The 144,179-nt window shown below is 38.5% G+C and overlaps 2 protein-coding genes across 5 annotated transcripts in view; both read left to right on the top strand.

Annotated features, from left to right (window-relative positions):
* Nucleotides 1–27,419: 27,419 nt before the first annotated feature.
* Nucleotides 27,420–83,025, top strand: TRIM2 (tripartite motif containing 2). Of its 4 annotated transcripts, none has more exons than XM_044682393.1 (11): nucleotides 27,420–27,592; nucleotides 30,572–30,809; nucleotides 50,012–50,163; nucleotides 52,146–52,269; nucleotides 54,106–54,829; nucleotides 66,374–66,477; nucleotides 66,968–67,135; nucleotides 76,103–76,271; nucleotides 77,525–77,595; nucleotides 80,693–80,833; nucleotides 82,823–83,025. In XM_044682393.1, the coding sequence occupies exons 1-11, from the start codon at nucleotides 27,459–27,461 to the stop codon at nucleotides 82,973–82,975; spliced, it is 2,178 nt and encodes a 725-aa protein (XP_044538328.1). In that variant the 5' UTR covers nucleotides 27,420–27,458; the 3' UTR covers nucleotides 82,976–83,025. The 4 variants fall into 4 exon arrangements, with proteins under 4 accessions (XP_044538328.1, XP_044538327.1, XP_044538326.1 ...); XM_044682392.1 differs by having other exon boundaries at nucleotides 52,146–52,326; XM_044682391.1 differs by having other exon boundaries at nucleotides 52,146–52,326; nucleotides 76,103–76,283.
* A 24,891-nt stretch (nucleotides 83,026–107,916) lies between these two features.
* MND1 (meiotic nuclear divisions 1) overlaps nucleotides 107,917–144,179 on the top strand; it is a 104,025-nt gene continuing 67,762 nt past the window's right edge. Inside the window, exons 1-4 of the mRNA XM_044680834.1 lie at nucleotides 107,917–107,944; nucleotides 114,055–114,120; nucleotides 116,097–116,154; nucleotides 121,410–121,558. Of these exons, the coding sequence (XP_044536769.1) occupies nucleotides 107,942–107,944; nucleotides 114,055–114,120; nucleotides 116,097–116,154; nucleotides 121,410–121,558 (276 nt within the window). The 5' untranslated portion in view covers nucleotides 107,917–107,941. The remainder of the gene's footprint in view (nucleotides 107,945–114,054; nucleotides 114,121–116,096; nucleotides 116,155–121,409; nucleotides 121,559–144,179) is intronic.

The raw sequence follows: 144,179 nt of genomic DNA, 5'->3' as shown, positions 1-144,179 counted from the left end.
TGTTCTCTCTAGGATAAAATCCAAACCTCCCAGTAAAGCATGTAAAGTTCAATACAAATATGATTCTGTCTGAGTTTTCTGGACATCTTTCCTTATATTCCTTTTCATACAATCTGTGATACAATCAGACTTACTTGCTATTCTCTGAGCTCAACATTCTAGCTCCTGATTCAAGTCTTTGCATAGGTTGCCCCTCCATGCTCTCTCCATCTTTACCTCTTAGTATCTTCACCTTCCTTCCTTAGCTTAGCTAAGGTGCCACCTCCTACAGGGAGTTGCCATCCTGATCCCTTAGTACTTCTACAGCATTTGGCCCAGTAGTAATGTAAGCTCTTTGGAAAACAAACTATGTCTCATTTTTGTTTTTGTATCCTCCACATCTATCACAGATCCTTATTAAATGTTTGTTGACCATATTAGAGGGGAAGGCCTGAATTAGCAGAATCCAAATGATAAAATACTTAAAAAGAAATATACTTTTATTGCTCTCGGGTACTGTCAGTAATTCTAACTGCTAGCCAAGCGTAAATCCTGCTAGGCCTGCTTTAATGAGTAGATTAGGTCATTTGAGATTACAGTCTTGTAAACAACATGTTAAAGAGCTTAAATTTATTGCGTTAAGTAGGTTAAACATACCTCTTATCGCCTTGTTTGCATGTTATTTTACTTAGAAATTTTTTCTGCAAAGACGTTGCACAAGTAAATTTTGCAAATTCAATGGAATTCAAACTAATTAAATTTGACTTTATAGTATACCCAAATTCCTTATGTGAGTTAATAGATCCCACCTCCACAGCTCTCCCAGCCCTAATATTCAGTGGCCATTTTTCATAGACTTTCTTGGTCAGTGAGACTGTGCCCTCTACAGTAGGGCTGCCCACATAGTTCTAAGAAGTGCCCCAAGCAGATTTATTATATGGGATCCCCTAAAAGAACAAATCTCTTCCCCCTTCTTTGAAGAAGATCTACTCATTTTGCATAAATAAAGGATGAGGCCACCTCTCCTTATCTCCATTCTTTGGTTGGGTCTTATTTAATCTGTGGAAGTAGTTTATCACTTATTGAAAAGAATAAGCCTGAGAAGTACGGGAAAGAATGTTTGCAGAGACCAAGAGGCTATCTAAGGGATGTAGTTGCAGTCTCCCCAGAAACATATTCCATGTGCTACCAGCATCACCTTAGGGGAAAGAAAATATATTTTTAAATCTTTTCCTTCCATCTTAGAATCAATACTACACATTAATTTTAAGGCAGATGAGCAGTAAGGGCTAGGCAATGAAGGTTAAGGGACTTGCCCAGGGTCACACAGCTAGGACTCATCTGAGGCTAAATTTGAACCATCCCATTCCAGACCTGGCTCTCTAGCCTCTGAGCCACCTACCTGCCTCTTAAAAGACTATGTTTTAAAGCAATGACAACAAACTATTTTTCAATTAATAAGCTACCTGGCCATGTTTAAGTTGGGACTCTATGTCTTTGTGGCAGGAGTGGAGGTGGGGAAAGTGTTACAGCTTTGGAAATGAGATTGGCTCTGTCATTTTTTAAATGTTTTTGTTGTTTTTTTTTGGTGTGAGGAACTTGCACTGGGGTAATTTCCTCTCTCAAAATAAGGCAGTAATTGTGCTGCAACTTGTAGACTTAGAAAGTTACTGGAAAGAAGCCCTGAGAGGTTAGGTGACTTGCCCAGGGTCACATAGCTCATCTGCAGCAGATACCAGACCTAACTCCAAGTCTTCATGTCTCATAGTCTACGGCTCTATCCACTATACTACACAGCTTCTCTTATAATCTATTTTAGAAATTCATCCTAGTGTTCTATTAAAGTCTCATGAAGGATAACTACAAAAAGAGGGACAGACAGTTTAACCAGTTAATCTCATACAACTGGGGGGGGGGGGCTTTTAAGTGATCAGGTCTTTCTTAGTTTACTCTATTTTTAAAAAAAACAACTTGCCACTAGTATATTGAAAGAATTCATCCTCATTCTTATTTACTTTCTCCAATTATGACATCTTTTAGAGGCAGGTAGGCAGCACAGTGGATAGAGTGCTGGCCTGGATTCGGGAGTATTCATCTTCCTGAGTTCAAATCTGGCCTCAAATGCTTACTGTGTGTGACCCCGGGCAAGGCATTTATTCTTATTTGCCTCAGTTTCCTTATCTGTCAAATAAACTAGAAAAGGAGATGGCAAACTACTCCATGATCTTTGCCAGGAAAACACCAAGTGGGGACACAAAGGGGGGGTCAAAAGATAGAAAAACGACTGGGTGACAGCAGTGAAGGGCATTCCCCTCCCCCCCAATTCTGTGTGACTTGTAACGATTCAGATTCTTTTCGTCTGGGTTTTCCTCTGGGAAAGATTCTTATTGCCCAGGTCATTCTGGGATAGGCTGCCTCTTAAGGGCGTAAAGTTGGACTCTGTTCTCTGCTTAATCTTGAATTATCTCTTCATTCCAATCCCAGGGGTCTGCCTTTGCTGAGGATCCCCTCCTGCAGGAGGCAGTAGTTTTTCTCTGCCCTTTGCCATATAGGTGGCCAGGTTCTCAACGTTTTAGTCCTGAAGAATCCTCTGTTGCTCATTTCCTGTTTCTCTATTATCTCGAGAACTCCAGCTGTCTGCCTCTGGTGTTTGCTTATTTATAACTGAACTCTAAGTCATGACTGTACTTTTTAAGTACAGTAGGTCAGCTATGGCATGAAAGCTATTCTTGGCTCCCCAACATACTCTTCTGTTTTGATTTGGTATGACCTTTCCAATGAATTGAGTATCTATTAAACTCCTATTATAGTCATGGTAAAAAAAAAAAGTGGTGATTAGAAATTTGGCCTCAGTGATATGGGTTCAAGTCTTGTCTCTGCAGTCCTCTTCAAACACATACCAGGTGCTACCAGGACCACCTTAGGATACAGAGGCCATTTTTTAAAACCCTCATCTTCCATTCTGCAGAAGAATGGCAAGGGCTAGGCAGTAGGGTTAAGGGACTCGCCTGGGGTCCCATAGGTAGGAAGTGTCTGGTTTTGTGACCCTGGGAGGGGCAGGGAAGGAGAAGGACAGGATATCTGAGTTAGGCCATAAATGAAGGAAGGATAAGTCATCAGCAGGTGAAGTTAGAAGGAATGTTGAGAGAACCAAAGCCTCAAAATGGAAAAAGGAAATATCAGGAACTTACCATGTGCCAAGATGCTAAGTAGTTTACAAACATTTTCTCATTTGAACCTCACAACAACTTTGGGAGATAATGGCCATTATTATCCTCTTTTTATAATTGAGGAAACTGAAGCAGATAGAAGTTAAGGGCTTTTTTAACCCTTTCCTTATATCTTAGTATCAATTCTAAGACAGAAGAGTGGCAAGGACTGCATAACTGGGATTAAGTGACTTGCCCAGGGTAACCCAGATAGTACATGTCTGTGGCTGGATTTGAACTGAGATCTTCCTGATTCTGTGCCCAGTGTTCTGCCCACTGTGTCACCTAGCTGGGAGACAGATGGGTTAGAATAAGGAAGAGAGTGTAATGGTATTGCTGAGTCAAAGGTATGCAGAGTTGTTTAGCACTTTTGGGGAATAGTTCCAGATTGTTCTCCAGAATGGCAACCCAATTGTTTTATAGATGAAGACATCAAGGCCTACAGAAGTGAAGTGACTTGTTACACAGAGGGTGCAGGGCAGAGCCTGCTAGAATTTGAAGCTGACTCCAAATCCTGGGTTTATCACACTATACTGTGCTGCCTCCCAAAGCAAGTTAGCTCTGGCAGCTTGGGAGGAGAGTTGGAGGTAGGCCAGAGTGTGGACTGCCCCTCATTGCCATCCTGCTGAGTTTCCTAAGAGTTATCAAAATGCACCATTCATTCTTTGGTTTTGTTAAATGATGGAGTTTGGATCAGTTTCTGGAAGTGAGAGTAGAGACGAGCTTGGCAAAGACAGCGGTTTTTTATTTATTTCCAGAGCCCCCATGAAGTAGTTTGCTAGGGAGGACAAGTTCCATGGTCTGTCAGCTTGTACTTCTTAGAATCCTAGAATGCCAGAACTGGGAAGAACCTGGAAAGAGATCATATATTCTAGCTCAGCTCATTTTACAGCTGGAGAAATGAGGAGGTGAATTCCTAAGTCTCAGGGCCTGTTTGATAGATTTCTGGGCAAAGTCCTTTATCCAATTCCCATTCCCTCCCCTACTTCCTTTCCAGTAGCCTGAAGGGAAATCTATTCATTTTTTTGCCCTCATTAGGCGTTTAAAGAAAAAGAAGAGGAGTACATGGAAAACTAAGATGTTTCCTAGGAACCTACTAGAAAAGTCAGCCTTTTACACTGCATTTCTCATGGAGTGTAATACAATCTCATGGAGTATACAATAATTGCCATAGACAACACTGAAACCAGCTGATTACTTTTCCTTGTCTCAATAAGCAGGATTTATTGTAGTTATCAGCATGTGAACATGTATGACTATATTATTGGAGTGGTTGTTCTTGAAACGATTGCACAGCACTACTAATAAGAAGGAAAGAGCTAATAATTGTTATTGTTAAGTCATCCGGTCCTGTCCTGCTCTTCGTGATCCTGTGGACCCCATGGTCTAGTCCAGTGATGGGCAAACTTTTTAAAGAGGGGCCAAAGGAAAGGAAATGCTCATCTGTCATTCTGTTTCTAAGGCAACTCTTTTGAAGTTTCATTGTATTGTATCCTACTCATTGTATTCGTCCGATTGGGAATAATGTCCCACTGCCAGAGAGAACATTTCAGGCATCTGGCCTGCAGGAGGTAGTTTGCCCATCACTGGTCTATGGCATTATTTTGGCAAAGATACTGGAGCAGTTTGTCATCTCCTTCTAACAATTTGAATTGCTCAAAAATGGAATGAATTACAGGGAGAAAATAGGAGGGAAAGAGTGGGAGCATCTCTTTCTAATGAGTGAGAAAAGGCAAATGTAAGAAGTGGTGGGATCCAATCCCCCCCCAATAAGTGTCTCTTAATTATTACTTATACAGTACCTTGAAGTTGGCAAGTTAATTTGAGCATATCTCATTGGAGACTCATCATAACTATCTCTATTTTGCATATGAAAAAGCTGAGGCTTGAAGGAGCTGAAGTGACTTTCCCAGAGACATGCAGTTAGTATCTGAGGAAGGATTCAAACTCAGGTATTCCTGACTCCCAAGGCTAGTTCTCTAATTGCCTTGCCATCTAGCTGCTGTAGTTACACTGGCACAATAGAATGCCCAGAGGATGGGCCCACACATCTAGCTTACATGCCAGGAAAAGGAACAGGACACCATCTTATCTTTTGTGCCAGCCCTTTTGAGTTTTGCATTGTAAAGTAAGGGCTTATGCCTACTGTTACACTCTCCAAAGCTATCTCTGCTCCCAAACCAAGATGGTGCCCAGTCTACCAGCTTCCTCCTGTGTTTTCCTCCTTTCTTCCCCAGTCTCTTACCCACAATTTCTTCAGGGGCACACTAGTTTCCTACCATGATTTAGTGATAATTCTTTATTCCCAAGACAAGGTAATTCATTATTTTAAATGCTATTCACTGAAAAAGGATGGGGGGAAGGAAGTACCCATAAGTCTGGGTCATTTTCAAGACAAAATCATATAATATAGTTTTTGGTTATTTTTTGTGGGGTGGGGGGAGGTTAACCCTTACTTAATACCTTAGTATCAGTTCTAAGAAAGAAGAGTGGCAAGGACTACGCAATTGGGATTGTGACTTGTCCAGGGTCACACAGTTAGGAAGTATCTGAGGCCAGATTTGAACCCAGGTACTCCCAACTCCAGGCCTGGAGCTCTAGCCACTGTGCTACCTAGCTGACCCTAAATAACCATAATTTCAAGGAACCAAAGAAGCTGTCTAGTCTAATCCATCCACAAACAAGAATTCCCTTTACTGCGTACCATGCGTACCTTCCACTGAAGGAAATCTACTGTCTCCTAAGAGTGCTCATTCCTTTTGGAGAGCTCCAATTATTAAGAAGTTTTTCCTTATGTTAAGTCTACATCTACGTCTGGACAACTTTTACCTATGGCTTCTACTTCTTCTTGGAGTGGGAGTCAAGCAAAAGAAGTTGAATCCCCTCAAATCCTTGACGAGAATTACTACTTCCTTCCTAAGTCTTCTCCTTTCCAGATTAAACATGCGTGTGGTAAGCGAATGAAGCTCTTCACCGTCCTGTTCACTTTCCCATGGACACTCCCCAGCTTGTCAGTGTCCTTCCTAAAACACAACACCCAGAACCGAGCTAAACTGCTCAATATGGCGGTCCGACCAGACCAGACTATCACCAGACTAAATCTCTCCCTCGTCAGGGATTCTGTGCCTTTCTTAATGCAGCCCAAGGCTTAGCCTCCTTGAGAAGGCTTTGAGGCAGCAACATTAGATTTGGAAACATGAGAGTTGTTCATTCCCACATCTCTTACTAACTACGTGACCAGAGGAAGTCATTTCTTTTCTGGATCTTAGTTTCTTCCTCTGTAAAATGGACATAATGGTACTTTCAGCACCTATTTCACAGGGTTGTGGTGAGACCCAGACAAGATTAAACAGTGTCCCAGAAGACTTAGTGCTATTCCTTGTTTAGGAAATGTTTTATAACTTTAAAATGCTATATTAAGGTCAATTACCATTATTTTTACTGTTGTTTTTTTTTTTTAAGCTCTAATCTTCCATCTTAGAATCAATATTGTTTATTGGTTCCAAGGCAGAAGAGTGGTAAGGGCTAGGCAATGGCGGGTAAGTGACTTGCCCAGGGTCACACAGCTAGGAAGTGTCTGAGGTCACATTTGAACCCAGGATCTTCCATCTCAAGGTCTGGCTCTCAATCCACTGAGCCACCCAGCTACCCCCCATTTTTACTGACTGTTGAAGAGTGTTTTGTAACTCTTCCCTTGGAAAAGAAAAAGTGGGTATAAAATGCCTCTTCCTTCATGTAAAGAGTAATAAGTAAAAGCATGTAGCCGATAATAGAATGTTGGTGCTGGAAGAAACTTCTGAGCTCAGCTGGTCCTCTTTTGGAGAATGATCACAAGCAACAAAAAACCATTTCCCCCACCCCACATGTACCAAAGTTACAGTGAAGCATGAAGACTTTTGAGGCTCCTTAACAAAATAAAAGGCTGGCTAGGAAATAACCAATAAACAGTAAGCGGATAAGGCGGCCAAGACAGGGGTCAAACTGTATCATTAAGATGGCTTGGGCATTCGTGTGGTTTTTATTTTTAATTCTTTCTTAATCCTGCTACTGTTGTTTTACTTGTAAAGTAGATCTTCATGGGAAGGTCTACGTGTGGATGTACATGTAGAGAATGATCACATAAATTCCCAGGAGTAGGGGCACTTGCTGCCTCACATCCCATTCCCATCATGCTCCTCCTGGCTCCGCTTCTGACTTTCTGGACTTTGCCACTGCCTCAGCTGCCTCTCACCCTGGGACCTCCTCTTCTCCAAGGATCTCTCTTCCTCTGCAGCCTCATCCTCTTGCAACAGCCTTCCATTCCAGTTCTCTGCTCTCATCTGCGAGTTCTTCCTGAAAGCCTCCATCTTCCCTTTCTGATTCCGATTCTGACTTTCCATGGACTACAACACTACACACAATAGGGCCTCATTTGAGGTGACCAATTTGTTCCAAGACCTTTTGTGCAAGTTGAAAATCATACATAACAAACCCCATTATTTAAGAAGTATTTCTTAGATAAACATACAGAGACACTTTTTTTTTTAAACTCTTACTTTCCATCTTAGCATCAATACTATGTTTTGGTTCCAAGGCAGAAGAGCAATAAGGGCTAGGTGTTGGGGGTTAAGTGACTCCCCCAGGGTCACACAGCTAGGAAGTGTCTGAGGGCAGATTTGAACCTAGGACTTCCCATCTCTAGTCCTAGCTCTATCCACTGAGCCACCTAACTGCCCCCTTCATTTTTTAAAAAATACATTTCTCTAGTTCCTTACTTCTATGTTCAAACTCAGAAATAGCTGGGAAAGTTTAGTGGAAAGCCTTTTAAGGGATAGTTTCCAGGCATTGTGTGGTAATCTGTGCCAGCTGGTTTCTTATATAAATGGCAAAGGCACTAAGGGAAGATGGTGGGCAGGAAGAACAGGGACCGTGGTGGTGGAGGAGAAAATGGGATTTTTACATAACAGAAACAGCAGTCTCCTCTTTGTCCTCCCCAGGACCGGCTCCAGGAGTGGCTGGAGAGGCAGAGGGGTGTCTGGGAATTTTAAAGACCTATTGTTTGCTGCCCAGTCCGCTCCTTCCTTTCCTGAGTCAGAGGGGGATTATCCTGTGTGGGCACCACAGATCTGATGCGGTCCCTGAAGGGGAATCGGGGCTCCCCCATCACCCTCATTCTTCTCTCCCTCCTCCGGTTTAAAGCATTGGTCACAGACTAAGCCTATTTTCCCATCAGACAGGAGAGCCCACAGAGAAGGAAGAGAGAGCCTTAGTTCGCCCTGAACTGGGTAGTGGTGGCCCATTCTAGCCCAGGCGGACTCAAGTGAGCATTCACTGGGCAGATTCCTCCAGTGTGCCGGGGAGCTCATCTCCCTCCGGAGGCGAGGCCTGTCACCATGGTAACTGCTAACTCTGCTGGGAAAGAGCCACCACAATGGTCTCCATAAAGATCTGGCCGTGACCCTGGGCGGGGATGAAGGAAGGGAAGAGAAGAAGGAATTCTCCAGGACCAGCCGGGGGCTTCCAGAGAATCATTTCAAAAACCGGAACGACAATGACTCCCTTCAGCTCCAAAACGTGCAAACTACCAGAGAGAAAGGCCACTTCGGTTGATTTTGCTCCCATTGTACTCCAGACCGGCCTTTTTCCCAGCTGCCTATTCACATTCTCCCCATTCTTCAAGGCCAAGCTGGTCACCTAGTCCCTGTGCCGCTCTGATTTCCTCATCCTCCATGGATTTCTGTCTCTACCACTTAAAGTACATTTGCCCTCCCTGTCCTTCCTCCTCCCTCAGTCCATCCTCTCTCAGCATCTGTCTGTCTTCCTTTCATCCTCTGTCTCTGTCTCTCTCTTTCACACACAAACTACATCTAACATTTTCTATTCGTATTATTTGTGATTGTTTCATAAAATCATGGATTTAGAGCTGGGAGGAAGGCTAAAAGTTCTTTTAGGCCAACCTCTTTATAGATAAAGAAGCCCAAAACTGAACCCCAAATTCATTCTGAGGCCCCAAGAGGGGAAACAGTTTGGCTCAAGTTAACACAAGTGGTGAGCATCAGCCAGGGAGTCAAAGTATTATTTAAACCATTTTTGATTTGTCAGATATAACCTACCTCCTGCCTTAGAGGGTTCCACAAAAAAAAAAAAAATATGATAGATTGGGGGCAGTTGGGTAGCTCAGTGGATTGAAAGCCAAACCTAGAGATGGGAGGTCTGAGGTTCAAATATGATCTCAGATACTTCCTAGTTGTGTGACCCTGGGCAAGTCACTTGACCCCCATTGTCTATCCTTACCACTCTTCTGACTTAGAATCAGCATGTAGTATTGATTTTAAGGTGTAAGGTAAAGGTTTAAAAAAAAAACAAAAACATCTAGATTAGGGAAGTGGATATTATCAGAGGTAGTTACACCCTTCCTCAGAATGGTTTAAATGGGAAATTAGCCCAAGGATATCATAGAAAAGTCCCCCAATCTTATAGTTGTGTCTGATTATTACATATTGATTATAGAATAAACAATTTAGACTGAAATAGATGTTATAGGTGTTCTGGTGTAACCCCTTCTTTTTCATAGATGGAACAATGTGCCCAAGGCCACCTTGGTAGCAAATTGGACTTACAACCTGCAGGTAAAAGCAATATTTAAGCCTAGATCCTCTGACTCCAAATTGAGACCTAAATAATGGTGGGAAATGGTATTTGTTTATAGGTTTTTTAAAAAATCCTTACTTTCCATCTTAGAATCAACATTGTGTATTGGTTCCAAGGTGGAAGAGCAGTAAGGGGCAAAGGGGGTTAAGTGACTTGCCCAGGGTCACACAGCTAGGAAGTGTCTGAGGCCAGATTTGAAACTCAGACCTCCCATCTCTAGGCCTGGCTCTCAATCCACTGAGATACCCAGCTGCCCCCCATTTGTTTATAGATTGATTATACCCCTTCTTTGCAAAAGAGAGAGCCTAGACCAATAGTAGTTCCATGGCCACATTCACTGAATAATTCTTGCTTTTTAATTGTTTTTTTTTTTTTTTTAATAACACACTTTAGTAAGTAGAAGGGAAATCACGTAGAATTGAGATGGCACGGAGTTTAATGAAACAAATGGCTCTTTGCCCAAAATCTGCTTCCTTTTTCCCTCACTCCTCCAGCTCAGGGCTGCCAGGACTTCACATCTGTCTAGTGCAGATCCGGGATATCTGTTGTAGTCAAGACCAGCCACCGAAGGAAACAATTTCCCACAGGCCACAGAGCCCGAAATCCGTGCTTCCCAGGCCTGGAGTCATTTCTACTACACTGATTAATTAAATCAGTGCACAGTTGAGCAGAGCAGGCCTTTAACATTTCCTGGAGATTAATTCTCAGTACTATAGATATGGCCAAGCAACCCGGTTCTGAGGAAAACACAATGCATGGTAATGGCCTGTGCAGAGGAGAGAACAGACCTTGGGCATCCCGTTATGCTCTAGACAGGTCAGACTATTAAGTAGCAGGTATAGTAAACTGAATTATTGAGGCTCAGAGCTATGGATCATCTTTCCACAAGCCCAGAGGTTCTGTTTGGTCTTGAGAATGGCCTGGAACTTAGGAGGAAAGTCCTCACCAGAGTTGCTGCTAATAGGAGATGCTTGTGGGGCTACACCATACTGTTACCCAATATATGTTTATTATATTATATTAAAAAGTATATATACACACGTATATATGCTTTTTAAATCCCTACCTTCCCTCTGTATTGGTTCTAAGGCAAAGGAATTGTAAGGGCTAGGCAATGGGGTTTAAGTGACTTGTCCAAGGTCACACAGCTAGGAAATGTCTGAGGCCAAATTCGAACCCAGGATCTCCTGTCTCTAGTCCTGGCTCTCAATCCACTGAGCCACCTAGTAGCCTCTTGTTTTTTGTTTTTTTTGTGGTGGGACAGATGGGTGGAACAGTGGATAGAGTTGGGGAGACCTGAGTTCAGATGTAACCTCAGATACTTACTAGCTGTGTGACCCTGGGCACGTTACTTAACCCTATATACTTCAGTTTCTTCAACTGTAAAAATGAGCTAGAGAAGGAAATAGCAAACTGTTTTGCCAAGAAAACTACAAAAGGGGTCATGAAGAGTCAGACACAACTAAAAATGATTGAACAAAAAACATTTATTGTGGTATTTTTAGATTCCTTAGGCAGGGACAAGTTGGCTCTATCCTTTAATTTTTCTTATATTTCTATTTAAGCCATGATTCTCCTTGTCCTCTTTTTTCTTCTTCTTGCTCACCCTTCCACTCCATTAGCTGATCCTTCTTTCTTTATTTTGTTAGTCTAAAAATTGCTTCAGCTGAATGGATGAAAACACAATGCAGGATTTGTGGAGAGGCCAAGAAGTGGTCCATAGAGAGTGAACTTCCCTGACAGCCTTCTTCTAAGAAGGCTGCCCTGGCCTGGGGTCAAAACATGAAACCAGAATGTTTGGGACAGTTAGCAGGCTACCTCTCTGCTTGTGTGATGACATTCACTTTGGCAAAGACAGTCTCAAATCATAAAATTACAACAGAGTGGTCTGGGCTAAGGCCATTTTTTTCTCATTTCAGATTGATATTTAGCCAGCTTAAAAAAAGAGGCTCTCATTTTCTTTCTCTCTCTCTCTCTCTCTCTCTCTCTCTCTCTCTCTCTCTCTCTCTCTCTCTCTCTCTCTCTCTCTCCATCTCTGTGTNTTTTCTTCTTCTTGCTCACCCTTCCACTCCATTAGCTGATCCTTCTTTCTTTATTTTGTTAGTCTAAAAATTGCTTCAGCTGAATGGATGAAAACACAATGCAGGATTTGTGGAGAGGCCAAGAAGTGGTCCATAGAGAGTGAACTTCCCTGACAGCCTTCTTCTAAGAAGGCTGCCCTGGCCTGGGGTCAAAACATGAAACCAGAATGTTTGGGACAGTTAGCAGGCTACCTCTCTGCTTGTGTGATGACATTCACTTTGGCAAAGACAGTCTCAAATCATAAAATTACAACAGAGTGGTCTGGGCTAAGGCCATTTTTTTCTCATTTCAGATTGATATTTAGCCAGCTTAAAAAAAGAGGCTCTCATTTTCTTTCTCTCTCTCTCTCTCTCTCTCTCTCTCTCTCTCTCTCTCTCTCTCTCTCTCTCTCCATCTCTGTGTCTCTCCATCTCTGTATCTCTGTCTCTGCCTCTTTTCCCTCTCCTCCCATCCCCAGTCTCTCTCTGTCTCTGTTTCACTCACTGTCTAACACAGCATATTGACTCAGGGAAAAGGAAAAGTATCTGTCTATATGTAAAGGTATAGTACTTATATGTAGTATACATTAAAAAATAATTCTACAGTGAATTGTTCAAATTTCAAATATTCAAATAACATTACTTCTTAATAAAAGTTAACAATTTTCACATTTTAATTCATCAAGAATCCAAGCAGAGGCTGGATGACCATTTGGCAGGTTATTTCTATTAAGGATTCCTGCTTAAGTTTAGGTTGGTCAAGATGACTGTTGAGAAGCCTTCCAATTCTCCAATTCTGTGATTCCATAATCATGTGTGTGTTCTTCCCACATGCAGATTGTAGCTCTACCTCTACCTTAGTAGGTGGGTTTCTAGAGCTGTGGAGGTCCAAAACATTCAGTAACCAGAAATAAACCTCTGCAGACTTAACTTGGCAGCCCCTGGGGCATTTACCTCCAAAGCCTGGGGTAGCCATGACATAGGATACTTCTAGCTTTATCACCATGCCTGGGCAAGTTGCTTCATCCATCTAAAAGATGGTTTCCTCACTTATAAAACAGGTATAATAATAGAAGCTAATCACTCACGGTTATTGTGGGGCTCAAGTATGATGATATATTTGTAAAGCATTTGTAAACCTTAATGTATTGTATAAATGGAGATTTTGAACCTTGTACTTCTTCCCCCATAAGTCCCTTAGTTTTCCCAAAATTCCCTTTAAGCTCTCCTGCGCCTCCACATTTGCGTGGTCACATTATTGTTTTATATTTGGCTGTAATGCCTCCCTCTTTCTCTTTTGTTCCTGGGAGCGAGCTGATTAGTAACCTTTTAATTAGGTCTCTGTTAGTTTATTATTAATAAAGTATTCATAAATAAAATATTTAACATTTTGCATTTTAATTTTAATCTCCACAGTATTATAGAAATATGAGCTATTATTCTAATAAATGGCCTTCTGGATCCCAGGGTCATTTCCTAGCCATGATGAGGCAATGAAGGAGGATTTGGGGGAAGACAATTTTCAATGCTAAACACAAAAAAATTGTGACACACAATGAGCAATTTCATATGGGAAAAAAAGTTCTGAGCACCATACAAGTTTACTCGATTTGTGACACAGTCCTTATTATATGTATCATATAGTATATATATTCTAATCCATGCCTCATCCAACTATGCTACTCAGTCACACATTGAGTAAAGTTGTATCATGCTCAGAATTGCTTTTCCTTCATGAAATTGGAAAAGTAGCATAGTTGGGTGAGGCGAGGTTTATGATACCGAACCAGGTGCTTTCTTACTCTGTCAACTGCATTCCTGTTACCTGTTTCCTAATTTTGTAATGATTCTTTACCACCTTCTCACCCAGATCATTAGATGATATTGTAGCTGGAGTTCCTAGAGAAAAGAAAAACCAATCATTGCTTGTATTAAGTACAGCATAGCTATTTCTAACCTTTGGGATAAGGAATGAGACACAGGGCTTGGAATCAAGAAGACAAGAATTCAAATTCTGTCCTGGATACTTATTGCTAAAAAAACTCATTTATCAGCTCTGTGCCTTGGTTTATTATTCATCTGTCAAATGAGAGGGGGTTTGTCTCTAAAGTCCCTTCCAGCTCTAAAACTTGGGTCCCTAATACTTTCTGGCTAGACTATTTTCAATCTATGCTTTAGAGCAGTGATTCCCAAAGTGGGCACTACCACCTCCTGGTGGGTGCTGCGGTGATCCAGGAAGGTGGTGATGGCCACACTTTTTTTGTATTACATTCTATTCTGAGTTCAATAAATAGTTTCATAATTTCCAGGGGCACTAAGTAATATTTTTTTCTGGAAAGGGGGGGGACGGTAGGCCAAAAAAGTTTGGGAACCACTGCTTTAGAGTTTCTTCTATCTATTCCATATGTGTCTAGCTACATGTTAGCTCCCTCTTGTGAATGTAAGTTCCTTGAGGGCAGATATGGTTTTGCTTTTTCTTTTAATCCCTAAATTTAGTACAGTGCCTTGTACATAGTAAGTGCTTAATAAATGATCATTAATTCTTGAGAGGTAGTGTTGTTACCTTAATGACTATGTGCTTATCAGGCACTACCTTTATTTGAGAGAGAGAATTTAGAATCCCCTTCCTTCATAGAATCCCCTTCCTTCATTATATTAGAAGATCATAGGTTTTAAGTTAGAAAGGGCTTTTGAGATATCTAGTCCAATCTTTTCTTTTTTTTTTTAACCCTTGTACTTCGGTGTATTGTCTCATAGGTGGAAGATTGGTAAGGGTGGGCAATGGGGGTCAAGTGACTTGCCCAGGGTCACACAGCTGGGAAGTGGCTGAGGCCGGGTTTGAACCTAGGACCTCCTGTCTCTAGGCCTGACTCTCATTCCACTGAGCTACCCAGCTGCCCCCACAAAGTTGGATTTTTAAGTCAGAAAACCTGGGTTCTAATTCTGGTTCTATGTGACCCTGGGGAAATTCCTAAACCTCTCTAGGTCTGTCTCTTCTCTTATAAAATGAAAGGCCGGGAGTAGAATATTTACAGGGTTTTGCTCTGATCTCTGATTCTGTGATAACAATAGCTAGCATTTTTTTATAGAGCTTTAAGATCTATAAAGGCTTTACATATGTTAACTCATTTAGTCTTCACAAAAATAACCCAATAAGGTAGGTACTATTATTAGTTCCACTTTATCCATGAAGAAACTGAGGCACAGAACTTTTAAGCGATTTACCCAGCATCCCACTGACTGGGAGTATCTATGGTTGGATTTCAACTTAGGTCTTCCTGATGCCAAGACCTCTACTATTGTGGTAGCTATCATGAAGTGAATGATTGAGTGTGGGGTGGTGAAAGATAAGGAGAGATAGAGAGGAGGTGGGGAGACCAAGACTCAGCAACTGATAGGAGAGTGACAGCTTAAAGTCAGGGTCTTGGAAAGAATCAGAAAGAAGTGGACAAGGGCCTGCAAATATAGAAAATGGCAGGAGATAAGTGGAAAAGGGAAGAGGCATTGGCTATCAGTATCCTCAGGAGATGGAATATCCTTAGTATCCTAGGTAAGAGAAGCTGCTCTGCTGGCATTTATAAGTTGGGAGCTGCCTCTAAACTTGCACTATAGATTATCATAACTCTATCAAAAATAATTTCATAGTGAATGGGAAATAGTATGATCTTGTCACATACACATGCACATACCCTCAAAAACTATCAGTGGCTCCCTGTTGCCTCTGGAATAATTCTGGCTTTGGAGATCTCTGCAACCTGACTCCAACCTACCTTTGTAATCTTATCTTAGTGAATTTAGTTTTATGCAGCCAGCCAGATAGTTCCTAGATCTCACTCTATTCTCCCCCTCGGCTTTTGGGCATATCATCCTCCAGTCTCTGAAAGTACTCCCTTCTCCCACCTTTGGCCCTACCTACTGATAGACATATTCTTCTTTCAAGGCTCCACTCAAGTGCCACCTTCTCCAAGAAGCCTTCCAGGTAAAAGTAATCTCACTCTTTGAACTCCTTCCAGCCACTGTTATTATTCTGCATGTCATACTTCTACTAGATTGTATTGGGGGGGCTCCCCTTTTTTTGTAACCCTAGCATCTAGCACAGTGCCTTGCCCATAGTAAATACTAATGTCTGTGAGTTATATTAATTATTTTTAGGGGAGTGCAAAATCAACGTGGTTTTGCTGTTAGTCAATCATTTTCAAGATATTGGATAGGTAGCACTTATGTTATTAGATTTAATGGTCTGTTTGGTAAATCAGGAAATACAATATTGAAACTGTATCTCTTGTTTCTCACTGTGTAACTCCATATTGTTAATGGAGAAAACAAGGCAGAGTCCTCTCTCCTAGGTCTTTTCTGATTATGAATCATTGGATAGTGAAGATCACCAAAAGGATGGTATTAGCATCATTAATACTTCATTTGGAGAGTCTGTGTTATGTGACTACCTTAGGTAATAATAAATAAATAATATTTTGAAGACCTTGTGACATGGTGAGTTAGAGAGCTGGCCTCAGTCAGGTAGGCCTACCTGGGCTCATGTCTTAGCTCCTTTTTTTTTTAAAAAAGACCCTTACTGTCTGTGAAAATAACTCTAAGACAGAAGGAAAAGGGCTAGGCAAATGGAATAAGTGACTTGCCTAGGCTCACACAGCTAACAAGTGTCTGAAGCAACATTTGAACCCAAGTCCTTGTGATCTGGGACTCTTTCCACTGAGCCACCTAGCTGTTCCTAAGTCTCATCCCTTTTTTTTTTTTTTTAATTAATTTGGGGGCAGCTGGGTAGCTCAGTGGAGTGAGAGTCAGGCCTAGAGATGGGAGGTCCTAGGTTCAAAGCCGGCCTCAGACACTTTCCAGCTGTGTGACCCTGGGCAAGTCACTTGACCCCCATTGCCCACCCTTACCACTCTTCTACTTATGAGCCAATACACAGAAGTTAAGGGTTTAAAAATTAAAAAATTATTTCTTTATAATTAATTAATTAATTTAGAGTATTTTCCCATGGTTACATGATTCATGTTCTCCCCTCCCCACCCCTCCCGTAGCCAACATTCATAAGTCTCATCCCTTGACTGTATGTAACCCTGAGAAAGTCACTTCACATCTCATGCCCCAAGCTCCTCTCCAAGATTGGAGGCCAAAGAACAGTAGCCTCAAACCTTCTATTTGGTAACTAGAAGCTTTTTCACCAGGAAACGTCTCATACCAAACAATCCTAAGTCTTGCCTCATCCTCCACTTCCCAAAGCTGACCTTTATATTAGGCTTTAAGATTTGAAAAGCATTCTCCATACATTATCCCATTTGTCCCTCAGAGTAACCCTGTGAGGTAAGAACTATTATTATCCCTATTTTATAGGTGCAGAAACTGAGGCATAGGTAACAAAGGAAATATCTGGGGTAGAATTTGAGCCCAGACCTTCCTCCTCCAGTTTCCGAGTCGTGGGTCGTATAAGCTAAGCCTCACTGTCTCTCCGCCCAGAAAACAAGGTTTAGGATCTGTTTGTTTCCGTCAGATTTTATCAGAAGTTTCAGTAACCTCCTTTTCCCAACTAACCTGTGGCAGCGTGCGCGCGCGCGTGCCTAGGCTTTTACACATGCGCCCTGGGTTCTTTTATATGAAAATTCCAAATTTAAATCCCAAAGCCAGCTTTGAGGACTTCCGCTCCCACCTAGAATCTGGCGGCTTGCATCTTTTTCTCTTTCCCCTACCCAGATCGGTGAAATCCTCCACCCTACGGAGGAGTTGCTGGGGCAGGGTTCTTCGCAGCGTTGCCCTGGAAGAGGGAGGTGTACGCTAGTCGCGGGCTCCCGTTAATCCTGTACTGTACTAACAGGCCGGTGACCAAATTCTGGGGCCCCATCCTCCCGTTCCCCCCACCCCCACCGCCACCCGCCGCAAAGCATTGAAACAGCTGATTGCTGACTCAGAAGGGGTGGAGGAGGAGGAGGAGGAGGAGGAGGGAGAGAGGGAGGGAGGGAAAAAACCCCCCAGCGAATCTCATTGCAGCTCTCTGCTGCATCCCTATCCCACAATGCCTTGCCCTCTTTGCTGCAGTCTTTTCAATACAAGCTGAGTGAGAAAAAGATGTACTCAATAAAGATTGATTGGTCTGAATCCTGAAGGGGGTCTCCCACTTGTTAATGCCCCAGAAAAAAAAAATTCATGACGACTTCTCTGGGGCTCCTCTTGTTTCCTCCATTTTTCTTTTCATCTGTCTTCTTCATGGATTGGAGCATCACTCCACGTAGAGTCCAAGCTAGGCTCTGTCGCTAAGCATGGCTGGGCTGCTGCATGGTAGGGCACCTTAATCAGTGCTTTCAAACTTGAGACATTAGCAGGAATATGCTTTGTTCCTTTGGATTACTGCGGAGCTAACTGCAGCCACAGCCCCTGGGAGGACTTAATACTTTACTTCGTTGATTATTCTATTTCTCTACAGAGATGGGTAGGTCTTAAATATTCAGCTTTGCTCAATATTATGCCAGGTGGATATCTGATCTCTCCTATTCTGTTCTGGCTGTTTCCCCCCCTTCTCTCTCATGGTGATGCTGCATGCTCAGTAACTATAGGAAATAGAGAGAGACTTACTCTATGCTTAAACAAAGGCACCAGATTAACAAGAGTGGGGAGAAAAGTCGTGCAAGATTGTGCTTATCAAGCCTCTAATGTGAGTTCCTAGATTTTTATTATTGTTATTTTTTATTATGTGGTGTGTGTTTTATCTTAGTTTGTTTTGAGCTGCTGGGAGGGATCCTTTCGATTATTTTTCTGTTTGGGGCCATAAAGAAAGGGATGAAACCTTTCATCTTCTGGATTTCAACCTAGATTTCCTAAGGTGAAAGGAAACATTTAAAGTAACCCATCCCCCACTCCACCTCCTTTCTTAGAGAACCCCTGGTCTCAGTTCTACTGCTCTCGGTTACCATTAGAAACCCATTCATTCATAATGCATAACTCGAACCCCCTTGGATCCTAAATGTCATTGATAAGTAGCAAAAGAAAATGCTGCAGATGATTTGGGGGTTTGGGTTTTCTTTTTCTTAATGATTCTCCCAGCCATGAAGTAGTGCCTCACATCTGGGTGGAGTTCTGTAGCAGCATTGCATAGGGAAAGAGTGTCTGGGCTGGGCATTGCATCCTGAAACATCAGGCTTAATTCCTTACACTAATGGAGTTCTAGAGTTTTTATTCTTTCTGTGTGCATTTTATTATTAGTTTGGGAGAGAGGCAAAGACAACTGGTGTAATTGTTCTTTAAATAAGGCAATACATGTGTTCTAGACCTAAAAGATACTGGAAGGATTCTCATCTCAAAGAAAAAAGAAAGGAAAAGGGAAAAAAAAACCTATTTTGGTGCCCAGGTTTTTAGTGACAGGTGTAGGCTCAAGTCAGGATATTTTTAAAATTCTTCTTTACCCATTGGTTTCATTGCATAGATCAGGTTTCTGCCATTTTGCTGCTTCATGAATAAATTGTAGCCCCCTTTTAATACTAAAATGAATAAGTGCATTCCTGTGAGACCAAATTATTTTTTTAATTTTTTTTCAAGAGATAAAAGGCTTTTTGTGACTCTGCCCAAGTAGATTTAAGAGTTCACCAAATCTGAACCTCTTTTTTCCCCATGACATTCATTAATTTTAGGACAGATTCTTTGAGAGTTCTCTTCCTAACCAACTGTGATGTTAAATAATGCATGCCCCTCCCTAGCACACAATGAGAAGTTTGTGTGTGTGGTATGGGAGAGCAGCTTTCTTTCCCAATGAAATGAAAGACCAAAGGCTTCTGTCCAATTTTCTTCCAGAAAGATAACAAGTGACCATTTAGTTTAGAGATTTAAAACGCAGTATAAACCATACTAAAGTCTTTCCTCATTCACTCAAGTTTTTCCTTTGAAAAAAATATTATAAAAAAATGGGTTTTCAGTCAGTGCTTGAGTTTTCACAGATCTGTATATTTTCATGAAGTCTGTGCCTTTCAAATATTAAGAGCAAAATCTATACACCTGTTTCCAGTTAAAGCTATAGTCCTATAGTAAAAATTTGGTACAGTGGCACAAACCTGTTGGATTTTTGTTATCCAACAGAAAAAAAAGAAAAATGTTTAGTTTTGAGAAAAGAAAATATCTTTCACTTGTATTCCTTTAATTTTCCCCCAGTACCAACATCTGTCACTTAAAGCTACCATATTTAACCATAAACATATCATCATTTTGATCTGTATCTTTAAATTTTTTTGAAGAAAAATACTTTTACTTAAAATGATTAACTTCAAGAACACTTTTCTTTTAAAAAATAAGGGCAGATTGTTAGTTGTTTGGTTTTTTTTAATATTTGTGGAAAATTGCAAGCAAATAACCTTTAATTGCTTTAGGTTTTAAGCTCTGATGTTGAACTCTGTACTCTGATGTAAGTGGCTCTGCACTCACAACAGTTTCAATCTGCCCTAGGAAAAAAAGATGTCTGCCATTTGATTAGATTTGCCTCAGAATTTGGATTTTTCCCTAGAATTTGGATTTTTGCGTTAGACCAGAAATTGAGTAGTAGCTGGGTATAGGTTACTAATTAGAATGGTATATTGTCATTGAAGAAACTCCATGGCTTCTTTTTTATAGTCAGAAAAAAACCCAACATTTTTCTCCTTATTTTAATATTTTCCATTCTGTTCTCCCTACCTTTTCCCTCTACTTTTTTTCCTATTAAATGCATTTCTTGTTCCTCAAAAACTTACGATTTTGATAGCAAAAGCCTAACTTATTTCAAAGATTTCAAACAGTTAAAATAAAATACTTTCTCCATGGTATAGATACCATTGAGGCTCTGTGCCTTGTGCAATTCCAAATCAAGAATGGTAATCCCCTTTTGCTGCAGACAATAAAGGTCTAGTGCTTAGCAGTCTGGTTTGCTGTGATCCTTTCTGCCTTTTGAAGCCCCATCATGCTCCATTTCTCTGGGTCCTTCCCCGGCACCTTAGGATAGCAAGAGGAGAAGTGGCAATGTGATTGATAAGGGGGCAGAAGACCCCACTTGTATTTATTGCCCTAGCACTACCAGGCTACATTTAAACCAGGCTGCCTGCTTGCTCAAAGGGTGTCCATCATAAAGACCCAGAATTCAGAGGGGGAAAAGAAGCTGAAGGGTAATACAATAATTCACTTCAGAAATCTGCAGGGTTATTGTGATACTGAGCAGATGTTTCCCAACTCTACAAAGGTCAGAATTAGAAGAAATAGATATATTTAGCTAATAGAAAAAGCGTGAGTTTGAGCTAAGAGAGAATTTCCTCTTATGAGTAGTAAAGCTATTAAGGATGTTCTGAGTTCTCTGTCTCTGAAAACAGGTCTTCCCAGTTTACAAAGTGATTTCCTGGTAGTACTGGGCACATAGTAGGTGCTTAATAAATATTGATTGATTACAACACACCAGTAAGAAGGGATATAATGAAATTGTTATCTCCTCCCTTTTCTATTTTACTTGAGGAAACAAAGCCTCAGACACTAAAGTGACTTTCCCAGAGTCACACAGCTTCCCCGTGGCAGAACGAGGTAGATCCCTTTCATAGTATAACGGTTACTCCTTTTTCCACTATACTTCCTCTCCAATGGAGATTTTTAAATGGCATGTGTGTATTCTTTCCTATAGGAGGGGATCGGATTGGACAACCTACTGACCTATTTTTCCAGCTGGAGTAGTCTATGATTTCCTATATTTTTTTCTACAGGCTCTGAATAGTATAGAGACAAATGTAACTTCTAACCTAATAATGTACAGAATAGCTCATCAGAAATCATTTTAATTTGACTGGGCTTAGTATAAATAGGCCACTTTATTTTTCTTTTCTCTTTGTTTTGCCCTTTCCTACTTTTATCCCTCATTCATAATGGAAATTAACTGCCTGTGACAATACATATCCATACATCTTCTCTTTAATGAATAACTTCTTGTATTGCAATCATGCTTGTTTAATCCTATGCCATTATTAATTAGCTGAATCCTTCCCCTATACCCATAGAATTCCAGAATTCTTGATTCAGCATGTTCTCTGCTATTGTCACTAACCCAGTAATAAAATATCATATATTGTTACCTTAGAGAAACAAAACTTAAACAGCAGCAGAAAGGGAAAAAGTAGCAATCTAGAAGTACTAAAAATATGAAATTAAAAAACCAAATCTAATAGCATAGGGCTGCTGTGTAATCCACAGTTTGCTGTCTCTGACCCATCAGCCATATAAAATATGTGGATTTCTCAAAGGAATTCAAACCCTAGAAAATATGTACTAAAGAGTTTGTTCTCATTTCTCCTCCATTCCTACCAGGATCTTCTTCATTGCTGCTCCTTACTCACTCCCACAGAATTATGGGTTATATGTGGAGACAACTGGGAGGGCAAAGGGTCAGCAAGAATGCCAGAGATATTATGTGATTAAGAAAAATGCTTTGGAAGGATTTGTGTTTTTCCTAAGGTTATGTTTAATAAATAAGTTCTCCGTGAGGAATTCTGATTAACAAGAGAAAAGAGCTGCTGCCTTTTAAATTTAACACCTTTTCCCATTTAATAGTCTCTGGTATTTTTCCTTAAAATATAATAAACCTTACCCCCTGTTTGGGAGGATATGTTTAAATATATTTATTAGCATCAGTGTGCAACATCAAGCTAAAGTTGAACATTATTTGGTTTTAAGCTTCATTATCTTTTTTATGCCGCCCGCCAGTGCCTAGTTTAGTACTTGTACAGTTGATATGAGTGTATTGAATAGTTGATGGAAATGAATGAATGAACAATGTTACATAGAGAATCAGGTTAACGTTTGATGTCAAAGAAAAAAAACAAATTATAGAATTTGATACAGTACAATACTGTACAATACCAATTGTAGCAAAGACCTCTCTTTTTCCCTCCCACCATGGTAGGTTTCTTCCCCCAATTTAACACTAGAGTACATTAAGCAACTCCCTTTATGTGTATAGCAATCCTGCTACACTATAATAATGCTACAATTTGTTTTGCATTGATAATGAACATTAATCTCTCTTCCACATGGGGTATATTATATTAACCTCCCTTGATCAGCATATTAGACATTAGTCTAGTATCAGCCTGATGTTAAATATTTACCAAAATATTTCTTTTTCTTTTGAGGGAGAGTGGAGGGCTGTTTCTTGATCCTTCTCTTCTCCAGTACTCGATTTCCTCTCCTGTTGACCTTATGGTGGTCCTACCAGTGACAAATTTCCTATGAGAATTGTAGGAAGATTGGGCTGTGTGTAACAAAGACAAAGCTTGTCACACCCATGGTTTTAACTTGCCTTCTCCAACAATTGCAGTTTTGCTCCTTCTGCATCTCTAGCAGAGCAACAATACAACCATTCAGTTTTATTTTCCCAATGCTCTTATTTTTGCCTACAACCTAAAATGAAAGTGTCTCTGAGATTTCAGAATCCTAGAGAGTGAAGAGACCAGCCTAGTGTCCTGTAGCTAATGCCCATTTTAAAAATTCATTGAATCCTGAAAATAGCAGTAGCATCCAACCCTTGACTCATTGAATGTTCGGGCGGGCAGGAAGCTTAAATATCATCTCATCTGACCTCTCTCATGTTACATGTGAGGACACTGGGACCCAGAGAGGTGAATTGATTTGCTCCAAGTCACACAGCTAGTTTCTGGCAGAGCTAGGGCTGAAATCCAGGTCATTTTACTCCCAGTGAAGTGTATCTCCACTAAGACCATTTTGTATGGAGAATGCCACACATTCTTTGGGTTAATTTAATGCCAAGTGACATTTTTAGTTTGAAAAGAAGGGGTCTCTTGTACCCAGTGCTTCTTACCATATTCTACTGTATACTTCTTTGTTGGAGATTAGGATCATTGGAAAATTAGTTGAGAACAGGAAAGGTGCCACATGACTAGAGAGAAGCAAATGATCCAATTTTCAGAAAAAGGAAGGAGGTAAATTCTGCAAATTATGGGTCACTGAACTTGACTTCAATTCCCAGCAGAATTCTAGGAAATGTTAAAAAAAAAGTCATATGTATATGAAATATTGAAAAGTAAAATAAACAGGGAAGTAACCAGGAAAACAATATAAACAGTTATAACAATGAAAAGGGCAGTAAGGGAGTCAGAGACACAGAAACAGAGAGAGAGATAAGAGACAAAGGAGAGATGAGAGAATGAACACATTGTGAAATTGTGATGACTAGGTTTAGAGGCAAGAAAAAAGATGAGTAATATGCCTCCCTCCTTCTGTTGAACAGTTGGGGAGAGGTCTATAGTTGTGGAAAGTTGCATATGCTGTCAGACTTGGATGATGGGTTGGATGGTTTTACTGAACTTAGGAAAACTTTGTTACAAAGGAAAGTTTACTAACTCAGAGGAAGTATATATGGAAATTAATAATATAGAAAAAAAACAAAAGAACAATAAAACAATTTTTAAGAAATGGTTTATAAACTTTTGAAAAGGAAGTGATGATCAATCACTAATACATTTATTTAAACAAGTCATAGAACCTTAGAATTATGGAACTAGATGAAAACTTGGAGATCAAGTCTAATCCAGTCTTTTTATAAATGAAGAAACTGCAGTCCAGATTGCTTAAGTTACTTTTCCATGGACACACAGTTAATTGGTTGCCAAACCAGGACCTGATCCAGGTTTTCAGACTCCAAATCCCATTATTTTTCTTACGTGACAGTGGATGTCAAACTATTTGTTCCTAGGTGACAGGAGAATGTCAAGGACATAGTGCCCTTGGATTTCACTAGGGTATTTGACATTCACAATATCATTTTGGGTAAGATATAGAGATGGATTTTGATGATAGCACAATTCAGTGGTTTTGAAATGAATCAAAGGATTGTACAAATCTAATGAATAGTGATGAATGGAGTGACTGTTCACCTGGAAATAGGTCTTCAATAGAGGGCTACATCTCTTTTGTACTCTTGTATTAGTGATGACTTGAGAAAAGGTATAGATTTAATACTTCTCACATTCACGACTGACGTGAGTTGGAAAGGTACACTAAAGGACAGAAACCAGATTCCTGCCCTCCCCCAAAATCTTAATAAGCAAAAACTCTGAATCAAGTTTAATAAGATGAAATGTATTAGGGCTAAATGCAAAGTGCTATACTTGTTAAAAAGCTAGTTCCAAATTGGGAAAATATGGCTAGATAAAAAATAGTTTATGTTAATTTTAGTGAGTCACACAATCAATATGAGGCATGACAGACCCCCGGAAAAATTATTGTAATCTCATGCTATATAATTGGAAGTGCTGTGTCCAGAACTTTTCCTTGAGCAAATCACATCTGGAGTATTACATTCTGTTCTTAGCATCACATTTTATGAAGGACATTGCCGAGTTTGAGCTCACAGAGAAAAGGATGTAGATATTGTAGATAAGATAGAGATATATGCACATTAAATTACCACACCTTTTGATGGGTTGGATCAGATCTAAAGAATGATGATTCAATGAATAGATGTAAATTTAAAAAGGAAATCTGTAATAAAGCTTCCTTTCTATCATTGTGCCTTGGTCAGACTTCGTCTCTGGTCTGGTATTCAGTTCAAGATGCCATATTTTAGGAGAACATTGAAAACGAACAAGGCATAAAGGAGAATAACGAAGAGAGTGAGAAAACTTGAAGCCATAATAGTGAAAAAATTTGAGGATTTAAGGTAGTAGGTGTAGAACTAAGAAAGAATACAATTTCCTTGGATATAATCATTTCTATAGTCCACACCTTTTCCTGGAGAAGCAACACTAACCACTCTACTTCCTTTGTTTTGGGGTGAATTCATAGGATCAAAGGATTTTAGGTTTAGAGCTGGAAAGAGACCTCAGAGGCCATTTAGTCTGCTTCCCTCATTTTCCAGATGAGAAAAATGAGGCCAAGGAGGTTGAGTGAATTCCCTAAAGTCATACCAATAGTAATTATCAGAAGGGGGTTTTAAACCCAAGTCTTCTAATTCCAGTGAGTGTTTTTCATTTGAAATAAATCAACAGTATTTCCTGGTCCAGATTCTACTTTTCTCATTATTTGCATCTCTAGCACTTAGCATAATGTCTAGCATATAGTAGGTGCTTAATAGATATTTATTGATTATCACTGCAAGCTCTCAGCTTCCTCCTTCCTCTTCACTTTAGGGGTCAAGATTACCTAAATCATTGTGCTTAGAAAACTGATAAGATTTCTGGAGCAATGGAATGGCCCTCTACATCCTCCTGTTACCCACTTCTCCCCCCCACCCCAACATAGAGTGTAATGGACAATGCAACCTCATGTTCACTGTAGGACCTTCATTCCCTTCATTCCCTTAGCTTGAGACTTTGATCCCTTAAGATGCAAATTACCCTAGAAGAATTAACACTGCAAGTTATTATCTGTCATTTAAAGGCTATTTTAAATGAATTTCAGATCTTTTCTTGAGACCTGACTTGAGAAAGAGGAAGTTTGGAATTAGCAACTAACAGAAAGGAGGAAGAAGAGGAAGGTCCCTTCTAAGTCAAAATCCCATTATTAATTTGAATTACTGCAGAGGGTAAACATGCATTCTGAGGAGACCCATGAAATAGTTATTTGTAATTATTTCAGATTGTAATTCTTTCAAAGATGATCTATGGCCAACATTTTCCCATTCAATTCCACAAACATTTTCTAAGCTAAGCATGAGAGAATGGAAGGTAGGGAAATATAATGTCTTTAAGTACTTCAGAGAGCTTCCCCAAATCAAATTATTTTGAAAACAAATAAAATAATCAGCAAGAGAAGGTACTCTCTGTGCCCTGTAGCAATAGGCCTCCTGTTTTATGAGCTTTGGATTATAATTTAGCAATTTGGATATCTCACCAGTCTCCTTAATAAGATTCTGCAGATATTAGTAGCATTATGTCCATGATGACTCATCACCCGGAGCTTGGCCTCCAAGTGATAAATTTTCTTGACAGCCAGGTGATACAGTGAACAGAATGCTAGTCCAGAAGTCAGGAAGGCTGGAGTTCAAATCCAGCCTCAGATACTTACTAGTTGTGTGACCATGACATTATCTCTAATTCAGTTTTTCCATCTGTAAAATGGGGGTAATAATAGTACCTACCTCCTAGATTGAGATAATCAAATGAAAGAGTATTTGTAAAGCACTTAGCATGGTGCCTGGTATATAGTAGGCACTTAATGAATGTTTGTTTCCATCCTTTCTCTTGGAAGAGAGGTAGATGGCACAGTAGAAAAGTACCAGATTTGAAGTCAAAGGGTATGGATTCAAATTCTTGTGACCTTGTACAAGTTTCCTCTCTGGGCTTCAGTTACTGATCTGCAAAATGATAAGACTGGACTTGAAGACCTTTACCTTTCCAAATCTAGAACTATGATTCCAGGAGCCATCTTGATCTATTAGGATCAATATTGATGAAATCTCTGAAGTACTAACATGTCTCAAACAAGCATGCTAGTGATGACTACGATACTTCCAAGTCACTTAAAAATACTTTTCTTTGTCTCTTTTGATTTTTGTCTGTGCTAGCAGCATCGTGCAGGGTAAAAGGAATCAGGACCCATATGCCAATGGTCTAGGATGGCCAGTGAAGGCTCTAACATCCCCAGTCCTGTGGTGCGGCAGATTGACAAGCAGTTTCTGATTTGCAGCATATGCCTGGAACGTTACAAGAACCCCAAGGTACTTCCCTGTCTACACACTTTCTGTGAGAGGTAAGCAAACATTCTGGATATATGGCAATGAGGGCAGGACACAGAATCTCCTTCCTCAACCTCCAGCAGCCAGGAGCTTTCCCAGAATTCTACAGTTACCCCATTAGACAATGAGGCTTTTGTTCTCTAGTTAAGACATCTAGTCCCATAATCATAAGTTGCCAATTATTTGCTTTATTCAAATAATTGCAATTAAGGAACACCAACCAAACATCCACCAATTTATTTTGACAAGGGGGCGAGGCACTCATCACGCCACCTTTTACATTTTTTCTTTCTCTTTTCTCTTTGTTCTCTTTGAAAATGCTTTTGCTAACCACATTTGCCATGTGGGGACTTCTTAGTGAGGATCGATTCAAAACCTGCTACTTCCTCTCACAGACTAGATCAGAGGAAAACATCTGTGTATTTGTAAAAGGCTCAAGGTCAAAAGGGCAGGCCTGAATCCTTACAAATACTTCAGAAGATAATTTTCAGTCTTCAGCCTTTATATACACCGAGATTTTGTTTTCATGTGGCATACATGAACAACAAAGTCTGTTTGTGAATTTTCTAAATATGCAGTTTAACATGGAAGCCAGTTTTATGATCCCTCTGTAGACTGCTTCAAGACACCCATAGCTTTTTCTGTGCCACCCCCTCCCCTTTTTTGAAGCTAGCCTGTCTTGCATGGAGAGGTCCCAATCCAAATGGAAAGATTCCCTAAAATTAGGTTGTCTATTCTGAAGATCAAGAAGAAAATCAATCAATATCTCTTGCTCTCGCTCTCTTTTTCTCTCTTTCTCTTCCCCCCCTTCTCCACCTCTCTCCCTCCTCCCTTCTCTCCCTTCCTCTTTCCGTCTCTCTTTTTGCTGTATTATTAATCCAGCATAAAAATATTCTATTGGGGAACATTTCCAACTATCAAACAAGCTTCCTTTTTTTTATCACAGCAGTTAGGCATTCTTTAGTATGGTAGGATTTTTTCCCCCTCTTACAACATTTATTTAACTATAATAAAACTGCATTTTTTATGGTAATTGGATATACATAATTTGAAAAAGTTTTCCTTTCCACTATAGAGAGAGAAAAATAGGTTTTAGTAAATTAAGGTCTGTCAAAGTTATCCATTCCATCAAAAGATTTTGCTTATGTTGGCCTTTGCCGGAGTGTAATGTCCTGATAATTGGTTTATTTTGGAAGGCTTCAAGTGCCAAGGAATGGACAGGGAATTTTTTATTATTGTTATTCTGGTCTGTAGTGTTGCCACACTGTGCTGTGCAACACCACTTTTTCCAGTCTTTTGTAACAAAGTTAGTTTAAGAGAATAATAACTCTAAAGCTAGAAGTGGCCTCAGGGACCCATCTAATCCAACCCCACTTTCCCATCTTAGTTTACAGCTGTGGAAAGTGACTTGCCCAAGGTCACAAAACGAATAGGAATCTATGTGGCAATTAGAAGTCAGGTTTTCTGCTTTCAAAATTGGGGTTCTCAGGAGAACATTATACACAGTAACTGAAGAAGCATTGTGGGACGATCAAATGTGATTGGCTTTGCTACTAAAAGCAGTGCAATGATCCAGGACATTCCCAAGGGACTTATGGGAAAGAACACTATCCACATCTAGAGGAAGAACTATGGGAGTAGAAACACAGAAGAAAAACATATGATTGATACTTTTTTTTATGGGTATAGGATTTGGGGTTTGGGTTTTAAAGTTTTGGGTTTCTGTTATAAAAATGAATAATATGGAAATGGGCTTTGAGGGATAATATAGGTATAACCCAGTGGAATTGCTTGTCAGCTCCAGGAGTGTGGAGGGAGACAATAAGAAAATCATGTAACCATGGAAAACAATTTAAAAAGAAAAGAAAATAGAAAATTTTTTTAAAGTTGGGGTTCTCTCCATTGTACTTCACTATCACTGGGAAGGAGGGAGACCACATTTGAGCACAGGTTTCCTGGGGAGTCCTGAGCCATTCTAAACAATGCAAACCTAGTTAGATAACAGCAGCAAATCCCACAACTAGCTTTCCATGTGTACTTTGTAAAAGGACTTTCTCAGACCTGGGCACTGTGCTAAGTGCTTTTTCTAAATATTCTCTCATTTATCCTCACAACAACCCTGTAAGGTAGGCAAGTGATAAAATAACTGCTTCTTGTAAAGCAAGAAAAGAATTCTCATTAGTGCCATAATTAGCAACCCCTCCCTCACAAATACAAATGAGGTGTATATCTATGTGTGCATATCATTTGACCTTCACAACAAATATATTTCAAGAGGGAGAGAAGACATATATCTATATCTATATCTATATCTATATCTATATCTATATCTATATCTATATCTATATCTATATATGTGACTTTGCAAACATTCAAGGGCTTTGTTACTTTGGTGGTATCTGGCAGGGCAATAGAGAAAGCACTGGACCTGCAATCAGGAAGACTCAAGTTCAGATTCAGTTTAAGACATCTCCCAGCTATGCCACTGTGAGCAAGTCACTTAACCTCTGATTGGCTCCGTTTCCTCATCTATAAAATGGGATGATAATAGCACTTTTGAAGATCAAATGAAATAATATTTATAAAAGCAATTAGCATAGTGCCTGGCATATGGGAAGTATTAGAGAAATGCTTATTCTCTTCTTCCCTCCCCTTTCTTATTATTAGTAGAGCAAGGTTAATTATTAAAAGTATCTATGAATTAGAGATGGGAGGTCCTGAGTTCAAATGTGGCCTCAGGCACTCCCTAACTGTGTGACCCTGGGCAAATCACTTGACCCCATACTGTTCTTCTGCCTTGGAATCCAAACTTAGTATTGATTCTAAAATAGAAAGTAAGAATTTTAAAAATAAATATAATAAAAATATAAATACAAATAAATATTATAAAGTATTTGAATACCTATATAACCATAATGTCTATATAACCATAGTTCACTTGGGTTCATATAGTCATACTGGTTTTTCCTTGTCATTATTTTTTCCTCTATTAGGTGTTTGCAGAACTACATCCCAGCACACAGTTTAACACTGTCTTGCCCTGTGTGCCGCCAGACTTCCATTTTGCCAGAGAAAGGGGTTTCAGCACTCCAGAACAACTTCTTCATCACAAACCTGATGGATGTGCTGCAGCGAACACCAGGCAGCAATACTGAGGAGTCTTCCATCCTGGAGACAGTCACAGCTGTGGCTGCAGGAAAACCTCTTTCTTGCCCAAATCACGATGGAAATGTAAGTGAGATGGGGATCAAGGAAGTACGCCCTTTTGATTAGGGTAGGAAATGATATGATTTACTTATATATAAAGTGACTCACAGCCAATTCAACAAACATATTAGTTCATTTTATTTTTATTTTTATTTTATTTTTTATAAATTGAACTTATATGTCTTTTAAAAAAATTTTTCCCCATTTTCCCATAATTCATTTTCTTTCCCTCCCCTCTTCCTTTCTCCCTCCTGGATCCAATAAGCACTTCCACTGGGTTATACAAATTCAACAAATATATATTAAGCCCTTACTGTATACGAGTTTTTTCTGTTGTTGATTAAGACCTACAATCTCTTCATTTGGGGCTGAGATGGGAGAGGAAGGAAGAAGTGGAACACTTTCCATCTGATCCAGATCAGTACTTCTGGAACCCAGAACATTGCCTAGAGCATTGACTTACCCAGAATGGCCAATATGTGTCAGAGACAGGGCTTGAACTTACACCTTCTTGACTTTAAGCCAGTTCTCTCTACACTATACTGTGCTGCTTCTCAAGGCACTCTCATATACTAACATAATACTTATTATTGTTAGGAATATTTATGTAATACTTTAAGGTTTGCTTTCCATATATTATCTCAATTATCTATTTTTTCCTTTGTTTTGTTTTTTGAAGGAAATTGTTTATCAACCTGGCTTGTGAGTTTAGGGTAGGGAACACATTTGCCATCTCTTGAAAATTGTTTCCAAGTGTCCTTTAGAAAGCATTTAAAATAGTAAAATAAACAGAAATCCACTTAGCAAAAATTCAGTTAACCCCCTGGTGAAAAGAAAATAAGCTGCATATATTTTGGTGTATATATAAATGTGTTGTGGAGAAAGACTATAAACAACTGTTATTAAATGTCTGTTATGAATGTTACTGTCCTTGGTGCTAAGGATACTGAGGAAAAGATGACTGTCAATGCTCTCATGGAATTTTTAATCCATTTGGAAGAATATGAAACATATACAAATAGCATTATACAAATAAAGTGTGATGGGAACAAAGAAGAAATCCAAAGTGTTAGAGAAATATTTAGGTAAGGAGAGCTCACTTTCAGCTGGAAGGAGCAGAGAAGGCTTTGTGGAGCCAATGGCATCTGCTCTTCTTGAAAGAAAATCAAGATTCTGACAGAGATGAGAAGTTCAGTTGAGGGATGAGGGGAAGGCTATATAAATGTACTGGGATGGGAGATGGTTTGTTGATTTTCAGATTCAGCTCAGATGCCAGACTGAATAGGTGCTAAAATCCACAAACCAGAAAGAACAATTAGCACATTGGTATTCTGCATTTGTGTGGTAAAGAATAATCATGTGCAAGCTTAAGCGACCATATGTCTGATTACAAATGTCATTATTGGAAAACGTCCAGGCTTTTGTTAAGAAATTCAAGATTGAAATTCAAACACATTTTCTCTCACTAATTGGCATAGATGACTATAAGTAAGCTAAGGAGATCATAATACAAAGAATGGTACTTCACAATTTATATTTGTGTTTAATAAATTTAGATATATGTATGTCATCTGTGGTATCTCCTTCCTCTCTTCTGTCCTCTTGATATTCAAAACTTTAGAGTAATAGATAATAGTTTCAAAAATCAAGACCTAGAAAGCATCCCAAGTACCATCTAATCTCACCCTTTCACTTGACAATGAGGAAACTGAAACCTAGAGTGGTTAAATGACTTGTCCAAGGTCATATAGGGAGTAATTAGAGGTGGAATCTGAACCCTGGACCTCTGACTCTAGATCTCTTTCTAATACCTCATAGGATCTTTTTTTGTTTTTTTGGCACTTGGCTTATGTTCCTCTCATGTTTCACATTCTTTTTCATTAATTCTTGAGAACATATACTTTGGCTCCTTCACCATCTTACAAGTTTTTTAAGCTCCCTTTTTTCCTTTTAAATATTTTATTGATGTTCTTTTCTTTTTAAACCCTTACCTTCCATCTTAGAATCAACACTAGGTATTGGTTCTAAGATAGAAAAGTGGTAGGGGCTAGGCAATGGGAGTCCAGAGTCACACAACTAGGAAATGTCTGAGGCCAGATTTAGACTCAGACTGACTTCAGGTCTGGCATTCTATCCATTGTGCCACCTAGCCACCTCTATATGATCATGGTTAATAAGTAAATTGTTTTTCTGGTTTTACTTACTTAATTCTTCATTGGTTCATATGTATCTTTCAAGTTTCTCTGAATTCTTCAGATTCTTCACTTTCTACATTACATTCCACTCATCTGTCTAAATGAATTCAGCCATTCCCTAATCAAAGGGAATGCAATTTACTGCCAGTTCTTTCCTACTATGAGAGGACTGCTATAAGTATTTTTATATGCATAGGACCTTTCTATCTTTATTTGACCTCCTTGGGGTTTTTACAAGTGGTATTACTGGATTAAAAGGTTTATACAATTTAGTAATTTTCTTAATATAATATAATTGCTTTCCAGAGTGGTTGGCTCGATTTGTAGTTTTACCAAGTATGTTAAGTCTTCCCTTGGCCCTTTCAACATATATGATTTTTAAAAATTCATCTCCACCATATTCATAAGTATGAGTGGAAACCTTAGAGGTGTCTTAATTTACATTTTCTTAGTATTTGTAAGTTGGAGGACTCTTTCATATGATTCTTAAGAGCTTACCTTTCTTCTTTTGAATACTGTTTATATTCTTTGACCATTTATTGGTTAAAGAATGGCTCATGTTCTTATATGTTTATAACAATTCCCTATGTATCTTATATATGAAACTTTTCTCAAAGATATTTGCTGAGAAAATTGTTCCTAATCAATAGCTCCTCTTCTAATTTTAACTGCTCTAGTTTTGTCCATACAAAAGCTTTTAAATTTTATCTAATCAAAATTGTCTCGTCTTTCCTTTATGGTTATTCTTTTCTTAGTCATGTGATGAAGGTACTTCTTTCCATTTTCCTCTAAATTTTTTTTGCTTTAACTTTTTTTTTTTTTTAGGTTGTGGATTCATTTGGCATTTAATGTGGCATATGATACATGAAGTTGGTCTAAAATTAATTTCTACCAAACTGGTTTCTAATATTCCCAACAATTATTGTTGAATAGTGAGTTATTACTTTGGTAATTAGTTTCTTTGTGTCTCCCATAGACTAGATTACTCTGTTTGATTGCTACTGAATCCTGCTTATCATATCTTTTCTATTTATCCACTTTTCTATTTTTAGCCATTATCAAATAGTTTTAAAGATGTCTACAACATACTATATTTTGAGATTTGATGTGTTAGCCCCCATTAGTCATATTTTTTAAAATTTTCCCCTTGAGATTCTTGACCCTTTTTGTTCACCCAAATGAATTTTGTTGTTTTTAGTTCTGCAAAATAGTATCTTGATAGTTTAATGGCCTAGCATTCAATCTGTAAATTAATTTAGAGAGCATTGCCATTTTTTTATACTGGCATCACTTAATCAATATACCCAAACAACTGGAATGTAGTAGAGCCTTGATAACATCAATGGTCTCTCAACCAAAGCAGGTCAACATCTCTTCTGCCACTGACAATTATAGGGAAATGCCTAGATCCATTATGGTGAACCTATGGCATACATGCCAAAGATGGCACACAGAGACCTCTCTGTGGCATATACACTGTCGCTCACCAGAGTTAGTTACTAGAAAGGCAGAGGGACTCTGGTAGAGCTGCTCCCTTCCTCCTTTCCACCGAACCTCCCTGCCCCTCTGCCCAGTAACCCAATGAAAGTATTTATTTGCTCCCTTTCTCCGTCCCATGTCTGGAGTAAGGGGGGGGGCACTCAGTCTCTGAGGGAGGCAGGGCATGGCATCCAGTCTGGGAGGGCAAAGCAGGGTACACAGTGTCTAAAAGGTTCTAAAAGGTTTGCCATTACTGGCCTAGAGCAATAAGGGATTAAGCAATTTACCAGATTAACAAATCTAATAGGTGTCTAAGAGGCAGGACTTAAACTCAAGTCTTATTGGTTCTTTATCCACTGTGTCATATTGCCTCTGAACAATGAAAAAGTCTCTAATTATTTAAGCTCTTTATTTCTTTAAAAATGTTTTGCATTTTATCTTTATGTCCTAAATGTGTCTTCAAAGATTGGCACACATTATTCACCCTGTTTATTTTTAATTAATTTTACAATTATCTTGAAAGGAAATTATTTTTCTGTTTCATACTGCTAGGTTTTGTTATAAGGAAAGCTTGATGATTTGTGTAGGTTTATTTTATGCCCTGCTACTTTTCTGAAGTTATTAACTGTTTCAATTAGTTTTTATAATTAATTGCAATTATAATCTCAGTAAATCCACATATCTGCCCAGAATGAGGATTTTGCCTCTTCTTCTCCAGTCCTTATTCCCACAATTTTATACTTTATCTCTATAGGCAACATTTTCAGAACCATGTAACATAATAGTAACAATAGACATCATTGTTACATCCCTAATCTTTTTTTAAAGCATCTATTGTTTCTTCATTATAAATAGTGAACCAACACAATAATAATTTGTTGAAATCATCTGAATTGAGTTGTAGATCGCATACCTTTCAAGGAATAGTTCCATTTTGTCATGTCTTTTAAATGGGAAAATATGAAACTTTTTCAAAGGACAAGAAAATTTGGACCAGTGATATATAGATCACCAGGATATTAGGACATGTCTGTTCAGCTTCAAAAGGATAAGTGCTGTAAGGGTGGTTGTTTCTTCTGTTGATACATATTATAACTCTTCCATGCTTTTGAAAACCTTTTTTAATAATCCTCCTCTCCCCTTCCACCCCACCTAAAATTTATTACCTTGTGGTAAATTCTTTGTTGACAAGCCTTTCAGCATTTAACTAGTGCATTACTTCCCATAATCAAAGCCTTTCTAGGTTGTGTCTGCTAGGTGGCACAATGGATTGGATAGAGTGCTGGACTTAGAGCCAGGAATATTTGAGTTCAAATTCTGCCTCAGATATCTACCACCTGTGTGATCCTAGGTGAATCATGTAAGCTCTCCCAACTTCAATTTCCTCACCTCTTAAGGTAATTGTGAAAATCAAATGAGATAACATGCTCGTGGTGATGCTGCTGCTGCTAGAACTTCCACGTTCAAGAACCCAAGAACCCAGGGTCAACTCCACATTAAGATTGGGGGGGGGAGAGGGGGGAAAGCTGGGTGGCTCAGTAGATTGAGAGCCAGACCTAGACACGGGAGGTCATAGGTTCAAATATGGCCTCAGACACTTCCTAGCTGTGTGACCCTAGGCAAGTCACTTAACCTCCATTGCCCACCCTTACCACTCTTCTGCCTTAGAGCTAATACACAGTATTGACTCCAAGACAGAAGGTTTAAAAAAAAAAAAGATTAAGGGAGGGGGCAGCTAAGGAGCTCAGTGGATTGAGAGCCAGGCCTAGACATGGGAGGTCCTAGGTTCAAATGTGGCCTCAGACACTTCTTAGCTGTGTGGCCCTGGGCAAGTCATTTAACCTCCATTGCCTAGCCTTTATTGTTCTGTCTTGGAACCAATACAAAGTATCGATTCTAAGGTAGAAGGTAAGGTTTTTTAAAAAAGATTAAGACAAGTATTTATTTGGAGATATTATTATTTATTTATTAAGTTATTAAGTGCCTATTGTGTATCAGGTGTTATGCTAAGAACTTTAGAACTATTCTCATTTGATTCTCAAGCTGTTCTGGAAGTAGGTGCTGATATTACCACAATTTTACTTTGAGAAAACTTGAATAGACAAGAGGTGCCGTAGTAGTAGGTAATAGTAGTAGTAGTGGTCAGGATCTGAGGCTGGATTTGAACTTGGATCTTCCTGATTCTAGGCACAGTTTTGTATCCATTGTGCCACCTAGTGACCATGATGAAGCATTACAAAAGGACTTTAATTGATTTAAAGGACTTCAGTAATGACTTTTGTAGCCCATTCAGAGTCTCCAAAGACTTTGGGTTCACATAGTCTGGAATCAATACTGGGATCTGACCCAAAAAGATCATGGCCTTCTTTTTCCCCTATTCCAAAACCTTTCTGAATCATCATAGACTACCATTGAGTCAGATTTAAAGCTAGAAGAAACCAGGTTGCCATAGTCAACCTCATTTTATAGATAGATAAATCGATCCCAAAAAGTTTAGGTGTTTTATCCCAGGTCATATAAAGAAGAGAAGCAGGACTGGGTTTCAAAATCAGTTCAGCATTCTTTCTACTCCACTATATTTCCTTTTTCATCTTCATCTTTCCTCCCCTTTCCCAAGTCACACAACTGTACTATGTTGAATTGCTGAGCAGCATAATAGATTATTGCCTCAGTTTCCTCAAGTGTAAAATGAGAGGATTATGACTTTGTGGTCTCCAAGGCTCCTAAATCTGTGATCCTGTGGAAATCCTGTGAATGATGGAAGTATGTGTCAATAGAAGATCCTAAAACCAGGCTGAGAAAAGTCAAGCTATAAGCTTGATGATGCAGATTTGGTCATTTTACTCCAGTTTTAGTCAGTATAGACCTGGATGAGAATGGATTCTAGCTGTCTGTACTCTCTTCTCTTCCCACTTTTAAGAATGGAAATGAAAGTAGTGCCTGCCTCTTAGAGTTATGAGGAAAAGACTTCATAAGCCTGAAAGGATTAGATTAATAATATACACAGCTCTTAGCCCGTGCAGTGCTGCCAATTTCAAAGACGTTGTTTTGATTCTAGTTGAGAATACATAGAAGCCAGCAGCAATATGTGTCTGTTTTATGTAAAAGAAATCTTAAAATGCATCCAATGTCAAGAAAGTGACTTCGGCAGAAGGAGTGATTGGCGATAACATACTCCCAGGAATGTAGAGAAGGTGACAAACATTCACAGACTGTGGGATGTTGGAATTAAAAGAAAACACCAGGAAGTACACAGAATCTAGAAAGACTATAGAAGGTTAAATTGAATCCAGGCAGCAAGCCAAAGGATGGAAAATCTATGGCCTACGCCCACAAATCCTGTTCATCTCATTTAGCAAAAGAAACGTTGCATATTCCTGAGCCAACATCTTAGATTAATTAGAAATTCTTGCTTTTTTTAAAACACGCACACATCCTTTTCTATATACTTCAAAGGTTTCTAACTAATTTTCTCCTTTTTCTCTCTTGGTATCTGATAATTTAGATTGATTCATAAGTATTTATTAATAAATTCCTATATTAGTTGCTAGCTCTAAAGCTGGCAGGAGCCCTATAGGCTATCTAGGTCAACTACTCTCTTTTTTACACATGGGAAAACTGAGGCCTTCCTGGGCTTTTTATGTGACTTGCCCAGTCATAGAGGTTGTATCAGAAGCAGAAACTGAACCCACATCTTCAAACTCCAGAGGCACCATGCCAGGCACTATGCTAGAGACTGGGCATGCAAAAACAAAAATTAAAATTTTTGTAGCTTCTGTTCTACTGGAGGGATTGATGTAAACAGATAAGTAAGCACAGCATATGTACCAAGTAAAGACAAAATAATCAGAGGAGGAAAGGGTGATGCTGATCCTTGGATGAAGCCTGGGATTCTAAGAAGTGAAGAGAGCATTCCAAACATGGAGGGAGGAGATGAAAGGTTATGTATGAGGTAGGGGAAAATAGACTGGTGTGCCTGGAAAGTAGAATGTGGGAGGGGGTTAATCTGAAATAAATCCGGAAAGATAGATTGGAATTAGACTGGGAAAGGATTTAAAGGCCAAAGTGAGGAGATTTAATTTTATCCTCCAATTCAAAAATCATGTAAGTACTTCTACGTGAGCATTTGTGTACTTATATAAGCTCTGAATTTTTATAGGTATACATGTAAACATATTATATACATATACACATGTGTGTCTATAATAGGATGGACCTTATAGCTCATTGAGTCCATTCCCTTCATTTTACAAATGAGGGACCTATGGCCCAGAGAGAGGAAATGCTCCAGGTCATGCTGTAGTAACCTGCAGATCTAGGGTTCAAACCCCAATCCCCGATTCCAAGTCCAGTGCTCTTTGCAAAAAGTCTCTCTACTTTTTCAGGCTTTCTTGCCCCATTCCAACCTAACTCACAGACTCACAAGCAAGATAGAATCAAATCTTCTGCCATCCTCTCTTCCACTAAGGATTTCTGGGCACAGAGAGAAAGCATGTCATCCATTCTGGCCCATATTTCACTCCCAATAAGAGGAACATATGGAAATAGGTATTGAGTGATAATACATGTATAACCCAATGGGATTACTTATAAATTCTGGGATGGGGGAATGGAAGAGGAGAGGAAGGTATGTAACCACGGAAAAATACTTAAAAAAAATACAATTAAAAAATAAGAGGAATAGTTGTCTTATAGTACTTCAGACATTTTACCTCCTTTACTGCCTGTGGCCTTGTTTTGTAGGTGCTACAGGTGTCCCCCTTTTACAGATGATTCAAGGGGACCTAAGAAACATAAAGTCTCCTGGCCACGGTCACACACCTGAGCCCACATTCCCTGTCTTCTGATCCACCGGCATCCTGGCCTTTAGGCTTATGATTGAATCCTCAAAATTGGAAGCATAGGTAAAATAAAGGTCAGGGAAGAGTCTGTGCTTCCTAGAGAGCTAGAGCTCACTTTTCTCCTGGGAGTTTGCTAGAATCCTTTTTCATGTAGCCTTGATAATCCCAGTCCCAGAAGTCCAGGCCACAGCCCTCCTGTAATTCTGTTGTTAATCATTATTCCATGCCTGCATGTGACTGAGCAGTTAATATGAAGCAAACACATACAAATGAAAAGGGCAGATGATAAAAACAAATGAATGAATCTGCTTCATAACTGGCCCAGGTCTTATAAGAAATTAAGACCGTTTGCTCTGGAAAAGTAATAGCTGTTGTTGAAAAGTAGAAAAAATATTCTAGTACTTAGCTTGTTCTTCACCATCTGGTGGGATATCCATTCCTTGGCTCTATCAATAGAGGATTGGACTTAGAGATATTATTATTAGTTTATTAGCAAGCTAATAATAATAAGCTTATTATTATTTATTAGCTTATTAGCTGTGAGACCCTAAACCAGTGGTTCCCAAACTTTTTTGGCCTACCGCCCCTTTCCAGAAAAAATATTACTTAGTGCCCTGGAAATTATGAAACTATTTATTGAACTCAGAATATAATGTAATACAAAAAAAAAGTGTGGCCATCACCGCCTCCCTGGATCGCTGCAGCACCCACCCGGGAGCGGTAACGCCCACTTTGGGAATCACTGCCCTAAACAATCACTTACAATCTCTGAGCCTCAGTTTCCTCATTTATAAAATGCATATAATAATATAATATAAATATAATACCTTGTAGAGTCTTTGGGAGGTTCAAATGAGGTTATGTATGTAGAATACTGTGATAAGCATATGCATGTAAAACAATGTATGCAAACCACAAAGTGCTGTAAATGTATGAAATACATATGAAATTTCAAATATTAAATTATATTCCTAAGGAGTTTTAAAGTTGGCAAAGTGCTTTCCTCACAATTAAACCTTTGAGGTAGGCATAGCAAGAACTATGCTACCCATATTGCAGCTGAAGAAACTGAGGATTGGAGAGACAAGTGATTTGCATATATGGTCCCATAAGATCTCCTGACTCTGAGGCCAGTGACTTTTCCCTTATTCCACAATGTCTATTTGAGTGGAAAAGGCTAGTGGAATTCAGTGAGAACAAACATTTCTATAGGCTAAAATTTTAAATTATTGCAACAATGTGGGAATGGCTAAGATTGACAGCCTTCATTTACTTCCCTGGTTCTTTATAAGGAAGAGAGTGCAGAATGGGAGGGAAAGAGTCAAAGAGAATTGAAAAGACGTCTTTTGCTATCTCCTGGAGCCCTAGTAAGCCAAGAGAAGGAGAGAAAGGAGAAAAAGGAGAGAGGGATCCCAGAAATGAAGGGTCCCCAGAGTTTCCCTCAAGCTGTGAATCCCTTGCTTGCCATTTTATGAAGAGTGTAAGAGGTTTCAACTTCAGATGAGTTAAGATGAGCATTTATTTGATTATTTACCAAAGTATGCCAGAAAGCATATGCCATAATTATTTGCCATCCAAGCTACCTCGGTCTGAATAGTTCAGACCTCCTGGAGGTACAGGAGATCTTTCCCAGAAGAAGAATAAACTCCATCCTCAGTTAAGCTGCATAAGTCTTTTTTGAGTGTCAGGGTTCTTTACATTCTAAAATTTTATTTGCCATCAAGAGCCTTTGAAAAATGAGTCGCATATGATTTGAGTTCTCCTGTTGTTTCCTTGAGGAGGGCAGTGGGGGCCTCTGTGGCTTCTAGGCAGCTGGCTCTTGTATGTACCCACATGAAAATAGATCTGCCCTGCTGCATCCCAGATGAATCGATCACCACAGCTAATTGCCAGGGTAAATCACTTAACACAATGCACGAGTCTGAAGGTTAATAAAACAGGGCCATTCACAATCCAGCAGGAAACTGCTGTCATGATACAGATTAGGACATGGGGACCAGAGCTTGCCATCCCTTTGAAGTACTCTGATGCTATCTAGCTTCTAATTAAACTATCTTGGTACACAGCCTGAATAAAAAGTAGAAAATGAGAATCTTATCCTTGCAGAGACACATAGCCCCAAAGGGTTCTCTGCCCACAGGGCAGCCATGTTCCCTCCTAGTTAGCCCGGTGCCTCACAAAAGCCGACTAAGGGACACAGATGAACTTTTATACGCATCTAAGCTTCTTTGAGTCTCTAACCAACAGAAAAAGTAAATTACTTGTTTGAGTCTCTGCACAACAAAGAAAGGAAGTCTTGTAATCCAATCCAATCCAATAAACATTTATTAAATTGCCGTATGTGTGTGCAAGGACTACAAAACCAAAAAAAAAAAATGGATAACTTTCATTCAGAATGACTCATTACTAAACTCTGGAACTAATTTTAGAGGTCTGGTTTAGTAGATTTTGTGGAAAGAGACTGAATTTAGAGTATTTGGAAGACCTGGATTTGAATTCCCTAACCTAGGAGAACTGCCTCGGTCTATGTCCCTACTTTTATAAATGCAATGATATTTTTGTCCAAATAAATTCTAAGAGGCTAAGAAAAGAAGTAGGTGCTAAAATTATGCTCAAGATTTGAATATAAGTAGGGCTACTTTTCTACCTAGAATAATTCAGTTCAACAAGCATGTATTTTTTCTGGGACTGATCTATGTACTCTTTCAAGTGATATTTCATTTTCTATGCTCAGAAGTTCTGGGCAGTTCTTGTGGCTAAGTGATTTAGTGGATAGAACACTGAGCCTAGAGTCAGGAAGATCAGAGTTCAAATCCTTCCTCAGAAACTATGTGACAAGCAAGTCACTTGAACTCTATTTGCCTGTTTCCTTATCTGTAAGATCAGGAAGATATTAGCAACTATTTCCCAGGATTGTTGTGAGGATCAGCTAAGATAATATTTATAAAGGTGCCTGGCACAAAGAAAGCACTATGTTAAATCTTAGCTTTTATTATTATCATAATTTTATGGTGCTGAGATTTTTTTTTGTCTTACCATGTTCTGAGAGATCTATGATCTTTAGGTTGTCTCTCCGTATACTGTCTTTGAGATCTGCCTGTTTGGCTTGTGCAGTGAGGATAGTTACATTTAATAGTATTGCTTATTGTTTCTTCTAAGTTGTCCTTCACTCCTGTGTATTTGCATTCCCAGTCTCTTGTTCTCTCTTTTGCTTCTTGGGTGAGATTTGCCATTGCAGGTTTCAGTTTTTCTATTCTGTCCATTATTTTTGCTGTACAAGCTGTAAATTCTGTTTTCATAATTCTCATTTCTCTTTTGAATCACTTAGAAACATGTCATGGTTCCATGTTGTCCTCACATTCCATAGGGTCTTTTGTGTCTTTAAGTGCTAGCTCATTTTCCTTTGTTTCACATTGTTTATTCATAGCTGCCTTGACTAATTTACAAGATCCAAAGGCCACATATTTCCTTGTGCGATTAATGTTTTCCCTATCAGTTTATCTGCTTATGTTCAAAATCTTTGAGTTTTCTTCTTCCTGAAATCTTTTTCTGGATCTCTCCCCTCTGATGATGGTGGTTTCCTTGGAAGCTGGATCTCAAAGCATATCGGCCTGCTCTCCCTCTGAGCAATTTATGGTTCTCCAGCCTGAGTTTCTGGTCCAAATGACTTTTGGATGGATAGAATTGGACCCAACTGGATACTGAGCTCTTTTCCTCTGGCTTAGTATAGTCCTGGTGTCCTATCCCACTCTGATTGTTTCTCAATTCTATGTCCTGGCACTGACAGTTGAGAGACCTGCCCCCTGGTGTTAAAGGGCTAATTTCCACTGGTTATCGGATCTTTGCAGCATTGATACTATAGGGTTGGCTGTGCCAACTGTTATGGCAGAGCAGACTCTCACAATCTGGAGCCAGGGTCTTCACAGGCACTGGAAAGAGGGAGGGAAGATGGGTGTAGGGTTGTGTTTTGCTGTAAGCCCATGTGTCCAGTTCTTGAACCTGCTATTGCAGCCTCAGTGCTGGTAGCATGAGAAGAAATGGAAGAAGTGAGTGAGCTTAAGGTCAATAAGCATCAGTTTCAAATTAACCTTCTTCTGGATTTTAGACAGCTAAAGTTGCTTTATCTTTGGCATATAACTTCTTTTTGGGAGAGGTTGTGTAGATCGAGAAAATGTCTAGTTCTCCTTCTTGTTGCTCATGTCATCCAAAAGTCTTCCCAATAAATACTTAATAAGGGGGGCAGCTAGGTGGCTTAGTGGATTGAGAGCCGGGTCTAGAGACTGGATTCAAATCTGGCCTCGGACACTTCCTAGCTGGGTGACCTTTGGCAAGTCACTTAACCCCTGTTGTCTAGTTCTGTAATAGCAAACCTGTGGCATGTGTGCCAAAGAAGGCACCCAAAGCCCTCTCTGTGGGCATGAGCCCCATTTCCTGCCAGAGTTCATTACTAGAAGGGCAGAGGGACTTGGGCAGAGCTACTCCCTTCCCCCTCTCCACTACACCTGCCCCTCTGCCCCAGCAGCCCAATGGGAGCGCTTCCTCCCTCCCCTGTCGGGATTAAGGCAGGCTGCAGGGTGCTCATGGCACTTGGTCTGGGGACAGGGCATGGCACACAGTCTGGGAAGGGGCACAGCACCTGAGCTCTAAAAAGTTCACCATCATTATCTAGCCAATATCTATGCTATTATCTAGCCATTATCATGCTTCTGCCTCAGAATCATTACACAGTACTGATTCTAAGATGGAAGGTAAGGTATTTTTTTTTAATATTTAATAAAGATATTCAAAGCAGTGGGCTAGGCACTAGATTTAAAAAATGGGGGGGGGGAATCCTTGTTCTCTAAGTCTTTGAATTCTCCTAAGGTTAGCAATGAGATGCAACATATACATTAATAAGGAAACACAAAATACATATAAAAATAATGCAAAGTAATTTCAAGAGCTAGAGAACACTACTATAGGGACATCTGAAAAGGGGACATAGAAGAGGTCAGAACTGAGCTTGGCTTTGAAGGGAGCTTAGAATTCTGTGGGATAAGAGTGAGGAGAGAGAACAAACACCAGGCATAGAATGTCATGTACAAGGACCACCTAGCTGCCTAATTTGGTTGGACCATAGGATCTTCAAAGGGAAATCCTATGCAGTAAGCCTAGAAAGGTCTACCGGAGCCGGATTATAAAAGGCTTTAAAGTTCAAACAGAAGAGTGTATGTTTTAACCTCAAGGCAAGGGAGACCCACTGATGATGTCTGAAAGAGGTTGACATGGCCAGACTTGGAATTCAAAAACATCAATTTGGCAGCTATGAGGAAGATTGGTTAGAGAGAGAAGAAATTGAGAACTTGGTTTTTGATCTCAAGACCCTGTTTAGATCATTGGCTTCTATTTTATCCCACCTCCCCAGGTCTAGATTATTTTCAATGGATTCTTTCTTTATACCATAGGAGGCCATGCTGCCTCTAGGTCTGTCGGTCTCATAGCCTTGTTTTTTGTTTTGTTTTTGTTTTTTTAAACCCTCACCTTCCATCTTGGAGTCAATACAGTATTGGCTCCAAGTTAGAAGAGTGGTAAGGGTAGGCAATGGGGGTCAAGTGACTTGCCCAGGGTCACACGGCTGGGAACTGTCTGAGGACGGATTTGAACCTAGAACCTCCCATCTCTAGGCCTGGCTCTCAATCCACTGAGCTGCCCAGCTGCCTCCCATAGCCTTGTTAATCAGATTGCTCTTAGCAGTCATAACTCAAAAAGCAAAGAAAGAATCATCACAATGCTAGCTAGCTTTTATATAGCACTTTAGAATTCAGAGAAGTACTAGAAGAGGCTACTTCTAAAATAGGGCATGTGAGATTGTGGCCACATCCCTCACCCCACTCCCAAATGCCCCATTGAGTCTGGGCAGTAGTCCCAGGACACAGGTGGACAAGTTTATGCCTCTCCCCCTACCAGGGCAGGTGCAGTGAAGATGAGATAAAAGAAATTCCTTCCCTTTCTCTGCACCCCTCCTCACACCCACCGGCTATGATGGGCAGGAATCCTATTAGCTCTGTGGGAGACAGGGCAGCAGAGCAGCAGCTTGCCATCACTGGTACGCATGACCCGAGCCCTGTCAGGGGAGAGCTCTTTAATTCTCTGTGACTTTGACCTTCATCTGCAAACTGGGGCCCCTCATGGTAGTGATAGCACAGGATTATTGTGAGCCAGAACAATTGTGAATGAAGGCATTTTACAATTGCTGGGTATGAGCAAACTGGAAATAATGCATTCATCTTTTGGAGGCAAACCAGCACTGGCAGGCTCTTAGGCACTACATCCACTAGGGACACATTCCCAAAAGTCCCCCACGCAGAGACAAGAGGGGAAATTGTCTGTGAGAGGGAGAACCCTCCTTTTTTTCAATATTGTTTTTACATTTTTTCTTGGAAAATGTGGGTTATAAATTTTTAAGGATAACTAAAATGCTTATGACTTTTTAAAAATTTTGAAATACTAAGTGATTTTTACATAAAACTTTCTGTAGTTCCAGATCATCATAATTTAATATATACAGAGGACTGGAACATGACTTAATACAAATGCAAAAGCAAATTTTCTTTTGGCCTCTAACAAGCGCCAGAAATATTTTTCAAAATTTTATTTGATTTCTACACAGTCTTTTTTAACCTTAAGCTTCATCTCCATTGAACTCTCCCCTGTAAATAAGAGAAACAGCTGAGTAAAACCAACTGACACAATGACTACATCTGACAATGCATGCCACGTTCTCCATCCATTGTTATCCCCCTATACTACTAGAGGAGAGAGCTGTAATCTCTTACTACTTTCTTGAGATGACCAAGATTGGCTATCAACATCAACAATAATTATTCTGGGGTTTTTTGCTCTTTTTGTTTTTTATTTTTGTTTTTTTATTGCTCTTTTTGTGTACATTATTATAATTATTTTCTATATTATCTTTCTGCCTATGCTTTTTTTTGCTTTTTTATTGCTCTTTTTGTGTACATTATTATAATCAGTGTCTATGTTATCTTTCTGCCTATGCTTACTTAACTCTATCCGTTCATATAAATTTCCCATTATTTCTCATAATTCTTCATAGCGATCATTTCCTGTGGCACAATAATATTGCCTTATATTCTTCTACCAAAATTTGTTCAGCATTCCTTAGTTAACGGGAGCCCCCTTTTGGGATTTTTTTGCTTCCATATAAAGAAGCATTGCCAATTAAACAAGAGAAGGAGAAAGGGCTGAGCACTCTTTTTGCTTGAAACCTCTCTTGTTGAATTTTGGCGTAGAGTTGGTGGTGTCCCAGTAGTATAACATCAATTTACTTGAACAGAAATATAAAGGATGATAGTGTGCTCAATTTGACTGAATTACAAAAGAAACAGCACACTTAGGGCCAGCTTTTGGAAAGACGTTTTCCGATGTTGCAGAATGCAGAAAGCATCTTTGATGTTTGGATCAGGAATAAAGCCTGGGACTCTGCCAAGCCTATTCATCCTGCATCTTATTGCCAAGGCCTTTGCATGAGACATCCTCTGGTTCCTCTTGTTTCTAGCCTGCTTTGAATTCCTCCATTTTCCACAACAAAAGGAAGAAATTGTTCTTGGGTTTGGAATGAAGCCAAATTAATGTATCCTGGGAAGGCCTAAATTGCTTTCTGACCTGCAGACCATATTTGTAACCTGGAGTTCTTAAAATAGCCATAAAGAAGGTGGGGTAATTAGAGTTTGGATGTGGGGCACCAAAGATAGCCAGTGTCCAGAGGGAATGTCTCCTTCCTGAAGTGGCATTGCCAGCCCCAAGTTCTATATTATTACCACCCCCACCACTTAACTAAGCTCCAAACTGATACCCATTGTTGGTCTGACCCTTTCCTGGGCCCTCCTTCACTTCCCCCTCTTCTCCCACTTCCTCCCAAGAGACTGGGGTATTGGAAAGTCCTAGACCTTGCCAAGAAGGATCAAGGGGTTTTAAAGGGTACACGCAAGGAAGACTGCTTTGATAACATACCAAACTGAGTACAGTATATACTTTTTTTTTAAGCTATACATAACGATTCTTCTTTTTCGATTCTTTTTTGGTATATGGAAAATTCATGTTTGTGTTAGATTAAGAACAATAAAAAATAATCATAAATAGATCTTTCTGGTTCATTTCCTCCCCTTTCAGATTCCCAAACTCTTGGAATCTTCTCTAATTAGCTTACATCTCATATTCAATGACTCATCTGTTGGGAAAACAAAGGCCAACAGTTGGAATTGAAATGTAAAACATTTATTTGGGATAGAAATGAATAGCAAAACAATAGAAAGTAATCATAGCTTGTGCCCTATGATGACAGTCTCTTATTCTTTCTCTCCAGAATAATTTGGGGTTCATTTCTGTCAAAGATTTCCAGCTCCTATAAGGGAAAACCAGGTGATGTCTTATAGCCAGTGATTGTCTCAAAGGAGGCAATGGGGGCAAAATGTAAAGATTTCAGTGCAGAAAGCCTTGGGGTCCCTGCTCAAAAACTGCTACTACTAGAATATGAAGCTTTTCTGAATCCAGAACCTACATGTTCTGCTCCAATCAAGAATTCTCAACCACTCTCTCACTGCTTTTCTTTTTTTAAATTATATTTTATTTTGAATATTTTCCCATGGTTACATGTTCTTTCCCTCTCCCCAAGCCCCCCTACCCCCCCTTAGCTGATGTACAATTCCACTGGGTTTTACATGTATCATTGATTAAGACCTAATTCCATATTATTAATAGTTGGACTAGAGTTATCGTTTAGTGTCTTCATCCCCAATAACATCCCCATCAGCCCATGTCTCACTGCTTTTCTTAAGCCTCCATTTTGTCTTTTTCATACTCATTGATGTCTTACTTCTTCCAACACTTCCCCTCACTCATCTACTCTCATCACTGTATGCTGGAGTAGATCAGCTCTTTGACAAAGTAGGATTCTGCTTTCATTCAATCAGCAATAATTCCTTGGGACCTAGGGCCTCCTGGGAAATATAATGTCCTCCTATAAGCTTTAGGGGGATGAGACAGGTGCTTTCAACAAGAAAGGAATGCCTTTTGCAAGAGCCCAGGAAAAAGTACCAATACATCTTTGCTTGTCTGCAAAGCTTTTTTTCCAAATCTGCCAGGGCTCTCTTACTGTGAACAATATTTTCATTAGGAAGTTTATTCAAATGAATCTCTTTAATGGAATGAGAAGGAAAAGGAGTTCTGCTGCCCAGGATCTGCCCCCAATTTGTCTGTCAAGAAATAAAATGTATGCTATCCACTGTCTGCATAACAAAAAGATATTCAAACCCCAGTCTGTGGTCCATTTTAAGCAGCATAAAGCACAATATTCTACAACCTCCAAAAGAGGATTGTAATGGAAATTTTACCTCACTATGATGCCGAGAGACAGTTCATTGACTAGTGGTAATCTTATCTCGTTCTGCTTGCCCCCAGAAGAAGCAGTTATTGCCTGTTACAGGCTCACATTTAGGAAATACTATATAAAAACATGGAGAGGCAGCATGTCACAATGCTTGGAAGGCTAGAAGTAAATATTTCTCTGACTTGGAGTCTGTTGTAGACTTGAAATGGATGAAGGTGGCCTTCTCAGTATGTAGACTTCTAATTAAATAATGCCCTAATTAGGAAAAATTATAATTAAATAAAAATTCTTCTCTTCCTTTCCCTACTTCTCAGTGGTCTAACTAACTACTTTCTGAGAGGAAACTCTTTTTCTTTGTTAATTTTTAAAAATTAATTTAAAATTTGTTTTTATTTACATATTTGAGTAAAATCTTTAGAAAGAACCCAGACCTCCTGGAAGATGGATTTTGAAGGGTAATCAGACTTCGAGTAGGAACCCTTTAACCTAATTAAAGTTCTATCTAAATCTCCAACCTTGGCAAGATTGAACAGTTTAGGAAAATGATTCTCCAGGAAGTTCTGGACCTTTTAATTACCTCTCCCTGTGTTTGCTGTATCAGTGTAGTTTACTTAACTTTCATCCAGGATTGCTGTGAGCATCAAATGAGATAATAATTGTAAAGTGCTTAGCACCATATCTCTCACATAGGAAGCACCATATAATATGTTATCATGCCTCCCAGGGGCCATTGCAAAGATTAAAGAAGATAATGTACAGAAAGCACTTTGAAACCCCAAAGCACTTTACAGATGTCAATAAAGTATGCAGAACCACAGGAACAATTTGCACTGAGCCCATAATTATGTAAAGGTAAGCAACACTGAAAGACCAAGGAACCCTAATCCAAGCAGCTACTAAATAATCATATATATAGCACTTGATATATAAAAGGCCTAAAATATAGATTAACAAATAATAAAGCAACACCCTCAAATAGTGTAACAACAGTAACTAACCTTTATTTTTAAAGTTTTACAGCTTATTATATATTATCTCATTTGGGCCTCACAATGATCCTTTGAGGTTATAATTGCTATTATTATCCCCATTTTACAGATGAGGCAGATAGAAGATTAGTGAATTGTCCAAGATCGCTTACCTAGTAAATGGCTGAGATGGGGTTTGAACTCAAGGCTTACCGACTCCCAAATCCAGCTCTCTATGCCATTTATTGTGAATTATTGTTGTTGTTTTCAGGAAAATATATGTCACTCTAGTGAGGAGAGGGTAATACTGTATCCTTCCTCATGTCCAACTTGGAAGTGTTCTTGTGCCTCTTAGGTGATGGAATTTTACTGCCAGTCTTGTGAGACTGCCATGTGTCGTGAATGCACTGAAGGGGAACATGCTGAACACCCCACAGTCCCCCTCAAGGATGTGGTCGAACAACATAAAGCTTCTCTCCAAGTCCAGCTTGATGCTGTCAACAAAAGGTAAGCAGCCACGTCTCACTTTTCCTCTCTGATTCGCTGCCACGAGGATGATGTTTCACCTCATCATCCATCTTAGCAGGACTTTCATCCAAAGTAGGTTAGTGGGGTCATGTTACCCCTCGAGGAACTGGTATTACAACATCCATTTCACTCCTGCTCACAGGAACAACCGTGGATCATGGTTTTGTAACTACTGGCTGGTTTGAGGCAGGTCCTCTGTGTTGAGCTCAAACCTGGTTGGGTAATGAGCAGGAGTGTTAGCAATTTATTCAGTATGTTTCAAGATAGAAACTATTCAATCAAGGGAACCAAAGGATTCACATCAGGGTTCAGCCTCATTTAAGCTATGACTTGACACCCACCATTGACCACTGCTGCCTTTTTGGAGTTCTGATTCATCAAAGTGAAATGAACTAAGGCTGTGTTCTGCTTTTCCCATGTTTATTTCCTTATGGTGGGGTCACTAAGCCATTCTTTGCCTTAGTTTCCTTATCTGTAAGATGAGTATCATACTACCCCTAGCACCTACCTCACAGGTAAAGCTGACAGGAAATTATACACATAAAAGCATTTTTTAAACTTCAAAGCTCTATATAGTAACAATAATGGAGTAAGAAGAACCAAAGAACCAATCTGTATGATGCCTGCAATACCGTAAAGGCAAACAACATTGAAGACAGCAGGACTCTCATTTTGGGGAGGAGGGGGGAATCAAAGTAAGAAAGAAGGAAGGAAGGAGGGAAGGAAGGAAGGGAAGGGATGGGAAGTGGAGAGGGAGAGAGACACAGAGAGAACTCTTAATAAATAGGTATGTTTAAGCAAAAAGCAAGTTTGCCTATTGGCCAGTTCCAAAAATATACGTGTAATTCTGCATCTTGATTCCATCGCCATTCTTTTGTTCTTCAATATGAGACCTCTGGAATTGTAGTTGGTCAGTGCATTGATCAATGTTCTTAAGTCTTTCAAAGGCATTTGTTTTTAAAGTGTTGCTTTTGTATGAATTGCTCTCTGTATGCAGAAAGGTTTTTTTTTTGAGCTCAGAACTAATGTAGAATGAGTTTCATCATTAATTGTTCCCAATACCAAAAAAAATCAAAGATCCGGAAACCTCTCCCCACTGCCCAAAAATTACAACTCACATTGCTAGATACACTTTACAAAGCTCTTTATGTACAGTCATGGTTAAAGACATAGAAGTGATTTTTTTTGTTATGTATCATGTTTAGAGAACTAGCTATGTTACAGTTTAGTGCTGTTAATCAATAAACATGCATTAAGTGCCAGTAAATGTGCCAGGTACTAGAGATACAAGAATGGACAAAAGAAAGCTACCACCCTCAAAAAGCTCACAACATAAGTTGCTTTTTGGCACCTTAATTTCTCATGACTTTTTTTTCTTTTAAATCAATTTTTTGTTTTCTCAATTACACACAGAAAAAATATTTTCCCCCTCCCTCCCATCATTCTTCCTTCCTCCCAAAGTCAGGTAATATGATATAGGTTGTACACATATTATCATATAATATTTATTTACCTGTTTGTCATGTGTTGCTTACACAAAAGAAAAATTCATCGAAGGAAAGGGAGGAATGGCATGTTTCTGTCTGCATTTGGACTCTGTTTGCTCCATGTATAGCAGTGGATAGGATAGCCTTTCTGTGAATTCGGTGGAGCTGTCCTGGATCTTTGCCTTAAAACTTTTTTTTATAATTCTTACCTTCCAACTTAGAGTCAATACTTAGTATTGGTTCCAAGGCAGGACAACAGTAAAGGCTAGGCAACTGGGGTTAAGTGACTTGCCCAGGATCACACAAGTAGGAAGTGTCTGAGGTCATATTTGAACCCAGGATCTCCCATTTGACTCCAGGTGTGGCTCTCAATCCACTGAGTCACCTTGCTGCCCCCTTGCCTTAAAACTTTAAAGTTTTAAAGGCAACAATTTTGAGTTCCAAAATGTAATCTTTCATGATTTTCTTCCCCAGGCTCCCAGAGATCGACTCTGCACTTCATTTCATATCGGAAATCATCCATCAGTTAACCAACCAAAAGGCTAGCATTGTAGATGACATTCATTCCACCTTTGATGAGCTCCAGAAGACTTTAAATGTGCGCAAGAGTGTGCTGCTGATGGAGCTGGAGGTGAATTATGGCCTTAAACACAAAGTAAGTGATTAGGTCTTTGATTTTTTTTTTAATGAGGTTTTTTTCCTTGTTTTTCAAGTAAATGCATGTGATCTCTGAGTGAGGAGTTTACTTTCTTGGGATCCAGAAGTACAGAGTGATCCCCTCATGGGTACTGAAGGGCCTGCTATACTTTGTATATACATAATAAACTCCCCAGATGAGCACTCGGATGTTTTCCCCCTTTTAGCACTTGTAGATACCTGGGACCTTAAGCACCAACTTATAAGAAATGGTCCTGCTCCATTCTCCCCACCCAACACACACACAATCACAACCCAAATAAATGTACACAAATACACACATGTACATGCCACCAATAAAATAAAAAGAAAAATTGGTTGCTCAGTAATTAGATTACACTTTAATCTAAATTGACCTCTTTTTTGGCTACCACTTGTTAAATTATTTTTATTAGCATTTATTTATTTTTTCCCTCCCACTATCCCCTCACAATGGAACAATTTTGAGAAATAATAACACCCTCACAATAAATATATCTAGTCCCTCCAAACAAATTTCCACAGGTACCATGTTTAAATTTACGCATCTCATTCTGGGTTTTAAGTCCATCACCTCTCTGGCAGGAGTTGAATGCTGATAAGCCTTCTTTGGACCTCTGGAATCCTGGTAGATCATTCCATTCCTCAGAGTTCTAAAACTTGACTGCCCCATCTGAAGTGTTTGCTCACTAATGCCTACATCATTCCCTACAAATACGCTTCAGTCTGAACATTGATAAGCCATCTCCATGTGTTCTAGTTTGTCTACAAACAAAAACAGAAATAAAAAGTAGGTGGCCTTTCTGGCCCACAAAGGCTTCTTCATTGGTGTAGTTTTGGGTTGTTTTGATCACTGCAGTAGTGAGAAGAAAGGTCTGGAATAATGAGTATTTCAGATGTTAAGAGGATCCATCTGCTTGCCAAGCTCTTTGTTCTGAGCTAACCACCTGCTCACGTCAAAACCCCGTGTACTTTGGAACAGGCGAAGGGCAGGGAAATGGGAGGAGGAGAAGCATGTGTGCCTTCAAGGATTCAGGAGCATTTAGCATTTTAGAAGACTTCACATTGACCGGTCAATCACAGAACAAGCATCTTCTAAGTATTGATTGTGTGTACAGAACTGTCTGCTAAGAGCTGATTGGACAAACAAAGACAAAAACTCCCAGATCCTGTTCTCAAGGGGCTCTCCCTCAAAAAGGAGAGATGGCATGGAAAGAATTATGTACATCCAATACAGAGATAGTGTGAATGGAAGGTAATTTAGGGAGAAATGAGTGGTGGAAGTGTAAAGAGGTTGGAGTGTTTCTTTCTTTTCAAATTCTGTCCTCTACTACTTTTAAGTTTGTCCATGTGATGTTGGGCAAGTCACGTATCCTCCATGGGTCTCTGTTTCCTCATGTGGAAGATAAAGGATTTGTACTAAAATGTGGCTCAAGGGGTCAAGGTTCCTTCCAGCTCTCCATTGATGAACCTATCATTCTATGAAGAGTTTCCCATTTAAAATGGAATTTGCCATCAACAGGTTTGTCTATACAATGAAACATTGTAAGAGCCCTTCAACGAACAGGTTTTGTAGCCTTATCTTTGTCTGCCCAAGGCAGGACCACAAAGCAAGCCCTTCTCTTCCTGCCCTCCTGCTTCTCTTTAGCCCTTCTTGGGCTGAACTCATTTGACTTGTCTGATGAGGAAATGTGTTTCCTTCCTAGTTGTAAGGCCAAACTTATCCTGTCACTAATCAGGCATCTTGCTTTGCTCGCAGGTCCTTCAGACCCAATTGGACACTCTGTTGGAGGGACAGGAGAATATCAAAAGCTGCAGCAATTTTACTGCTCAGGCCCTCAACCATGGCACCGAAACAGAAGTCTTGCTAGTTAAGAAACAGATGAGTGAGAAGCTCAATGAACTCGCCGATCAAGACTTTCCCCTGCAGCCCCGGGAAAATGATCAGCTGGATTTCATTGTAGAGACTGAAGGACTTAAGAAATCTATTCACAACCTGGGGACTATTTTAACCACCAATGCTGTGGCCTCTGAAACAGTTGCTACGGGCGAAGGGCTGAGGCAGACTGTGATTGGACAGCCTATGTCAGTTACTATAACAACCAAGGACAAAGATGGGGAGCTGTGTAAATCTGGGAACGCCTATATCACTGCTGAACTGAGTACTCCTGATGGGAGTGTGGCAGATGGAGAAATACTTGACAATAAAAATGGTACTTATGAATTCTTGTATACTGTACAGAAGGAAGGAGATTTTACCCTCTCCCTGCGACTTTATGACCAGCATATTCGAGGCAGCCCATTTAAACTTAAAGTCATCCGTTCAGCAGATGTGTCTCCCACCACTGAAGGTGTCAAGAGGCGCGTAAAATCTCCGGGAAGTGGTCACGTAAAGCAAAAGGCTGTGAAAAGACCCGCAAGCATGTATAGCACTGGAAAAAGAAAAGAGAATCCAATTGAAGATGACTTGATCTTTCGAGTAGGTAAGGAAAACATGAAAGCTGACTGAAACAGGCATTGGGGAAAATTCATTTCTGCCTCCTGATGGCTTGAAAAGTTTTATTAAATGCAAAATTTGTTAAGAGTTAAATTTCCTGCTTGAAAAATGTTAGAAGATGCAAGATTGTCCAGCTACGTGAAATTTTGATGTCTCCTCCAGATTAGTGTGGAGGTCACATTTCCTAGGTAGACTGTAGGCTTCTTGAAGACAAGGAATGTGACATTTTTCATTTATATACTTGGCTTCTAAAAATTAGCATCAATATGACCCTGGACAAAGCACTTTGTTGAGTTGAACTGAATATGTGAAATTCAAAGCTGGTTAGAATTAGTTTAGTTTAGTTTTGTTTTTTTAAACCCTTACCTTCCAAATTAGAATCAATACTACATGTTGCTTCCAAGGCAGAAGAATGATAAGGTCTGTGCAATGAGGGTTAAGTGACTTGCCCAGGGACATACAGCTAGAAAGTGTTTAAGACCAAATTGGAACCTAGGACCTTCCATCTCTAGATCTGGCTCTCAGTCCACTGAGTCACCGAGCTGCCCCCTAGAATTAGCTTTTAATTTTGCTGTGAACTTTGCTGAAGTGAACCTTGAATGCAGCCTGTGGCTACAGAGGAATAGAATTAGTGGGGATAATTGAATGGCAGATTGTCCCAGAGTTTTGAGTTTCAGCTTCATTACCTGACCCATCTTTTGTGAGAACTCTCCTATAACTAAGTTGACTGGTTTGAGTTTCATGCCCATTCACACTCTGCAGTTAAAGGGTGAAAAAGAAAGAGACAGAAAATAAGCTAAGGATGAGGATGATCAGTTCTCAAATAATTAAGAATCTAGTGGACAGCTATATCTATCACTGGCAACTAGAAAAGACATTTTCTTATTCAAGCGCTATAGTGTAGTTGAAAGAGAGATGGATTTGGAGTCAGAAGACCTGGGTTTGAATTCTGGCTCTGTAACTTAATAACTTGTGTGAATGAGTGAACGGATGAGAATGAATAAAATTGGCATTTTTATCACTTGCCAATCACCGTGCTTGAAATATAAATGCAGGATGGGCCCTGCCTTCAAAGAATCTAGATGCTAACAGTGGAAGGCAGCATATCCAGAGGAGAAGTATCCAGAAAGAATATTTTTGTCTGGGAAATCATAGGATGATGAGTAGAGTCATAGGAGAGTTCATTGACATGCCTTTTATGGTTGCAAATATTTAATTACATTCCAGAGCAGAAGGTGGAAATGGGGGGGGGGCAGGAGGCAGAAGGAGGAGCAGGGAAAGAAGAAGAGAAGGGCAGCTAACCATCATCATCATCATTCTGGGACGAATAGGCTATATGCTTACTCTGAAATTCCCAGTGATCCAGAGAACTTGGCTTCTAAAAATTAACACCACTATGACCCTGGACAAGTCACTTAGCCACCCTGAGTTTCTCCAGCTTCTTCCTTGGTAAAAAGAGGGGGTTGAACTAAAACCCCATGATTCCATCTGCTTATCTCATTGTTAGTTGACTCTTGTGTCTTCGGGGTTAAAGCTGTATCTTGCTGAAGGCTGTGATGACACCAATTGATTGATCCCTTCAGTAATGGAGGTGATGTAACAAATCCTTTGGCAGACCAGCTGTTGGGGCTGGAGTAGTTAATTGGCACTTGGGTGCACAGGTGGCAGAGATGTGCAATCAATCAATCAATCAACAAGCATTTATCAAGCAGACAGTGAAGGATTTCTTTTTTAACTCTTACCTGCATTATGAGTTATAGACTTCATCTAGACTTCATCTTTTCCTCCTTGCTGTTGAGTGCTACTAACTGCCATTCAGGGACCAGGAGACTATTTCTGACCAGAATTTGCTGGGCTTGAGGAATGGTAGTTGTGTATTAGCTACCCACATATGCTCAGGGCTGTGGCAGGCTGTCTAGAATGGTAACTCAAACCTCTCTTTACATTGGTTACAAAGAAAAGGAAGCCTTTTGTCAGGATTCAGAACTCAGTTGTTCCCAGTAAGAAAAAAAAAGAGAGAGAGATAACAGATTTCATTGACCATTAATCACCTCTGCCTTAGAATTTCTAATTGGTTACCACATTAGGCTCAAGAATATGTTAAAAATTAGTACATAGTAATATGCAAAACAAAGATTTGTACAAGAACACAACATAGCTATAGTGAGTGCCACATAGTAGGTGCTTAAGAAATTCTTCTTGAGGGTGCAGCTAGGTGGCTCTGTGGATTGAGAGCCAGGCCTAGAGGCAGGAGGTCCTACGTTTAAATCTGGCCTAAGAGACTTTGTGTGAGCCTAGGCAAGTCTTCTGCCTTAGAACCAACACAGTACTGATTCTAAGACAGTAGATAAGAGTTAAAAAAAAAAGAGAGAGAGAAGAAAAGAGAAGAAAAGGAATTACTTAAATTCTAGTTCAGTAAAAAGAACTGTGGATTTCACAAAAGACCAAAGTTCAAACCCCAAGTCTAACATTTATTGTGTGACTTTGGGCAAATTACTTAATTACCCTGATCCTCAGTTTCTCCTTCTAAGAATAGTTATACTTCTCCTTTCATCTCTATCACACTATTCTTAGGCACAAATGAAATGATTGTAGAAAGCCCAGCAGATGAGAAAGAATTGTATAAATAAACAGCAGGATCATTTATTGTTATTCTCTTCAGCATGAATAGGCCATGCTTTCACCAAAGCTCTCCTTGACATCAATGGGAGGGCTTGGTTGGGTTGGTTTTTTCCAGGACAGAACTTGGCTACAAAATTTTGGAAGCTTAGAATTTGATTCTTGCCTGAAATGTCTTTTGACTGCTTTTGTTTTCTAAAGAAGAGATACTTAATACTCTCTCCTTCTCCTTCCCAACTCTGAAAACCTAATTATGTTGCCTTAATGAATGAATGATGATTGGGATCTAACAGCATCTCTGAAAACTGCCTTGAAATGGAAATGTCTTAGCTAAGTAACCTGAGCATCTGGGCAAGATAATAGGGCCTTGAAATGTCAGGAATTCTTTGGTGTTCCAGTTTGCTGACTAGACACCATAAACTAGTTCTGTCAGCTCCTCAAGAAAGTCCCAGAACAAAGAGAAGAAACCAGAAGCTGTGGGAAGTTGTGAAAGTGCAGTCAGATGCAATTTAAATATGTAATTAATATGCTGCTTCCCTGGGATACACAAAAAGGGTTTTGAATGGAAGTCTCCCTAGTAACAGGCATTTGTACTCCTGTTTGCCTTTCAGTCTTAAATAGGGTTTGTAGAATCATTCCGGTTATTTAGATTAGATTCAAATGCCTAGAAAGGAGAAATTATTTCATCAGACCACAAGACATGATATATCAGTAACTAAAGAGGACTATATGTGGTCCACAAATGCCATCCCTTGGTCCCTCCTTTCCCCCTTAGAGATAGGGCATGAGGGTAGACACAATGATTGGAAAATAATAGGTACTTAATAAATGCTTTTAAAAAATTCACTTGGTGATAAGATAAAGGCTGAAAGTATTCATCAGATAAATGAAAGTTGAGGCAATGATCTAAATAAAAGGGGATAAAGGGGCAAACCAAAAGAGTAATTATCCCAGATGAAGCTAGGTAGCTCAGTGATTTAAGAGCCAGGCATAGAGACAGGAGCTCCTGGATTCAAAATTGACCTCAGACACTTCCTAGTTGTGTGACCTTGGGCCAGTCACTTAACCCCACTGCCTTACAATACACAATATGGACTCTGAAATGAAAAATAAGCTAAAGAAAAAGTTATTATCCCATTTCTAGAAACCAGATGTTTTAAAGAACCTTCAGGTCAATCCATTCTTCAGTGATATGTAGAGCCCTTCAGAATATTCCATGGAAAGGGATGGAATAAGAAGCATTTATTAAGCATTTACTATGTGTCTGTGCAAAGTGTGAGGATACAAAGAGAAAATGAGATAGTCCTTGCTTTCCAAGAACTCATATACTGATTAAAGAGATTTTTCATTCATAAGAATATAACCCTGGGATCTCAAGACTTGTTGTTGACATGAGACTCTTCTCTGTGGTGGAGAGAATGATTACTCTTCACTCTGTGCCATCCAAGAAGGGAGATCAAAACCCAGATTTGAGCCCCAGGTTGCATTCAGTTCATGGTACATGCAAAAAATAGGCAGTACTTTGGTGGGTCAGGGCAGATGTCAAGATCCAAAGGACATCTAAGTTCTTGTCCTGGTTCTGCCATTTGCTAAACTGTAAAACCTTGAGCAAGTTATTATCATTCAGCCTCAGTTTCCTTGTCTGTATAATGAGGAATTGCCATAGGACCTATATCACAAGACCATTTGGAGTATTCAATGAGATAACATACATTCACATGTTTTATAAGTGATAAATCCTTTTAGAAACATAGGATATTGCTTTTGTTATTTAGCATTTTCCAAATTTAAGTTTGTAAGTTATTTGAAGTCTGAATTTTTGCCTTATTTTTGGCAATGGAATATAGTTATTTCAGTTCTATCTTTGAGTGAGTTTGGCCAACCAGATTGGTCATGACATACACTATAGATTCAGAGATTGCTAGAGGTGGAAGGCAACTTTGAGGCCATCTAGTTCAACCTTAGTATTTTAAAAATGAGATCTAAAGAGATGAAGTGATTTATTTAAGATCACATAGTTAATTAATAGTAGAACAGAGATCTGTCTTTAGCTGATGAGTACATTAGGTCCACTCACAAGTTCCTTTTTGCTTGGTAGTCATATAATATAACATTATAAGCTCTCCCTCATTTTTATCTCTCCCCAGTCCAATCTGTCCTCTATTCAGTTGCCAATAAGATTTTCCTGCCTATGTTATCTCTGACTCCCTCTTCCAATAAATTCCATTGTCTCCCTGTCTCTTGGCTCTTTGTCTTGCCACTGGATTTCAATGACTGGAAGAGAAAGGGCTGCTGACAATTTTGTACAGCTCTACTTCATTTAAATCCTGTTCATACACCAGTCAAGACCATGCTGCATGCAACTGGTCCTCTTTGAAAATGGAGGACAACCTCTAGAATCAAAAATTAAGTCCTCTGTCATTTAAAACTCTCTGCAATCTAGTCCCTTCCTCCTTTTCCAGGTCATCATTCAATTTACTCCCCCTCCATGACCTCAAGGATTCATTTCCCTAGCCTTTTTCCTTTTGCTTGTGCCCAAAGCTCCATATCCTTTCCCTGGCTGTCCCCTTTGCCTAGAATATTTGTCCTCTTCATCTCAACATCTTAGTTTCCTTGGTTTCCTTCAAGATTGTTCAAATCCCAGTTTCTACAAGAAGCCCTTCCAGGTCTTCTGGCTGCTTGTGCCTCCCCCTCTGAGTCTACTCTCTATATGTCTTGTATATGACTAACTATTTTCTTGTTTGCCTCCTCATGAGACTTTAAGTCCTCAAAGACAGATACTATTTTTGGCTTTCTTTGTATCCTCATGCTTAGCACACTGTCCGACATAGAGTAAGCAACTAATAAATTCTTAACAAAGATAAAACAATTGAGGAAGAAGAGTTTTATAATTTTAAGGGGACTAGTACCATACTCCTTTCAAAATCAGCTTGAAAAGCATTTAGCCTTTATCACATCAATACGGGATTTTTAATCCAATCTTCCAGAAGTAAAATCTAAAAGGTTACCTGGGTAAAGACTATGGAAATTATATGTTACATTAACAAGCTTCAGGAAAGAACAAAGATAACTTTCAGTGGATATTTAGGATTTTTAAAAAAAGGATTTGTCTCAGCTTCAAGAAAATGAAGAGTTACTTAATTTCAAAAAAATCAGAAATGCAGATATTCTCATCTCATGAAAGTTCATTTTACTTTATTTTATCTCTGGGCTGAAATAAATACAGTAACTTCCCTTTATGTAGTACTCTGCAGTTGATGTACATCTTATTTAATCCTTACAACAACTCCATAAAGTGTGGATAAGGCATTATTATCTCCATTTTGCAAATGAGGAATAGAGGAATGGGAGCTTGAAGTTAAGCTATCTAAGGCCATGTAGCCAGTCCAGTACTTGAACCCAGCCCTTAATATTTATACAGCAGAAGTCATCTAGCTCAGACTTCTAATTTTACAGGAGAAAAAAACAGAGGTTCAGAGGGGTTAAACTCAAAGTTGCACAGGTAGTAAATGGTAATAATATAGTTATTGTAATGGTTTTGGCATGCTCTGCATGGAAAGGCTTAAATCCTGGCAACTTGTACTGGTGTTCCAGAGATTTGCTTAGACTAGACAGATAAGATCTAGAATCTGGAAAACCTTCATTTTCCAACTACAAGGGAGACTATTGTCTCTATTTTGGGATAGAATAGGAGGGCTGTGTCTTTGTGCTCAGTCCTCCTCTCTTCTACCTTCAGGTATTTCTACCTCCAGGATATTAGCCTGGAATTTTATCTATGTACTACAGAGCAGATATATGCAGTGCTCTTTTAGGAATTCGAGAATCTATTCATTTTTCAAAGCCAATAGTGTGATTTCACCATACATTCATGTGTAATTGAAAACACTAGTACGTGATAGGTATTCCTTGATAAAGAGTCTCCATTATGAAATTGAAATATACTTTTTAGAATTAGAACAGTGGTTCCCAAACTTTTTTGGCCTACCGCCCCCTTTCCAGAAAAAAATATTACTTAGTGCCCCTGGAAGTTAATTTTTTTTTAAATTTTAATAGCAATTAATAGGAAAGATAAATGCACCTGTAGCCATCACCGCCCCTCTGGATCGCTGCAGCACCACCAGGGGGGGGTGGCGCCCACTTTGGGAATCACTGAATTAGAATATACCAATGTCAACATTACCTATTCAGAAACTGGAACATAAATCTAAAAACAAAAAGGAGGAGAATCTCAAAAATTAATAAAGGTGGTTGTTGATTTGTTGATCCAGGACTCAAATAATGACATTCCTTCTATCAGTTCTTCCTCATTTATAGGGAAAATATTAGGTAACATAAAAAAGGGAATACCAGGTAAATATGGTGATGTGACATTGTCTATACTCTGACTTCTGGCAAAAAAAATTTTTTTCCCCTCCAAAATCAGACATAACCTCACTGGTATCTCAAAAAACAGTGCCATTCCCCCCCCCCTCCCCCCTTCATTCTGGGGAGGATTGTAAGCAATGGATGAGTAGGATCCTTTGTCCAATTCAAGTGGTCTCCATAGACTGAAAATGTTTGAAAAATGTAAATTTGGTACCTCTCCATTTTTTCTTCGTCCCCATCTTGTTTTGTCTGACTCTTGGTTACTTCTTAACTTTTTGAGTTTTCTTAGGGTCCCCCCTTCCATATCTAGGTTTATGATCTGGTGATTATTTACTTTACCCAACTATCATGCTTTTAGAAGTTTCTTTAGAATGCTTTTGTCAGGGTAAAGTTTGATTCTCAAAAGTACTGGATATGCCTCTGCAGTCTTTAAAAAAATAAATTCAAGAAGCATTTATTAAGCTATATACTAAGTACTAGAGATAAAAAGTCAACATGAAATTAGTCCCTTACCTCAAGGGACATACATTCTACTTTTGGTGTTTGGGAAGGGACAAGAGGATACCACATTCATACAGGTAAGTTAATACAAATGGAGGAGAACACTGATATCTGGTATAGACAGGAAAGGCATTCTCTTTTTGTTGTTGTTCAGTCATTTTCAGTTGTGTCTGACTCTTTGACCCAATTTCGGTTTTTTTTAGCAAAGATACCAGCACAGTTTCCTTCTCAAACTCATTTTACAGATGAGAAAATGGAGGCAAACAGGGTTAGGTGACTTGCCCAGGGTCACAAAACTGTCTGATGCCAAATTTGATCTCACCAAGATGAGTCTTCCTGAGTCAAGCCCAGTGCTCTATCTAATGCACTAACTTCCCCACATTTTCTCTTATAGTTCTATTAATTTTGCCATGCCTACTAGTCAAAAGATGATAGTCAGTGGCTTTGAGAGATGAAGCTAAAGCCAGTTGGACAAGACCAATTAAGTACCCTGTGCCCCAAGGGCTGGCATGCCTTTGGTCCTTGTGCCCATGATGTCACACTAGCTGACTTCCATTGAACAGTGTTGCTACCATTCCTCCCACTCTGATGCCGCACACCCAAACAGTAGCTGCCCTGTGTAATGGTCAACAAAATAACAGGACCCTATTTCTCAGAAATTGATAGCCTGTGCCTACTATCACATACACAAGGTTTAGCATGCCCTCACCTAGCCCCTACACATGAAAAGACCAGGACTTGGCCATATCACTTTTGAAAGCTTTTCAGTACCCAGTGGTTAGCACATAAATAAGTGCTTAATAAATTGCCTGATGATTAGTTGATTGGCTGATTGATAGACTTAGAAGTAGAATAGACTTAGGGCACTGGACTTGGAGTTGGAAAGACCATGCTTCAAATCCAGCTTCAGTTACTTAATCAGATGGGTGAACCTAGGCAGGTAACACTTCCTCTCTCTGCCTTTGTATTCTCATTTGTAAAATAAGAGTTTTGATGGCCTCCAAAGTCCCTTCAAGCTCTAACTCTATGATCCTTTGAACTTTCTCATTTTAAAGATGAAGAAGGGAAGGAAAGGCCTGAGAGGTAACTTGGCTCAGGTTATTTGGGTAGTAATTGGCAGAAAAACATTGGCCAGAATTACATTGAGTTCAGGTCCTCTGGCTTCAAATCCAGTACTTTTTTTCTATTATATAACACTGCTTTTGAGGAAAATTTATACAAGAATGACTATATATGAGATGTGGCTACCTATTACAGGAATCCCATAAAAGTTTCTTCTGTCTGGACTACTTCTTTTGAAACAAAAGATGTTTATTTTTTCCATTGCCTAGAATATATATTTTCATGAATTTAGACCATAGTCCTTTTCCCTTAAGGGCAACAGTCTTTGATTAACAAGGTCAGCCTAGGAAATAGCATTAGATTGTTTTGTTCCCCTGTATTATGAATGACCTGGCTCTCAGCTCTCCCATCCTATCTGTAGGCTTAGCCCCATTCTCACCTTGGGCCAATCTGGCCCCTAATATAAAGGAAATCAGAAGTATGTGGATTCAAAACTCAGTTAACTCACTTGTCTTACTTTTGATTCCTGACTTTTGAATTCATTTCTACTAACACAGTTGTCCTTTTTGCAGATATTCTAAGTTTTTGTTTCACAGATCCTTTGGGCCTATGAACCAATAAGTTTCTTGTGAAGCCTATGGATGCTGCAAAATAATGATTGTCATCTTCATTTATAATTGAAGAAAACCAAAGTCTTCCTGATTTTTAGCCTGACTCACTGACCACTACACCATGCTGATGGCAGAGTAAATAGAGCTCTGGACCTGGAGCCAAGAAGACCAGAGTTCACATGTGGCTTCAGACACTTACTAACTCTGTGACCCTGGGCAAGTCACTTAATTTTGTTTGCCTCAGTTTCCTCATCTGTAAAATGAGCTGGGGAAGAAAATGGCAAATCACTCCAGTATCTTTGCCAAGAAAATCCCAAATAGTCACAAAGAATCAGACAGGACTGAAATGACTAAGCAACAACAACAATAACATTATGTTGCCTCTTGGTTCAATTGAAATGAGCCCTAAATATCTCTGAAACAAAACAAACATCCACTACCCTTTAAGGTTCTTTGACATTTTCTTGTCCTCACCTCATTCTCTTTCCTGATATTCTGTGAGGAGGTTGAATCAACTCCCTTATGTTTTGCTTATTAACCTGGAATGTTCACAGACAGGATAGCTTTTATTTATGTAGGAAGAAAATGCATTACTTGGGACATTACTATGTTAGTCCTTTAGAAATAATGTTCATAAATAGATCCCGTTCAAACAAAAACCAATGGGGCTTTCATCTCTTACTTTCTGTGGCCTTGCATTTTGATAAATGGTGTTCGAATTAGATGTCCTGTTTTTTCTTATAATGCTGCTGATAATCATTGAGTATCTCATTGCTGCCCAGCTTCTGTCTCTGCTAAATGGGAGAAATACTTGCCACTTATCTACCACTAGGAGGTCAGTGAGAATCAAGGAATTGGCATTGGCTGATTGCTTTGTGCTTCTCAGATGGGAAATGGAATTGTTTTTTTCTTATAAAATAGCCCTTGTTCTTACACCACACTGACAAATGCACAAAAGGAAACCATTGCCAGTTCAGTATGTTGTAAAGTGAAAGCTTCACAGCAGAGAAAATGTAACTCCCAAAAGGGAAGAAAGGAGAGGAAGTGTCCTCTTCCTGTATTCAGACAGAACCAACATTTGTGGATGTCAGTAGGATTTTCTTACAATCATCCAGAATGCCCTTTTCCCTGTAGAGATGACCCGCTGTAGTGGATAGAGAGCTGAATATATAGTCAAGAAAACCTTGATTCCAATCTACTCTGACATTTATCAGCTATGTGATACTGAGTAAGGGATTTAAGCCCTTTATACTTCAAGCAGTTCTCTAGGACTTATATACTAAGCCACAGATGAATTACAGTCTGCATGGGTGGAGGGAGCTCTCACACCAAGGGTGATCTTCTGCATATTCATGAGCACACATATATACAACATATACATGTCAAAATGTTTATGATTGGGTTTTATTTGCTAAATTATTTATGGAACTAATCCTGTTGAAAACATGGTAATATAAGTATGTAAGTCCTAGCAATATTGACAGATGTAAAGAAACAAGAATTTATGAAGTGCCTTTTACAATTATTGTCTCATTTGACCCATACAACAAACCCTGAGAGGTAAGTTCTATTATTATCCCATTTGGTAACTGAGAAAACTGGGGCAGACAGGAGTTGAGTGATCAGCTGGGGCTCACACAACTAAGTGTCCAAGGTCAGATTTGAACCCATGACTTTCTAACCCTAGATCAAGCATTCTATCCACTGAGCCACCTAGCTGCCTCCAAAGCACTCAGATTTGCCCAAAAGAGTCACAAGGCTAGTAAGGATCCAAGGCCAGCTTTGAACTCAGATCTTCCTGCCTTCATAACCAGTATTTAATGACCTGTCCTACCTAGATTCATCTGCCTAAAAAAATGAAGGAATAACAGGAAACTGCTAAAAGCAGAAGAAGGTAAAGGGAAGACCACTAAGGCAGGAAAGCTAATTAGGGATCAAATTCCCAGGATCAGGATGGAAAAGTATCCCAGTAGTAGAACCTAGAGTAGTATAAGCTACTTACTAAGACCTGGGTTCAAATTCCACTGCTTAAGGCTGCTTAAGGCCCCTGTGACCATGACCAAGTTGTTAAATGTCGATGGGCCACGTGCTCCTCATTTGTAGAACAAGGAGCTAGATGACTTTTGAGGTTCCTTCGAATTTTAGATCAAGAATCCCAATGCAAGTTTAAGGCTAAATGACCTATACTATAGAAAAAAATATATTGTTTTGTTCCATTTCATTCTTGATTATCAAAGGCTGGTGAGAAGTAAAAATCATGATGAAGGAAGTAAACAGAGGTCACCTATGGGAAACATGATCATTCTTCCTGTTAGAACTGAGAGACTTAATGATCTAATTCTTTATATCTACTGTTCTGTGATTATTTTCAGGCACCAAAGGAAGAAATAAGGGAGAATTTACAAATCTACAAGGGGTAGCCGCATCTACAGCAGGAAAGATATTAATTGCAGACAGCAACAACCAATGTGTGCAGGTATGATCTAAAAATAATAATGATAGCTAGTATTCATGTAGTCTTTTTAAGATTTGCAAAGCACCTCATAACCAACATGAGAGGCAAGTGCTATTATTATCTCCATTTTATAAAATAAGTGGCTTGCCCAAGGTCACACATTGAATAAGCATCTGAGGCCAGATTTGAAGTCAAGACTTCCTGATTCCAAATCTAATGCTCTATCCACTGAGCAGCTTCATAATAGAAAATGAACTTAAAAATTGAAACTATTGTTTTCAGAGAATGGATATGATTCCAGAGTTTATTACTTAAGAATCTCAAACACTTTGGCAAACAGTCTGCGTATGGGAAAGAAACTAGCTTAGATGATTCGTTTGCAGGATATTTCTCAAGAGCTAAAAGCATGTTCCTATTCAGTGGAACTGAATATATGAATTGTAGCAGATGTTATTTGTGTCACCCTCTAGTCATTCTTAAGATACTTCTTTCTCTGCTTTTGGTTAAACAGATATTTTCCAATGACGGCCAGTTCAAAAGTCGTTTTGGTATCCGGGGACGGTCTCCAGGCCAGCTGCAGCGGCCAACAGGAGTTGCTGTTCATCCCTGTGGGGATATAATCATTGCAGATTATGATAATAAATGGGTCAGCATTTTCTCTTGTGATGGGAAGTTTAAGGTAAGTTTAATAATATGTGCTTTATATGTACCTTCAACAGAAGGTAAAAGGATAAAGGAAAGGGAATATGTTCTCCTTTTTTAAAAAAAATCAAGAATAGAATCATTGTTTCAGGCACAATCCACCCTCACACTCTGAGAGCTGATTTTAAAAGACAGAGAGCAATGATATAATATTGTAATAAGGCCAATGAAGAAACACAAATTGAATAGGAATGGCTAGGTTTTAAAAGGTAAATGATCTAGTTGTTTCAAAGTAGTGGAAAGGACACTGAGCTGGAGAGTCAGAAAACTTGGGTTCAAATAAGTCTTTTCTGTTTCTTAGGAACCTGGCAGATTGGAGTAGAAAATGTCTTTCTCCTCAGCATATGCTTTATATATACTGGTTGTTGTTGCTGTTGTTCATAAGATGCTTGCTCAGTTTCTAGAACCATAAATTTACTCCAAGAAACTGGATAATATAGCATTGCACAAAATGGGTTGAGGAACACTTTCCTCAACTAATTACAAGGAAATTATTGTCATCAGTTTCCAAATCAAGTGGCAGTATAGTATGTGTGTTGGGAGTGTGTGGTGATCTCTATCTACTTAGTCCATGGCTTCAGAGATAGGCAAGAAAGATCAGAGCAACAGGATTCTTAGAGGCGATTATTTGCTCTTCATAGAAATTCAATAAAGAGCATTAAGTTTGGGGAAAAAAAAAAAAAGAAAAGTTTCCATTGTTTTTCCAGAAAAGGAAATACGAAAACTGACAATTATTTCTAGTTTACTTGTTAACTTCTCAAACCTCAGACTTACAGTCTAGACTAGAGCAATCTTGTGAAAATGTGGATTAAAAATAAAGATAGTGGGTCTCAAAGCCACCATACTTTGCTTATTTCTTTCATTGCCTTCCAATTTTTTGTTCCTGTAGAAACTTGGACAGTTGTGTCAGCTATTAGTACCTTTTCCTTTCCTTCTATATCCCTCTTCTTTTCTTTTCTTTCCCCCTTTTTTAATTTAGAATATTTTTCCTTGGTTACGTGATTCATGATTCCCCCACCCCCGCTCTTCCTCCCCACTCCTGAAGCTGACAAGCAGTTCCACTGTTTCCTCTTCTTTTCACTTATGCCTTCTTATTCAGTTTAGAATGCCCTGTGATCAAATTGTTCAGTTTAATACAGAAATAATTTTTTTTAATCTGATGTCTTATAAGTGCTAGATGGAGAGTTGCAGAACCTAGATTCAAATCCCAGCTCTTCTGATTACTACCCTTGTGACTTTGTGTAAATCCTTTCAACTCCCTAGGTCTCAGTTTCCTCATCTGTAAAATGAGGCAAGGGTCGACTAAATAGCCTCCAAGGTCATATGCTTTATTTTCATTCCTTCCTTCCATGATGTAGAAATGTCTCATTTCCTTACTTTCCCACTTGGTACTTGACTGATTTATTTTGCTATTTATTTACTCAATAACTAATAAGGCATCAAAATTCTATACTGATGAAGAGGTATCAGAAGATATCCCAACCCACAGGGTCTACAGGTCCACATTGTACATATTTATTTTAGCCCTTTTTCCATGTATTGATTAGTTATACTGATTTTTTCCCCTCTCTTATTCATTTTCCATTTTTTGTCTTTAAAATGTTATTTGTTATATGAGATGGCTCTCTAGAAGGGAAAACTGGAGGAATATCAGGGGAAATTGTGATCATATAAGAAAATCAATTAAAAACTAATTTTCAAAAATTATGCTGAAAGACTTAATTTGCTAAGGAAGAAGAGTTTTGTATCTAGAACTTCCTGAGTTAAAGCCTTTTCATCCAAATGCCCAATGTTCTCGATAAAGTGGCAGGAGGAAGCAGGGGGATGAAGCACACATTAAATAAAATGATCATTTATTTAATAGTAGTGTACAACAACAAAAAATGCACAAAAGGACACTTTCACCCCCTAGGGGATGAAGGCTGCTGTACAGCACAATTTCTACAATACCTTTTTTTCTTTTTTTTCTTCTCCCCAACAAGACCTTTTGATGAAAACTATAGATTGTAAATCCAAGATCTAAAAGGAACAAGGAAAAAGTCACTCCTTCCCTTGGGAGTAACTACCTTTCTGCCCACTCCCTTGACTCTCCTCCTCTGGAAAAAAGAAGGAAAGGGAAGAAATCTTAGTCCTGGCTCAGCTGGTCACATCCCCTGTGCTGCTGCTGCTCATTCATTCATTCATTCATTCCTTAGAGTAGAGATTCTTAATTTAGGGTCTGTGAACTTGGTTTATAAGAGTTTTCATAACTACTTCAACATAGTGGATTTCTTTTGTAATCCTGAGTATTTTATTTTAAGCATTTAAAAGCATTATTCAGAAAAGTCCACAGTCTTTACCTAACAGCCAAAAAATAACATGATAACACAGAAAAAGGTTAATAACCTGAGACCTAAAAGTCAGGAATCCTGTATAAGTGTAATCTCTCTTTCCTGGGACACTATAAAATTGAATACACACTTCCCTTTTTTTACACTCAAACCCCCAAGTTGATAGATTACTGGCAAAAATCCTTGAGCTTCAAAAATCTATCTCCTCCAGTATACTTCCCGATTGTCTCTCTCTATTGAACTTGGAAGATGTAGTAGTTAATAACTTTTGTCATAATTACTGGCACCTTAAAAATATTTTAAATAACTGTGATCAACCTACACCCAAAAAAGGCATCAAGCTCATAAATAGAATAATCATTTATTAAACATTTACTGTGTGCCAGTTCTTTACAAATATTATTTCATATAATTTTTACAATAATACTAGGAAATTGGTGTTATTATTACCCCCCCTTTTACTGTTGATGAAACTGAGGCAGACAGTGTCAGTGACTTACCCGGGGTGACACAATTAGCTAAATATCTGAGACTGGATTTGAACTCGGGTCTTGCTGACCCCAGAACAAGGAATAAAAGAACACTGGTTCCAGGTTCAGAAATCCTTCACAAAACATTTGCCCTATTTGCTAGGCATGATTTGATCACACATATGTGTGTCCTCAAAACCATGCTGACCACTTGTCATTTCTTGCCTCTCCTTCCCTGACTTGTGTCCTACCTGACCTGCTCTGGATCACACACTTCTAGCAGCTGCCCTGCCCCATAAGCCTTAGCATGAAAAGGGGCTAGTTTGTCAGTCAAAGCCAACTCTTCTCCTCATCCCTTTGTCCCAGAACCATGCTACAATCCCATCAACCCAGACTAGGAAGGGAATTCTGGGGAGATTCCAGCCTGACTAGCAGGCCTTCAACTCCAGCATCCTGATCTCTTTGGAAACACTATGTAAAGAAAAATAAAAAAGATTTTCTTTGGGGGGTTTTGGTTATGTTTAGAACTCAGATAACAAGAGAAGAGGAGGACCTCTGGCTATTGGGGCTCAGTTGGTATAATGTTAGCAAATGACAGAGAAAACTTACTGTGGTCCAGGGTCACATAGCCAGGAAGTGTCTGAGGCCAGATTTGAACCCAGGTCCTCTGGACTCCAGGCCTGACTCTCTATCTACTGAACCACCCAGCTGCCCTGCTACATTTATTTTTAAATGAGCTATAAATTAAAATTTTAAACTGTAAAATATCTTTATTAAGGGAATGTGACCAAATCCAAAAGGCAAAATTTTCTCAAAGTCAAGGATTCTTAACATAACTTTAAAATAAATTTCTTTTTGGATAACTGTATTTCAGTATAATTGATTTCCTTTGTAATCTTAATTTTATTTTAAGAACTTTATTCTGGGAAGGGATCTCTAGACTTTACTAGGCTGCTCAGAGGATCCACGACACAAAGAAGGTTAAGAACTCTCCTCTAAGTAGTGTCCTGAAATAACTACTTTAAATGTATTTGCTTTAGCTAGGTGTGATCTAAGAACCCACAATATCTACAGTCTTCTGGATATAATCTAAAGACTCAAGATCTGTGCTCCTCTGCCAGATAATGGCCCATCAAATACACATTCTGGTGGATCTTGAACAACTTTGCTTGCAATGGTTTCTTTTCATTCTTTTTTTCATCTGTAATAGAGCTTGGTCTACTCAATTCATACAGTATGTTTTCGTGCTACCCATGGAATTTAAAGGCTGGCTGAGGCCATCCAAATGGGGAATGCCACTTTCTAGGGCATAAAACTATCAATTTCATACTTGCTCTATCTTTCCCCTTTCTAATCAGGACCAAGCCTTATAGCTATGGCATCTTTCAGGACCATTGTTATAGCTTCCATGAGAAATCCAGTAAGTAGTGGATTATATGATGGGAGAAGAACCTTCATTCTCTTTTTTCCCAGATTCTCCTCTGTGGTGGTTGTTCAACCATTCAATCATGTCCAATTCCTCTTGACCCCAAGGACTGTAGCTATCTATGGGGCTTTCTTGCCAAGGATCCTAGAATTGTTTGCCATTTTCCTCTCCTTGTGTCAGGCAATCAGAAGTTAAGTGGCTTGCCCACGATCACACAGCTAGGAAATGTCTGAGGCTAAATTTGAACTTCGGTCCTCTTGACTCTTTAACCACTGAGCCTCAGATGCCTATTCTCCTCTGTGACTCGGGCTTATTCCTGACCTGGAATAAAGGACACTGTGGAGCTATCCTAAAAGACTCCCCGTTGGCATCTATTTGGCATGTTTCGAGGAAAGCCCTATCCAGAAGCAGAAAAAGTCTGAGAGGATATCTCAGGGAATGGCTAATCAAGGTGCTAAGAGCTCACACACCCAGCCATCCTGTTCTTTAACTAGAATGACTCTTTCACCCATGTGCTCTGTAAGATAAGGAGAGAAAGCCATTTCTCCAACAATTCCACAAGCCGGCTGTGTTCAGGGTATGTTGGTTTATAAGCACCTGAACCAACTGAAACCACAATCTTACCGGCCTGCCTTTTTCATTACTACTCACTAAAAATGGTTCCCAGGTTTCTGAGTGCCTTATCTAGTACTTGGTATTCTTTGAGGCTATTCAGATAACACAGTGTATGATCATTATTCATGCTCAGCAGCTCGTTAGTGTGAACTGAAAGAGTTAATGTGCCTCCCCAGATAGCTAATTTACCAACAGACAGTTATATCCAGCTAATTAATTAATTACATACAACTCATTTGGGATTTAGCACAGGGCCTCAAACATGGCAGAGGCTCAATAAATTTTTTTAATAGACCTGAATGATGAGCCAAATGACTCTTTCACACAATTTATCTGTCATTAATTTGATGACATTTGAAGATATTCATCTCATAACAATTACATTTCATGTGAATGAATGGAATGAGGTGTTTTTTTTTTTCAGAAATAGGAAAATCTATTGGCATTCTTCACATATTTAATTTCTGGGGGATGGGAAGAGTTAACGAAATATATCTAGTATCATATTGTTTCGACCATACTCCTAAATTGAATACTTTGAAGGGAAAAATAAATAGAAGCAAAAACTGAAAATGACAAAGTCACCATCTTAAAATCATAATGTGAATGCTTTCCATTTAAAAAATCACTTTAAATTTAATTAAAGATGTCTTATTCATTTTCATCCTTATTGGTCTCTTCATCTTCTGATATGAGTACTATTAGCAGCAGGACTTGGGTTTTTAATAAGCCAAATTTTGGGTCAGACTTATAGAGGTGGGTTGGGAATGTGGACAGCTCTGTAAATAGGATGGGGTTGCAATTCCCTTGCCAGGGCATGAAATTTTAAGCCAAGTGTGTTTTTGGCTTTGCCTTGCTCCTTCCAAATGAATGGTCTCATGGCATCCTAGGGCCTCTCTCCATGGTGGTTAATGTCCTATGGTCTCTGTCTCCTCGCCATGAACAGGGGAGTCAAGCAAAATATCTCCCATATTGCCATTGTTGGGGCAGATGTTTTGTGCACTTGCCCTGGAGGCCAAAATTGCTAGTTATGTCTCTGAACAATTAGTACCTATTTAAATCAGTATGATATAGAAAGAACATTTCAGTAAGCTGGTTTACTATGTCTCCTCTGGATTGCTTTTGGAAGATAGTTTACTTCAGGAAAGTTTAGCATACAATATCATGCCTCAACTTAATGAAAAACTATGTTAGTCCAGAAATGAGAGCCTGGTATCCTTGCTGCTGGGGGAGGCTGAGACTGCTGGATCACTTGAGCTCAGGAGTTCTGAGCTCTAATAGAGGGAAAGCCAATCAGGTATACAGACAAGAGGCCAACATCAATATGGTGAGCCTCTGAGGCAAGAGTACTGCCATGGGGGCAGCTGGGTAGCTCAGTGGATTGAGAGCCAGGCCTAGAGAAGGGAGGTCCTAGGTTCAAATCTGACCTCAGACACTTCCCAGCTGTGTGACCCTGGGCAAGTCACTTAACCCCCATTGACTACCCTTACCAATCTTCCACCTAGGAGCCAATACACAGTATGGACTCCAACATGGAAGGTAAGGGCTTTAAAATAAATAAAAGAAATAAAAATAAAAATAAAAAATAAAAAAGACTACTGCCATGCTTCCCCATTAGGTAAACAGAGCAAGTCAAAAACTTCCATCCCAGTCACTATGGGATAGAGTCCAGAAGTGGCAGCTAAACTTCCAGCTTGGGCAAAGCCCAATCTCCAAGACCTTTTTTTATTATTTCATCCTGTCCCAAAGAGCAAACCGAATCATGCCCTATTATTTATGATCTGTTATTTAAAGTAAGAGTAATAGAATATGTAACTCTATAAGAATGCTTCATTTTTCCAGGAAGATAGGGAGCTAGAGAAGGAGACCAAAGGAAGCAATGATCTCTCAGTTAACAAGAATCCAGGAAGCACCTACTATTTACCTGCACTGTACTAAGCCCTGAGATAGAAACATAAAGTTCACTCATGAGGCAGCCAGTCTGCTGGCTACCACAAGAGAGTAAACATTATATGACTTGTCTAAGATCACACAGCTGTTAAGAAGTGGGAGGTCAGATTTTGAACTCAGGCCTTCCTGATTCCAGGCATTCCATCCACACATCTGCCTATTTCCCTGCATAGATACCAAATGGGTATTTCTAAAGCAAAAGTTGACTGTGCCATTCCACTACTAAAAACCTACAATGGCTCCCTATTAACTCTAGGATAACAGGGTCATAGATTTAGAATTGTAAGGGACCTCAAAGGCTAAATTGTCCAACCCCTCCATTTTACAGATGAAAAAACTGACATCCAAGGCAAGTGACTTGGACAAGGTCATATGAGCATTTAAATAGTAGCACCTAGATTTAAATCCAGGTGTCTTGACTCTGTAGCCAGTATATTTTTCCATTATACTACACCAGCTCCCCTAAAAATACAAATTTCTCTTAATACCAAATATCTTCTACTGCCAGAGTCCTCTGCTATCCAATTCTCTCCTTTCTAGCCTGATTTCATATTTCTCCCCTTCATGTACCAAACTAAATTAGCCCACTAGCTCTTCCCCATTAAATCATATTCCAAGTCCTACTTTAAGACCTTTGCAAAGACCGTTGACCCCCATAACCAGATGCTGTTCTTCTCACTTCTACCTCCTGGACCCCTGAGAGTGTTTGGTTTCAGCCTTTCTGATTCCCTAGTCTATATATACTTTGTATTTGTTTTTGTGTGCATGTATCGCTTTCTCCCCTATACAATGTAAACTTCTTACAGGTGGGGGCACTTCCATTTTTGTTTGCTTTTATTATCCCCAGCACTTTTGTATTCCTTTTCACAGTGGTTGACAAGTACTAAGTGTTTAATAAATACTTGTTGAATTCAATTTAATTGGATTGAGGCAGCTAGAGACTCAATGGACAGAGAGCCAAGCCTGGAGATGGAATGTCTTAGTTTAAAATCTGGCTTCAGGGTCATAGCTGTATGACCCTGGGCAAGTCACTTAACCCCAATCACTTAGCCCTTACCATTGTCCTTTCTTGGAAACAATACTTGGTATCGATTCTAAGGCAGAAGACTAGGGTTAACTTTTTTTTTTTAATTGGATGTCTTTAAAACAAAAAAAGGAAGTTACTCCCTTGGAGGCCAGAAGGAAGAGTACTGGTCATGGACTTGCTCAGATTTAGGAGCTGGTGATAAGTGAGAGGCCATACTACTAATTTCCCTGTATTCCATTTCTCTTAAGAGCTGAGGATATATACAGTCCTTGTCTTGTGATAAATCCTTGCTCCCACACATCCTGGGGGATGGTAGAATAGAACAAAAAGTAAGTGTGTTATATGTGTTTTGTCTCCCTTTCTATCATTCTTCAATGCAAGGTGAACGGAGAGCTACTGAATGCCAGAAGTAATGATGGAATCCATGCTTATCAATGTCCACCTTTGTCTGAACAACTGAACCATTGATATATCCAGTCAAGTTTTTGCTTCCCAGTTGTTTTTAAAAGCAGCATGTAGGATCTAGCCTATTCCAAAAAGAGTAAATGTTAAGATTTACTTGACAATTTATCCTAAGTTTACAAAAATTGGATGCTTCTCTTTCATCGGTAAAAATACGGTAAAATACCTGGATTATTTTTACCATTCTGGTGACCATCCAATAATTGCAAACTCTGGATGGAATTCAGTGCCTTTCTTCAGTGCCTCTCAACTTCCTCTCAAGTGTTTCAAAAATACTAAATAGTAGCACAGTTAAAAATTTTGTCAAATACCTATTTATACCTCCAACCAAGGTAGTGAATTACCTTTTGTAATATGAGAGCCCTGGAAATGAGTTTTGAATAATGGTTCTTTAAATTGTTCTTTTAATTATTCTATTTGTAGAAAAGCAACTCTGACTTCTAGAAAGGTATCCCTTTTAGCAGAAGGCTTTTTATTGTATTTATTGTGTATTTATTTAAATATAACATTTATTTCTCTATCTATTCATTTGTAAATTAATAAATTCTGTGACAGGGTGGGATACCAAGAACTGTATTTCCTCACTTTCCAGGAAGGTTTCCACGCACTAGAATGCTTAAAACCCTAGCTGCAATTTGATACTCATCTTTTTTATCTCTGACAGTCAAAAATTGGATCAGGAAAGCTGATGGGTCCAAAAGGTGTGTCTGTGGACCGCAATGGACACATCATAGTGGTGGACAACAAAGCATGCTGTGTCTTCATCTTCCAACCCAATGGGAAAATCGTGACCAGGTTTGGTAGCCGAGGAAATGGGGACAGGCAGTTTGCAGGTACACTCGATGGTAATATGTAAACCCCCTTTTTTATGCTTCTTCTGCTCACATATGCATGGAGCATGTTGAAGAGGCCACATCCCTACCATGTTTCCTTGAGCTTGGAAAGATGCTGGGGATTGAGTCCATGCCAAGGCATGTTCAGAGCTTTTTCAGTTAACCACAAGGGCAGAAGGAAGGCTATAAGTTGGACTGAAACTCAGTCTGTTGTTTTTAGTAGTTGGAGTTATGGTAGATATGTTTCCTAGCATCTAGTCCATAAGTATGACCTTGAAGAACAAACAGCACAAATACTCTGCCCGGTTGTGGTGCTATTTAAAGAACCCCAAGCAAACAACATAAAAATTCCCTGTTCCCTTTTTAGGTTATTGATTTTTAAAAAAGAACATTAATCAGTCTAGGAATAAAAATGAGAAAATAACTTGTATTATTTCACCTTTGAGTTCCATGTTATGACCACAGCTTTATTTAGGTTAGGCATTTACATCTGCAATAAGTGGCTGAAAGTATTTTAATAAGTTTTCTTTAATGATTTTTCATACATTTGAACACTTCGTGCCTGATCTTGGTTTGTGCTTTCCCTCCAGTTCTGCCAAGTTCTGATTGTCACCCCAAATTTTAATTTGTGGGTTTTCTGACACATTTAAAAATCTTATTGACTTAAGACCTTTCACTCAGCCCAAAGAGATATGGTGTCTTTCCCCAAAGAGAGATGATTTTGTCAACATCCCATAGGAACTCAGGAAAGCTAATGGATCTGACTTTCAGATGATGGCATGGAGGATGAATTCTCGCTGCTTATTGCTTATTCTACTTCAGCAGAACTACTAGAAGTCTTCATTTTTACCTTCAAGAAGGCAGAATAAATCAAGAATCCTGGATCCTGAGCTCCAATTCTGGCTACTATAATATGTATGATGTTGGGCAAGTCTTTTAACTTCTCAAGAATTTGCCTACAAAATAAGGGGATTGGACTAGATGATCTCCAACTCTTAAATCCTAGGAAACATAAATCTAAAATGTCATAGAGACTCTTCTATTTGGATTCAGAGAGATGAGCAAGTGGTCTCTTGAGGTCCCTTCTGTCTCTAATTGTTTTTCTTAAATTATTGAATTAACATATGGAGGTTTAAAAAAACCTTTATTTTATAAAACCCCTTTGTTATATTACAAAACCTTTGTTATAGCTGTTTTTTGTTGATAATGTTGACTTCATCATCACAAGTTGTTCTTTTTCATCTTTTCTACAGGTCCTCATTTTGCTGCTGTTAATAGCAACAATGAAATAATTGTTACAGATTTTCATAATCATTCAGTCAAGGTATTGTAAACTAAAGCCCCTTTGATCACCCTTCCCTCACCTGAGCTCCAGTTGTTCCCTATATCATGAACTTTTTTTTTTCATTTTGATGTGTCAGGGAAAGAAAGAAATATATTACATAGCATAAAGGTAGATTTTAGATTTACGAGTGTTGATTGAATGGGAGACTTAATGATTTGACAAGTCAGTGTTGAACACTCATAGATGTACTTTTGCTTAACACAGTGTATATATATATATATATATGTGTGTGTGTGTGTGTGTGTGTGTGTATGTGTATGTATAAACGCATATAAGCAATGGCATGCTGGTAAATGTTTAACAACTGGCTCCCTGGGATTAAAAGGGATGCATGATACACTTTTTTTAAAAAAATTCTTTTTTCCATGGTTCCATGATTCATGTTCTCTCTCTCCCCTCTTCCCTCCCCACTCCTGGAGCTGACAAGCAGTTCCACTGGCTTATACATGTATCATTGTTCAAAACCTATTTCCATATTATTCACATTTGTAATAGAGTGATCAGTAATCTTTTAAAACCCAAATCCTCCATCATATACCCAAATAAATAAATGATAAATCATGTGTTTTCCTCTGGTTTTCTACTCCAATATTTCTTTTTCTAGATATGGATAGCATTCTTTCTCTTAAGTCCCTCAGAATTGCCCTGGATCATTGCATTGCTTTTAGTAGCAAAGGCATGATACCTGTTTACATCTAATCTACATTATTGACTTTGAAGGGAACATAGCTAGATCTAATGTGGAAATGGAATACCCTCAAGATGGGAACTCATGTGGTACCCTGTCCAGATAGATGACAGGGGAATATTGCTAGGTTTCCCTTAAAAATCTCTTGTGAGTTCATAGCAGCACCTATTTAGGAGCTGTGGTTTTCATTTTTTCAGGCTTTGAGGGTAGAGGAGTTCTCTTTCTCTTGTTAAACTTGGCTCTCCTCATCAAAGAGGCACAAATCAATTCAACAAACATTTTCTAAGTGGCGGGAGTAGAGAAAATAAGCATTTATATAGCACCTACTAGGTGCTGAGCTTTTTATCAAGAGAACCTCACAACAACCCTGTGAGATAAGTGCTGTTATTGTCTTCATTTTACACATGAGGAAACTGAGGCAGGCAGTGTGGATAAGTGACTTGCCTATAGTTACACAGCTAGAAAATATCTGAGACTGAATTTGAATTCAAGTCTTCCTGACTCCGTACCCAATGCTCTATCTGTGGCACCAGCAGCTGCAATGACTTGTCCAGCAGTCCTTGTCTTCAATAAGCTAACATTCTATTTGTAATCGCCTTGGATATGCTCCCAAGTATGATGAGCCCTTACAGGATCATAAGATTTAGAATCAAAAGCAGACTTAGAGGCAATTTCATCAAACTCTTTCATGTAGAAGCGGAGGCTGATAGAGCTAAGGATACTAGAGTTTAAGGTCAAGTAGTGAGCCAGAATTTGAAACCAAGCCTTCTTACATTACACACGGTTCTTGCAAGATATATAGTCTTGGACATTATAGGCAGGTAAGTGGTACAATGGATAGAGCACTGGGTTTGGAGTCAGGAAACTCCCAAGTTCAGATCTAGCCTTTGGCTCTCACCAGCTGTGTGATCCTGGGCAAGTTGTTCAACCTCTGTAAAATGGGGATAATAATGGCACCTACCTCCGAGGGTTGTTGTGAAGATACAAGGAGATAGTATTTATAGAAGGCTTTACAAAACTTAAAGCAGAGAGAGATAGATCGATTGATTGATAGATAAACACACATATATGTGGATATGTATACATACGTGTATATGCTAGCTATTATTAATCTTATTACACAAATATGGATTGACTTATTGATGATTTGGTATTTTCCTCTGTCCATAGTTCAGTGAGAGTCTTCTCATTTGTATTAACATCAGTTGTATATGTCTTATTTTTGCCACTTTTCTATGAGAGCCATGAGGGTAAAGGTCTATGCCTCTTTTTATCTTTGGAGTTACCTGTGTCCCCCTTCAGTACTTAGCCATAGAATTACAAAATAAATGCTCAGCGGAAGTTTTAGTGAGCTAACTTCCCTTTCATCTGCTGTCGATTGGCCATTAGAGTTTATTATAATTTTTTAAAGTTGCAAGAAAAACAAAATTAACCAGTTCTTTGACTCTGATCTGAATTTATAAGATCATGAATTTAGAGTTAGAAAGGGGCCCTAAAACCCTTCTGGTTCAAGTCCATACTTTTACAGAAGAGGAAATTAAGGCCAGGTGGGGGTCAGTGATTCACTGAAGGTTGTACAAGTGACTATGTACAAGGTTGTATAAATAAATGGCACCATGGATAGAGTGCCAGCCCTGGGGTCAGGAAGACCTGAGTTCAAATGTAACCTCAGACACTTACTAGCTGTGTGACCCTGGGTAAAATCACTTCACCCTGTTGGTCTCAGTTTCCTCATCTGCTAAAGGGCCTGGAGAAGCAAATGGCAAACCACTCCAGGATCTCTCCCAAGAAAACCCCATATGGGGTCATGAAGAGTTGGTCATGACTGAAATGACTGAACAACAACACAGGTAATAAGCTTCAGAGAGGGTATTTGAACTCCTCTGACTCTAAAGCCAAGACTCTTTCTACTGTATCATGCAGAATGAAGTAGAAAGGGGCTTTTGAGAACATCTCATTCAAGCCTTTCCCTTTACAGGTAGTAAAACTGAGGCAGAGCAAGATTAACTGAATTACTCATGATTCCATAGGTAGTGGCAAGTCTAGGATTTGTCCTGCCACCAAATCAGTTCTTTCTCTTTACCATGCTCTCTCTGACCTAAGAATAGTCTGTGTCTTTGGTATTAGGAATTCAAAGGACCATTCCTGAAATGAAGCTGTTTATTTAAAAAGTAAAAGGAATTAATGACATATAAACTGTCAAGAATTATAACTATGCTGCATAACAAATTGATCTGAAAAAAAAAGCAAAGAAAAATCATTGAGAAGTCATGTTTACCCAGAGGCTTGTGGGAAAAAGTGGCAATTTTAGTCCCTTTTTAGTAATCTTTATGTTAGCTTATTTATAAAATCATCTTGACCTAATTTTTTTTTTAATATTCCATACAGGTATTTAATCAAGAGGGAGAATTTATGCTAAAATTTGGTTCAAACGGAGAAGGCAATGGACAATTTAATGCCCCAACAGGGGTAGCTGTGGATTCAAATGGAAATATCATTGTAGCAGACTGGGGGAACAGCAGAATCCAGGTAACTAAAAATGCTCATTTATGGTTGTATTTGTGGGAACCAATGGATACTTATGAAAAACAGAGTAGAGAAGGTCATAATTCTTGGGTTCCTTTGCATTCTTAATAGGTCAGTTTAGAGTAGTACCAGGTAACTATTATGCCAACAATGCACGACTCAGGATGATGAGGAAATATAGAAACTATTGTGAGTGAGAAATGATGACAGAGAACCTTCTTGAATTCATAAAGTTTCTCTAACAGCCCCTATTTACAGAAAAACCCCATCTTACTGTCCTTGCACATCTTGTACGTGCATCCACATCGAATGGAATGGATCATTCTGATGGGGATGGTCAAACACAGTTAGGGTCATGTCCACTAGTACCAGAACAAATTAGGTTCAGACTAACTTTATTCAAGAGACTAGAAAACATTAAATCAGTCTTCTTGGCCCAAATCAATGTGACCCTTGAAATCAATGTCTCCCTCACAGTGAAATGGGCACTAATTAGCATCCTAGAAGATTAAGATTTCTAAACCAGGATCCATGAATGGACTTCTAAGGAATAAATGGGTATATTTCAGAGGATTTTTAAACTTAAATGAGAAAAAATACATTTTTACTTCTAATAAACTTTCATTGAAATTCAGCATTTCCTTTAATTATGAATGTAGGCAACAAACCATTATTCTGAAAAGGAAGAAATCCATAGACTTCACCAAACTACCAGTGGGGTCCATGACACACAAACCTGTTGTAGATCATTTGTCTGAAAGAAACCAAATTTGGGGGCAGCTGGTTGGCTCAATGGATTGAGAACCAGGCCTAGAGACAGAAGGTTCTGGGTTCAAATATGGCCTCAGACACTTCCGAGCTGTGTGACCCTGGGCAAGTCACTTAATCCCCATTGCCTAGCCCTTACTACTCTTCTGCCTTAGAACCAATATACAGCATGGATTCTAAGATGGAAGGTAAGGGTTTAAAACAAAAAGGAATGAACGAAGGAATGAACAAATGAATTAACCAAACTGAGATCCTAAACAGATATAATATATACTATTTGGGAAACTGCTGAATTTCCACATATACATCTACACACAAAGGAGGCAATTATCTAAAAAGAATTCTTTTAGACCCATGTGAAGGAAGCAAAGAAGGTCCAACAGTTATTTCCTCCATATAATTATCCTTGTAATTTATTGTAGCAAAAGAAGACTAACTCGGCCAAATATATAGATCAGAAAATTATCTTACAAGTTTGCTTTCTTAAAAAAAAAACATTCTATCCCACTAAAATAGGGAAAATAAAGTAATGGAATTATATATATATACACATACACACATACATATGTAGGTATATGCATCTTTTTCTTTTTTTCTTTTTTTTTACTATATATAGTGATTATTCCAAACTAGCATTTTAAGGACAGTCCTTTTACTGTCTGGCTATTAATTATGTATTTTCTTCCATTCATTCCCAGTTATCTAGTAAGAAAAGATTGAAGATGAGTCAGGGTGAATAAATACAAAGATATCCATTTTTCATTATCTATTTCTTGCCTGCCCTGTTCTTTCTCTCACACCAAATTAAGTTTCTTCTTGACTAAGATTCCTTCATCAGATGACAGCTGTTGAGGGAGAGGGTAAAAAGTGAGGTATCTTAGGGTGGGATCTGGGTGGGCAATTTATAACTTGAAAAGTGTGGTGGATTTAATCAAGTTGAGAGAAGTTCTTATTTAAACTAATTAGCTGGGGCAGCTGGATGGCTCAGTAGATTGAGAGCCAGGTCTAGAGATGGGAGGTCCTAGGTTCAAAACTGACCTCAGACACTTTCTAGCTGTGTCACCCTGGGCAAGTCACTTAGTCCCCATTTCTTAGCCCTTACTGCTCTTCTCCCTTGGAATCAATACACAGTACTGATTCTAAAATGGAATGTATGGGTTTAAAAAAAAAACCTAATTAGTAGCTTGACTATTTCTCTCTGACATGAATTTAATTTCTCTTTAGGTTTTCGATGGAAGTGGATCATTTTTATCCTACATTAACACATCTGCCGATCCACTTTATGGTCCCCAAGGGCTGGCCCTAACTTCGGATGGTCATGTTGTAGTGGCAGACTCTGGAAATCACTGTTTCAAGGTCTATCGATACTTGCAATAACAGCAGGTATCTGAGTAGCCCTAAACTACTGTCCTGTACCATAAACTGGAATAGATCTCTCCATGCCAACTCCAACTACACCTAGACTGAGTTCATTTTTGTGTCTGAAGGAATCGCCATTGGATTTATTCGTGGTTGGTTCCAAATGTAACTGTTTACTTAAGACTGTAAGACTGCACTCTGATTTCCATAACTCATCTTTAGGGTTTAAAAAAAAGAAAACTCTCTTTTCCTGAATCCTTTAAAACGGCAGAATCTCAAACATGCGAACTTTGGCTAGTAGAACAGGAATTTGCATTCGCTGACCACTCATTTTTGCGAATCAAAGAAACCAACGTTTTGAAAAAGCGAAAACATTTGAAGGCATTTACTGAACCTGTGAATGGTAGCTTTTGCTCGGAGCTTCCACATACAAAACTTACTGTAGGTATATGTTATTTAACCCAGGCGTAAGATCTGGGAATGTTCTAGACCTCAGCTTTCATGGTGTGTATTACTCGTTGGCATTCTTCAGTCATCGTCATCAACAACTATAACTAAATAGGTTCCTTTTACAAAGTAAGGCTGCCTTGCAAAATCCTTACTGCTCTGACTGTCGGGCCAAGATGCCTTGACACTTAGCGCTATGAGAATCAATGCAAACTTCCCATTTATTTGGGATTAGATCAAAGATCTTTTCTGTGTGTTCTTTCACCTTCCTTTGCTTACCTGGTAGCAGAACACAGAGTATGCTTGCTGGGGGGGCACCTGATATTCCTAAGGCTTTGAAAATCATCGTCACCCTATTGTAGTTAATGCTATCTTTCAATTTACAAATAATCCCATTAACACAAAATGAACATATTGGGTTGTAATCAGAAAAAAAGCCAATTCCTCCACGTGTGCCATGCTCCCACATTTGTCCTTTGGGCACTCCACAAAAGTGTAAGCTCTGCCTTCCGCAACCCATCAGCACAAATGGTAGGACACACAGCATCGCCTAGGACAGAGAGCCATACAAGTAGCCCTTTGGAGGACACGGGGTGGTCAGCCAAAGGTATGCGAGGGATCGACTAATGGTTTCACCATTAAAAGCAAGTGTTACCAAAGTTGTGTTACCTTAAGAACGTTACAGGTAAGAGCATGTTATGGTTATTTATCACTGATGACTAGAAAGGTTAAGGGATTCTGTATACATGGTTATAGGAGATAAGGTAGTAGAGTGTATTATATATATATACATTTATACATATATATATATATATATATATATAGCCAAGCATTTGATGATGTATTGAAATAGGCAGCACCCTGGAAGAGGAGACCATCCTCATATGTCAGTTCTTTGGTACATTCCTTTACTTCCCAATTTGATCTAATCATACGGAACACAACTTTTTAGGGAAAATTCTTTAGAAGACCAGTTTGGACCATTTTCCCCTGCTGGTGGTGGTAGCCACCTTTTAATTAAAAAGACAACTTTGGTGATTTTTGCAACATATGTGGAACAGTTCCAACCAAGGTGAATCCATCTTAAGCAATACTTATCAGCATAATTAGCTCAATGGTTATAAGTATTCTTATACTGTTAAAATAATATTATCTCCCACCCCCACCCCCCCAGTCCCCTTTATTTTCTTTTTGGTTATAGTTAAGATGATGGTGGCATTTGGAAAGAAGATTTGGGGAGGGTTTTTTTTAAGCACCTTAGGTTTGTTTTTTTTTTTTCATTCTTTCATCTGTACAACTATTTGAAGATGTTTATGACTTTTCATTTTAAGAATTAATCATTGTCCTACAGAGGATTTAATTTTTTTTTAAAGAGTAAATCAATGTATCATTTCTGGTTGGCTATTAAGAACCATTCTACTCCAAACAACCACTGAGCTTGGTGAAGACTAAATCATTTTTTTTTTAAAGGGAGATGTACTTTGAGGTTTGGTACCTCTTGATTAGGTGGAGTTTCTAAACTTTGTCTTTGTTTTGAGCCTACAAGGTAGTTGTAAAATTCAATAAAACTTTTCAGAATGTTCAACCACAATACTCTTTTCCAGAATAAGGGCAGCAAGCCTACAGCTTCAACTCTGGTTTGTCCTAATACTCTGCAGGACAGAGAGGACAGATACACCACAATTATCACATTGTTTTTAAGCCTCAAAAATGGGTACAATTAAATTTCCTTTAGTTTATCCCAGAACATAAAAGAAAAATGAAGCCTTTATATTAAGCATTTTTCATAGGCTTTCAATCCTAGGCATATTTTACTTAAAGAGAATTTTCTACTTGCATAATATTTGAATTATGTTTGTGAACTAAGAAAACAACATTGAATCCAACTAGCTATTTCACTTCTGATATGGACTGCTAATCCTGGATCCAAGCAATGCTTTTTGCCAGGCTTAATCCTACCGGAAGAACCTAACTGCTTATTTAGGCCCTTTGGCTTTGTTTATATTTAACTGAAATAATAATGCAAACTGGAATGGAATTTACTAGAAACTGCAATTCTGACCTATCCCACTATCTAAATATTGCTAAAAAACAAAAACCAACAAAAAAAAAACAACTAAAAACATATCTTTTGGGCACTCCAGGAAACACTAAGTTTTAAATATATATATTTATACTTGTATGTTGAAATATACATATCATTTCCTCCTTGAGTGTATATGTGTGCATTTACGAATCCCTTTTCCCTGAAACAAATTCTTGAAGTGCTTCTGATCAGACACTGATGAACAAGATTGAAATGTAAATCTTCCTAATATGAATATGAAGTGGAACTATTTTTGGTATGCTAAGAGAAAGAGAAAGAGAGAGATGTGGCCTTCTCTTAAGGCCCCTGGAGGTCTTTGTTTTTTCACTGTCAAATATACAGAACCTGTCATATGGTGATGATTAGTAGCAACTAATTCAGTTCCCCCCAGGGCACCTAGAATAAAACCCTGCTGCGAATAGTTGAAAAGTCAGTGAATAAGGAAAGCATCCTACCACATTCACACTACAGACTAACCCTGCTTGACACGGGGAGACAGACAAAGCCATCACTTGATTAGCCAGAAACTCTTGGACTAAAAGCTTCCAAAGGCAAATGTTTGAAGGCCACGGTGTGAAAAATCTGGGGGTTTTTTGTTTGTTTATTTTTTTTCCCGTTAAGAGACTTGGTATTTTTGTCCAAATGTTTTCTGGTAAATAAACAAATCCCCCCCAGTCGCCCATCTTTAATTGACTCCTTTTGTTAACCACTAGACAGTTGTCCAAAGTTCCCATTCCATGTGCTGTTGAATTTACAGGGTATGTCTCATCTTAAGAGTGAATTGGAATACCAGCTGAGTAGTTAGTACTGGTAGTGTACCAGCAATCCAAGGCTTTTAATGGAGAGGTTTTAAGGGACTTTGTAGGCCATACTGGGAAGAATCTGAATAGAAATTATCAGCATTCTATACAATACCCACTCCAATCCCTAGTTTTCTTTAAAAAAAAAAAAAAAAGAGGAAGAAGAAGGGAAAATGCACATTTTTCAATCATACATAGACATTCATGCATTTTTCACATAGGTTAAAATTTTGGCTATTTTGCTACAAACGTTTCATAGTAAACATTTGTTGCAAACATCTAATATGGCTTCAAAAACATGATGCTGTCGATACCATTTGCAGGGCTTTAAATTTTATATTTTTGTTAATATTTTTGATAACAAAGGATCTAGTGTTGCCATAATGGAAATGAAGTGCCCATTCAAGATGTGTTTATTATGAAGAAATGATTCCTTCCTCCCCCTTTGGTTTTGAATGACAGCAAACTACCCATTACAATAAAGGAACTAACCCCCAATGCATTCTGAAGAGAAATAGTGTGCACTGCTTGCGTGGTCTGCATGTGAAGAAGATGATCTGGAAGATGTTAGCACCCTAGAGTAGACGGATCATGGGCTATGTTGTTCCAATGAATGTACAGCACTCTGTCAATGTTTGTAAAAAGCAACACGGCCTTACTAATCTCAATGCTTCTGCTCTTGCTTTATGACGTGGGAATGTTCTCTCAGCAGCATTGTTAGCGGAACCCTGTGCTAGAGTGCTGGCTCATTCTCCACTTTGGACCCTTCTCCTCCTACTCCTGGGAACGAGGATGTGAAGGGAGTGTGCGTGCGTGCCTGCCTGTGTATGTGTGTGTGAGTGTGTTGTCTTTTTTGGAGGGGGGGTGGGGGCGTTTGTACATTCCATCATTAGAAGTCTCATTTCACGTTTTATGTACAGAACATATAATGTCTTGCACTCTCTGAAATTGATCTGAAATATTCTCATCGGTTCTCTTAAAAAACAAATACTGACTGCTTGTTTCAGGTTGAGGATGAAAGCTTGTATTAAAAAGTGTGTGTGCGTGCGTGTGTGTGTGCGTGTAACCTGTGTGTGATGGTACTTTGGATGCTTTAGTCTACAAATAAAAACCTTAAATTTATTCTGTCATGAAATATAGGAGAAACAAGATTCAAATGTGTATCTTGACTGTGCACAAACTCTCAAAATGTTATAATAAAGCTTGTTTCCTCTGTTCGTTTCAGGGTGAAGCTCTCTTTTTCCTTGTACCTAAAATTTTGTATTTCTTTTTTTAACCCTTATCTTCTGTCTTAGAATTGATGCTGATGGAGTCTAAGGCAAAAGGGCGGTAAGGGCTAGTGAGTAGGGATTAAATGACTTGCCCAGGGTACCATAGCAGGAAAGTATCTGAGGCCAGATTTGATCCAAAGTCCTCCCAACCCAACCAGATCTGGTGCTCTACCAACTTTCAGCCCCTCAGCTGTGTATTTTGACTCTCTGCCTACATGGTAGGGTACGCTGGACCAGTGTCCAGTCCAGGGGGCTTAATAAATGTTTGCTGTTGTAATGCTGTTTTTTTTGTTTTTTGTTTTTTTTTTAACTTAAGAGTCTCGTTCTGCTGAGTAAAAGAGAACTTGGAATAAATGGCATTCATATAGCACTTTAAAATTTGCAATACACTCTAGGAATATTGTCTGATTTGACCTTTACAATAACCCTGGGAAGTAAGGTACTACCATTATCTCCATTTACAAATGAAGAAACTGAGGGAGACAAAGTCTATGGTCACACAGCTAGTAAGTGTCTGAGAAAGGATTTGAACTCAGGTCTTCTTGACTCTACTACATCACCTAGAGTTTATGGTAGACAGCATTCAACATTGATCCCAATGAGAACCTAGGAATTCCTTGTTGTTCAGTTGTTTCAGTCATGTCCATCTCTTTGTGACTCCATTTGGGGTTTCCTTGGCAAAGATTCTGGAGTGGTTTGCCATTTCCTTCTTTAGCTGACTTTGCAGATGAGGAAACTGAGACAAGCAGGGCTAAGTAACTTGCCCAAGGTTTTCAATGCAGGTCTTCTTGACTTCTGTTTACCCTTTCACCTACCTGCCTAGGAATTCCTAGTATGTTATGAATATAATAAACTACCAGACAGTAGAACCCACCTGTGACAGGATCAGCCGAAGCCCGAGGAAATGGGGGAACACCAATGATTGACTGGAGCTTTTCCTGGCAGAACTTTTAAACAGAGGAACTTGACTGCCACTCAGTGGCTCTTTCAGTGCCTCTTTCAGTGCCTCAAGAATGTACACACAGGCTACATCCTGAAGGGGAAGCACAGGCAATATCCAGAAAAGAATGGGGGCTCCAGCAGCATTCATGGCAAGGGAGTGATGTGCCATCTGAGCTGTAGGCACAGTAGACCAAACAGGGCACCAGGGGCACCAAAACCACTGTCAGTACAACAGGACCAATACATTCCCCAAACCTTCAGCTAAGTTGAAAATCGTGCATCCTAGTGAATCCCATTCTGTAATAAGTATTTCTTATACAAGCACACATAGGCACTTTACGACTTTTCTTAGGCTTACCAGCACCTTTTCTCTTACTTTGATCCATTATTAATAACTAAATAACATTAATGAAACAAAGAGAAGCACTGCTCTGACACAGACACGACTTATTACAAGGGAGAACTCTGGATAAAGATGGAAGAAGGAGCTAACATTTGGTGCAGAGCAATGGAATGCCTCACACGAACCCTTCTCAGAGCAAGATGGAATGTCACTAGTGAACTGCTGCAAGACTTTACACAACCCAGAAAAACGGCATGGAGTTAGCATGGATTTTTTTTTAATTATTTTACATATTTTTCTGCCTTTATTTTTTTTCAATTGCCAGTCATATATACCTGAATTCGTATGTGTTGAGTTCGTGTAAAACAGCTCCTGCTGTTCTTCAGAAGCTTAGATAACAATAGAGAATTAGCACCGAGTCAGCAAGAATAAGTAAATGAAATAGGAAGGGATCAGATGAGAGCCAGGATGGAGCTCTTTTCCATCCCCACTCCCACAAAGTAACTCCAAGTATTGGCCTAAAACTAGGGCCCCCTGGGGTCTCTGTTGGCTACCCCATTGAATAATATTTTAGTCCTTCAACTAAGTTAAAGGTGTTCATCATGCTACATTCACAGGCAAAGATCTGTGGTATTTGCCCTGGGAGTAAAATTTCCCAATTATGACTGCTTTCTAAAGAGGATCCTGATTACAAAATACTGCTTGGGCACAGGATTTAAAGCTAGAGTACCCATTAGAGACCAAACCACTCAATAGAACAAATATAATTGTAATTATATATTACATATATTTATATTGTTTTATATTATAATGAAGCAGCATGATGCAGTGGGAATGAAAAAAATTGGAGTCAGAGGACATATGTTTGAATCCTGGGTCTTCTATTTTTATTATCATTAACAACAATAGTAGCTGATGTTTTTATGGGCTTTCAGATTGGCAAAGAGCTTTTACAGAAATTATATCATTTAGTCCTCACTACAATATGAGGTAGATAATATTATTATCACCATTTGAGAGATGAGTAAACTAAGTCTAAAAGAGATCAAGTGACATACCCAGAGTCACACAGCTAGTGAGGGCCTCAAAGAGAGAAGCTAAATTTAGTTCTTTCTGATTCCAGGTCTTGTGTTCTATCCACTACACCATGGGTGTCAGACTCAGTGGAAGCTGATTAAAATGTAATTAGGAAATAATGTACAAATATATAATGTAATTAGGAAATAAATAAAATATAAATAATATACAAATATACAATAATAAACAAAAATATAACAGGGCATAGATAATGTCAATATTTTATTTTCTAGGTTAATAATTGGCCTGCAGGGGTCCTTACGTATGGTTTATTGTTGGTCAGTTGTTTTCAGTTCTGTTGGACTCTTTGTTACCCTAATTTGGGTTTTCATGGCAAAGATACTGGAGCAGTTTGCCATTTCCTGATTTCCAGTCCATTTTATAGATGAGAAAAATGAGGCAGAGTTAAGTGAATTGCCCAGGATCACACTGATAGTATGTATCTGACGCTAGATTTGAATTTAGGAAGATGTGTCTTCCTTAGTCTAGACCAGTAGTTCCCAAACTTTTTTGGCCTATCGCCCCCTTTCCCAAAAAAATATTACTTAGCCCCTTGGAAATTAATTTTTTTTTAAATTTTAAATAGCAATTAATAGGAAAGATAAATGCACCTTGGCCATCACCGCCTCCCTGGATCACTGCAGCACCCACCAGGGGGCGGTAGTACCCACTTTGGGAATCACTGGTCTAGACCCATCACTCTGTGGACTAAGGTGTCACCTGGCTCTTTTTATATATGGTTCAGTGGTCTCCATTTCCATTTGAGATTGACACTACTGCCCTACACTGTGAGCTGTGTAATCTCAAGGGAGTCCCCATCTATAAGCTTCTACTTCCACATATGTTAATGAAGAAGGGTTGGAATAAATGACTTTTGAGTTCTAAATCTACAGAATTCTAGAATCCCTGAGCTAGGTAGAACATTGGAGATCATCTCGTCTCTCTTTTTACATACATTTGAGGGAGGTAGCCAGGCAGAATGAATGGAGCACTGAATTTACTGTGAGAAGACAGGTTTGAATGAAGTTTCTTTCCAGGTCTAAATCCTGTGATGCCTCACCTTGTTTCAAGGGATGTCCATACACTAAATTTTCAGTTTTCTGGTGTCATTCTGATAGACTTTACCTTTGCCCTCATCTATGCAAATTCAGAGGAATTACTATTATCTCTTTTTTTAAAATTTCTTTTAGATGAGAAGGAGATTTTGTTGGAATCTAGATGTCAACTTTTTGTGTGGTTTTACATTACTGGAGTGAAGGTGGAAAGGCTCCCCTGGACTGTGGCCAATGGGGGAAGAGAGCATACTCTAGGAACTCCCAGCACAATCTCTGAGGGAATAAAGGTGCTAGCAGATGGACAAAGCTGGTCCACTTGCCACCTGAGGAGGTGGGGAAGACAAACGAGCTCCCAGGAAGGTACCATCCTGCCCTTCTGGCTTTTCTTTCTGGGACAAAGCCTCGCTTACCCTAACCTAATGAATCTGAGGCTGTAAGGTATGAAGAAACAATAAAAATGGGGAGGAAAGAAGACAAAACAGTGCCTGCTGAGGGCACCTTCTTTCTACTTTTTTAGCTGTGTTTTCCCACTCTTCATTTTTTTATTTTAAATTTTTGCCATGGTTCCATTATTCATGTTTTCTCCCTCCCTCCCCTCATCCTTCCCACCTCCCAGAGTTGACAAGCAATTCCATGGCTTATATATTTATATAAAATCACTCAAACCTATTTCCATATTATTCATTTTTATAAAAGAGCAATCCTTTAAAACCAAAACCCCAAATCATATACCAATATAAACAAGTGATAAATCACGTTATCTTCTGGATTTCTGCTCCCACAGTTCCTTCTCTAGATTTCCCACTCTTCATTTTTAAGACATCCAAGAATATGTGTTCCTCCAGCAGCCTGCCCTTTCCCCAAGACCCTGTCTCCACCTCCCCCACCCCCCACCCCCACCAGCTGCAAACACCACCGGCAGCTGGAGCTCCTTTGAGGCTCTGAGAGCATCCATCACTTTCCCAGCTGGAGGTCCAGATAAGCGATGACTTCAAAAGCTCCCCGACTGTTTCATACAACTCAGGGTTTCCATTAGGAAGCACTTTTCACATCAAACTAAATGTGCTTTGTCTGTCTAATCTGGGGCAAAATGCATTCGCTTCAAGACAAATAGGATACACTGTAATGGTGCCATTCTAGGACCGATCAACGTTGATCTAGAAAACAAATTTCACCTTGAGGTGGGAAGAATTTAATAAATTTCCATTTAGGTCTTAAAAGAAGAGGGTTTGATTTTTATAGTCAGAGGACCCAGGTTTGAATCCTGGCTGCCCCAGAATCTTGGGCAGGTCACTGGTCATTTTTCTCATCAATAAAGTGAGTAATAACTATAACTAGCTGATATCTAGCATTTTACCATTTGCCAAGCTCTTTACAAATATTTTATTGTCACAACAACCCTTTGGGGTAAGTATTATTATTACCCTCATTTTAAAGATGATGAAATTGAGGACAAACAGAGTTTCAGTGATTTGCCCAGGGTCATGCAGCTAATAAGTGTCTGAGGTCAAATTCAAACTCAGGTCTTCCCGACTCCAGAAACAAAGTTCTGTCCATCGTGCCTCTGGGCTAACTGTTCACAAAAGCCCCCTCCAACACTACATTTATGATCTTAAAGGCTGTATTCTATTTGTCTTTGCCTGGGGTAGGACAGTTTTGGCTTCTTCTGTTCTTTAGATTAACTAGAACAGAACTGTTAGAAACCTGTCATTTGGGACAGGGACTTGCCTGGTTCTAAGGCCTTTGTAAGCCAGTACGGATTTCTTCTCTGCTCTCCACTGGTCTCCTGATCAGGGCCCTAGAGATTAAACGTCTCAATAGGATTTTATGAAAACGGCCATCGAAACCGCCTCAGTGTTCTTAATGGATGTTTTAAAAACACAAAACGAAACAACAAGCTGAACTTCTTATTGAAGAAATTTAAGAATGTACCTCTCCTGCCGAAACAGAGCAACCTCTTCACTCAGTCATCTTTTTATTGGGTTCCTTCCAGAGGCAGGAGCCAGCCCTGCTTTTTCTCAGTAGCCCATATGCTCATGGAGAGGTTATTTCCCTGGAACTGGCTGACAGTCTAGGACAGGCCTATCTATTCTCTCTTAATGACTGCATGAACAGGAGCATGACTTTACTAAATTAGGAGGTCGAAGTGGATAGAGTACTAGATCTGCCCGGAGTCTGGCAGACCTGGGTACAAGCACAGCTTCAAACATCTGATAGCTGTGACCCTGGGCTAGTCATTTAACCTCTATTTGCCTCAGTTTCCATACCTGTAAAAATAAGGGTAAAAATAGCACCTACTTTGAAGATTTGTTGTAAGGATCAAGTGAAATAAAAAATAAAGTACTTTACAAACCTTAAAATGCATCATAAATGCTAGCTATTATCAAATTACAATTTGGAGGAAATGAGGGGTTTTGTTTTATTTTTTCAAGAGGGTAAGTAGTTAATAGTTAATAGGGTGTCAGGCCTGGAGTCAGAAAGATTCATCTACATCAGTTCAAATCTGACCTCAGATACTTATTAAGCTGTGTGACCCTGGCCAAGTCACTTAATCCTATTTGCCTCAGTTTCCTCATCTGGAATGAGCTAGAGAAGGAAATGGCAAACCGCTCCAGTATCTTTTCCAAGAAAACCCCGGATGGGATCACAAAGAGTCCAACAATGGAAAAACCACACAAGAGTTTGGACAATTAATATAAATTTTAAAGCATCATCCTGTAGCACAGTATTAGTGATCACACTGGTGTCAGTCACTTTTATTACTAAAAGCACATAGCCTTCTTGGTTCTTAATTACTGGAACCACTAATTGAGATTCCAAAGATTCCCTGACAGGAGTTTTAATACAATTTTATTCATCACTTAATGTTTGCAAGGCAATGGGTTAAGAGAAACAATCTCTGTACTCAATTTTCTACAGTGGGGAGCAAGGAATTCAGCCTTCAGGTATGTAACACAGGTTGCCCTTGCCTCTTGTACCTAAAAGTCAGGTGTGTGGAATTTTAGGCCACCCCCAGGGTCTTTCAGCGCCCTCAAAGTCTCCAGTCCCCCCCAATGGTGTTCCCCTAAATGTAGTAGGTGTAGTCCCCTGCAGTCCAGTTCTGTTAGCCACTAACAGATTAACGTTTACACAGAAATACTTTCTTTTTTTTTTTAAATCCCTTACCTTCTGTCTTTGAGTTAATACGGTGTGTTGGTTCCAAGGCAGAAGAGTGGTAAGGAGCTAAGCAATGGGGGTCAAGTGACTTGCAGGATCACACAGCTAGGACATGTCTGAGGTCACATTTGAACCCAGGACCTCCCATCTCTGGGCCTGGCTCTCAATCCACTGAGTCACTTAGCTGCCCCCCAGAAATATTTTCTTTATCAGGTTCGGTCACAAACACTCTCTCAGAATATGGGAGTTGTAATCCCTTTTTCTCGTACCCCTTCAGTCTCTGAGGAGGGGAAGGGAATTTAGTTCATATTTTAGCTCAGTTCCCATGGAGCCCCGGCCCAGTTCCAAGCCTCAACTCCATGCCCCAAGTTTCAGGCACCTTGACTGCACAGAGCTTCCATGCCCAGCCTGGTGGCCACAGCATCCCCACTTTAATCTCAGCTCTTAGCTGAAAGGTTGCCATGGCTCCCACGCTCTGTCCATGATGATCATCTCTTGCACCTGAGACTAAAGAGGACGACAACAACACAGAACAGAAACAAATACTCCCAGGCCTATTTCTCAGAGCCAGGTAAAAGAGGAGCAAGGAAGGAAGGTGTCTCACTAGTTCAGTTCATGGCATCTGTGCTGCGGGTGATGTTCATTTTTATTTTTCAAAGCTAAAAATTGAGAAAGGTTGAGGTGAAGAGGAAGTATATTCCAAGCATAAAGTAGAGGACAGTTTGAGCTTATAGAAGTGGGTGATGGGTTGTTGAGTTTAGGGAATAATTAGTCATGCAGTTTGGATGGGAAACAGAGTGTAAAAGGGGGAAATAGGAAATATGGTCACAAAGGTAGGTTAGAGGCATATTCTTGGGGTCCTTGAGTTCTAGGCTAGAGTTTTGTATCTTATATGAAGAGTAAGGAATCAGAATTTTTTAAGCAGAATAGTAACAAGATCAGACTGGTGCTTTAGGTAGGTTATTCTGAGAAAGTAGGGTGGGACTGATATATTAGCAACTAGAACAGTGCCATCCAATCATATCTGAAGATGCTAGAATTTTAGAGGTAGACTAGGTTTGAATTCTGGTGTAATCTTGGACAAGTCTTTTCCTCATTCATCCTCCATTTTCTCATCTAAAAGTAAAGGGTGCACTCTAAGTTTCCTTCTAATTCTAAATCTATGAACCTATGAACTGCAGCTTATTTACCTTAGGAGGCAGTAGAACAGGGGGAAACTAGGTGACTCAGTGGAGCCAAACCTAGAGATGAGAAGTCCTGGGTTCAAATCTGACCTCAGATACTTCCTAGCTGTGCAACCGGAGCAAGTCACTTAACCTCCATTACCTAGTCCAGTGATGAGCAACCTTTTGAGCTTGGTGTGTCAAAATTCACCAAAAAACTGAGCATAACTCGGGTGATGTGTCACTTCAAGAAAAAAAACAACAACATAATTTTGTGATATTTATAGTTTAAATAACAAAAATGTATAATTGTAATATATAACTATTTAATAAACCAAAATGGGTAAATTAATATGGGTAGAATTATCATCTATAGTGCACAGAGTGTCTACACTACACTAAAGCAAATATTTCATCCTCAGCATGGGGTCCCACATTTCTCTGTGGCCGCATGTGGCTGCGTGTCATTGAAAATGGCTATGTGTCATAGGTTTGCCATCACTGGCCTAGTCCTTTAACACTCTTGCCTTGGAACTGATACACAGTATTGATTTTAAGACAGAAAGTAAAGCTTAAAAAAAAGACAGTAGCAATCCTTATGATCCTTACTCTTTGCTTTCCATCCTTTCATGCCCAAAGCACTAACGCCATTCTAGGCCTTTTCTGTCCTTCCCATAATTCTCCCCTTCCCTATCCCTTTGTATGCTTTCTGGAGACAAAGTTATTATCTCACCTTTCTGTTGTATCGTATCTACTTGTTTAAGTTAGATAAAATAATAAAAATACACAAACCAGCACAGTATGATGTAAAATTCCTCTGGCACCGATTAATAAAATATAATTAAGCCTTTCAAAATGTTCTCTTACTAAACTTTAGGTTTAAATATAGAAATGGTCTGTTACGTTATTTTAGGAGTATTAACAACACTGGCTCCTTCCCTATTCAAAGTTCACTGACTGGCAAAAGGGTTGCTTAGTACCCATTATTACCAGAAGGGAGGAAGAATATGAATTTGTGCCAACCCTGAGGACCTAGAACATAATCAATTTTAGGACTGAAAGGAAGAAAATTTAGAGGTTATATAGACCAATCATTTTACAGTTGAGGAATCTAAGGCCCTATGAGGTACCCTTTGAGACAGAATTATTGAGACAGACAGCAGGACAGCTGAAACTCTATCTTGAGGGTACCAAAATTTAGAGGGACCCTGAGCACTTTTAGTACTTCAGCAGCATAAACAACTGAGTTTAGCAACACTAATGAGTTAAAATAAGAAGCTGAGAAATGACTTCTAAATCCCATCCACCCTCTACAATTGCCATGGCCAAACCCCTCAGGTGAATTCCTTTGCCACCAAGTCCATCCACTGTCCTACCAAGAAGTGGCTCCGCAATGTTCCAGCCTTTGCCCTTCTTCGGCTGAATTGAGGGTATATTTCTTGCCACTGGCTCTGAATGCAAAAATTACTATGTATGATTCAATATCTCCTGATTCTCACCTGCTTCATATGAAATTGACAGGAAACTCAAAATCAGGAGTTCCAAATATTGCCAAACTTTGGCGAGACCTTATATCATCAAGGAAATCCACACCTAGAAAAAGTTGAGTATGTGGCAGACTTCCCAACACTGGTTCAAAACTCTAGCCAGATTTGGTGCTTTCATCCGGGAAGCCTGGATATTTGCCATCAGAGACTTCTGACCTATAAGTATAGTGGATGAAAGGCAAAAGCATACATTATGAAGAAATAAAGGTTACTCCTTCTCAAAGAAGGACCTTCTTCCTCAAGGAATAGATTAAATGATTTATTAGGGGCCAGCTAAGAGACTCAGTAGGAGAGCCAAGCCTAGAGATGAGAAGTCCTGGGTTCAAATTTGACCTCACATACTTCCTAGCTGTGTGACCCTACGCAAGTCACTTAACCTCCATTGTGTAGCTCGTGAAGCTCTTCTGCCTTGGAACCAATACATGGAATTGATTCTAAAATAGAAGGTAAAGGTTAAAAAAAAAAGATTTATTACAACCCCTTCATTTTAAGTGTGGAAGAAATAAGTTTCCCCCTGCATTTTGGCTGAAATCTGTCAGAGCTATTTTTATTTGGTTTGCACACAATTTGGGGGGACAGAGACAAGTTTCTGTACGTGAGAGTGGTACCGTGCTCACAGTGCGCTCCTGTAACAGCACCTGAAAAAAAAATTGACTTTATGGCTCCTGCAGAAAGAGCCATATCTGGCCCTTTTTGGCCCTCAAAAGAGCCAGATATGGCTCGAGAGCCATATGTTGCCAACCCCTGTTGTAGACAGTCCTAGTAAAAAGCTTTTTCAAACTTAGCTAGGGCTGGTTCTCAGAAAACACATATACAGACAGGACTTGAAATCCTTCCCCCTTCCTTTCTGCCCTCCCACCTGCCAGAGCTCATACTCTAGACAACTAACTTTTGAGAGCCCAGCATCACCTCCATTCCATGATGAGATGAGGGACTTTGCCACAGTTGAACATCCTGGGTCTCTTTTCATATTAGGGAAGTATTACATAGTCGAAAGTGAGCTAAAACTTGGAGTTGGGAAAAACTGGATCTGATTGCCATTAATGAAAGTAGCTATGTGATCTGGGGGCAAATCTGTTCACCTGTAAACCTCAGGTTCTCCTGTAAAATGAAGATAATAACACTTGTATTACCTATCTTTCAGGATTGTTGTGCAGCTTAAACAAGATAATATAAGTAAAGTGCTTTGCAAACTTTAAAGTGCTTTACAATTATGATTGTGGTCTTTTACCACAAATAGCTATTGGTAGTTTCTTTCTTAAGATCATACATTTAAAGCCGGAAGAAACTAAATTCATTTAATTCAAGTTAGGTCAAGTCAGCAAGTATTTATTTATTTTTAAACCTTACCTTTTTTCTTAGTATCAGTGCTAGCAAGGGCTAGGCAATCAAGTATAAGACACTTGGCCATGGTCACACACAGCTAAGAAGTGTCTGAGGCCAGATTTGGACCCAAGTCTTCTTAACTCCAGGCCTAGGGTCAACAAACATTTATTAAGCATCTGCTATGTGACAGACATTGCACTAAATTCTGGGCATACAAAAAAAAAGGGAGAAGGGAAGCCCTTGCCTTCAAGGAGCTCACAATCTAATGGAGGCAGAGAGGGAAATTTCTTTCAAATAACTGTATTCAAAGAAGATATATAAAGAATAAATTGGAAGTAATATGAGGGACGCATTAATATTAATAAGTCCTGGGAATGAGCCATCTTGCAGAATGTGGGGTTTGGGCTGAAGCTTGAAGGAAGAGAAAGGATGAGAAGAGAAAGAATTCTAAATATGGGAGACAGCTTGTGAAAATGCCCAGAGTTGGGAGACAGAGAGTCTTGTCTGAGATGGCAAGAAAGTCAGAGTCACTAGGTTGTAGAATACTAGACGTTGAGGAGAATAAGTTGTATGTAGAAAGAAGCCATGTTCTGAAGGGCTTTAAAAACTCTTAGCAGTACTGATGAGGAAATAAGACCAAAGACTGGTAGAGCCTTAGCTTAATGAAAGTCATTCAGGTGGTTAAGTGACTGTCAAATTTTGCCCTAGAAGAGGATCTTCCCACAAATATTTACTGAGAAAGTAGTTGTCCTTTTTTTTTTGTTCACTTGTCATTTTGAGTTATGTAAAGAAGTAGGGAACTAGTTCTTGACCAAACCCATGGCCTAGGGAAAATTAACTAGGGAAAGTTAACTAATACTTTCTGAAGTGTTGAGAAAGCTCCTAGATTGAGTTGAAAGGACCAACAATTACTGTAGTTGGTTGAAGATTCAACAAGTCCCTGGGTCATCCTAAAAATAAAACAAAAAACAAGTGTGGGAGCAGTCAGTGGCTCAGTGCATAGACAGCCACATTTGGAGACTGGAGATTCTGGGTTCAAATCTAACCTCAGACACTTCCTAGCTATGAACTCTAATTGCCTAGAAGAAGGGGGAAAAGGTAGCTATTCTACAAACAATCTACAAAGGAGCAACCCATCAAGAAAAGCCTAGCCTGTGAAGGAATTGCTTTTCACTAGTGATTTCTCTCTCCTTTCCCCCAGCATTAGACATGGCATCTTGTACCAGAGCTATCACTCAGCAAGAATGACTCCAACAGAGTCAAATGAAGTAAAGCCAGAAAGTTGCTTCAGGAACCAAGACTTCTGGCAACAAAGAAGAGAGCCAGCTATGGATTCAAGAGAGAACTAGTCCTGGTGGTTTGAGTTGGACTACCCAGAGGAGTAGGTTTATGGAACTCAGCTGAGTAACTTGCATCAGAGAAGATGCACCCACATAGGAGCAATGAGAATACTGTGAAAAAAGAAAGGGCATGGGGGATCTGCAGAATCAGAGTTATGAGTACTTCTGTCCATGCCTGTGAGCCTCACCACCACTACATTCTAGATGTCTCTTCCCACTCACCTTGGTGGTATCTGAGGAAGGATGCACCAATGGTTCATTGGGGGAATATTTTCAAGCTGTGTTTTACTGTACCATTTTAGTAAATGTCTTTGCTTTAAGCATATTGTGAATGCTGGCTTACTATTAAAGATAAACTCACCCATGGGATCTTGTGAGCTCTAATTTTAGCAGTCCCGTCTGACTATACCTTTGAACCTGAAGGTATTCCTCCTTCTCTAGGGAGGTAGCAGAAGAGAGTATGCTGAAAGGAAAGTTGTTCTATTGCTTTTATGTTATTGATTATGAACAGAGTGATCACATATAATATTTTAAATAAATAACTGGAATTATAAGTTTTAGGAAGAATTACACCCAGTTATTAAACTGTATATGATATCAATTACAATAATAGAATATTAACCATCATATTGGAAAGGATATAGTTCAGCATATTAGAATATTATAGCAACTAAATATATTAAGAGCTTCTGTTGGAGTAATAAAAACTTTAGGTCTATAGAGTTATATCTAGGGAAGCTGAAACCCATGCAGAAGGAGTTGGGTTCATGGAAAGTGGAGAGTATAAAGCTGGCCTGATAAGATAGTATGGAAACAACCTTGCTTTCTTCAGGTGAACCTTTAAAGATTTTTGCTATGATAGGCTCCCCAGAATATTGTGGCCAAGAATGGTAACTCTGATCTAAGTAGGGTAGTTAACTTTTTACTGGACTTGAAAGACTTCTTAGCAAAAGTTTCAAACCCTTATTATCAAACACTATTGTATGTTTCTTAACATTCCGTATTTGTTCTGCTATTTTAATGACATTCTAATTGGCTATCAAAAACCCATGAAACATTCCGTAGAACATCTATCTGGGATGTTATTACAAACTGGGTGTGGTAATATCTGCAGCTTTAATTTTCCACAATTGAAGTTTGGATTTTCAGCTCAGAATCATGGCTCAGAGATTTCTTTATTTCTAACAACTCTACAGATAAAACATAGCAGTCATTTGGTTTGTTGAGGACTTTACTTTAGAGAGACAGAGCATTATGGTCTCTCGAGTGTTTTACAACTAAAAAAAGGCAAAACTTAAAGAAATGAGAAATCATATACTTATTTGGAGACACGTAAATTTTTTAAAAGATTATTGATTTCTTTGGAGAAATTGGGGGAGTTGTTATCTTTTTTTTTTTTTAAACCTTTACCTTCCGTCTTGGAGTCTATACTCTGTATTGGCTCCAAGGCAGAAGAGTGGCAATGGGGGTCAAGTGACTTGCCCAGGGTCACACAGCTGGGAAGTGTCTGAGGCAAGTTGTTATCTTTTAAATGAAAGATATCACTGATATCTGATAAAGACATTTAAAGGTATAAGAGACAAAAGAGATAAGGAAAGAAAGCTGACACTGAAGACTCTATAATCTGAAAGAGGAAATAGGAAAAACAGCAGAGGGAACCAGTAGAACATTGTGCATGGCAATAGCAACATGGTAATGATATTCAACTTAGCTACTCTGATCAATTCAACGATCCATGACAATTCCAAAAGAATTATAATGAAAAAAGTTATCTGTCCACTTCCAGAGAAAAAACTGATGGAGTCTGAATGGAGATTTAAGCATTGTTTTCTCACTTTCTTTTCTTTCTTTCTTTTTTTTTTTTTTTTTTTTTTGCAACATGACTAATGCACAAATGTTTTGTATGACTTCATATGTATAAAAGGTATCCTGTTGCTTGCCTTCTTAATGGCTTGGGGAGAGGCTGGAAGGTGGGAGAAAAGGTTTACTAGAGAAATAGCAGGGGGTCAAAAGCAGTTTGTTTGAAGAAAATGACAGCAGGAGTCTGCTTTGGATTGTTCCTGATTGGTTGACTAAGGATTGTAGAGCCACCTATTGGCTGTCAGTGCTACTACCTAAAGCTGGATAGGTAAAACTTTTAAGAAGTATGTTGCTCTCTTCTGCCCCTCTCTGTTCCAAGAGAGAAAAGCAGGAGGGGGAATAACTGGTACTGCTGTTGTTTTGCTGTATAAGAACAGTAGATTAGACTTGTTTCTTATTGCTCAGGGTTTACTCAAATTATTTTTGGACAACACAGCATCCAATGACACCAAAGTCTGCAGTCCTGAGTTGTGAGTTTCGATGGGTTACTGGGTTTCCTCCCTCATGTGTTTCTTTTTTCTTTTTTTCATTTATTTTAAATTTATTTTAAATTATTTAGAAATATGTTTTCCATGGTTCCATGATTCATGTTCTTGCTCTCTCTCCCCCCACCCAACCCTACCCCGTAGTAGCCAATGCACATTTCCACTGGTTTCTTCCTGTTCCGTCAATCAAGACCTATTTCCATATTATTGATAATTTTTCTAGGGTGGTCATTAAGAGTCTACATCCTAATCATGTCCACATCAACCCATGTGTTCAAACAGTTTTTTTTCTTCTGTGTTTCCAATCCTGTAGATCTTCCTCTGAATGTGGGTAGCATTCTTTTCCATAAATCACTCAGAATTGTCCTGGGTCATTGCATTGCTGCTAGTACAGAAGTCCATTACATTTGATTTTACCATAGTGTATCAGTCTCTGTGTACAATGTTCTCTTGGTTCTGCTCCTTTCACTCTGCATCAATTCCTGGAGGTCATTCCAGTTCACATGGAATTCCTCCAGTTTATTATTCCTTTAAGCACAATAGTATTCCATCACCAGCATATACCACAATTTGTTCAGCCATTCCCTAATTGAAGGGCATACCCTCGTTTTCCAGTTTTTTGCCACCACAAACAGCATGACTATAAATATTTTTGTACAAGTCTTTTTCCCTATGATCTCTTTGGGGTACAAACCCAGCAATGGTATAGCAGGCATTCTTTTAGCACTCTTTGGGCATAGTTCCAAATTGCCATCCAGAATATTTGGATCAATTCACGACTCCACCAGCAATGCATTAATGTCCCAATTTTACCACATCCCCTCTAACATTCATTACTTTCCCCTGCTGTTATTTTAGCCAATCTGCTGGGTGTGAGGTGATAACTCAGAGTTGTTTTGATTTGGATTTCTCTAATTATTAGAGATTTAGAACACTTTCTCATGGGCTTATTTATAGCTTTGATTTCTTTATCTGAAAATTGCCTAATCATGTCCCTTGCCCATTTATCGATTGGGAGATATCTTGATTTTTTTGTACAATTGATTTAGCTCCTTGTATATTTGAGTAATTAGACCTTTGTCAGAGTTTTTTGTTTAAAGATTTTTTCCTAGTTTGTTGTTTCCCTTTTGATTTTAGTTTTTAGTTTTTTTGGTTTTTGTTTGTACAAAACCTTTTTAATTTAATGTAATTGAAATTATTTTATATTTTGTATTTTTTTCTAACTCTTGCTTGGTTTTAAAATCTTTCCTTTCCCAGAGATCTGACAAGTATACTATTCTGTGTTTGCCTAATTTACTCATAGTTTCCTTCTTTATAATCGTCATTCACCTATCTGAATTTATCTTGCTGTAGGGTGTGGGATGTTGTTCTAAAATGAATCTCTCCCACATTGTTTGCCAATTTTCCCAGCAGTTTTTGTCAAATAGTGGATTTTTGTCCCAAAAGTTGGGATCTTTCGGTTTATCATAGACTGTCTTGCTGACGCCACTTACCCCAAGTCTATTCCACTGATCCTCCCTTCTGTCTCTTAGCCAGTACCATATTGTTTTGATGACCACTGCTCTATAGTATAGTTTAATATCTGGTACTGCTAGGCCACCTTCCTTCATATTTTTTTTTCATTATTTCCCTTGATATTCTTGATCTTCTGTTCTTCCAAATGAACTTTGTTATATTTTTTTCTAATTCAGTAAAAAAGTTTCTTGGTAATTTGATAGGTATGGTACTAAATAAGTAAATCAATTTGGGTAGAATGGTCATTTTTATTATGTTAGCTTATCCTACCCATGAGCAATCAATGTTTTTCCAATTGTTTAGATCTAGTTTTAATTGTTTGGAAAGTACTTTGTAGTTGTGTTCATGTAATTCCTGTGTTTGTTTTAGTAGATAGATTTCTAAGTATTTTATATTGTCTAGGGTGATTTTAAATGGTGTTTCTCTTTCTACTTCTTGCTGCTGTGATGTGTTGGACATATATAGAAATGCCGATGATTTATGTGCATTTATTTTGTATCCTGAAACTTTGCTAAAGTTGTTGATTATTTCTACTAGCTTTTTAGTTGATTCTCTAGGATTTTTTAAGTAGACCATCATATCATCTGCAGAGTGATGGTTTAGTCTCCTCATTGCCTATTTTAATACCTTCAATTTCTTTTTCTTCTCTAATTGCTATTGCTAGTGTTTCTAGCACAATGTTAAATAATAGAGGTGATAATGGTCATCCTTGTTTCATGCCTGATCATATTGAAAAGGCTTCTAATTTATTCCCATTGCATATGATGCTTGTTGCTGGTTTTAGATATATACTGTTTATTATTTTTAGGAAAGGCCCTTCTATTCCTATACTTTCTAGTGTTTTCAATAGGGATGGGTGTTGTATTTTTTCAAAGGCTTCTTCAGCATCTATTGAGATAATCATGTGATTTTTGTTTTTAGTTTGTTGATATAGTCAATTATGTGGATGGTTTTCCTAATGTTGAACCATCCTTGCATTCCTGGTATAAATCCCACCTGATCATGATGCACCCTTTTGAGCACTTGCTAGAGTATTTTTGCTAGTATTCTATTTAAGATTTTTGCATCTATGTTCATTAGGGAGATTGGTCTGTAGTTTTCTTTCTCTGTTTTTGGTCTGCCTGGCTTTGGGATCAGTACCATATTTGTGTCATAAAAGGAGTTTGGTAGGATTTCTTCTTTCCTTATTATGTCAAATAATTTTTATAGTATTGGGATTAGTTGTTCTTTGAATGTTTGATAGAATTCATTTGTGAATCCATCAGGCCCTGGCGATTTTGTCTTAGGGAGTTCTTTGATGGCTTGTTCAATTTCTTTTTCTGATATGGGATTATTTAAGTATTCTATTTCTTCTGCTGTTAATCTAGGCAATTTATATTTTTGTAAATATTCATCAGTATCACCTAGATTGCTATATTTATTGCCATATAATTGGGCAAAATCATTTTTAATGATTGCCTTAATTTCCTCTTCATTAGAGGTGAGGTCTCCCTTTTCATCTTTGATACTGTTAATTTGGTTTTCTTCTTTCCTTTTTTTATTAGATTGACTAGTACTTTGTCTATTTTATCTGTTTTTTTCAAAATACCAGCTTCTAGCCTCATTTATTAATTCAATAGTTTTTTTTACTTTTGATTTTATTAATTTCTCTTTTGATTTTTAGTATTTCTAATTTAGTTTTCATCTGGGGATTTTTAATTTGTTCATTTTCTAGTTTTTTAAGTTGCATGTCCTATTCATTAATCTCTGCCTTCCCTAATTTGTTAATATAAGCACTGAAGGATATAAATTTTACCCTTAGAACTGCTTTGACTGCATCCCATAGGTTTTGGTAAGAAGTCTCATCATTGTTATTGTCTTCAATGGAATTGTTAATTGTTTCTATGATTTGTTCTTTTACTAACTTATTTTGGAGAATCATATTATTTAATTTCCAACTAGTTTTTGGTTTGCCTCTCCATGTATTCTTACTAGTAACTATTTTTATTGCATTATGATCTAATAACATTACATTTATTATTTCTGCTTTTTTTCATGTTTACCATGTTTCTATGCCCTAGTACATGATCTATCTTTGTGACTGTTCCATGTGCTGCTGAAAAGAAGGTATATTCCTTTTTGTCCCTATTTATTTTTCTCCATATATCTATTAACTCTAATTTTTCTAGGATTTATTCACCTCTCTTATCTCTTTCTTATTTATTTTTTGGTTTGATTTATCTAGATCTGATAGAGGAAGGCTGAGGTAGCCCACTAGTAGAATTTTGCTATCTATTTCATCCTTGAGCTCCACTAGCTTCTCCTTTAGAAATTTGGATGCTATACCATTTGGTGCATACATGTTGAGTACTGATATTTCTTCATTGTTTATACTGCCTTTTATTAGGATTTAATTACCTTCCCTATCTCTTTTAAACAGATCTATTTTTACTTTGGCTCAGTCAGAAATCATGATTGCAACTCCTGCCTTCTTTTTCCCAATTGAAGCCCAATAGATTTTTCTCCATCCTTTCCATTTTGTTCTATGTATGTCTGCCTGTCTCATGTGTGTTTCTTGTAGACAACATATAGTAGGATTTTGGTTTCTAATCCACTCTGCTATTTGCTTCCGAAGCTTTTGTTTTTAATGTGTCCTTGATACTGTTACTATTTCTTTTGCCTTGTTGTTAAGCAAATTATTTTGTCTAAAATCTAAGTGTCCTGATTATGAATGGCTGGTTTGTGTAAATTGAAAATATATCCATGAGGAGGTTAAGATCTATGAGTAGAGGGGAGTGTATTCCCACTCAACATAATTATTGCTAGGACCTTGAGAGTATCTGAACGCAACATTGGGTGGTCTATCTATAGGAACCTTAAGTATGAGTACAACAGCCCAGAGAGTGAGCATACAGGTCCATGTGAAGGGTAAGGACTCTCTACACCAGTGTGTGTGTGTGTGGGGTTATGCTACCTGTTACAAATGCAAAGGTTCATTTTTTTTAACACTAATATTTCCCAGTGTTGCTATATGACAGTGTCATGGAACTTCACTGTCTCCTAAAACTAAAGACAAATACCAGTAGAAGGTAAAGGACAGTTTTGTTTAAGGTATGAACAGCTTACATTGTATAACCACTTAGCAATGCTAAAGAAACATAATAAAGGACATCATGAAGGAATGGTTATGACAGGAAGAGAAGATGGCCATTTATAGACTGAGTGACCTCTTCTGGCATATTTTGGGTTGTGATATCTGCAGTTAGAGGGAGTGATGAAATCACAGATCCATATGAATATGTGAGACAGGAGGAATGGGGCAAAGATGGGGGGAGGATGGAGAGAAGGAATGGAATGCCATGGGGAAGGGACTGAGGGTGCCAAGCTTTTATTAAGTGCCCACTATGTGCCTGCCAGGATCTGTGCTAACCACTTTACAAATATCATCTCATTTAATAGAAGGGAGTCCCGAACAGAGCAGGGCATGACTAGAAGGAGGTTTTTTCTTTTCAGAGTTAGGAGTGCATAGAGCTTAGAGAAAAGTCCCCAGGCAACACTTTCCTTCAGAGGAACTAATTTCGGCTGAAAGAAAGGCACTAGGCAGAAAGTCTCAGCCTCCTAATTTGTCTCATTCACATAATGGAAGAGAGAGACAGAGACAATGCCAGAATTAGAAAGGAAACGGAGTCAGAGAATGGAGGGGCTAAGAGACAGAGAAAGGAGAGAGCTAGAAAAAGGAGTCAGGAAGAAGTGGAGGGTGGGGGTGGGGGTGGGGTGGGGGAGATAGACAGAAGGACAGAGACGCTAAAGGGAAACAGGTTAAAGAGAAGGAAGCTGGAGAAAGGGTTTTAGAGACAGAAAAGGCAGGGACAGACATCAAGAAATTAAGACTTGGGCGCTGTAGAGCAGAGTTAAGGGAGGACAGAGTAAATAGAGGAGACAAGAACAAAGAGATATGGAAACAGATGGAGAGATGGTACAGAAAAGAGATAAAAGAGACAGTTAAATGCTGATGCAGAACCAAGAATAGAAAGGAGCTAGAACAATTCTTAAGCTTTTCTGTGTCACAGACTCCTTTGGGAGAGTGGGGAAGCCTGCGGACCCATTCTCAAGATAATGTTTATTGCCTACATTCATGATGGGAGAAAAGTTTCAGTTAGAAGCTAGGGACAATAAAGATGTCATTCTACCCACCCCTCTCCAAATTCAAAGGATGCCCTGAAAACTCTCCCCAACGAGCCCAGGACAAGAAACCCCGAGCTAGAGAAACCGGGGAGCGGAGCAAACCGAGGAGATGGCAGGGATAGGGGCAGGGCCTGTCCTTCTTTGCACCCTCAGCTGTTGGCACGGTGCCTGGCACACACGCTTGGTAAGAGTGGGGAGAGGAGGGCAAGACTGCCCTTCTGCTCCTCATCTCCGTAGCCGGGAGCCGCCAGGGGTCGCTGCTTCTCCCGGTACTGGGTCCGCGCCCCACCCCTGGGGGCGGCGCCGGCGCCAAAATCAAACCCGCGTCTCTTTCCCCACCGGCCCCCCCTTCCCTCGCCTCCTCCACTCGCTGCTTCGCCGGTTGGGGAACTTCACCACCCAGAGCCATGGTAAGCGCCGGGGACAGACGGGCGGCGGGAGTGGGGTCACGTGGGCGGCCCCGCTGCGAGCTCGGCCCAGGCGTGATGGTTCGGTCTGACTCTGCCTCTCCCGGGCTAGTGCCCGCCAGCCTCTCCTGGCCTTTCCTGCTGCTGCTGTCACGAGTCCTCTGTCTTTTGTGGCTGAAGCGCCCCGCCTTCTCCGGCGCCTCTTCCTCCGCCTCCTGCTGCTGTCGTTGTCACCCCCCCCCCATCTCCTCCCCTTCCCCTGTGCTCCCCTCTCATATCTCTTCCCCTTCCTCCTACGGCTTCCCCTGCTCTACCTCCTCCTCCTTTATGTCCCGTCGTCCTTTATTTCATTCTATTTCTACTTCTTCCTTTTTTTCTCCCTCCCCCGCCGTACTTTCCACTTCTCTCCTTCCCCTGCTTTCTTCTTCTCCTCCTCCTTTTGTCTGTTCCTCCTTCCCCTGTTCTCTTCCCCTTCCCCCTCTTTATTTCCTTTTCTTACCTCCCTTACCTCCTCGTCCTCTCCTTCCCGAACTTTCTCCCCCCTCCTCCTCCCCTCTTATTTATTTCTTTACATCCCCTTGTACTCCCCCTCTTCTCTGTCTTCCCTCCTATTTCTCCTTCCCAGATCCTCCCCCTATCCCCAAAAACCTTTTTTTTTTTTGTGATTGATTGTTTTTAACAATCAAACTGATAGGTATCGAAGCCAGCCATCTAACATTTAAGTGCCAACTATCTGCATTTTACAGATAAGGAAACAGTCCCAAATTGAAATTTGCCTGAAGTCATAGCTAGCATAAAGTGTGGCAATGCCAGATGTGAATGTATTTCTCTGAACAGTTCCAGACCCATTTTCCTACACCCAGATTTCCTACTTCCTTACTTAGCACACTCTCTTGCTCCCTTGAACACTTGAAAATGTGAACGGAGTTCAGTCATTGAAAAATTGGATACAACAAACATTTATTATTGAAATACCACTGTGTGCAGTGTACAGAGCGCCGAGGATTCAAACAAGAAAAGGGGCACTGTGTCTGTTTCCAAGGAGTTTATGTTTTAGAAGTGGGTAAAAACTTCTAGGATGTAAGCGCCTTGAGGGTGGGGGCTGTTTGATTTGTGTGTCTGTCCTTGGTGACTCTTAGCACATAGTAGCTTAATGTCTGATGACTGAGCCTACTGGTAAAGGAAATACTACAAATACTATAAAAATACTATAAAGGAAAGGTAGATGGGATAAAGCAGTGGAGAGATCTGGACAAAATCCTTTAGGATAGAGATGAACTCAGGACCTTTTGTCTCTAGGTCTATTTATCTACGGAGCCACCCAGCTACCCCTGAAGTGTCAAAGAACTGCTATAAGCTGAGTCCCAAAGTTTCCTACAAATAGTATTACTAATAATCATTTACTCTGCCTGGCAATGTGCCTATCAAATAGTAGGTGCTTAATAAATGATCCTTGAGTGAATGAATGGAGGGCTAGGGCTCCCATGATGAAATACCCACAATGGATGGGACTGTCAAAGAATTAGCAAGGAGTAAAATTCACCATAGTTGAAAGGAAGCCAGAGGAATGGTGCTTGTTTAGTATCGTTTATGTTTTGTAAGCATTTATGAAATATTTAAGCCAAAGTAGAGAACTCTGCCACCACGCGATACTCTCTTATTAGAAAAGGAATTGGGGGGAAGAGGATTATTTTTATTTATTTATTTTTTGCATATACTGTTGAACTACAAACTATAGTTTTCTATTAGGTACAGCTTTCTTTTCTTAAGTATCTTGAGACCAACCTGTACCTTTCCAAGCTGTTTCTCTGGCTGGCTTTCTATTCCAGAGATTATTTTTAGGCCTAATGCCAGAGTAGGTTAGTAGTGGGTTCAAGGCCAAGCAGCTAAATCCAGATAGGATTTCAAAACTCATTCTGTTTCTTGTGTATTCTCACTACCCATCAATTTATTTCATTTAATTTCACATGCTTTTTTTTCTTTAAACCTCTGTTCATTTAGATTGGAGATATTAGCTGTAGATATTAACTGTGATTTTGAGGCCTTTTGTTTTTAAGATGAATGGTCAGTATTTTAGCTGAAATTATGATATAGACAAGAATCCAGGGTACTTAAGTGTAAAGTTACTGCTACTCCAGATGTAATTCTAACTGATAACGGCTTCTTTGTGGTTGGACTAACCCAGCCACCTGGGTATAAATAAAGTGATGTGAATAAACCATCCTCATGCTTAAATAAACTTTAAAAAAAATTGTCACTAATACAGGTAGATACTATCCCCCTCTGAGAAATGTGTTAATTACAGTCCTGAATCAACAATTCCTCAAATTTGTCTTAACACAAGTTTAAAGCTTTTCCTTTTCCTTTGAGGTGGGAAGAAGTCCGTTTCTCACAGCTGGGCCCTTTATTGAAATTAAATCCAGTACTAAAACTGTTTGGATTGTTTTCTCTGATAAAGAACATAACACAGGATGAATGGGGACAGTTTTTCTAAAATATTTTCTCATGATGGTGGGGGTTGGAAATATGAAATTCTTTATCATCTTAGTATATTCAAAAGTTTAGTATATTTTTGATCTAGACAAAGCTTACCAGATTGTGAGCCAATTCTTATTTAGTCTTTTTTGGTCATGCTCTACTCTTCATGGCTGCATTTGGGGTTTTCTTGGCAAAGACACTGGAGTGGTTTGCCGTCTCCTCCACTTCATTTTATAGATTTTGAAACTAAGGTAAACAGTTAAGTGACTTGCCCAGGCTGGATTTGAAGTCAGCAAGATGAGTCTTCCTAACTCCAGGCTAGGCACTCTTTCCACTGTACCACCTTATTTCCCCTATTCTTTACCTATATTGGCCCCTCTTCTTCTTTTTTTTAAAAACCCTTACCTTCCATCTTGGAGTCAATACTGTGTATTGGCTCCAAGGCAGAAAAGTGGTAAGGGCTAGGCAATGGGGGTCAAGTGACTTGCCCAGGGTCACACAGCTGGGAAGTGTCTGAGGCCCTCTTTCTTCTTGATAGAGAACATTTTCCTTCTCATCAGTAATGAATTGGCCTTTTATGTCTCCTTGAGAGCTTTTTATGAAGGTCATTCATATGGTATCATTTTATATTGATTGTTTAATATCAGAAAAAGCTGTCTATAATTGTTGCCTCCATTTCCTTTCTCACTCTCATTTGTTGTCAGTCTGGCTTCTGACCTCAGCACTGAAACTGTTCTCTCCAAAATTGTCAGTGCCAGGCCCATCCTGGAATGCTATCTGCCTCCTGTCAGAGGTGATAGACATAGTATGCAGAATGAGACTTAGATGTGGTGACCTGGTTAATTAGATGATTTGTTTTATTTGACAATGAATATTTGTTAAGGTGGTTGTGCTTTTCTTTTTTCTTTTTTTCAAGTTGGAAATTAGATGGGAGAGAAACAAAATGCTTGTTAAACAGGGATTTTTTTTTTAAGAAAAAAAAATTTTTTTTCCCAACCCTTACCTTCTGTCTTGGAGTCAATACATAGTATTGAAGAAGAGCGGTAAGGGCTAAGCAATGGGAATTAAGTGAGTTGCCCAGGGTCACCCAGCTAGGAAGTATCTTTAATACCTTCATGATTCGTTATAACTGAAACCCTACACCTTCTAGACTCCTCACAGACTATATCCAAACATTTGGTAAAAATATCACTTTTTAATGAACCAATATGAGCCTTGAAAATTTGAATAGGGGAAGAGTGATGTCATGGTCAGATATGAACTATAGGAAAATTATTTATGTGGATTATGAAGAATGAATTTGGAATGAGTAGAGGTTTTAGATGGAGAGGCCAAAGAGGGAGCTATTGGGATGGCAACCAATTGACTGGTGTGAATATATCAGAGCAACTTGGTATAGAACTTTCCATCTGTGACAATGGAAAGAGAAGGAAGGTCTGTGCTAGGAAAATTACAAAAAAAAAATTACAAAAATTACAAAAAAGTGGTATTTTTTTCAACTGGTTGGATATAGGCTATGAGGAGTCTAGAAGGTGTAGGGTTTCAGTTATAACGAATCATAAGATATTTGAAGTAAAAACATCATAGAGGTGACTTTTTTCTTAATTTTTTTTTCCTCTGAGGAATATACCCATCACCTTTTTAAAAATGCAAACCTTGTTATGGACATATGTATGTAAATAATTTATATAACAATATCATACATTATATGGTTGAAATATATAAGGATTAGATGTTAGGATAACTGAATAATGTTGAATTTCACCAGTCTGTATGTTAGGATTCCTTGTGTATCTGCTGTAAAAATTGATCTTAAAAACTTAAAACTTAAAAACAGAACTAGTTTGGCTCTACCTTTTGGACATCAAGAACTGGATGTTCTATATATATCTTAAACTCAGTAAGTCCAAAATTGAACTCATTATCATTTCTCTTCTTACCAGACTCCCCTTATTTCCTACCCATCCTCCCAGTTATTCAGACTTGAAACCTCAATGCATCTTGCACTCCTCTCATTCCCCATCACCAATCTGTTGTCAAGGCCTTTGGATTTTAACTTTGCAGCATGTACCACCTTCTCTCTTCTGACCCTGCCACCACCCTGGTACAGATTTTCTTGCCTAGACTCTGACAGTTGCCACAAACCTCACCTCATTCCAGACCACCCTCCATTCATCAGCCAAAATGATTTTCTGATCATATCATCCTCCTACTGACTGAGTGAACTCTAATGGCTCCCTGTCACCTCCAGGATCAAATATAAAATCTTCTGTTTGCTATTCAAAGCTCTTCATAACCTATTCTGCCTCCCCCTTGCAGTCTTTTTACACTTTGCAAGCCTTTGCACATATACTCTAGTCTCCTTACTGTTCCTTGAATAAGGCATTGGGCATTTTCTTTCTTTTAAACCCTTACTTTCTGTCTTAGTAACAACAAGTCACCAGGACAATGCCTAGGCAAATGGGGCTAAGTGACTTGCCCATGATCACACAGCTAGGAAGTGGCTGAAGCCAGATGTAAACCCAGGTCCTCCCAGCCCCAGGCCTGGTGCACTATCCCCTGTGCCACCTAACTGCCCCAAACACTGGGCATTTTCACTGGCTATCCTCAGTGCCTGGAATTCTCCCCGCTTCTTACTTCCCTGGATTCCATAAAGCTTCAGCTAAAATGCTACCTTCAACATGTAAGGGTTAATTGGTAGGAGTTTGACAAAAGAGAGAACAGTTTGATAAAACACTTAGTTTAATTTGTGAAGTACAGATAGAAAATAGAAAGGAGGAAAGAGAGATTATTACTCTACTACCTTATGACTATACCTAAATTCCTAATCCTAACTAAAATTTCTAAAAAACCCTACTCTGTCTTCAGATTCTTCTGCCCGGCCAGGCCAGGCCTAATCTACCTACTTGATCTAGAAATTTATTCACTAACTACCTACCTATACTAATAAATAAACATTCATCACCTATGAACTCCTTAAATTTGTTTCTCTATCCCAACTGTCAGTAGTAAAAACTGTTAGTAGTGACTCTTGACTGAGAGAGACCAAGACCCATCTCTTGCTCCCTCTAGGTCCAGAGATAAAAGCCTCCAAACTCTCAACTGTCTCTTTCTTTAACCTCCTCATCTCCTAGGTAACAGAATTTTCAGCTCTCCCACACAGACTCCTGTCAGCTCTCCTGCTCTTACTTAGAAATCTGTCTGTTCCTGCCTCTTAAAGAGACAGAGAGAGAGAGATTGAGAAAATCCCTTTAACAAACAGAAAGTGTTTTCCAATCCCTCTTGAGCCTTCTCCTTATTGATTAATACCTATTTATCCTCTATATATCTTGTTTGTATATAGTTATTTGTGAGTCCTCTTCCTTAGGAGATTGTGGATGTCTTGAGAGACTGTCTTTTGCCTTTCTTCAGTTATCCTTTTGCAGTCAGCACAGTTGCCTGGCACATAGTAGGCATATTGGATGCACATAATAGGCATTTATTAAATGTTTATCGATTGCCTGTCCATATCTTGACCATAACTGACAAAAAGAATGTCATATATTCTTATTAGCATTTGTACAAAAACGTATAAAATTTCAGAAAAGGCTACTTGGCAGATTATTTCAAAACAAAGTATATCTTTTTTTCTTTAGTCTAAGAAAAAAGGATTGAGTGCAGAAGAGAAGAGAACTCGAATGATGGAAATCTTTTTTGAGACAGTAAGTAAATTTTCTTTGCATTTTTATCATTTTCAATAGATATCGTGTTTGCAAGATAGGAAGTAAGGAAGTAAGAGGGAGAGTGGTATAGTCTATGAGAAGGCTAACTTTGGGGGTAGGAAAACCTGAATTGTCATCCTGTCTCTTGGACATACTAACTGTAAGACGATGGGCAAATTGCCTGACCTCTCAGGTCCCCAGGAAGTTCTTCCATGCTGGGAATTGGACATCTTTACACTCTCTGCCAATGCCTCCTTTTCCCTAAAGGCTTTCAGACAATTCTTAGTAATGTTAACAAGAGATTTGTATATAGGATCATCATCACTTTAGAGCTAGAAGGGATTTTTTTTTTTTAATAACCCTTACCTTCCGTCTTGGAGTCAATATTGTGTATTGGCTCCTAGGCAGAAGAATGGTAGGGGCTATGCAATGGGGGTCAATTGACTTGGCCAGGGTCACGCAGCTGGGAAGTGGCTAAGGCCAGATTTGAACCTAGGACCTCCCATCTCTAGGCCTGGCTCTCAATCCACTGAGCTACCCAGCTGCCCCCAGAAGGGATTTTAAAGGTCATAAATTTACAGGTGAGCATACTTGGGCCCAGACTTCCCAAAGTTGTATAGGTAGTAAGGAGCCAAATCTTTCAGACCAAACCTGGCAAGCTTCCTGAATACCAGACATCATTTGGCAAATTTTTATGATTTCTCCAAGCCTTTTTTCTTCTTGAAATCATCCATTCATTGGATGTGGACAAATTATGTCTTCTCATTACTATAAAATGAAACCCCAGTCTATTGAAAAATTGTACCTATTATATTGATGCAGATCAAAAGAACAAGACTATAAAATTTCTGGTTTTATATGTCTAATAATATATTTGGAAAAAATGACAATTAAGGAGAGCAATTAACACAACTTTTTTGTTCTTATTAATTTGGAGTTATGTATTATTAGACAATATATACTTATTTTATATTTTTAGCTTAATTAACATTCTTTAAGTATAGCCCAATATCCCCAAAAGTTCTTGGTCTTTGGGGAGAGATAATGCTAATAGAATATTTTGATTAGGAAAAAGAGCTCTTGAGATTTCCTGATGATTGTTCCTGAAGTTACCATTACTTATTCTCCCACTTCCTATGTTTAACAATCCTCCCATGTAGACCTAGACCAACTAAAATAGTGATGGTCTTTGACAATCTGTGAAAAGGCAAAGAAAAATCCAGCACATATCATTCATCTGTATCAACTGTATAGATATTCTTAATCTTTTGATCTCTCAAGAAATTTGATCAGCCTGCACATTCTTCTCTAGCCCACCATGTACTATCCCAGTGAAACGAAATGGGCTGGAGCTTTTCCTGGCCTCCCTTAATGCTATCTCCTCCTTCCCAGATTATCTCCAGTTTGCTCAGTATGTGCCTAGTTTGAGTATATCGCATTTGCATATTGTTTCCTCCATTAGGATGTGAGTATCTTGAGGGCAGGGGAGCCTCTAGTGCTGTCCCTGTCACACAGTAAGTACCTTATTAATGCTTTGATTGAATTTGGCTTCAAATTCTGTCTTTGCCATTTATTTCCCTGTGATTTTGAGCAAATTAGGATGTGTCTGTTGGTCTCAGTTTTTGTATCTGTAAAATGAGGGAAATAGACTAAATGATATCTAAGGTCATATGAATGATCAGAAAATGAATTTAGTGCTAGAATATAAGATCCTTGTAAATAGAAATTATTTCATTCACTACATTTATAGCTTCAGTGCCTAGAAACTAGTATAGATCTTTGATAAATAAATGCTTTCTTATTAAATACATTTAATTACCTATAGTTATTTCATTAATACAAATTTACTTAAGTTATACTTAATAAAATTTACATAATTAAATTAGAATTATTTGATTAATCATGCTTAATAAACAAATACTATAAATAAACAAATTCATAGGTGAAAAGTAAATATATGCTTTTAATTTAAACAGAAAGATGTATTTCAGTTGAAAGATATGGAGAAGATTGCCCCCAAAGAAAAAGGAATTAGTAAGTATTACCATTATTTTATATATTTTTGTATCTTTAAAGAGTCGGTTACTGTTGTATCTTGGTGTTATTTCTTGATACACTGACCTTTTTCTTTTCTGCTATGTGTTATTATATTGGTTTCCTCTTATACAGAGGGGAGTCAAGAAGATCTATGTTTAAATCCTGTCTCTTGATACTTACTAGTTGGGTGATCTTGACCTCTTTGAGCCTCAGTTAACTAATCTAAAATGGGCATAATACTAATCTACCTCACAAGGTTGTGAGGATAAATAATAACATGTGTAAAGCATTTTGCACATCTTATTTTATTTTATTTATTTTTAAAAACCCTTACCTTCCATCTTACAATCAATACTGGGTATTGGTTCTAAGGCAGTGGAGATTAAGCAATTTGTCCAGGGTCACACAACTAGGACGTGTCTGAGGCCAGATTTGAATCCAGGATCTACTGTCTCTAGATCTGGCTCTCAGTCCTCTGAGCCACCTAGCTGCTCCCCATTTTGCAAATTTTAAAGCAATATCATATCTTAGCTAATACTGTTATCGTTGTCATTTTATTGGCTCATACTTGTCATTCTATCCATGTGGCAATCTGCCTAAAGGAGAACCTACTGCTGTAGGTCTGAAGCTCCTCTGTAACACAGAGATAGTCAGAGATCCCTTGTCAAGTCCTGCTCCATGAATTATTTGTGGGTCATTGAATCGGATGAGAAAAATGACTTTCAGATTACAGGAGGACCAAGCTGCTAGACATGCAGACATCCTCTTTCTGGGTGATGACAAAGTTTATTGAATTGGGGTACACAGTTTCTAGGGGAAATGACGTAGGCTAAGGGATTAGGTAAGCCTTTTGCAGGAACAATGGTTAGTAATGGTTTACAAGATGGAAACAATGAATGTAGATTGCCTTAGTGGCTCTAAGCAATGTTTTCTATAGGATAACAATCACATATCAGTGTATGACCCAATACTGTATGTTCTTCTCACAGTACTCCTGCATCAGTAATTTTCTTGGCAGGACATACAGTATTTGGGGAGGGGAAAGATTTGCTTTTCTCATGCTGGGGAGCTGACTACATGCTTTGCGATTCCTAGCTCATGGCTCTGATTTTATTGGGACCTACTCTCACTACTGGGGGCTACAATTCCTAGCATGGAGAGTTTGAGTGACTTGTCCCTAGATGCACATATGTCAGGATTGCCCTCTCCTACACAGGACACACCGTGTATGAGAGGCAGGATTAAACCCTGGTCTTCAGGAAGCCAGAACTGTCTCTCTGCCCATTACAACAAAGTTAGTTCTCTTGACAGTTGGTATAGAGAAAATCAAATAAATTCCCAAAGGAAATGGAGATAATGATAGTAATAAAAAATGCACAGTAAAATTAATAGCTATAATTTTCATGAAACATTTGAAAATGACAGTTTTGTATTTGAATTCTATTTCAAATTCCATTTCAAAGCTGACATCTTAGCTTTTCAATGAAACGGTATCTTCAGACCTTTTAGCGACAGATTTAGTTCATTTCTTTGTGCCCCAGCATTCGTCTTCAAGAACAACTTCTTGGTGCTGTCCTTTCAGTTTGATTTATGCAAGAATATAGCTGTTAGGGGCAACTAGGGAGAGCACTGGGCATGGAGTCAGGAGGACCTGAGGTCAAATCTGGTCTTAGACACTGTTTATTTCTTTGTTCCTTAATAAAATCTTAGCATTCTATCATGATATAGCTCCTTTTAATTGTTCTTATTAATTTACCTTTCTAGGTTTCTCTATACTCATATTCGTATTTCAAAGTTCCTGTTTAACTGGAATTTTTATTAGAAATACTTGAAAGTCCTTTTTTTTCCATTTAAGATTCATTTTTTTTTTCCTGGAGGATTTTACTCAGCATTATTGGTTAAGTTCTGGGTGATAAACATAACTTTTGCCTTTTAGAATATTGTATTCTAAGATTTCTCTTTTATATTTGAGTCTGCCAAGTCTTATGTATTCCTAACTTTATTTCCTTGATCCCTGAATTGCTTCTTTCTGGTTGTGTATACATAAGGACTCTGGATTTTGGCTATGTTGTTCCTGGGAATTTTCCTTTGGGGATTTATTCCAGGAAATGATCAGTGGATTTTTTCCCCCAATCATTACTTTGCCCTCTGGTCATAATAGATCTGGGCATTTTTCATTTGTGATTTTTTTGAAATATCATATCTAGGCTTTTTTTAATCAGGGAGTTCATTGATTCATGAATTTCATTTCTTTGACATCTTTTTTTTTTCTTTGACATCTTTTTCTGTTCACTTGTTTCCATTTTTATCTATTTTTTCAGTCTGTAGATTTTGTTCTCACATTTCTTGCAATTTTTTCTTTTATAGTTTTCAGGAAATCTATTTCTTTGTTAAGGATTACTGCTTTCTTTTTTGTTTTCTTCTTTTTTTTTTTTTAAACCCTTGTACTTTGGTGTATTATCTCATAGGTGGATGTTTGGTAAGGGTGGGCAATGGGGGTCAAGTGACTTGCCCAGGGTCACACAGCTGGGAAGTGGCTGAGGCCGGGTTTGAACCTAGGACCTCCTGTCTCTAGGCCTGACTCTCACTCCACTGAGTACTGCTTTCTTTTTTAAGTAACTTATTATCCTTCCAATTCTTTCTTCCAGAGATCTTATTTCATTTTTTATTTCTTGCTTCATTTGTTCTAGATATTCATGTAGACCTTGTAAAAATATTTTTTTTTATTTGAGTTTAAGCTTGAAGTTGTTATAGACTTACTCCCTTGGGGTAGTATAGTTTCTAGTTTTGAAATAATTGTTGATATTGGTGAATGTTTCCTTCTAATGTACTCCTTTATAATCTTACTGGCTGGATTGAGACTGTGCTAAGGCCTTGGCTTTCTGCCTCCTTCAGCCTTTTGGGTAAGGTCTTCAAACCCTATTTAGTCTTCCTGGGAGAGCTAGTTGCTGAGCTAACTTTCACCTCTCAGAGTTCATCCCTTTGCATCTTTGAGGTTCAGAGCTCTAGGGCCCTCTCTAGCGTCCCAGGACAGAATGTTAGAAACCCCCAAGCTCTTGGCCTGAGTGCTGTAGCCAGTTGGTTGTTGCTATACTACTCTCTTGGGCTTTCAAGATACTCACCTTGGGGTTTTCTGACCATCCTGGAACTTTCTTAAGGAAGTCTTCCATTCCTCCTTCCTCTGGTTGCAGAGCCACACTGACTGGTTGTTCTGATTCAAGCTTTGCTGCTTAAAGGTCTCCTTTCCTGTTGCTCATGGGCCACTGACTGACCTTTTTGTGCAGTTCTGGGATGGGAAAATTCACTTCTTATAGTTTCTCGTTCATTTCATCAATATGCAGTCTAGTGTAGTCTTTGGGGGTTTGCTGGAATTGATTTATAGGAACTTGATGGTCTTGTCATTTGTTCAGACAGACATCTTGGCCAGATTTTTTTAAAGTATTTTTAAATTTCTTTTATCTCCTATGAACCTCCCAAACAGCCTTTGAGGTAAAGATTCTCCAGCTATTATTATCCCAATTTTAAGGAAGCAGAGGCTGAGGCATATAAATGAGAGAACTCTGGAGTGTTGATGTGAAACCAAGTCTTCTGAATAGGAGTCCTTTATGCTTCCTGTTTTACAAAACTACCTCCTAATTAAACAGAATTTAGCAGAAGATACTAAGAGCTTGATGACTGACGATTTTGGTTTCCAAAATTTATAGAGCAAAAGTTAGTATCATATGCTGATTAATAATGGCTAGCATTTATATAGCACTTTTAGTTTGCAAAGCACTTTGTAAATTTTAATTCATTTGATCTTTACAAAACAATAATAGCAAGTATTTATATAGCACCTATCATGTACTAAATACTCTTCTTAGTGCTTTATAAACATTTCTTTTGATTCTCCCAACAAGCCTGTAGGTATGGATTATTATTAACTCCAATTTTATAGTTGTGGAAACCGAGGCAAATAGATTAAGTGACTTATCCAAGGTGACACAGCCAGTAACTCTGAGGCTGATCTTCTTGACCCATGCCTAGACTATGCCAGTTATCTGCCTCTTAATATTTTAATAATTATGTCTTTTCTCTTTTTTAAAAAACTCTTTCCTTCAGTTTTAGAATTGATACTAAATATTGCTTCCAAGGCAGAAAAGTGGTAAGGAATAGGTAGTTGGAGTTAAATGACTTGCCCAATAGTAGTAACTTGAATCAAGAAGTAACCTGATTCAGTGACTAAATTCTTTTCAAAGTTAGAAAAATTGAAGTTTGCTGCACAATAATACATTTTTCACTGATGACACACAATGAACAGCCTGAGTGCCCTGCTTGTACAGAAGTCCCACAGTATCAGAAAAAAACAAAGAAGGTTCCAACCTATTAGGGAGCCTCCATGGTGAAGCTTAAGAGCAAACATGGACAAGAGATATCTCAGGATGAGTGAGTATAGCTTGGTCACAATCTGCATAGACTATATGGAGGAGGTTCCATGTAGATGAGATCATTGATCCACTGGACTATTTGTGAGAGACATTGTGTTTTTATATTGTCATTTTACACTTACATTACATACAAACTTGAATATGAGTATTTCATTGTATTTGCTTTGAACATTTTGTTTTCAGAAGCATGTAATCATTTGTAAAAATGGATGAAAGTCCCATCAGCATACCTGAATATGAAACCTGTTTACTCTTAAGATGCTTAGATTATTCTCCTGTCTATTGGCTTTTCTTTACTTCAGATTGTAAAACTAGCAAGCCCAGAAATCATACAGGCTAGTGCAAGTTTTGAGAAATATTGACAAATTCCCATGGTAAAGACTCCCTGGATTAGTGCTTCTGTAATTTACAGTCCTAAGAAATTGCCTATGAGTTAAATGACTTCCCAGGGTCACACAGCCAGCATGTATGATAGGCTAGACTTGGATTTAGTTCCTCCTGACTCCTCCTGTCCACTGGATCGTGCTTTCTCTCATGAAAATCAAAGACATTTGTAATATTGTCATTCTCTGTGTTAAATACAGACAAAAGCAAACTGACTTGGCTTAGACTTTCTTTGGTATACTCTGCAAGCTTTGGGGCCCTAGGTTCTCTTGGAAAAAGTCCAGATCCTAAGAAGATTAAAAAGAATATTGAGAGATATACCTCTTCCCAAGGGCCTTTTAACCCTTTGTGCCTTAAGTGCCATTAGTGGAATTTTTCATTTTTGTGTTATCTTTGTGTGATTTTAATTTTAGTTTATAATACTGTTTTTCTTTTGGGTAGCTGCTATGTCAGTGAAGGAAGTCCTTCAAAGCCTAGTTGACGATGGCATGGTGGACTCCGAGAGGATTGGAACATCTAATTATTTCTGGGCTTTTCCAAGCAAAGCATTGCATGCAAAGAAACGAAAATTAGAGACATTATCAGCTCAGGTAAGCAAGAGTTTTGAAGGAAAAAAATAGGCCTTTTTTTGTAATTGGAAAGTAGATTTTTTAAAATGACTTTCAGTGGCTTGGTGTCAGGAAAGACCTAAGTTCAACTCTTACCCCTGATTGTTACCACCTCTAAATGACTGAGCAAAGACTGATTCCTTCACAGACACATTCCAGTCTCTGGGTAGAGGGGGTTTCTATGCCTAGAGTCTCCTTTCGACTTTTGTTTGAAAATCCTTTTTAAAAGGAAAAAAAAAATCCATCAGATACTACTATAATAAAGAGAATAGACCTATATTGTGCCATCAATAAGTCATTAGGGCTATATAATAAATGCTAAAAATGTCACTCAAAATATTTCAATTGTTTTTTAACCCCTGGATCTCTGATTTCAGTGATATGGGGAACTCTAAAGAAACCTGCTCTAGCTGACAATTTTCCTGCAATTTATAGTTTAAAGAGTTGCCATTAAGAAATTTGCTGTTGGTTACACAGCCCATTTATGGGTCATTTATAGGAACTTGAACCCAGATCCCCCAGACTCTGACATTGGCTCTTTGTCCACGATTCCTCACTGCATCAAAGTGGTAGGGGATGAGGAAGAGGAATGTAGTATATTTGGTTTTATTAGAAACTGACATTTAACAACAAATTGATAGGGTTTTAGTGCATTTTGGTTGTGGTGGTTTGAAATAAATATCTAGACCAGTGGTTCCCAGACTTTTTTGGCCTACTGCCCCCTTTCCAGAAAAAATATTATTTAGCCCCCTGGAAATTAATTTTTTTTTAATTTTAATAGCAATTAATAGGAAAGATAAATGCACCTGGGGCTATCACCGCCCCACCCTGGATCACTGCAGCTCCCACCAGGGGGCCGTAGCGCCCACTTTGGGAATCACTAATCTAGACTATAACCTACATTCCTTTGTGTGGAGAAGTTATTAGAGTAAGCTGCAACATATTTTCCTATTACCTAGAGAAAACTGAGCAAAAGTTAGGTAAAGAATTGTCTGAGATCTCTCTGGCTTCAGAGAGGATTCTTAACATCTAGTGGGAAAAGAATCTCTCATGCAGAAATAATTCAAGAATTACTGTCACCTCTCCAAATATAAAGGGATTTTATTTGTAAAATGCAGTTTGCATGAGTTTGGCAAAGTTATTGTTTTAGATAGACTTTAGGTTTTTTTTGTAAAACATGAGTTAAGTTGGTTTTTATAACTGCATTTTATTATTTCAAAAGTTTTTCAAAAGTTTGCATTTTGTATTTTACATTTTGAATTTCTGTAATTGTCTGTTTTGCACTTGCATTTGTTTTTTTAATTAGATTTTCTTTTTTTTTTATTAAATTAAATTAATTAATTAAGAATATTTTTCCATGGTTACATGATTCATGTTCTTCCCCTCCCCTCCAACCTCTCCACCCCTGAAGCCTACGTGCAATATCACAGAGTATTACATGTGTCATTGATCAAGACCCATGTCCATATTATTGATAATTGCACTAGGGTGACCGCTTAGAGTCTACATCCCTAGTCATATCCCCATCAACCCATGTGTTCAAGCAGTTGTTTTTCTTCTGTGTTTCTACTCCCACAGTTCTTCCTCTGAATGTGGATAGCATTCTTTCTCTTAAGTCCCTCAGAATTGTCCTGTATCATTACATTGCTGCTAGTAGAGAAGTCCATTACATTCAGTTTTACCACAGTGTATCAGTATCTGTGTATAATGTTCTCTTGGTTCTGCTGCTTTCACTCTGCATCAATTCCTGGATGTCTTTCCAGTTCACATGGAATTCCTCCAGTTCATTATTCCTTTGAGCACAAGAGTATCCCATCACCAACAGATACCACAATTTGTTCATCCATTCCCCAGTTGAAGGACATCCCCTTATTTTCCAGTTTTTTGTTACCACAAAGAGCACAGATATAAATATTTTTGTATAAGTCTTTTCCCCTATGATCTCTTTAGGGTATAAACCCAGCAGTGGTATGACTAGATCAAATGGCAGGTAGTCTTTAAAGCCCTTTGGGCATAGTTCCAAATTGACATCTAGAATGGTTGGATCTTCTCCTTTACTTACTCTTTCTTCTTTCTCTATTTTCTTCTATACCAGTGTTTTGTTTTTAATCAATTCCCCTAATCCTTACCACCCTTATTTTACTTCCCTTTCTTCCCCCTCCCTTTTTGTTCCTCTCTTATTTTTTTAGAGTCAATTAAATTCCCTCACCCATCTCTTTCCCTCCCTTTTTGTACTCCCCGCCCCACTCCCCCATCTTGGTTTTCCCCTTCTCACTTTCCCTGTAGGGTAAGATAGAATTCAGTACCCCAATGGATCTAGCTGTTCTTCCCCCTCAGAACTGATTCCACTGAGAGTAAGGTTTAAGTATTACTTATTAACACTCTCTTCCTCTCCTTCTTATAATGGTATTCTTCCCCTCCCCTTCCCATGAGCCTCTTTATGTGGTATAGATTATCCTATTTTTCTTATTCCTTCAAATTTTTCTTAGTGCCATCTTCTATTACCCCCTTTTACTTTTTTTGCATATCATCTTAGACCACTTAGTGCTCAAACCTCTACCTATGAATAATTCTTCTAATTACTATCATAGTGGATACAATTTTTGAGAGTTAAAAATAACATTTTTCCATATAGGAATACAAACAATTTGATCTTATTGAAGCACTTAAAGAAGAAAATTAAAAACAATTTTTTTCTTTCCCCTCTCTTTCTTATTTACCTTTTCATGTTTCTCTTGATTTTTGTGTTTGGATATCAAACTTTCTGCTTAGTTCTGGTCTTTTCTTTACAAATACTTGGAAATCTTTTATTTAGTTGAACACCCATACTTTCCCCCTGGAAGTCAGTTTTGATGGGTAGGTGATCCATGGTTGTATACCCAATTCTCTTGTCTTTCTGAATATCATATTCCAAGCCTTGAGGTCTTTTAGTGTGGAGGCTGCCAGATCCTGTGTAATCCTGATTGGTGCTCCTTGATATCTGAATTGTCTCTTTCTGGCTTCTTGTAAAAATTTCTCCTTAGTTTGGAAGCTCTTGAATTTGGCAATTATATTCATGGGGATTGTCTTTTGAGGATTTAATGTAAAGCGTGATCTATGGTTTCTTTCGATGTCTATTTTTCCCTCTTTTTGAAGAACGTCAGGACAGTTTAATTGGATAATTTCTTGTAGTATGATGTTACAATTTCTGTTAATTTCTGGGTTTTCAAGTAGACTAATGATTCTCAAATTGTCTCTTCTAGATCTGTTTTCAAGGTCATTAATTTTCTCAGTGAGAGTTCATTCTTTTTTGTCACTCTTGACTTTGCTTTATTCATTCTTGCTCTCTTTTGATATCATTGACATCTACTTGTCCATTTCTGGTCTTTAAAGGCTGGTTTTCTGCTGTAATTTTTTGATTTTCCTTTTCCTTTTGATCTATCCTGTTTTTCTTGGCTTCCCGCTATTTAATTTTGGTCTCCAATTTGCTTATTTCATTTGATTTCTGGGCTTCTTTCTCCAATTGGGAGTTTCTGTCTTTTAAACTGTTATTTTCTTTTTCAACTATTTCCCACTTTTCTTGCCAAAACTCTTCCACCTTCTCATAATCTCTGTGGTCTCGATTTTTTCTCCATAAAAATTATCTAGGGTCAGTATCTTTCTCTTTTTCTTTTTGGTGGTTGAAGGTTGTATTTCTTGGGCATTGCTGGCCATCACTATGCTGGTTTTTCCTTCCCTTCCCATCCAGAAGTCTGAGTGAGGAGGGCAGGCTCTCTGTGTATGGAGCTACTGAGAAGTTTTTGCCTGAGGCTACTTTTTGAGTCTCCACAGCTTCTACAGTGTGCCAACCCTCTCTGCTCTATCTGTGTGCCCAAGGTCCGCACTCTTCAGCCTCCTGGGGTCTCAGGTCTAGCTTCTCCTGTGGTAAGTACTTAGTGTTCTTAGTCAGCTCCTAAGAACCTAGAGATTGCCCCTTGCTCTGATTCTGTTTCGCTGGCTCTGACTCTGGCACCATAGGTGGGGTGGGGGAGGGTTGATCAGTTCACGTTTTGGTGGGAGCTATTTCACCCCCTTTTAGCCCAAAAATGGAAATGCCCAAATCCCATGTATCTTCAATGTTGCGCACTTCTGTGGAGTCCCTTCGTTCCTCTGAACTTGGTTTTTTTGTCCTTTTGTGGTATAATATATCGGTTGGTAGTGAGGAGAGTAAGAGTCCTGCTTCTACACTGCAGCCATCTTAACCGCAAGTTGCACTTGCATTTGTGCAAGTATATTTTCATTGATTATTTGTTTTCATTGAAATTTTCTTTTCTTTGATTTGTATCCCTAGTACAATTTAGCATAGATAAGGTGTAGCAATAAGAATAGGATAAGATAAGTGTAGGATTAAGATTATTTTTCGGGGAGAAATATAATAATAATAAGGTTAGGTATAGCTCTAGAATTACATAGAATAACGAGCATACAGGAGAGATTTTTTTTGTCTCTCCATATGCTCAAAGTGGGAAAATTATAAGGATGATATTAGAAAATGAGTCTTGTTATATTAGTTTAGAGATAAGAAGTAGAGAAGCTGGCTTGAGAAAGAATTGCAGTTTGAAAGATCTGAAACAGTGTCAGTTTCAAATATTTATTTATTCATTTATTTGTTTGTTTGTTTATTTTTTAAACCCTTGTACTTCGGTGTATTGTCTCATAGGTGGAAGATTGGTAAGGGTGGGCAATGGGGGTCAAGTGACTTGCCCAGGGTCACACAGCTGGGAAGTGGCTGAGGCTGGGTTTGAACCTAGGACCTCCTGTCTCTAGGCCTGACTCTCACTCCACTGAGCTACCCAGCTGCCCCTCAGTTTCAAATATTGACAGTATGTGTCGGGTGAGATAAAACAGTTTTTGTGGGACAATTACTCTCTCTGAGAGGGGCATTTGGTCTCTGGCAGTTGGCAGAGTCACTCAGAGAGACTCTCTGGGGGCTTGGTAGAGGTGACTTCTTTTCTCTCTCACTATCTGAGGTAGAAGGAAAGGAGGGAGAGACCTGAAGGAGCTTAGTGTTTTTTTTTTTCCAACTTGGGAAATACTATTTTCTATCTGTTACTATTTTATAGATTGTGTTAACTTTGAAAAAACTGAAGAAAACCCTAGTCTTTGGTTTGGACTCTGAATCTCTTAAGGCTCAGAGTCTCAACTTGGTTCTTACTGAGACTCAGCCAGCTATCTTTTGTTATTTTTATAACTTGGAGATGAATTTAAGAATTATAAGAATAATAGTGTTAGTTTATTTAGAATAGTAACAATTTGGGTTAGTCAGATCAGGAAGGATCAGTGTAGCCTATGGACACAGGAGAAGCGGTTCTTTGCAGAGCCAAGGAGTTTTATTTGGGTGGAGTTAGAATCCCTTGGAGTTAGAAATCTTTTCTATCCTTATATTTTCAATAAAGAGTTTATTTTTCTATAACAAGAGTCTCTTTAGTGTCCTTGCACCTGGCCCTGAAGGGAAGTTCACTTATAAGCTTCACTTCACAGATATAAACTGAAGATACTTTACAAGCACAGCAAGCAGAGTATCTCAAATCAGTTCATAATCAATTCATTACCCATTAGTTTTACAGTTGCCTATTATTTTTACAGAGAGGAGTATGCCAAGAAGGAGGCTGGTTGGCCAAATGTAGGGAGGGATAACCCACACAACTCATTGATATCTAGTAATAGCAACAGCTCTATAGGAAGGTCATGATTAGTTGAGATGGCTTCCAGGGGAAGGATGATGAGAGAGGTGTGGATGAGAATAGTTGTGTCATTAGAGGCCGTGCCCACATGGATGATCTGTCAGATGTGGAGACCAGTTTTGAGGAATTAAATGAGAATTACTCTCAAGATGTATGTGAGTATGGATTTATTTGGACAGTCTTCCAATGGGAATTGTTTGGATGGTCTTTCGAAATCCTGGGTAAATCAGGAGTATTCTCCTTTAGGCAACTTGAATATATTCCTGCTTAGAGGACAAGCAATTAATTAGATGATTGCTGGATTATGTAAAATTCTTTGGGTACTACAAATTCATAGAGTCTTCAACTTTGAGCAAAAAGGGAATTTCCTTATTTTATAGGTGGGTTGCCTGAGTCTCAGGGAGGTTAAATGATTTTCCTAGGGTTACATAGTTTGTTATTAGAGATAGAATTTGAACTCAGATCTTCTGAACTGAAACTCCAGCTCTCTGTCCTTGAAAGATTTTTAACTTTTTGGAGGAGTAGAATTTTATATTAATCAAAATTTTATGGCAGTGTGTTTAATCCCATCAAGACTTTTTTTTTATCTTTTTTTTGCTAATGAGTTTTGTGTCACATTGCTACCCAGCTTGTTGATAGTAGCATTATTCTTGTATATTAGCTCTGATTTTAATTCTTGAAGCAATCTAATATTAATGGGTCTATTCTGAATACCAACTATTTATGAAATATCCTCAGAGATTAAATAGGATTTGTTTCTAATTGTATCTCTAAATTCCATGATATTTTTGAAGGTGAGAGCTAAGACTTTTGAGTGTTTGTATTTTTACTAATTAAAAATTATTTGGATAGAAAAAAATTCAATTTTTATTTTGGACAACTATGTCAAGTTGGTTAGCACTAAATCAACCTTTGTATTCATAGGCCAATGGTAGACAGAACTTTATTTTAATATAATGCTTCATTAAAACAATATAAGCCTCCAAATTTGCAGCCAATTAGTATTATTTAAGCCAATTTCATTACCACTGATTTAAGAGCTTACAAGAAATTTACTGAACTGTTTATTTCAATCACATCTAATTATTTTTAATGAGCTTGCCATCTTTGGAGTCCCCTACTACCATTCAGTTCCAGAAAATGTCCTGTGAATTTTTAAATACTCTGAACTGAACATTCAGATTATGATCCTGTTAACCTAGCAGTCTAACAGTGATGTCAGCATTCTGTGACCAAAGTTTATTCTTTCACTTATTGGGTCAGTTCCAAACATTACACTCTTTTTTGGGTATGTTTCTACCCTCTGCCAGTCTCTAGATAATTTAAAAAATTCCATTCATCTTTTCATCCTGGAAGACGTTTTCCTTTCATCCCATCCCATTTGAGAGGGTCTCTCAGAAAATGCATTTTTGTTCTTTTCAGTTCCTTTCACTGTTAATTTCTAGGATTTGTCCTAGGATTTTATTTATTTTCTTTTTGTATAGAAAATTAGGAAAAGTTCATTTTGGGTCTCTTTTGGTCTAAAACACATAAGCAAACTATTCTACTGACTTTAAGAAAATATAGGAATTTATTGCAATTCATTCTCCAGTAGCTGGTAACTATTGAGTTTTATAAAAATAGAACTTAAAATTACCTGCTTTTTTTTTTTTTACACAGTAAATCTCGATGAGCCCCTCTGGGCCTGTTTCCTCAAATTTCTATAAAATGAAAGGGCTAGATCCTTGAGGTCCCAGTTCTGGATCTGTGGATCTCCCTCCTCCCCCTCCCCCCCTCTTTGGAGGTAGGATTATGCCTGGTAAATTGGACCTGCTTTTTTCTTACTATGGCAAATATTATAATTACCTTTTTGTCTAAGGATATGTAAAGAAGGAAAGATCCACTGACTACTGAAGAAACAAGCTATGATGAGTTTTTATCTGGAAGGAAATACTTTTAATAAACACAGACTTCTTTTTCATACCATACCTTCCTTAATTGTGTTTTAGCCACTAGCAAGAGCATTATACTGTTGATTGCTTTATAGATTCTAATTTCACCCTCATAAGCACTTTGTTGCTCACCTTTTTACATAGCAAGACTTGTACATTACCTTTTAAAAAAAGCTTCAACTTATGCAGCATTTCCAACCAACTGGAGGAAAAATAAACCCTGGCATAATGGAGAAGAGTAATGTCTGTCTCTTTGCTTTCTTCTTCTTTTTTTTTAATATTCTTCCCCACCCCCCAAACCCCAATCCAATCAACCTTGAATGTAGATATCACCAAAAAAAAAAAAAATCAAGCAAAAAAAAAGTCCCAAACCCAATCCTCTCCTTTGTGTATTGGGGATAACCACAAATCTGCCCTAGGCTGGTGTAATTGAAAAGTGATTTGGTTTTGATATGCTAATGTAAATTAGCATGTGAATTATTCAAATTAGCATTGAAATGTGCCTATTCACTAATGACCTTGCAGTAATTGCATTGCATTTAGGATTCTCCCCTGGACAAAAATCCCTGGTTCCTTCCATACTTCCTAGGACCTTACATCTAGGACTGAGTGGCCTTGTATTCCAACTCCAGATTCATGTAGATGGGGAAATTTAGACACGGGGAAATTAAAAGACTTTCTTTTCCCCACTATTTTAAAACATGTTAAATGTTTTATTATTTACTTCCAGTCACCTTCCCAGAATCATCCCTGCAACTCTTGAGAGAAAACTACTTAAGCCAAAATACAAGGTTACACCAGCCATGTTTGACAGTGTAGACAGCATTCTAGATCAGAAGTCTACCACCTCTCTTATTGAGTCATGGTTGATATTACTCTTTAAAATTTGCACATCGCACCTCACAACAACTGTGAGATGGGCACTATACATATTATTATTTCCATTTTACAGGTAAAGACATAGAGACCAAGAAAAATAAAATTACTTGCCCATAACCACAGAATTTGTAGTTTCCGGGTACCAGATTTTAATCCTAATCTTTTTGACTCTAAAACCAGCTTTCTGTCCATTACATCTGGGGTTCTCCGACTTTGGTGTTTGAAGCAAAGGAGTTGGCAGGATTCCTTTATACTCCCCACATTTTTTAATGAGGTCTAGAGAGTTGAAGCAACTTGCTGTAGTTCACACTAGTAGTGTCAGGAGAGATATTTGAGCCCAAGTCTCTTCTATATATCAGTGTTTTCATAGTATCTTACTGACGCTTGTGATTTGAAGTGTTCAGTTTTTATGTCAGAGCAAGTCTTTTTAATCCTGCAGTCCATGAAGTATTTTTAATGCACTGATAATTATTTCAATATGATTGGTTTCCTTTATAATCCTATATATCTTATTTTCTGCATGTAAATACCTTATTCTAATACAATACAACAATTATTGAAAATTACTTTGACTTAGTGACTCCTTGTCAGTGTTGGGTGAGGTTTTGTTAGGAAAGAAAATACATACATCTGCAGGGTTTTTTTTTTGTTTTTTTTTTTTTAAACTCTGACCTTCTATCTTAGAAGTAATACTATTATTAGTTTCAAGGCAGAAGAGTGGTTAGGGCTAGGCAATAAGAGTTAAGTGACTTGGCCAGGGACACACAACTAGGGAGTGACTGAGCCAAATTTGAATCCAGGATCTCCCATCTCCAGGCCTGGCTCCCTATCCTCAGAGCCACCTTTAGCTGCTCAGTCTGCAGCTTTTTGCATTACCTACTCATTGTCACATTCCCCTACCTGCCTTGTTTAATCCCTACCTGCAAATTGTGAGTGCTCTTACCTTCCGAAAGAACTGAGATGCAAGAGCCCAACCCCTTTTACTGAAGTGAACCTATCCGAATTGACTCTCTCATTATGGAAGTTATCAATAAAAGTTGGCCCCTTCAAGAAGCCATATGCCAATCTCCAATGATAAGCCCTTTGACTTTTTGCTATGGTAACATACTTTTAGTAAACTCTTTTAAACTCTCTTTGTCTAAGTTTTGCTTCATTAATCCAAGTAAAAGCCTAAACATAGAATTTTCCTTTTAACACAATTGTCCTTTATTGAGCCCTGTGATGTGCTAAGTAAGTCATTGTGAGATACTGGGGATAAAATCAATAGAAAGAGAGTCCCTGCCCTCAATCTATTGGGAGGCAGGGGGGTGGGGAGTGGGGAACCACACACAAAAGGAGGCCGGAAATGGAGAGCAGATAAAGGAGACACCATGGAATACCCAATGTGAAGGTATCTTGTTCCATGGCATTGAAACCAGACAGAGCAGTAGATGCAAAGTGGAGTGAGCCAAGTTCTAGAATCTGCCTTCTATAAAGGAAGGCCTTGGGAGGAATTTGGTACTCTGCCCTCCAGCCCTCCCAACAGAGGGGAGAGGAGGCTAAGGGAAGTGGTGTCAGTTTAGTCTTGAGGGAGCAGCAAGATGTCACCTAACTTTACAGGTGATGAGCTTATCTTGGCAAGGGCATATTGTTCTAGACAGAGTTTAAATCAGGCAGGGAGGGACAGATGCTGTGGAATGAGGAGTTCTTGGGCTTCCCCAGACCTTTAGGGGTCCACTGCCCACAAAAAGTTAAGAACCTCCAGTTTAGAGAACAAGTTGTTAGAATTTTTTATGCTGAGACAAGATGTTGAAAGTTTTCTTTGAAAGAAGTCGAGTTATTTTGTTTTTAAATCTTCTGAGTATGAACACAGAATGATAAATTTGGAAAGTTATGTAGGAGACTGTTTCATTTGCATGGTTGAGTAAGATTCATTCTGCTGAGGAATTATTTAGCTTGGCCATGTAAATGGACAAAATATTTATTAGCCCTTCCCATATTTGACTACTATTAAAATCCATGGCTATGAGTATTGATATAAACAAGTACAGAGCAGGTGGGAGAGTTACTAAAGAACCTAAAAAATTCCAGCCTATTTTTATTTATTCATATATATATATTTTTTAAACCCTTACCTTCCGTCTTGGAGTCAATACTGTGTATTGGCTCCAAGGCAGAAGAGTGGTAAGGGTAGGCAATGGGGGTCAAGTGACTTGCCCAGGGTCACACAGCTGGGAAGTGTCTAAGGCCAGATTTGAACCTAGGATCTCCCATCTCTAGGCCTGGCTCTCAATCCACTGAGCTACCCAGCTACCCCCTTTATTCATATATTCTTGATGCTTTAAAAACATCTCTGTAACTTCCTCCTTTTTACCTCCCTCCCAAGATCCTTCTTTGTAACAATAACAAAAAAATTTTAAAACAAACTGGCAAGTTGATGTCTAATACAGTCATTTTGTGCCACCACTATGTTGTTGTGGTGTTGTTATTGTTCATTCTTTTCATTTGTGACTCATTCCTTCTCCATCTTATTTTACAGATGAGGAAACTGAGACAAGCAGGTTAGTTAAATGACTTGCTCAGGGTCACACAGCTAATAGTGTCTGAGGCTATTTATTGAAGGCTGCCAAACTAACAAATATCCATATCTGAAGATTTTGTATATTAACTCCTAACATAAAAATAAAATCTTCAAATCTGGGGTCTGTTAAGATGAAATTGGCTCTAAGATATATCTTTAATATATGCTTTTCTAAGTGCAGGTTCATAATTTTCATAAACAATAGCCAAACAGTCTATCTTATAAAAATCATTCTTTACAAAATAAATTTGTAAGCCTCTTACTTCACCTGCAAGACATTTCTCATTAGTTTCACAACATTTTTCCAGCAATTTTTCTCAGAGCTCATATTATTTTATGACCTCACTAAGGCTAGAGATGGAAGGGATGAAAAATCTGCCAAGTCCCTAATAAACAGAAAATGACAAGTTACTTAATTCTGTTTGTCTCAGTTTCTTCATCTATAACAGTGGTTCCCAAACTTTTTTGGCCTACCTCCCCCTTTCCAGAAAAAAATATTACTTAGCCCACTGGAAATTAATTTTTTTTAATTTTAATAGCAATTAATAGGAAAAACAAATGCACCTGTGGCCATCACCACCCCCCCTGGATTGCTGTAGCACCCACCAGAGCGGTAGTGCCCGCTTTGGGAATCACTGATCTATAAAATGAGCTAAGGAAGGAAACAGCAAACCACTGCCATGTCTTTGCCAAGAAAACTCCAAGTGGGTTCACGAATAGTGAGACACCACTGAAATGACTGAACAATGATAACAATAATTTCTCTGTGCCCTACTATCCTCTATACTTTTCTTTTTTAAAAGGAATTACATCATCCTGGAAAACATGTATAATTTAAACTGTTCCCATTCATGAAACTATATATTTTCAGATCTATTTTTCTAATCATCATCTTTTCTTTTATATTTTCCTTTTTTAAAAATTTTCTGTTATATATACAACAGGACCTTCTTTTACACAAACCCAGCATGTGTGAAATCAGGTATACATGATTTGGCAATTTAAAAAAATATAGGTAGAAAACATGTAAAATTTAAAATGTTAATTATGTCCTAAATTGATTTTCCCATGCAATGTAAAAATCTCACAGCAGTTCAGTCTGTCATGCTTATTCTCATTCTGTGAAGCGTTAATATGAGTCATTACATTGTTTTGCACCAAACATTAGTTCCTATATCAGTCTTTGACTGACATGCTTGCTTGTAATAAGTGATGTTTGCATGAGAGCAGTGCTTCTCTTTGTTTCAGTGATGTTAATTAGTTATTAACAATGGCCCCAAAGTATAAGAGTAGCGATGCTGGTAGCTCTGATGATCCTAAAGAAAAGTCATAAAGTGCCTATGTATGCTCGCATAAGAAATACTTATTAAATAATGGGGTTCCCTATTATGCGTGATTTCCAATGAACTCAAAGGGTCTGAGAATGTATTGGTCACATAAACTGAGGTTCTTTTTATCCAGCTTTTAGAGAGAAATGTTTCTTAAATAATATCTTGCGTAAAAATGGCAATCTAAATATTGAGTTTTAATAAAGATTCTAACAATTATTTTGCTATTCTTTAGAATTTCTTTGCAATTCTTAGGTTAATAGAAGTAGAGGTAAAAGGGATTTTAGAGAAAATAAGCTTTCTTATTTTTCTTTTAAAGAAATTGATACCCAGGGAAGTTAAGTGACTCCCCCAAAGTCAGGCAGGTAATAAGCATTAAAGGTGGGATTTGAACCCGAGAACATTGAGTCCAAAGCCTGTTTTGTTTTGTTTTTCCTTTGGCATTGCACTGCCTCCTTCTTTCATGAAGTTAGGGGCTATGTTACCTGGTGCCTTGATGCTGAATTGCCTCTTGAAGGCATAACATAATAAATGTCCTTATCCATCTCATCTTTTTGAGTCTTGGATGTTTTGTTTTGTTTTGTTTTGTTTTTGTTTTTGTTTTTGATTTTTTGCTTTGTCTCTAATCTAATATGGTTGCATCTCTTGCTCTCCTTGAATCACTTGATGCATGATAAATTTTGTTCTAATCTCTAATTTTCATTCTGTAGGTGGCTTTATTTTTTAGATTTCTTTCTTATTGTAGGAAATGGGTTCTCATTCATTTTTTCATTTTATTGGATTGTTTAATCCATTCACACTTAAGGCTGTAATTGTTAGGTTTGTTTTTTCCTTCATTTGTTTCTTTTGTATTGATTTTTATCTTTAGTTCACTAGTCTTTGCATCCTATATGAAGTTCCACTTTTTATTCTTTGTGGCAGAGCAGGCTAGCATAGAATCATGTTTTCAGTTATGTATTAAAATTCAGTTTGTAAAACATTCCTGTCATTCTTGTGTAAAGTGGTATTTGATAAACATTGTTTTCGTTTCTAATCCTGTGTTTTTAGGGATTTTATACGTTGTAAAATATATGCAAGGTTACTTAACTAATAAACATCTCCTTGCAGATATATAAATCTCTTAGATATTTAATGTTTTATATATAATGAGCAGATTTTTAAATCTTAGAGTTAGAACTTTACATATCTAGTTAAGAAAGCATCTTTATTTGGGTTATAAAATAGGTGATCAGAATAAGGATTGGACCTCTCACTTATACTATACTGTAGCATTTATTTTATCTTCGGCCAAAAGAGACCATTCAAAGGATTATCTTTGCTTTGCATATATATATATATATATATATATATATATATATATATATATATATATATATATATACATATATATATAACACCAGGGACCAAGATCAAACATGTTGTATAGTATTCAAATCTACTATTAGGTATAAAACTTATTTTACATATTGTAGGACTACATTTGCCAAAAGCATGTGAAACATGGAATATAAATGGAGAACACTGGCCTGATGAAATTTTAGGTTGTTGGCATAAGACACAACAAAACAAGGAAGGAACATTGGGTTCTAAAATTAGACTCAGAAAAATCAAAGAGGCCATCAAGTCAGACTTTCCCACTGAATAGATGAGAAAACTGAATAACAGAGAAATTAGGTAATTTGCTTAGGATCACTCAGCTATTGAGTATGTGAGACTAGATTTGATCCCATGTCTTCTGGACTCTGCTGACAGTGTTGTAATTACTTTAATACTCTACTTAGACCAGCAAACATGATTTCACGTTTGAAATAACCTTTTTTGTGCTCAGATCCTGCTTTAATCGCTTAGTCATATCTACATGGCCTTTTTCATGATCTTAACTTCCATAAAAATCAAGCTGAACTTTAAGCTTCTAGACTAAAAAGATGAAATCTTTTACACTCAAGTACTAAAATAAACTCAAAACATGAGACTTCTCTCAAGGCATTAAGGCTTAAGTATTCTTGGTAAAACCTGAGGGAATCTGAAAGGCATTGCTCTTCACTCAGATTACCACATGAGTATGACAAATACTGCTGCTTTTTTTTGTGAATATGATAACAGAGACACGTCAAAAAACCATTCCCTTTTTTCTTTAAACCACTAACCTCAAAGGAAAAAAATTAATTATGAGGGGGGAGGGGAATATGATAATCCAACCACTAGTTAGTCCTTTAAAAATTTTCTTCCTACCCCCAAAATTTATCTATTAAACTTGGATTAATGAAAAATTTTGTAAGACCGTATAAATCAAAATATTGCAGGTTTTATTTGTCTGGGAGGAAAAATTCCCAGAATCAGAGAGGCCAAAATTGAAAAGAAGAAATTTGTGAACCTTCAAATAAAGGAAGTGATGAAAGCTAAACATTTTCCAAACCATGAAATGACATTAAAAAGAATTCATTTTAAAGAGTGAGCAAAAAGGATTTTAGGGAAGCTTACAAGGGAAGAAATTACCAAGAAGTTATAAATGACTGTTGCATAGACTACAAGTGATATAATGTAACATGGCCATTTAAGATCCAATTCTTGGTTACGAAAGTTCTTCTTGGAAAACATGGACTCTGTAAATAACTGATGAGTATGGAGAGCTCCTAAAGCAAGAAATCTTTACAATGGAAAAATCAGTAAGTTGTCTCAAAGCATTCTGGCTGTCATTGGACATTGAGTAGGAATATTAATAGAACTCAAAATGTCACATTAGTAGTTATATTTTAGATGAGTAAAATAATCATGTTTTTAATTGGCAAAAAACAAATCTGTGATCCAATGATATATGTTTCTGATGAGCTAGCAGAGAAAGAAAGCTCCCAAGACTGATATAATGAACCTGTTGAAAGATCACTCTTTTGAGGATAATTAATATTATAAAATCATGCATATCCCCACAACTGGAAATGACCCTGCATATCTGTGGAGTAAATAGAATTTAATAGTAGGAGTGTCTGGTTGCTTTGGCCCAGAGGGTGTCATTAAGTATCTATAAAAGAAGAGTTTCATGCTTTTGGTATTTATGTTGTCAGTTATAATAGAAGAACACTGTTACTGTTGAAAAGAGAAAAGAAAGTTTGAAGTGATAAATTGTAAGAGACACAAGACCAGACCACAGAAGCAGTCTTTCTTCCATCTGTTCCCATATTAAAAGGAAAAATAGCTTACCTAAAGTGGTAAAAAGCTTCTACAGCAGTGTTATTTTTTGCTTTTACTGATTGGGAGCTTCTGGCTTCTCAGTCTGTTAAGAGAAGAGATTTGCTAAAGTGTGATTAACAACGGGGGCCCTGCTGAAACACTTCAATTCGTCTGATCAGTCATTGGAAGTTGACGTTGAATTTGAATGCCATCAGGAGATATGGATGACATAGGGAAAAAATCCTTATTTTTAGCAAGAAAATTAATTGGTCATAATAGATCATATGCTTTCCTTCATATATATTAAGATAACTCAAGGTATATGTTTTTCCTGATTCAGTGGTGGTGAAGATTTACACTGGGCCATCAATGCTCTCTTACCCGGTTCTTCTTGGAACCTGCAGGGTCCTTGTTGGTGAAATGGATCAGTCTAAATATATGAGGATACCCTGGGATGTCACAGTACCATTCCACCTAACTACCAAGTGTTTGGAGTGCATATTTGGCTTGGCACTTCCTCTCTGTTCACTATTTATCAACTGGCTGGTATAGTGACTAGACTCCTGTGCCTGGAGTCAGGAAAACCTGAGTTCAAATTCTCCCTAGACCAGTGATGGGCAAACTTTTTAAAGAGGGGGCCAAAGGAAAGGAAATGCTCATCTGTCAGTCTGTTTCTAAGGCAACTCTTTATTAGTTTCATTGTATTGTATCCTACTCATTGTATTCGTCAGATTAGGAATAATGTGCAGCTGGATAGAACATTTCAGGGGGCCACATCTGGCCCACAGGCTATAGTTTGCCCATCACTGCCCTAGACATTTACTAACTGTATAATCCTAGGCAAGTAACTCAGTCTCTGTCTGCTGCAGGTTCCCGATCTGTAAAATAAGAGTAATAATAGTGCCCACCTCCCAGAGTTGTTGTGAAGGATCAAATGAGATAATATTTATGAAGCACTTAGCACAGTGCCCAACACATAGTAGGTATTTATTTAATGCTTATTAAAATTTCATTAAAAATTTAATTTTCAGTATTTTATAAAATTAATAAAACTTAACAAATAGTGTCCATCATGCACAAAGAAGGCACTACACCAGGCACTGACTTTATAAAGACAATAGTTCCTGTCCCCATGGAGCTTGTGTTTCACTGTAAGAATATAACTTGTACCCAGCTAAGTTTAATATAAGACATTTTAAGGAGGGAGAGCAGTAGCAACTACAAAGATAAGGAAGGACTTCCTGGAGAAGGGGGTGCTGAAACTGAATTCTAAAGGAAACTAAATATTCTATTCTGAGGGAATGTATGCCAGTCTGGGGTAATAACCTGGATCAGAGTGGGAGGCAAGAGCAGGAAGAAGAGCAAACTGGACATTTGGGCTGGGAAATCAAGTACTTCAAGGAAAGTCATAAGAACTAAGGCTAGAAAAGGCCTTTGGAGTCAGATTATGGAATCCCTATTTATCTTAAAGACAATAGCAAGTTCCTAAAGTTTTTTTTTTGCCTTTGTTTTTTGCTGGGAATTGACCTGATCCAACCTTTGTCTTAGGAAGATTATGTTATCTACTGTGTGGAAGATGGATTGGAATGGAGGAAGGTAGGAAGCCAGAGACCAGCTGGGGAACTCTTCCAGTAGTCCACATGGAAGTGAGGGCCTAAAAGAAGGTGATGGGTTTGTGAGTGTAGAGAAGGGGATAAGAGATAAAATGGATAGTATCAATAAGACTTGACAACTGATTGGATATGGAGAATAGTGAGGTAAGGGACTGAGGAAGCTAGGTGGCACAGTAGATAGAGTGCTGGACCTAGAATCAGGAAGACTCCTCTTCCTGAATTCATATCTGGTCTCAGACACTTACTAGTTGTGTAACCTATTTCCCTCAGTTTCCCCACTTATAAAATGAGCTAGAAAAGGAAACACAAACCATGCCAGTATCTTTATCAACAAAACCCCAAATGGAGTCACAAAGAATTGGACACAACAGAATAATAGGAACAGTGAAGGAGATAAGGAATGGAGCTTCCATAAAATGAGGATAATAACATTTGACCTGCCAGTAGATAGGAAGCTAGATCAGATGATCCCTGAAAGTTCTTTCTAGCTATTATAACTATGACTGAGTCTATGAATTTTGAATGCATAAAGAGTTGCTTAGCGATAGCTTTATATTTATAAAAGAATATTAAGAAATCCCTGATTGTCAAAGGGTATTTGCTGATAGAATATTGATTTCCCAGTGTCTCACAGATTTCTGGAATTGAAAGTCACCTTAAAAGTTATCCAGTTTAACCTGTTTATTTTACAAATTAGAAAGACTAGATTACAAGAAAATGACAATTCTAGAGAATTCTAGTCAAGAAAGAACCTTCCTAATTAGAATGGAATGTCCTGAAAAAGCTTGCCAAAGGAGGTCATGAAATCTTTTTTTTCCCTTGTGATCTTGAACAACTGGAAAACCCTTGGTAACAAATGCAATATGTTCCTCCTGCAAAAGAATTTTCTCCAGAGTTGCTTCTGACTGAGATGGTTTGTGATAGTTGGTAAATGAAAGCAATTTTCTTAGGGTCACCTAGGGATCACAGATATAGAGTTGGGGAAACTTGAGGAACCATCGATGCCCGTACTATGCAGGTGAGGAAGCATAACCTTAGAGAATTTAAGTTGACTTGACCGAAGTCACACAGCTAGTTATCAGTTTGATGCTTGGGACTACCTTCCTAAAACATCTTTTAAACCACTTTGAATAAGGCACAACCCCATTTCCCAAATAAAAACAAAACAATCCCCAACCCATACCACTAAAACTCTCTAAGACTCTTTACTGATCATAAAAATCCCAACATTTAGGGCCCTCAGTCACACCCTTAACACACCATTTCCACTTATCTTTTCCAATTGCACAGGTTCACTGATTTTCTGCTCCAGCTAAAATGCTCTGTTCACTAACCAGCCTTCCAGTCTTGAGCTTTCCTACCTCTATACTTTCCCTCTGTTTCACTAATTCTACCATCCTTTAAAAAACAAAATAAAGAATCAACTTTAGCCCAAATCCTTCTTTCATAAGGTCTACTCCAACCCATGGTGCTCTGCTGCTTCTCTAAACTTCTATAGCATAAAATCAGACATAGAACTAGAATGGGAACTTTAGAGGCCACTTAGTCCAGCCCCTCTATTTTACAGATGTGTAAACTGAAGCTCAGAGAGCTTGGGAACTTGCTCAGAGTTAGGTAAGGAAGTGGCAGGCCTGAAATCTGAACCCAGGTCTCTGAGTTCAAATCTAAGATTCTGGCTCTTTTCTTCCAACACTCACCCATAATAGGTAGACAGTAATTTATAGTTCATCTACTGTACTTATAACATTTCTTATGCCATTTATCAAATTGTTTTTACATCTGGTTTAATTGTTAATTATTTTTTATTAATGTTAACCCATTTTGAAATGAGCTAACATGTAAAGCTTTTCTCAAGTCATTAAGGGGCAGACTCAAGATGGCAACTTAGAAACATCAAATAAGTTATTACAAAAATACTATATTATTGTTGTTGTTAATGTTTTTTTCCCTTTTTGCTTCCATTTAGTTGTTGTCTTCTCCCTTTAAAACGTAAACTCCTTGAAGACAGGAACTGTCTTTCTGCTTGTATTTGTATTCCTAGCACCTAGCCTTGTGCCTGGCATATAGTAAATGCTTAAAGCAATAAATGTTTATTCACTGACAAGTCATTCCTTAATTTGACTGTAAATTCCTTAACGGCTCAGACTGTTACTATTATCTTTCCTATATTCCTTTCCCCCCACACACAAAGAGTAGTTACTCAATAAGTATGTGTTGATTCATCTGTAGAAAGAGAGGGAGATAATTTTTGTTTCTCTTCTATAACAGTTCTTAACCAGAGGCCCATAAATTTCAGGAGGTCTACAAACATAAATGGGAAAAAATTACACCTTTATTTTCACCAACCTCTTGCTGAAATTTAGCACTACCACCAGTTATTTTAAAATTTTATACTGAGAAGGCTTCACCAAACTGCCAGAGGGGCCCATGACACCCTCTGCCCCTAGAGCCCCTGCTCTATAAAATGACAGCCCCTGGGTGCCACAATATAAACTTTGATAAGAAGAAAAAAGTAGTGGTGAACTCGGGGTAGAAGTAAGCAAAGGATTCTTACTGATGATAAAGAACAGAGAGTGGCCTCCTTTTTTCCATATAAAATTTTCATATATTTTTCATTTAATTTCAAAATTTTCCATATAAAATTATACTTAGTTATTGGATTTCTTGCTTCTACAAGCTTCCATTTATCCGTCATGGCTGGAGATGGAATATTCTCAGTAGCTGAAGATAACTGAATAGATGAGAAGTTGGTGACTTATGACCAATACACTAAATATGGTGTCCAGGCCACTCTTCATGGGCCCCTCCTCCCCCTACTTCCTGCTGCCTTCAAAAAACCACATATGGCCCCAAGAGTCAGCATCCTGTGTCTATTGCTTCTTCCTCAGATAGTGGCAGGACTTGATAACACACCCACCCACCTGCTTACAAGTTGAAGCCAGGGTGGCCTTGTCAACAGCAGCTTTCTTACCCCCTATCTTCAGCATGCCAGAAGAAAGATTTTCAAAGGATTAGAACAGAGTAAAGACCCATAGCACTGTAACTGAATATTGTTTAAGGATGAAGAAAACATTTCAGAATAATTCAGTGCCCCAGCTCTCTCCACAAAGATAATTCATTATTCTATTATCCTAAGTAAACTTATGGAGTTTAGGTGAGGCCACATCTGGATTTGACTAGAAGACATAGCCTAAAAAAGTGTCTATTCAGTGCTCTCTTTCTCCTCCTCCTCTCTGTCTCTTTCTCCATCTCTGAGTCTCTTTATCTCTGCCTGTCTTTATCTCTCTCATTTGGTCCTCACAGCAACCCTCTGAGGTTGGTTGGTTACAATAGGTACTCTTATAACTTACTTAGATTCTTCTTAAGAAAAGAAGATATACCCATGTGCGAAGTTCACCGAATTATAGGATCACCTCTTTTAATCTTACCCCCTCATTGTGTAGTTAACAGAGACACAAAGTGGTTAAAGAGCTTGCTTGCCCAGAGTCACATAGCTGGCAAGTGTCTGTGGTAGGATTCCAAACCATATTTTTCTGACTTTCAAGCCCAGAGCCCTATAAACAACACCATGCTGCCTCTTTGGTACAGCTAAGGATTTCCTGACCTAGGAAGCAAAAAGCTTTAGTCTTTGCTGAGAATTTGGGGAGTTGGGAGTAATTTGAGGTTCCTTATAGGCTTATCTGATGAGGTGTAACAGATTAATTACATATTGGTGTTCTAGGGGCTAAGAGGAAAGAGAAATCAAATCCTCAGTGGTTAGGGAATAGATGAGCTTGGCTATAACAAAATATTTGTGTAGGAAAGAAGTGAGAGATAAGGATAGAAAGGTAACTCAGGACCACAACATGACGGGCTCTGAATATCATGCCAAGAACTTAGACCTGGAGCTAACAAAGCCATTGAAAATTTTTAATTTGGGCCACCTTGGAATTGTTCCTACTTTATTTACCACTTTAAAAATTAGTACATTTGGGATTTACACATTTAGACATCATGCTTCATGATCTACTAACCAATAAACTGAAATATCAGTAACAGTAACATATTTTCTTCCATTATTCATGAGGGAAAGCCCCTACTAATGCAACTATGAGAGATCTGAAATGCTCTTAATTCCTGAAGGACTAAAATGGATTTGAGGTTTCAGAGAAAGCTAGGAGCACAATTATTTCTCTAAACAAGAATGATGCAGTGTTATTCCTGCATTTTTTTCATCTAAAATAATAAACTTCACTGGGGAAAACAGGCTTAATGGGAAGGAGAAAAATGTCATGAAATTTCATTATTTTAGTAATTAATTCCTTTGAAATCTGTTATGTGCTTTGTTGGCTTCTGGGTAGTGGGAGATAGTATGGGAAGCGGTATTTTGGCAGTTCCCGCCAGGAAAGCAGAAATGGCCAAGCCCTTTTCTCATGTCCTTTGGTGCTTGATTTGAGGAGTGAACTAATAGAGCTCGGAACTAAATTCCAGGAACTGCCAAATTAAATAACTTTATCTCTGTACCCTGAAGTACCCATATGGGCTATCAATTAGCTAAACGCTGATTCTTTTTCTTCCTGGACAGCTGTTCAAAGAGTCTTGACTGATAGTTTCTGCTTTTTTCCCCCCTCAGGCAATAGTTTTAATCACAGTTACAGTCTTTTCAAAGAGCTGTCTTTATATTATATATATATGTACATATATATATATATATGTATACATACATACACACACATGCATCTTTTTTTTAAACATTGTTTCAGTTTCCCTCTTTCTCTTCTCCCCCAGAGGGCCAGCCCATGTAACAAAGAATATTTTAAAGAGAAAAAGAGAAAAGAACAAAAGGTCGTCAGCAAAATTAACGAATACATTGAAAAACTCTGAAAATGTATGCAGTATTCCATACCCATAGACCTCCCACCTCTGCAAAACAGTAGGAGGAAGCATCTTCTCAGCTCTTTGGAGCCAAGTTTATTTTCTGCAATTTTACAACATTCATTTTCAATTGTTATATGGTTGTTATTTTTTCCATTAACATTGTTGTAGTCATTGTGTGTAATGTTTTCTTGGCTATGAAGAACTATTTTAAGGGGTGGGGGAATGAGATTGGAAATTGTTGCATGAGTTATTCTCTCTTCCTTTCTTTCTTCTTTTTCCCTAGTCTTTCCCCCTCTAGACACCACCCCACCCTGTACACCCACAAAAAGCACCTCCAGGTTAAAAGTAGAAAAGTTATGTTTCTCTTAAGGGGTGAGGTTAGGTTCCTTTCACCACCTTATTGAAGGAGATTGCTCATTCTTGTTTATTTCTTGAGTCACAGTGCTTCCATTCTGGCCAGAATCTCCTAGACCAGTGATGGGCAAACTATGGCCTGTGGGCCAGATTGAGGTGGGTGGCCCTGTACTACATTATTCCTATTCTGATGAAAACAATGCGTAGGATA

The sequence above is a fragment of the Gracilinanus agilis genome, chromosome 6 (genome assembly GCF_016433145.1).
Source record: "Gracilinanus agilis isolate LMUSP501 chromosome 6, AgileGrace, whole genome shotgun sequence".
Taxonomy (NCBI): Eukaryota; Metazoa; Chordata; class Mammalia; order Didelphimorphia; family Didelphidae; genus Gracilinanus; species Gracilinanus agilis.
This window is presented reverse-complemented; position numbering and strand designations above follow the sequence as displayed.

Excerpts from the sequence above, each read along its gene's own strand:
- TRIM2 (XM_044682391.1), top strand. The coding sequence starts at position 27,459 with ATGGCCAGTGAAGGCTCTAACATCCCCAGTCCTGTGGTGCGGCAGATT. Across the intron at positions 30,810-50,011 it reads GCCCAAATCACGATGGAAAT|GTGATGGAATTTTACTGCCA; the intron begins GTAAGTGAGATG and ends TGTGCCTCTTAG. Across the intron at positions 50,164-52,145 it reads CTTGATGCTGTCAACAAAAG|GCTCCCAGAGATCGACTCTG; the intron begins GTAAGCAGCCAC and ends TTTCTTCCCCAG.